Below are 142,737 nucleotides of genomic sequence, written 5' to 3' on the forward strand. Positions count from 1 at the left end.
GCACTAAAGGCCCCATGCTGTCCTCTCCTGTGAAAACCATGCTATGCTGTTGCTCCCATTTTGTCAGTTAGAACAGAGAGGCTAAGAAACCTATCCAGGGTCACACAGCCATCACACCCAAGGACCTGGCTCTGGACTTCTCTGCCTCAGAAGGTCTCTCTCAGACAGTCTGAAGTATCTTTACCATAGCCTTCTATCCCGGGAAACCAAGGCACAGGGCAGTGCCAGAGCACAGTGTGTGGGCGGCCCCATCTGTCAAGGGTAGACAGAAGACTAAGCTGCCGAGGCCAGACCCTTGGCAGATGACCACAGCAGGAATGCCAGGGGGTATAGAGAGACAGAGGGAGCCAGCCTGTCCCCATGACAGTAGGGAACTCCTGGTAACTCTCTCCCAGGCGTGGGTGACAGCTGCAGTCTAGAGCAGGGCAGAGGCCCCACACGGTAATAACTTTCACTCACACTGTCTGGGGCCTAATCTCATTACTCTACATGGACCCTCTGGGACCACCCTCCCTAGTCCCTTTTAATCCCCGGCCTCCCTCCGGGAATAGTCCGAGGTCCTCCTCTTACCAGTCCCTGCCAATGCAGGCACATGCAGCCCCCATCCTCCAGTCTCTGTCACACCACCTGTGTCCCATTTCTGAGGTCCCCAAGGGAGGGCCAGGAAGGTGGAAGGTCTCCCCTGTCTACCAGCTACCCCCCCCCCCATCTTCCTAAAATGGCCTTCTTCTGGGCGCTCTGTTTCAGGAAACTCTTGCGGGTTTTATTATTGTTTTGTGTATTCCCCTGGGCTGGAGCTGGAACCCAGAGCCTCGAACACGCTAGACGAGCATTCTACCTCCCGCTCCTTCCTCAGTAACTTCCAGGGCTTCTGTTTCAGGACCGATGGAAAGAGACCCTGTGTCTACAGTAAAACTGTGTCAGCAGCCCCCCCTTCAAACAGCTGCTCTGAAGCTAGAAGACACAAATAGTCAGGTGTCTAGCCCAGTGTCTGACAGAGGGACCCTCAAGGCGCCAGTACTGATGTGGCTCTTAACAGTGGCCCACCTTGTCAGCCTCACACACGCCAAAGACGTTTCCTGGCTGAGGGCAAGTGTAAGAGGAGCATTTGGACTCCTGTTTACAGTTCTCCTAAGAGTGTCAGGTGCCCCTGGGCTTTGTACTGAGTTCCTTAGTACTAGGGACTTGGGCTCCACAGCACTCTTACAAGACAGGTCCTGTATTACTCCCATTTTGCAGATGTAAGTACTGAGGTTAATGGACAGCTTGTGTGGCAATACAGCTGCAAACTACCACGCTCTAGAATTCTCCAAGGCATTCTACTGCCTCTCAGGACACACTGAAGAGCAGAGCTGATCCCCCAAAACAACTATGCCCCATAGTAATAGGCTTCCCATTCTATGGAAGTGCTCAGGATGATGCAGTCCAATAGGCCACCAACCCCCATCGCAACCAGACAGGGTGCAGCTCTGTCCCCTCCTCACCCTGGGCATTTGAGGGGTCCTTTTGGCTCTAGGTCTCCCTCTCTCCCACCTTCTGCTCCTGCTCCTCATTTACATAAATTATCTCTCCCCAATTATCCATCCAGCTGTCCCAACGGTGATCTGTGAATGAATTAAAAACGGAATATAATTTAATAATGGCTGATTAGAAGATTAGTTGTTATATAAAAAGGAAAAGCCAAGAGCCAGCTAGTTGCCCTTAATCTGAGCCAATACCATCGTCATTCAGGGAAGCTGCCCTGGCCACCACCAGGCAAGGCAGACATGGGGGGCCAGGGCAGGAGGAGCTTGGGGGTGGGTGGCAGACCACCCCAGAGACAAGAACCTAATCCCCACTACAGCCTAGAGACTGGGTGGCCGCTGTGACTTCTGATTGGTTTGAGTGGCGTCTAGGCACCCTGGAACCAGACCACTGGGTTCTCCCAAGGCAGCCACTGTGCCCATAAAAGCCTCTAGCAGATTTCTACTCAAGTCTAGGATACAGGGCTCCCAGAGCACCCAGGAGTGTGGGTACACAGGTCTTCCCACCAAGGAATCTGCTTCTCTGGGGCAGGGGGTCAGAGAAAGAATTGGACAAGGGGCTGGAGAGATGGCTCAGCCATTAACAGCACTGGCTGCTCTTCCAGAGGGCCTGGGGTTCAAATCCCAGCAACTACATGGCACCTCGCAACAGTCTGTAACTCCAGGATCTGACATCCTCGCACAGACATATGTGCAGGCAAAACACCAATGTACATTTAATAATAATAAAATAATAATAATAATAATAATAATAATAATAATAATAATTAGATGGGTTAGCCTAGGAAGGCTCCCTGGAGGGACTGACCTAGACAGGGGACTTGACCCAGTGAAGGGAATTGGAGTTTCCCTTTTAGCTTTTCAGCCTCAGATCCAGTATACCTTCTCCAGGGAGCCTGGGCTGATCCCCCCAGTCTCCCATGCAGTTCACTTTCTCCATCAATTCCTGTCACCACACCTGCTTGGGAGGCATGCGGTCCCCTACATTGAGAGTTGCTTGAGGGACAGGACCATGGCTTCTTCACCTGTGTGTCAGCAGCGCTCTGTGCATCAGTCAACGAAGACAGCAAACCCTCTGTGATTGCCTTCATGAAGGTCGGATCCTCATTTCTGCTCTTCCAAAACAACACCCTCAAAAATATAGCAGATCTGGCTGGCAAGATGGCTCAGCAGGTAAAGACACTTGCCACCAATCCTGACAACCCGAGTTCGATCCCACATGGTGGAAGGAGAGAACTGACTCTCAAAAGTTGTCTTCTGAACTCCACACATGACCATGGCCATGCCCGACTTCACGTGCATGATAAATAAAAAATGTTTAAAAGTTTTCTAAAATATAGCAAGTTGGTGGTGTTCAGGATGTCTGTTCATCACTCTGCCCGTCTGTCTGACTAGTTTGAGATAAAGATGGGTGGGTGGTGCCATGGAAAGAGGTTAAAAGGACAGGTTGGAGTCTGACTGCGTGGAAATAAACATCTAGTCCTCAGCTTCCTGTGTGACCTGGGCATGTTGATAATCTGTCTGTGCCTCAGTTTACTCTTCTATACAGTGGACGTTCGTCGTAGCAATCCCCACCTCCAAGAGTTCTGTGAGAGTTAAACACAAGAATGGAGGAGAAGCAGTCAGTATTATATGAGTGTAGAGTGGGCACTAAGTCAACACTCTGGTTTCCTGGTACTTGTCACACTTGCTGCTCAGTCTGTCTATCTGTCTGTCTGCTTCCAGACAAGAGTACCTAGAGCTCAGGGACTGGCTTCTCTCCTCTCCATTTTTTTTTTCAGGCTGGCCTCGAACTCTCAGAGATCCGCCTGCCTCTGCCTCCTGAGTGCTGGGATTAAAGGCATGCGCCACCACTGCCTGGCCATTTTTTTTTTTGAAACTTGTTCTCACTATGTAGCCCTGACTAGCCTAGAGCTTGATATATATAGACCAGACTGGCCTTGAACTCACAGAAACCCTCCTGCCTCTGCCCCCTAGTGCTGGAATCAAAGGCATCAGCCACCACACCTGGCTGGCTTCTCCTCTTGGTATTGGGGGGACAGACAGGCCTATGCAGGACTCTCTCAGTTCGAGCTGCCACACCAAAGGGCCCAAAAGGAAAGGACTAGAGCAGCTTATCTAAAACTTGCCCTCCCTGGAGAGGCCCACACCCCACAGGTTGTGACAGGCTCAGGAGAGGGGTGTGACTATGGCACTTGGGTCTGGGCAGTGTACCCCATGTGGTGGGCATGAGTGGACATCTTCCAGGCCAGAGGACACACCAAGGATCAAAAGGCAGTTTGCCAGCAGAAACAGGCGTACTGACAAGAAGGCTGTACAGATACGCAGCTGACTTGGGCAACCAGGGCCACCGTGGGTCAGACTGCAAAGGACGTGGTCTGCAGTACTGAGAATGGGATCCTCCCCAAACACCAGGAGAGACGGAGTGTGTACAGTGTTTGTTGATTAACCAGCTGAGAGCCCCCCAAACTTTCCTAGTCATCAAAATTTCTTTCGAGACAGGAGCTCGTGTGTCCTAGGCTGGCCTGCAACTCGGTAGGGAACCAAGGATGACCTTGAACTTCAGATTCTTCTGTCTCAACCTCCTGCTTGGATGACAGGCATGAGCCACCCACCCAGTGCTTCCTGCATGGTAGGCCAACACTCTACCAACTGAGCCACATCCGCAGCCCTTCCTACTCATGAATATCCTGATTTCCCATGTGTAGGGAGCCCACGAAGCTGTGAGCTGCCCTTCAATATGGCGGACTTGTTCCGGGACACCCATCCATAGCAAAAGCTGCTCAAGCCCTTTGTACACGATGGCAGAATATTTGCACGTAACTCAAGAGTGTCCTTCAGGACACCTCAACTCCCCCCTCTATTACTTAAATAATACAAGGTGAGTGCTGTGTAAACTGTACAGTTGTATTATTATTATTATTATTATTATTATTATTATTATTATATTATACTGTGTTATTAAATGACAAGAAAAATCTGCCCATGTTTCCTGAAGGTACAGTTTTTCTGAATAGTGTCCATCCATGCTTGCTTGAATTCATGCATGCAGAACTCGTGGATATGGAAGGCCAGTGTATTTGATAGGGGCCCCAGATCGGTCTCCTAAACAGGAAGTTTTTGTTTCACTCTGTCCCACCGCTCAGGCCTGGGTCTGGGGGTTGCAGTGGTTTCTAGGAATGGAGCTGACTGGTGACTCCCATCTTCCCCAGCACCCCTGACACCCATCAGCACCCTCTGACCCAGTCCGGTCTCTCCAGTGTCCCCCAGAGAGCCCAGAACCCATCCGTCCATATTGCAATGGGGGATGGGGATAGGAGAAGCTTCCAGGTCGGCCCAGGCTATGGGATAATTTGATATTCAAATCCTGGCAAAGACCTGCTTCAAATTGCTACAAATTAAGCTGATTTTGGCCCTCTGGATGAGGGATTTGCTCCTGTGGATCAGCCTTCCCAGGCCTTGATGAGGTCAGATGATAGAAGAAGGGACGAGAAAGCCCAGAGGGCTAGGAAATTGAGGGGAGGGGACGGGAAAGATTCCCAAGGCCTCAAAAAACAGCTCTACCCAGGGGTGCCAGGGCATCTGGTCCCAAATGGATCCGAACTGTCCCCCGGGATTCCAGGAAAGTCCAGCCCCATACTGTTCACAAAGCACTCGGTATAAGGCCATCACCCAAGCCATCCAAGTCAGGGCAGAGCTGTCCCGTCCCCCCCCCCCCCCCCCGACTTCACTGATGAGAAAATAGAGGGTCTGAGGGTCGAGATGGGGTCGACTCTGCAGACCAGACAAGCTGGACTCAATGGCGGCTGCCTACTTGCTCTGTGACCTTGAGCCATTAACCCCTCCTATAAGGAGTATTAATCGTGTACACACACAGTAAAAGGCACACGGTAAGTATTCTGTAAACACTGGCCGGGGTTCTAGGCAAAGCCTGAGGCTCGAAGGGGCTGAACAGGGACCAGAGCCTGGGGTGCTCTGGGTCTTGCTCAGTTGCTCAGGGAAGAGTCAATCCCCTGCCTTCTCCTCACTCTGCCTCCTGTTGACGAGACATCCCCTCACCCCCACAGAACCTCATTTCCATCTGCTTGATCAGGGCCTGTACTGTATATTGCAGCCATTTCAAATTGCACCATTAAAGATTTTATGCTGGAGACGTTAAAATTAAAAAGATCTATGTGCGAAGAGTCACAACGAATTTAATCAACTTGATTTAATAGAAAACAGCAAATGGAATTTATGATGCTCCAAAAGACAAGGGAATTTTTTTCACACACACACACATACACACAAAAAATAATAATAAAAAGCACTTTGTAGAAAACAGAAAGTGGAGTGGGGGGGGGGGGGCTCCCCATCTGAGAGTTCACCAGAACCTAATCTGGGGAGAATGACCAGCGCCTGGGGCTGTTTGCCCGCTAATCCCAGCTGCCATTAAAATATTAAAGCTAAATCTAATCGTCTCTTTATCCAAAATAAGCGACTTTTGTGTGGAGAGAAAACGTCTAACCCCTTAGGAGGAGAATTAGTCCTAATGCATCAAATGGAATTCGGTCCAGGCTGAGGCGAAATAGGGTTTAGAGGCAAATGAGATGGTAATAGAAGTAAAACCCGGAATGACAAATTAAAAACCCTCATTTACACGAATTAAAACGGCTCACAAAAGGGATAGAGGGCCATCCCTGCCCTCCTCAACCCCCAGACTGCTTCACCATCCTACGCCCCCCCCCATGGTCTCACCCACCCACAGGTCCCACAGCATCCTCATCCTGCCCACCTCTGTCATACTAGTGGCTTCTTCTAGGCAGAAGTGCCCAGCATGCCCTGTCCAAACCCAAGCCCAGGGTTTCTAGATACTTCTAGACTGAGACTCCATCCCTGTCCCACATTAAGCACCTGTCTAGTTTTGTTTGATAGGCTCTTACGCTGGCCCCAAACTCATGATCCTCCTGCCTCAGGCCCCTGAGTGCTGGGATTTTGTCCACTATCTTGTCCTGGACTGTTCTTAAATTCCAGCAGCTCCTGCTAGCTTGGGGAAGTAGGGATCGTGTCCCCTGTCCTCACACAACTTCCATCCCCAGCCTTGACCCCTCAAGTGTCATTACCTGGCCTGGCTCCACTGGACTTCATGAGGCAATACCATATGGAAAGCTCTAGAACAGGCCTGGTACGTGGCGACCACTTGCCGGTTCTCATTTATGTCGCCCTTCAAGACCTCCCAGCTGGCTCAGACACTGAGGCACCTGGGGAGCTAGGCCTCTGTCCTCCACCCCCACCCCAGGAAGAAGGAACCTTTAGCAAGGATTCCACAGGGAAGCAGAGTGGGCAGCCAGCAGCCGAATCTGAACATCAAGGAGGGTCACACCCCGTGGGTTGTCACACACAGGGGCCAGGGTTGACCCATGTGTTCTGGCTTCTCATCAAATAGCGCCCTGTCTCAACATTAGCGCTATGGTTCTCCCTTTATGCCTGGTCCCCATGGGATCTCCATGCCCAGCTTCCCCTGGTCAAGCCCTGAGTCCCCTCACATTAAAACAAAACCCTGTTTTTGTGGATCTGCGGAGACACAGTGTCCACAGACGTCTCCAGGGCCTCTCCATACCCCGTGACGGATTCACGGAGCCTGGGTACACATGAGTCTGACAACTTTCTTCCTGTGAGCCCCATCCCAGGAGGGCCAGAATGCACCTCTGACCTCCCTCAGCCTTCTTAGCAAATCCACTTGAACAGGAAACTCATGTTGACAGCACCTTATTATGAGATATTAAGGGGTCCTGGATTGTGAGGCCAAGCCCTCCACCGGGCTGTTTCTCCATCCAATTGTTCTCCTCCCTCCCACAGTCCCCATCTCCTCACCGCAGGGAGCCCTTTGAGGGGCAGGGCGGGGTTTCTCTCCTTCCACCGTCTTCCAGCATTTCAGGAAATGACGTCAGCCCTTGCTTATGACAAGACCTTTGCTTCCAGGCCAAGAGAAAAATTGGGGGTGGGGTAGAGACACCCGGGCCCTGAGGGCTGGGCAACCACTCCAGGATGGCTGAGGGCAACCGTGAGGACCTGGTCTGCTGAGTGGGAGGGATCTTTCCATTCATATCTTAGTTCATGGGAAAGCGCTGAGAGGAGATGGTCACAGGCAAAGGAGTTGGAGACGTCATTGCTTCAGGCCAGAGAGTAGGGAGTCCCCACAAACACTAGAGCTTCTGAGCCCAGCCACGGTCTCCCTCAGGAAGGTCGTCCAGGCTGTCTGTAGTCCCAGATACTCAGGAAGACGAGGCAGGAAAATTGAAAGCTCGAGGCCAGATGGGACAACTTATTTAGACCTTGTCTCAAGGAGGAACAAAAGAGTGAGAGACCAGCAAGATGGCTCAGCAGGTAAAGACACTTGCTGCCAAGCCTGACAACTTGAGTTCAATTCCTGGGACATCCATAAAAGCGGGAGGAGAGAACCAACTCCTGCAAGTTGTCCTCTGACCTTCACATCTGCTGTGGAAAGTGACCACGAAAATAAGTAAATAAGTGTGTTTTAAAAGTTAGAAAAGAAAGCCGGGCGGTGGTGGCGCATACCTTTAATCCCAGCACTTGGGAGGCAGAGGTAGGCGGATGGATCTCTGTGAGTTCGAGGCCAGCCTGGTCTACAGAGCAAGATCCAGGACAGGCACCAAAACTACACAGAAAAACCCTGTCTTGAAAAACAAACAAACAAAAATTAGAAAAGAAAGAGGCTGGAGAGATGGTTCCGCAGTTAAGAGCACTGGCTGTTTTTCCAGAGGGTCTGGGTTCGATTCCCAGCACCCACATGACAGCTCACAACTGTCTGTAACTCCAAGATCTGACACCCTCACACAGACAAACATTCAGTGCACATAAAATAAAAATAAATAACTTGTTTTTAAAAATTAGAAAAGAAAAAAGGAGAGGAAACTGAGGCACAGAAAGGCTCTTCAGTGGAACTTGGGGGCCGGGTAGCCTAGTGATAGAATATTTGCTTAGCATGCTCAGGGCTCTATATTCAATGCCCTGTAGCTGATTTCAGAACCAGTGCCCTCAGCTCTGCCTTGCTGGTGACTTCAGCCTGGCGAGGTAAAGGCAAGACTCAGTATCTAGGTGTGCTGGGGCCTTTGTGTGCACTGCAGGGCATCCATGAGTCCTCTCTCTCTTTTTTGTTTTTATTTTTGTTTCTGTTTTTTTGAGACAGGGCTTCTCTGTGTAGCCCTGGCTGTCCTCAAACTCAGAGATCCACTGCCTCTGCCTCCCAAGGACTGGTGTTAAAGGTGTGGGCCATCATGCCTGGCTTCTCAGATTTTAATGTTCCACAGTGATACAGCAATGGTAGGAGAGGCTAGAAGGAGGTCCTGGGGATCAACCAGGCACATAGGTACCATATTAAGGTTCTCTAGAGTAAGAGAACTTATAGAATGAATATATATATATATATATAAAATATATAAAATTATGTCCTTAAGTAAATCCTAATAAATTAAATAAATTCTAAGAAGTCGTGTATATATATATATATATATATATATATATATATATATATATATATATATATGGGATTTATTAGAATGACTTACAGGGTGTGGTCTAGCTAATCCAACAATGGTTGCATATAAATGGAAGTTCCAAGAATCCAGTAGTTGCTCAGTCCATGCGGCTGGATGTCTCAGCTGGTCCTCAGGATACACCAGAATCCCGAAGAAGTAGGCCCTAATGCCACCAGTGAAGGAATGGACTTGCTAGGTAGGGCTGCCAGCAGGTGTGGTCCAGATTAGAGGTGGGTCTTCCCACCTCAAAAGATCTGGCTTAAAGGTTTATCTTCCCACCTCAAAGGTCAGCATTAGAAGCATATCTTCCCACAAAATGATGAAATTAAGGGGAAAAAAATTCCTCACAGATGTGCCCAGTCATTTGGGTTTTAGTTAATTCCAAATGTAGTCAAAAGTCCCCTACGACTCAGTTCCAAACCCATCTCTGCCACTCACTTCCCTGTGTCTTTAGACAAACCTCTGTCTAATGCCTCTCTCCAATGGGAATTACGACAGACAACACGCAGAGTGTCTTAGCAAAGATCTCCTTTAGCTGCAGGTGACAGAACCCAGCTGAGAGAGAATGCTGGAGCATGGAACAGTCTCTAGTAGGGTGGAAGAGACTCTTGACCCTCAGCAGCAGCAACGGGACAAAGGACTCACATGGTGCTTTCCCCAGTTGGGGGTGGGGGTTGGGAACCTACCACTCTACCCTGTTGTTTTGGGGAATGACCACACCACCACCTTCATCCAGTAGACACACGCTGACCCAACTCAACCCAAGGACCTAATGAGATCATGGTGGCTTGGCTCAGCCTCCAGTCATCTTGACTTCTGCCAGGAGAAGGAAGTCACTTGGAAGTCACTAGTCCCAGAGTGAGCTACGTGAAGTTAATCTTGACCCAACCATAGTTTAAGGAAGGCCAGAGTCTTAGTTAGGGCTCTATTGCTGTGAAGAGACACCATGACCATGAAAACTCTTATAAAGGACAACATTTCATTAGGGCTGGCTTACAGTTTCAGAGGTTTAGTCCATTATCGTTATGTCGGAAAGCATGGCATGGCAGATCTGATGCTGGAGAGGTAACTGAGATTTCTACATCTGGATCCACAGGCAGTAGGAAGAGACAGTGAGCCACGAGGCCTGGCTTGAGCTTCTGAAACCTCAAAGCCTACCCCCCAGTGACACACTTCCTCCAACAAGGCCACATCTACTCCAACAAGGCCACACCTCTTAACAGTGCCACTCCTTAAGGACCAAGCATTCAAACACATGAGTCTATGGGGACCAGTCCTACTCAAACTCCCAGAGTCAGGTAGGCATACTTGATGGACCCAGGGACCCTGAGAGAGAGAGACAAAGCCCCTAAGGTATAGAAATCATTTGCTACATAGTATTTGTAGGAGTTGTGGAGTTTGCTGTACAGATACGGTCTTCTTGCAGTACAACCCAACTCATCCTGTTCAAACATCAATGACACAGTTACTCAGCTGCCCAACCATGGCCAGACTGTGGCTCAGTTTCCTCATCTGTGACAGGAAGAAGCAGAAGCATCCACCCCTTCAGTTTCTCTGTGACTACTAAATAAGATAATCTGGGTATTAGTGCCAAACAGAATGGCTGGTACCTAGGAAGCACTCACTAAATATTAACTGAGATTGAGAAGCAGCTGTAAATCTCAACAGATACGTGCAAACGCTATGTAAATGCTACATAGTAAAATACCAAGTCAACGGGAATAAATCTCAGGTGGATCTTTACAAGACTGGGGGTGAGAAAGGCGGGCAGGGGAGCTGCGATTGTGGATGAGAACAGGCGGAAGACGTAACTAGCAGCATGTGTGGGTAGAGGGCTAACACCATCTGGATCACCATTTGTAATCAAGAAGCAGATGAAGGGATTTCTAAATGGTCCTTTCCCATCTCCTCATTTCTTACCCCTGGGCTCTTTCATGAGTGTGTGTCTCCCAGAGCCCCCAAAGACAGCCAGGGCTGGCATCACTGTCCCCGTTTTACAGATATGAGAACCCAGGTTCATAGGAATTACATGACCACTCATCCAGAAGGACACCATAAGTAAATTGGGATCAAAACCATGTCCGTATTCTTATTGGGCACAGGGTGCTAGGTATCAAGAGAAAGACAATCCCAGAAAAGCAGGAGGCCAAGGTTGGTGAGGACCAAGCCATGGCCTGTACAATGATGACTTTATGACACTGTTCCATGCAATCCACACAACAACCCTGTAAAGGAGGTTTTATCATTCCTATTGAGTCGGATGTGATGGTGCATGCCTGTAGGAGTGCCCTCTGTTCCTAGACTAACCATGTCTCCTGTGAGACCCTCAGTGGCAATGGCATTGCAGTACTCCTTTCAAAGGCTGGCCAGCTCTCAACCCTCTCCTCTGGCCTCTTTGCCTTCTGGTTTGTCCTAAGGAAAAACCCAGAGGGCCTCTCCCCAAAGCCTGGACACTTGCTACTAAGATTGGGATAGTGTTCATGTTTGGTTGCAAGCTTGGTCCCTAGTGTGGCAGTGTTGGGATGCAGTGGACCCTTTCAGAGATGGGCCCCAGTCGCAGAAGGGATCACGTCACTAGAACATTGCCCTCAGAAGGGCAAAATGGCTGACCTGCCATCAGAAGAACCTGTGGAACACTGGCCCTTTCTTTCTTTCTTTCTTTCTTTCTTTCTTTCTTTCTTTCTTTCTTTCTTTCTTTCTTTCTCTCTCTCATTTCCTGACCGTCATGCAGTAAGCAAATTATTCCATCATGTATTCTTCCCAGGGTCTGCTGCCTCATCGTAAATCCAAAATCAATAGGCCAACCATGGAACCCCTAAAACCTGAACCAAAATAATCCTTTTCTCTCAGTTCATTGTCTCAGGTTTCTTTTTTTGTCTAGTTTTTTGTTTTTATTTGTTTGTTTGTTTGTTTGTTTTTTAAACAGGATCTCACTATGTAGTCCTGGGTGTCCTGGAACTCAGTCTGTAGACCAGGCTGGCCTTGAACTCACAGAGATCTATCTGCTGGATCTAAATGTGTGCACTACCATGCCCAGCTTCAAGAATTTTGTTACATTAATGGAAGGTTAACTAACAATGGGGCTTTGCTTTCTTTTATACTATACTACTGTCTTTCTGTGAAACAAGGTCTTGCCTACGCTACATTTTTCTTGCCAACAAAAACAGTATCTTGGGGAGAACAAATGACTCAGTGGTTAAGAGAATTGGCTGCTCTTCCGGAGGACCTGGGTTCAAGTCCCAGCACCCATGTGACGGCTTACAACCATCTGTAACTCCACTCCCAGAGAATCTGATACCCTCTTCAGGCCTCCACAGGCACAGCATGCATGTGGTGCATAGACACATGAAATAAAAACCAATAAAGCCTTGCTAGGAGGTGGTGGCACATGCCTTTAATCCCAGCACTCAGGAGGCAGAGACAGGTGAATCTCTGAGTTCAAGGTCAGCCTGGTCTACAGAGTGGGTTCCAGGACAGCCAGGGTTACGCAGAGAAACTCTGCCTCAAAAAACCAATACATGAAGCTGCAGTGATGGCTCAGCGGTTAAGAGCACCGACTGCTCTCCCAAAGGTCTTGAGTTCAATTCCCAGCAACCACATGGTGGCTCACAACCATCTGTAATGAGATCTGGTGCCCTCTTCTGGCCTGCAGGGATACATGCAGGCAGAACATTGTATACATAATAAATAAACAAATCTTTAAAAAAAAACCCAATATATATATATATGTATTTTAAAGAATATTATCTCACAGATAGTAGGTACTCAATAAATACTTGCCAGGCATGGTGGCACACACCTATGATCTAGGGATCCCAGTGTTTGGGAGGCTTCCTAGGTGTGGAGACAACTTGACCATGCCTCATGCTTCTGTCCCCAGGATGTCCCTGCCTTGGCTGACTGTGCCCTTGAACTGTGAGCCGAAATAACCCCTTTCTCCCTTACGTTGCTTCTGTCGGGGTGTTTTATCACAGCAACAGGAAGAGAGACTTAGTGACTGACAAGAGACAACTTCCTTGGGACAGGTTGAAGCATCAGCTGTTCCCTTCCACGCCTTTGGAACCTCAAGGAAAATTCTAAAGAGTAGCGGCGGCGGCGATTGCCTGTGCCCTTGTGTAAAGAAAGGAAGGAAGGCTAGATAGAGGTGTTTAAGGTAAGATGCTCTTACAGTCCGCTTGCCTTCTCATATCCAGTATTCCTCTGTCTTGACTCCATCTTCAAGAACAGAAGCAGCAGTCTAGCGTAGTGCGGCACACCTTTAATTCCAGCACTCAGGAGGCAAAGGCAGGCAGATGTCTGAATTCAAGGCCAGCCTGGTCTATAGAGTGAGTTCCATTACAGCTAGGGCTACCCAGAGAAACCCTGTCTCAGAGGGGGGGAAAAATGTTAAAAATCTTTCAAGGTAGTTGGGAAGATTCATTGAGATGGTGTGAAGAAACCTAGGAGACTGGAAAGATGGCTCCATGGTTAAGAATACTAGCGGTCCTTCCAGGGGACCTGAGTTTCCTTTCCATATGGCAGCTCACCAGCGTCCCAGAAGATCCAGCGCCCTCTTCTGGCTTCTGTGGGCACTGCATGCACATGGTGCACAGACATAAACGTAGGCAAAACACCCAAACACATTAGATAAAAATAAATCAATTTAAAAACCATTTAAAAAAGAAGTCCAAAACTTAACAAATGTTCATTGTTCGTAAATTAAATGTGAATCAAAAGCCCTCTTGAGGGGGCTGAGGGTTAGCTCACAGGTAGAGCATTTGCCTGGTGTGAACAAGGTCCTGCGTTTGATTGTCCGTTGTGGAAAAAAGAAAAAGAAAAATCCCTCTCCTGGCATCAGGCTCTTTACTGAACAAAGAGAGCAGAAGATCAGAGGCAACATCTGAGGACAGCAGAGAAGAGCAGGCATTTGCTTGTGGGCCCATCCTCAGGCTCTCTGGGGAGAACTGTCCCGAGCAAAGAAAGATGACATTCCCCTCCCAGGAGCAAGCCCCAAATACACAAGAGCACTTCAAAAGGTGCAGCTCAGCCCTGGGTGGCAGGTTTATAATGGTCTTAATGGTTCAAAACCATCCCCTTTGCTTCCTTCCGGTTTCCGGCCCCTTCCAAAGAATACATATACATATGTTGCTGGCTGAGTGCTGGATAGTGACTCTGGACACAGCAGCTGGGGAGAAAGGTTTGGCTTCCGCTGGGAAGGCACAGAGGCCTGGGAAGGCACAGAGGCCACACAGACGTGGCAAACTCCTTCCTCCCTGATCTCAACCTCCGAGTTTTGGGGCTTTATTGGCACCAAGTGGGACAGACCTTCTGATCTCTCCACAGAGCTCAGAGGCTCCAATGTGTTAAGAGGCCTGGCAGCCTTGAGTCACAGCAAGAAGGACTATCAGGAATTGGGTCCCCAAAGCCAGCTCAGTGCTGTCCGACTGCCCGCTGGGGCTGGAGCCATAGCTCAGCATGTGCTGCTGCTCTGGAGGAATCACACTCTGTTCCCAGCACTGGGGTGGAAGCTCTCAAGCGTCTGTCACTGAGTTCCAGGAGATTCAATACCCTCTTCTAACTTCTTCAGGCACCAAGCATGCATGTGGTACACACACATACGTGCAGGCAAGCACTCAGGCACATTTAAACACTTTTTAAAGACTACCACCTCCTTCAATCGCCCGCTCAAGCTCTAGGAAGGCAGGAGCTAGCTCTCCACCGCGGCTGCGTCTGCAGCACAGTTTTCTTCCTGCCTGGTTTAGTCACGGTGAATATTCCCTTCAGCCTTATTTTGCTTTTTTATGTTTCGGGTTCCAGCAAGCAGATGTCTAATCACTGTGATGATTCTGAAGGGCTGGTTTTATCGCCACCCCTGTTTCGTGGATGGCTGTCCCCAAAGTGACTGGGCAAATTCTAGAGCAGAGGTCAAAACCCAGGCAGCCTAACTCTAAAATCCAAGACCTCTGCGTGGACTCAGGATGCGGAGGATGTGGGGGAGACTGGGACAGACATCTTTGGGGTTGTCTGGTTGGTTGGTTTTGTGTTGGGTTGCTTTGTTTTGGTGAGGCAGACTCCCACTGTTTGTGGTAATCCTCATGCATCAGCTTCTTGAGTACTGAGGTGACAGACAGGCCTGTCCCCAGGCCTCACTCCACGTGACATCGATTGCTTTACAGGTAAATCAGCAGAGGCTGAGGAAAACGTTAAACGACTTGGTGCGAGCAGAGCCAGGATTTGAACCCACTATGATCGGATTAAATGTCTCTGAAAGGGCACAGTAGACTTCTCCCAAGACCTAGCCCAAGCTTCGGGAACTATCTTTCCCTATAGAGAGTCTCAACACCTCACAAATGACTTTTTAGGTGCAGGGGTTGAAACGGGGTCTCATGGCACAGACTGGCCTCCAAGTTGCTGTGTAGCCAAAAATAACCTTGAATTTGCGATCTTCCTACCTCTCCCTCCTAAATTCTGGGATTAGAGACCTGCCCAGCCACACCCAACTCCACAAATGTTTTGAGTCAGAGTCTAGCCCCAGCCTGGCAGCTGTGTGTCAGTAACCATCAAAGCAGAATGGGGCAGCCCCCTGTACCCTGTACCCTAAAATCAACTGAGGGTCCCAGTTCCTAGGGTATCTTTGGGTGCCGGCTGATGCTGGTCCCTCCCTCCACCTGAAGCCTCTGGCAAAGGCATTTCTTAGACAATCAGAGGCCACTCCTGCTCGTAAGTCCGGGGACAGAGTGGTCACTGTTGCCTTGGCATAGGGAATTTGCAGCTTCGGAAATGGGGACCAGTCAAGAGATTTTTCATCCTCATCTCCTGGCAAGGGCCAACTTCATCACTCACTCTCTGTTCTCCATCACTCGTGTCCTTGCCCATCGGCTGGCCTCTGGCTCAGCTCAGCTGTCTCACCGTAAGTCAGAGATATGACAGATGCCATTAACATAACATTTCCATCCATCCTCCCAGAGCAGGCTGGCATGGAGCATGGAGAGGAGGCCCTGAAAGGTACCGAGTCAAGAGAGAATAGTTTGGGGGGTTTTTGTTTTATTTTGTTTTTGTTTTGTTTTGTTTTTTTGAGACAGGGTTTCTTTGTGTAATATCCCTAGCTGTCCTGGAACTCACTTTGTAGACCAGGCTGACCTCAAACTGCCTCTGCCTGCTGAGTGTTTGGATTAGAGGCCTGTGCCACCACTGCTTGCCTAGAGAGAAGTTTCTGAGTGCAGATGTTGGAGGCTAAGTCTGGCTTTTGTAGCTCACTCACTAGCTAAAGTATTGGGGAACCTGTTTCTGTTTCCACAGAAAGGAGGTGGAAATCCCTCCCCCTCCAGGCCACTCCCCCTCCAAGCTAGCACAGCACTTAGCAAAGCCCAGGAGTCTGTTCACAGTGTGGTTAGTTACCTGAGTGATCCTGCTTTGAACTCAACTCCATGAATACAAGGTGAAAGATATTTTGAAATTGCTGATCCCTGCTAAGCCAACATCCACATGCAGTAAGCTAGGTGTTTTGGGAGATACACGAGACCTCAGAATTCAGGAGATGGAGGCAGGAGGGTCAGGAGTTCAAGGCCAACCTTGGGTACATACAGGAATTGGAGGCTGTGAGGATGCATGAGCCCCATCTCACAAAAGCCTCAAAATATTAACAATAAAGTCCTCCACAAAATCAAAATCCAAACCAAAACACCTTCCCTCATAGGGATGTAGTAAGAACCAAAGATTGTACTCAGCGGCTGGGAAGATGCTTACGCACAGAGGATGAGACAACGTAATGGCTGCATTAGAGTGCTCTCGGAGTGCCTGGCATACATCTCCCAGATGCCTTCTGCTCAATGTGATGCCCTTACCTAATCCTAGCTCCTGAGTGACAGGAAGAAGGAGACACACTTCACAACAGTGGGTAGCAAGGCCTAGCTGTATTTTGTTTTGTTTCTTTTGCGTGTGTGTGTGTGTGTGTGTGTGTGTGTGTGTGTGTGTGTGTGAATTCACATGTGCATTTTTCACGTTTGTGCAAATGTGCATGCATGTGAGGGCACACGCACTTGGAGAACAGAGGGTTAACCTAGGAGGTTCTTTCTCTAGACACCCTGGGTTTTTTTAGATAGGGTCTCTCCCTGAGACCCAGGGGGCTGCTCATTAAGCCAGACAGGAGGTTTGGTTTCTTTTCCTGTTCTTGTGAAAAAATACTCTGCCAAAAGCAACTTAATACAGAAGACTTTATTCTGGCTCAAGGTTCAAAGATACGGTCCATCTTTGCAGGGAATTCAAGGCCACAGGAGCTTGAAGCATCTGGTCACACTGCATCATGCAAAATCAGGGAACGGAGATGGATGAGTGTACATCACTGCTCAGCTCCTCCCCTTTTGACTCTTTTATGTGTATATAGGTTTTGCCTACACATATATCAGTACCCAAGGGCGCCAGAAGAGGGTGTTGGGTCCTCTGGAACTGGAGTTACAGACAGTTGTTAGCCACCATGTGGGTGCTGGGAATCGAACTCTGGTCCTCTGGAAGAGCAGTAAGTACTCTTAACTGCTCAGCCATCTCTCCAGCCTCCTTACATAGAGTCCAGGACCTCAGCCAGAACATGGTACCACTCAAAGTCAGAAGGTCTTTCCACCTCAATTAATGCAGTCAAGATAATTTTCTGGGCCTTGAAGACATGGCTCAGCAGTTAAGAGCACTTGCAGCCGGGTGGTGGTGGCGCAGGCCTTTAATCCCAGCACTTGGGAGGCAGAGCAAGGCGGGTCTCTGTGAGTTCGAGGCCAGCCTGGTCTACAGAGTGAGATCCAGGACAGGCTCCAAAGCTACACAGAGAAACCTGTCTCGAAAAACCAAAAAAAAAAAAAAAAAAAAAAAAAAGCACTTGCTCCCAGTCTAGTGTGGTGGCACACACCTTCAATCCCAGTACTCAGGAGGCAGAGCAGGTGGATCTCTGTGAGTTCAAGGCCAGCCTGATCTATATACTTCAAGTTCCAGGACAGTCAAGGCTGTTACACCGAGAAATGCTGTTTTGAAAAACCACACACACAAGAGCACTTGCTGCTGTTACAGATTACAGATAACCTGAGTGTGGGTCCCAACACTCACATCAAGCAGCTCACGACTGCCTGTACTCCAGCTCCAGGGATCTGATGCAGTCTTGTGGCCTCCAGGAGCACCTGAACTCACATATGGCACACCCCTACACAGATACACTTAAATAAAAGCCAACACACAAACAATGAGTTTAAAAGACAGTCCCCCATAGACATGCTTAGAGGCCTGTCTCCCAGGAAGTTCTAGACTCTGTCAAACGGGCAATTATCGGGACCATCACCGCTTGCTGGCACCAGCAAGGCCCAGAGAAAGGCCCCGTCTCTGTCTTCCCAGCACTAGGATTACAACACCAGCCACCGTGCCCAGCCAGTGTCCTACCAGGGAGCTGAGGACTGAACTCCGATCCTCATGCTTGAGCAGAAATCACTTTACCAACTGAGCCAAATCCTCAGCTCCTATTTTGTTTTTTGTGTGTATGTGTGATTTTTGTTGTTGTTTCTTTTTGTTTGTTCTTTTGGTTTTTTTGACACAGGGTTTCTCCGTGTCAAAAACAATCCTGGCTGTCCTGGAACTCACTCTGTAGACCAGGCTGGTCTTGAACTCACTGAGAGTTCTCACTGAGAGGCCTCTGCTTCCTGAGTGCTTTGTTTTTAAGAAGCCCAGGGTGGCCTTGAACTCACTGTGTAGCTAAAGTGATCTTGAACTCTGTTCCTCCTGCCTCCACCGCCCAGGTGTTCAGTTAGTGTGCGCTGCCATACCCAGCTCAACAAAGCCTAATTCCACACCTTTATAGTGTCTCTGACCTCTCAATCCGGCCTTATAGAGGCCACGGAGAATACCAGACACCATGGCAGCAGGGCAGGGATGGCGAGAGAGAGGGTCACAGCAAAGAAGAGTTCCCCGTTCTTTAGAGGGTCACAGCAAAGAAGCCAAAACATTCCGAATGAAGTCTCCTGCCAGTCTGTCTGATTTTCCATTTTCTGCCCCAAACAACCAACTGTCTTCACCTTCCTTTTGTTGTTGTTGTTTGTTTGTTTTTCGAGACAGGGTTTTTCTGTGTAGCTTTGGTGCCTGTCCTGGAACTCGCTCTGTAGACCAGGCTGGCCTTGAACTCACAGAGATCCGCCTGGCTCTGCCTCCCGAGTGCTGAGATTAAAGGCCTGCGCCACCAGAGTCCTCGTCCAGCCTTTACCTTCTTCGAATCAAAGAAGCGTTTATTAAAAATCATCATATCTTCTGCGCAGCGGGTAGGGAAGTCCCAAAATAAATATGATAAACTCCAGTTCTGGAAGGTGACAGAGGCACTAACTGGGGGGTCTGTATCGTGTATGGAACACATATTCACCTTGGCTAGTGACACTTGGACCACACTCTGATCTGAGACCTGAAGCAAGAGTATGTGAGAAACCCAAAAGCCCACCTCCAACTCAGGAATCCCGCCTATCTGCTCTCCAGGTAAAACTCCCGCTTGCCTGGAGCAGTGTCCTCCCCTTCTGATTGCATTTCAGCCGGCACCCCTGACAGCCCTTCTGTAGCTCCTGGAGGAGGAGGAGGTCAAAGGGACCCCACCAACGGGGGGGGGGGGGGGGGGAAGCTGCGCACTTCTAGTTTCCTCCTAGTCCTCGTCCTTCTACACCGGCAAGCCCAGCCTCCCCGGGGTGAGCTCCGAAGGCCCGAAGGCCCCTCTGCCTGGCCTATTTGGTTTGCTGCAGAACTCCACGCTTTTGACTCAGAGCTGCTAACTGAGTGACTGGAAGACCAAATAAATACGATCTTTGAGTGAAGCCGGGCACACTTCAGAAATACACAGTTGGTCAAGTGGGCCCCAGGTAAAATCCTGTCCCTCGGGGAGCACAAGGCAGGAGAAGAGTGAGTATGAGAACAGCTTGGACTCTAGAGAGAGGTTTTGTCTTTAAAAACCCAGGAAGAAATGGAAAGAAAGGTTGGGCGAGGAGGGTGAGCTAGGGAGAAAGGGGGAGGGGAGAAGGCCCCATATTTATTGTCGGGGGGGGAAAAAAAAATCCTAGCTGTTCCTCTTTCCCTCTAAGGCCTGATCCTGTTCCTGCCGCCTCTAAGGTGGCCCAGCTTACTGAGTAGCTCTTCTGTACCGGGGAGACAAGTCCCTACCCACACATCTCCCTTTCCACGCTGAAGCCAATTCCGGTTACCCACCCCCCCATTCCCACCACACAGTTCAGGGCCCTCCAGCCTTTCTTGTCCCATACCTGAGTCTATTTGAGCCTCCTGAGGTAAGGGAGGGAGGTCTCCTAACCTCTAGCCTCTATCTGCCGCCCACCTAACGTCCCCCAACCCCACACCAGGGATCTGTCCCAGCGAACCTCGGGACTGGTCCTAGGCAGGTTATACAACTCAAAGCCCCCATCCACTGTGCCTCCTGGAACAACCTCAAACCTAGCTGTTCCACCTCCGCCCCACTACACACACACACACACACACACACACACACACACACACACACACCACACACACACACCCTGGATCCAGGAGATCCAGCCCAAGGGCAGGCACCCTGCATAGCCCACCACACTTGGGCCTGCAGCGCCCTGGCCCCTCGGTGCCGGTGGCGGCGGGAGCTGCCAGCTTTTTGGAATTCCTAATCGCTCCTGGCCCCGGTGATTGGCTGTTCAGCTCTGACCCCACTTGGGCAGCCGCCTGGTTGGATAAAAGGGGAATCTCCTTGGGGCTCCAGAGCATTAGACACTGGAGGGGGCACCTGGGACCAACTTCGCGAAGCGGGTAGCCCGGCGGGGGGGTTGGGGGAGCAAAAGACCCGCGGCCTCAGCCCCTCCAAAGAACCGGGAGATGACGGGGAAAACGGGGGAAGCGCTGAGCAAACCCAAATCCGAGACAGTGGCCAAGAGTACCTCGGGGGGCGCCCCGGCCAGGTGCACAGGGTTCGGCATCCAGGAGATCCTAGGCTTGAACAAGGAGCCTCCCAGCTCCCACCCGCGGGCCGCCCTCGACGGCCTGGCCCCCGGGCACTTGCTGGCTGCGCGCTCGGTGCTCAGCCCCGCAGGAGTGGGCGGCATGGGGCTGCTGGGGCCCGGGGGGCTTCCCGGCTTCTACGCGCAGCCTACCTTTCTGGAAGTGCTGTCCGATCCGCAGAGCGTCCACTTGCAGCCACTAGGCAGAGCGTCGGGGCCGCTGGACACCAGCCAGACGGCCAGCTCGGGTAGGTGAGGGCAAGGCTGCTCGCCTGCCACACTGCTTGGGAAAGCCGCAGCCCTGCCTGCGCCGTCGGCTCGCGCCAGCCGGCCGCGACCTCCCCCGGGAGGAAAAGTTCGCACAGGCCAACGGATCTCAGCCCAGGCCTAGAGAGTCAGAGGGCCCCGGGCCAGCGACCCGGACTCAGAGGGTTTTCAGATTCAGCTTTTCCAACCCCTGCTCAGTTCTTGTGAACTAGTGTCTGGCCCTGCTCGATCCCATCTCTGGGTTGGGGGTCCTACTGGATGCTAGGCTCCGGGTGGCTGAGTCCTTGTGGCATCATCCCCTAAGGAGCTAGCTGGAGGGCCCCAGCTCTGCTGCTCCAAGGTGCCCTGGCCTTGGGCAGGACCTGCGCTCCTGAAGCCTGATGCTGCTGGCGGGACAGGAAAGAGAAGCCAGCTCTGGCTCTTGCCCCTGTGTGCAAAGTTGTCCCCCACTTTCCTCCCCTCTTCTCCGTTCCAAACCTCTGTATTGCTTAGCTGAGGTTCGATTTCCTTCCCCCGCTAGGAACTGGGAAAATAAAGCCACGTCGGCGGCCAAAGGGCATCCATCAGATCCAACCTGAGCGCATCCTGTACTGGATCCTGATTTTTCTCTGGATCAGGGACCCTGGATGAGTTCCCCCTCGCCCCTTTCAGGGCCACTTTCCTGGCGGTGTGTTCTAGCTCACCGGCCTCAGTAATTCCCTAGATTTTTCGTGCCATTGTTTAGTATGTATTAAGTGTAGAAGGAGAACGGCTCTCTGAACTCGAACAGAAAAACATTTTGTGGGTGCCTCGAAGGAGGCGGCCAACCCGCAGTCTCCAGACCTTTCCAGAGCCCCAGCTCCCCTCCAACAAGCCTCCATTCCTTGGGTCAACTTTTCGACCTGGGACTTGCACTTGACAGGGCAGAGCTAAGAGTACCAACCCGGGTCCCTGAATCCTCAGTGCCTACCTCATCCTCCCACGTCCCTGCCTGCCAGCGCGCCTGGGCCTTGGTCTTTATTGCAATGAAATTTGTTCAAAATCTCTGGTTTCAGAAGCAGACCCGGGGAGGGTCAGCCTGGGCTAAGGGGATGGAGACGGTCGCCCAGGCCCCGGAGGGCTTGCTGGAGACCACAGGCCCGCGCGGCTCGCCCAGGCTGCAGAAGGTGGGGTCCTCACCTTTTTTTGCAGCTCGGCGGAGCGCACTCCCCATTCCGCCTCCTGCCTCTCCGCCCGCTTTTCAGATTCCGAAGATGTTTCCTCCAGTGACCGAAAAATGTCCAAATCGGCTTTAAACCAGACCAAGAAACGCAAGAAGCGGCGACACAGGTAAGGGCCGCACAGTTCTTTCCTGCTCCCATCCCCAGCTTCCTTTTTTTCCCCGGCCGGGTCACCCAGATTTTGTTCTCTGCGGATCGCAGATGTGAGGGCCCGGGCTGCACCGAAGACACCTGCGTGGTTTGCGGGAGCCTGCCCCGGGGCAGCCCTGGCACCCGCTGAGGGTGACTGTCAGCCCAGGCAACCGCACCTTTTCTGCTTTCTCCTTGCGCTGGAGAAAGGAAAGACCAGCTGGGTCCAGATCTGAGCTGGAGTGGCGTCGGCGGCCCCAGATTCCCGCACTGACCCGGTCTGAGAGCGACAGACCCGGTGGAGAGCGGATAGACTCCCACCTCCCGCTGGAGCCGGGTCCGTGCAAGCTCGGCCCTGGGCGCCCGGTTCCTCTTACACTGGCCTTGTCTGTCAACTCTCCAGTTTTCTATTGCGATCGTTCCCCTTCAAACTCCAGCGACTGCTGCACGGATGGACCTTTGCTTTCGGCCTCTGCTCGTTGGTGCTATTGAGCGGGTCGCTACCCTCCCGTGAGCCTCAGTTTCCTAGTCTGGAAGATGGGGAAGAAAGCGAACGATCTGGTTCCACCTGCGGAGACCGGAGTGGGGTGGACTGCATTGGTGTACCTTCTAAGGAGAGGTGGTCAGCTCATGGGGATCCATGCATTCTTCTGGCCTCCTGGGGCACCACGTGCACGTACTAATAAGCAGACACATACGCATATTTTTAGTGTGAAACAAAATGTCTTTAAACAGATGTTGTGAGTCCAAAGTTAAAAATTTAATGGGTCTATCCTAAGAAGTACGCTCCCTCCTCCACCACCACCACCCCACCCCGGGAGGGGAGGGGTGTCCGACTCTCATTCATTTCAGCGACAACCCTAATTCGTTCCTGGTGGAAATCCTCAGGCGATTTTTTTTAAGCTAGGGCAGGCCAGAGAGACAAAAAACCTGAGTTTCTGGGAGTGCCGTTCCCAGGTCTCTGTCCCTGCACTCCCTAGCAGGCCGGTTCCTTCACTTTTCTCTCTGTCCTAACCCAAATGGGGAGGCCCCAGGGACAGTTAGCTCCCCGCTGCCGCTCTCTCGGGCCTGTGGTCCCATCGCATCCTCTTTTCTCCCCCGAATTTGGTCTCTGTCTCTGCATCCTCTCCCCTGCCGCCCCCCTCCGTGCTTCTCTGCGTCTTGAATTTCCCTAGCCTCCCCCACCCCCCAAAGGTCATCACTGACTCTCTTTCCTGACCTCGGAACAGGTTTTGGCTTTAGGGAAAGTGAACTTCAGCTTGGGTCTCCTTTCATTCTCCGCGGGCAGCTGGGGGCTTTAGTTCAATTCGTTTTATTCTTTTCTTAAATTTGTATTTGTTACTATTATGTGTGCATGTAATGGGGGTGTGTGTAGGTGAGGGTGAGGGGACTCATTTACGCCACGGAAACGTACCTGGTGGTCGGTCTGAGGACAACTTGGTGGAGTTGATTCTCTCCACGTTTTTGTGGGTTCCGGGGAATCTACTCATGTCTCTAAGGTTGTGCTGCAAGTGCCTTTCCTTTAATGTTTAGACATTTTACCAGCCCACTTTATTTTAAACGAAAAAGAATTTATTAGTTCAGTCACTGGTCTTTTTAAAAAATCATCCAACAAATATTAATTAAAACATTACCTATGGGATCTTCCGTGCTGGGATAAAGTCAACATGGTGGTGGTTGGGGGGGGGGGCTCTGCTCTTATCCTAGGGTTGGAGAACCCTGGAAAGAGCATTCCCCAAACTCTGGCCGTACTGGAAAGTGCTGGGAAGGCATAAGGACGTCTCACTTTGCTGTCCACATAGAAACAAGCCAGATGGCCCCAGCTCTAAGTCCGTACCTAAAGTCCCTCGGTCCATCCTTTCTGATAGAGAAACATTTGGAGTTTGGGTGGGTTGGGAGCCAGGCAGAACAGTTCACCAACATCAGAGAACTAGCTGCCCTGGGTGTCTGTCTTTTTCTGGCGCATGAACGTAGCAGATAATCTCAAAGAAGAATGGCTATAGATTTCGGGCGGGGTGGGGGGGTCGTAGAAAAACAAAGCATATTCCCTGAGCTTCAGTCTTTGAGGATTTTGAGGAAGAGGCCCTGGAGCCCTGTGATGAGAGATGCGCTTCAGGAAACAAACCAGTTTCAGCAGAACTTGGGGGGTGGGGGGTAGACCAGGGATGCAGCACAGTGGTGACCCAGCTCCGGGATTTTGTTCTTGGGAAAACTGCAGATATTGCAAGAGATCCTGTGCTCTACCTCAGTCAGGAGCAGAGTTTGCGGTCTCTGGGTTGGGGAAGGGACCCTCCTGAAGAGTATGTGGTTATCAATGGGAAGACCAGCTCTGAGGCAGGAATGAGAGAAGATTGAGGGATTTAAGGTTTGCATCTTTCTGTCTGTCTGAGAGAAGCTTGAGGGATTTAAGGTTTGCGTCTTTCTGTCTGTCTGTCTTTCCTTCTTTCTTACTTTCTTATTTAGTTTGTTTTTGTTTTCTTGCAATATAGTCCTGACTGGCCTGAACTATGTTAATCAAGCTGTCCTTGAACTCACTGTTCCTCCCGCCCAGTCCTCCAATGGCAGGAGCACAGAGCAGTCCCTACTACTCTCGAATTTTGTTTCAAATGGGACTCTTCCAAGTACAGAAAGGCCCTTAAAAACTCTAAATGATCCACAGTTAGCTCCCTTCCTGGACTTTGGCCAGGCCACACCAATTGTGTTCCTCAGTTTCCCTGGTTTTAAGAGGGACTTGCATATTTTGATTGCTTATTTTGATGATCTATCTGCTCAAGAGATCTCCAGCAAGTCAATAGAGAGAAACAGAGAGCTGCAGATCTTCAAAATCCTGAAGAATTAACTTCTTTCTTTTTTCTTTCTTTGCTTGTTTTGTTTTGAGACAGGATCTCACTGTGTAGTTCTGGCTAGCCTGGTGTACACTGGACTGGCCTCTAACTAATAGAAATCTGCCTGCTTCTGCCTCTGTACTAGGATTAAAAGCATCACTACCACACCCAGCCAATGAATTAACGTTCTATGCACATAAGAATTCCACATATTGCCACCAAGAGACTAGACAAAATAATTTAAAAGCAAAGTAGTCATTTTTTTTTATAAAGAACACAACCTCCCTCTCTCACACCCTGTATAATATCCCTGGATATATTGAAGTCCATATTAGCTCAAGAAATGGGGCTTATATGTGCATTTTTTCTATGCACTGGGGAGGGGAGGGCACAGTAGGGGGACACTCTACAAATAAACCCTGTGCTGGCCCCAGGGTCCAAATCTCGGAGGATCAAGAAGGGACATGCCCCTTTGTACAAGTTCTGTTTGTAGAAACTGGACCTGTTGTCTATGAGGGGGTAAGATAAAGGCCAGGTAAATGCAAGGAATATAAAATCTGTGGAGAGAGTTTGCAGCTGTCGGTGGTTCCTAGGTTCCTAGGTTCCTCTAAGTAGAGGGTTATGAACGCCTTAATATCGGAGGCTTGTTATTTGCCCATTTTCCTGGGGTGAGAGAACATAGCTTTTGTCAGCTTTTTGTTGTTGTTTTTTGTTTGTTTGTTTGTTTTTTTGTTTGGTTTAGTTTGGTCTGGTGTTTTGTTTTGTTTTGTTTTGTTTTGTTTCGTTTTGTTTTTGTTTTGTTTTGTTTTGTTTTGAGACAAGGTCTCTCTACGCAGGCTGTCCTGAAACTCACTATGTAGACCAGGCTGGCCTTGAACTCACAGAGATCCACCTGCCTCTGTCTCCCAAGTGCTGAGATTAAAGGTTCATCATCTCTTAAAATGGGTCAGTGGGAACCATTCTGGAGGTAGGAGAGGGGATGATACATCCTCGCACTTACCTGTGAGCAATTGACCCTGTGTGGTGGGTCTGGGTGCTGTGCACAGGTGGAGAGGGGAGTGGGTAGGGGTGGGGAGGGAGGAGGGAGAGGTCAGAGGTGTGTGAGACACCATTCTCACTGGACAAACTATCCAAGTGAAGCTGCTTTTAGCCTTTAAAGAGAATCTTTACATTTGGTGGGGAGAAGCTCAGGATGCAGGTCCAGTGGACCAAGGCTTTACTCATCTGATGGGACCTCCTCTTTGGCTTGTGGGGGAGGAAGAATGACTTTCAATATTCAATATTCTAGAATTTTCTTCTTCTTCTTTTTTTGTATTGTTTGTTTGTTTTTCAAGACAGAGTTTCTCTGTGTAGCTTTGCGCCTGTCCTGGATCTCGCTCTATAGACCAGGCTGTCCTCGAACTCACAGAGATCCGCCTGCCTCTGCCTCCCAGGTGCTGGGATTAAAGGCAAGCGCTGCCACCAACACCTTAGAATTTTCTTCTTAACGCACTTTTCCCCCAGAGTGTTTCCAGAAAGATTCTGAATGAAATGTCGCCGAAGCTAAAGTAATGGGTGGTGATGTATAAATAAAGTAATGACCAGGATGATGTGGAACCTCTGCCCTGGATAGAGAAGAGGCTAGAGGGTCAGTGTGTGTGTGTGTGTGTGTGTGTGTGTGTGTGTGTGTGTGAGAGAGAGAGAGAGAGAGAGAGAGAGAGAGAGAGAGAGAGAGAGAGAAGAGAGGAGTCAATTGTGACCAAGGCACAGGAGAGAGATCCTGCCTTCTCCAAGGCAGGCAGGCTCTTTCAGTACCAAGGTTCTGAGTTCTGATCTTGCTCCCCTCAGGACAATCTTTACTTCCTACCAGCTAGAGGAGCTGGAGAAGGCATTCAATGAAGCCCACTACCCAGATGTCTATGCCCGGGAGATGCTGGCCATGAAAACGGAGCTTCCAGAAGACAGGATACAGGTAACAGGGACTAGCCCCTCCAGCCGCCTGGAGATGCCTGGAGACGTCTATATCCCCAGGGGCAGGTGCCCATCCTCTCGCGTCTATGCCCTTCCCTGGGGGAAGGACCATTTGCCAATGACCCTGTCCTCAGTGAAAACCATTGAGTCAAGTCTATTAAGCGGACAGGTATTTGCTGAATACCTACCATGTAAGTGATAGGTGGACAAGAGGCTTGGTAGATAAGTCTTGCCTGCTCTTCTAAAGTGTAGGCTTCCTTGTGCTGGGGATATAGTTCAGTGGTGGCGTGCTTTGCCTAGTTTGAGTGAGGTCTTGGGTTCTATTCCCAGTAAAAACCAAATCAAACCACCAACCCAAGCAAACAAAATGCAGATGGTGGGCTTCCTGAGAGTACATTGTAGAGACCGTAAGGAGGCCTTATAGTGAGAGAGAGAGAGAGTTGGTAGGGGTAGGGGCGTCCCGAGCAAGCCTATTATAGCACATGGCTCTTTTTTTTTTTTTTTTTTTTTTTTTTTTTTTTTTGGTTTTTCGAGACAGGGTTTCTCTGTGTAGCTTTGCACCTTTCCTGGATCTCACTCTGTAGCTCAGGCTGGCCTCGAACTCACAGAGATCGGCCTGGCTCTGCCTCCCGAGTGCTGGGATTAAAGGCGTGCGCCCCGGCAGCATATGGCTCTTTTAAGACCAGAGGTAGGACCAGGTGGCTGAGAGAGGAAGCTGGCTTTTGCCTCTAACCCTAGCGGCTTCTCCTCCTCTCCCTTCCCCTTCACCTCCTATTCCTCACCACTGCATCCAGCTGCAGCTCTGTGCTCCCCTCAGATGGGGCAGCTGTTCCCACCTGCAGCTCCTGTTCAGTGCTTCTTCCTGGACTGGCCCAGAACCCCAGAACGTGACGGGGTACACATACCCTCTAGTGGGACTCACCAAGCCCCCCTCCTCGCCTTGGTGGTTGTGTGGCATAACCAGTCACTTTTCTAGATTGGTGTGCCCAGCCCAAAAACCCCAGGATATAGGAACATCTTGAGGCCAGAGAATTGAGTGGGATGGGTGGAGTATCTTCAGAAGTGATTCCAGGTACATCTTAGCCTTAAATGAAAGCTGCTCCAGGCAGGCCCAGAGGGTGGATTCCTGCTGCTACAGAACTGGTGGGGAGGGGGTTAGGGGGTGGAGGTGCAGGGATGGGGGTGTGGATGTTGGGGCGTGTGGAGATCAGGTCCTGACTACCTGATGGTGTTGCCTGCCCAGCATCTGCCTCTCTGTCTCCACTGGAGGTTCTTTCTGTCAGCAGGTGCTTGGTGGAGGGAGCATCCCAGGTGTGCTAGAGAAGGAAGCAGGGGCTGGCTATGGGTTGTTCTGACTAGAGAACCAGAGAATGAATGTGAGGCCAGGCCGGGCAGTGGTGGCCTTTAATCCCAGCACTCGGGAGGCAGAGCCAGGCAGATCTCTGTGAGTTCGAGGCCAACCTGGTCTACAGAGCTAGTTTCAGAACAGTCAGGGCTACAAAGAGAAACCCTGTCTCAAAAAACCAAAAAAAAAAAAAAAAAAAAAAAAAAAAAAAAATGGGCCAGGAGCTGTTTTTCCGAAAGAGATTTCCTTTCACTAGAAATCAATTCAGAATTTCAGCTCCAGGCTTTAGACATTGACACGAACAATAAGCTCAATTATCCATAAGCAGCTTATGCTTATCTGTGGAGACCTGGGAATGTTTATTCTCACCCAGTTGAGTTCTAGTGGGGGTGATTGGGGTGTTGCCTCTGAACTGTTTGTGTGTGTACACATGTGCATGGGGTGGCAGTGTACTCTGTAAACCGAGGCCTGGTTTGCCTAGTCCTCTCCTTCCGGCCTTCATTAGCATCAAGCTGGCCATTCCAAGCGCCTTGGAGGCCACTGTTGACAGGCCCAGGTTTGCTCATTAGTGAGAAGGAGCTGCTGTCTCTCTGGTGTGCTGTCTAATCTCTGTTGGGCTGTGGTGTGGTGGGCAGGGCTGTGGGAAGCCGGAACCTCCCTGTAGCTGCCCTGTAAATGCTCCCAACAGGCCCAGGCTAGCTCATTAAGTCACCTGGAGGTTGTCTATTGGGAGGGGTTCAAAGTCACCGTAGCCAGCACAGGGAGGGGTGGGGAGTAGAGAGCACACACTGTTCTGTGACGGCCGACTATGCATGGGTGCATAGAGGAGAGATGAGACCAGAGTCTTGCCAATCTTCTGGGCACCACATAGCTAAGTGCTGCCCCCTACAGGAGTTTATGAGTGATTAAGTGGTCTTGCCCCCAGCAACTTCACCAAGTGGTTTAGGAAAGGTCTTGATGTGTATTGGTAACAAATCCAAGTATTTCAGAGAGGTTTTCATGTGCCAAGGGTGTGTACAGGCAAAGCAAGGTGAGGCAGGGGCTGGTGACACTGATTCCAGAGCCAGACTCCTGGGTTCACAGCCAGGCATCTCCTCCCAGAGTCTCCTTGTACGCGTGGGATTAGAGTGGACATACCCTACCCCTTCCTTGTGCAGATCCAACAGGCTGAATGTGAACAGAGTTCAGAGCAGTGAGGGACATGTGTCCCTGCTCACTCAGAGTCAGCTCTGCTCTCATTAACTCTTGGTGACAAGTGGCAGGGCAGAGACCAATGGCCTCCTTTAGAACTGGGAAATGAAAGTCGACAGCTTCCTGTGCTCCATAGCTGGTAACTGGAGGTCGTACGGCTGGAACGTGGGTCTGAAAACGCACCCTCTGCCTTGGGCTTCTTGGGTTTGAAGAAGCTGAACCCAAATCTGGAAGCACGAAGGTGATTTGAGTTCAGAAGTGGGGTCTGGGCATGCTGATAGGTGGAACCAATGTATCTGCAGGTGGATTGCTAGTACCGCCTGCTCCAACATTGGGTCAGCAGTGTGTGTGTGTGTGTGTGTGTGTGTGTGTGTGTGTGTGTGTGTGTGTGAGAGAGAGAGAGAGAGAGAGAGAGAGAGAGAGAGAGAGAGAGAGAAAGATGGGGAGTCCTTAGAATCAGGAGTTTACAAGTCAAATGGAACAATGATTGGTTTTGGTTTTGGTTTTGGTTTTGGTGATGGTGGTGGCATGGAGTAGAACTCACGTCCTCCTGCATACTCGCCCAGCACCCTACCCCTGAGCTACCGGAACAGGAGCGCTGTCAGGATCACCAGCTGTCACTAGGCTCTAGGCTGCCACTGATGGGATGGGAGTGTGGGCTAAGTAGAGTTTAACAGCCCTAAGTAGGCAGTAGGGAAGCTGAGCCCCTGCTCATCCAAGCCAAGTCAACTCACGGTATAGCTGAGGCTTCCTGCCCAGTCTGATGACAACCCACAGCACACGGGACACTAGGCACACCTACTTCCTTCTTTGTTTCAGTGTCAGCAAAGTCACAGGCTGAGCCTCATATGACTCATTTGTAAAAACAGTAATAATATTCCCCCAAATTCCTACCTTGCTGAAGGTGTTGTGATCTGGGGCCTTTACTGATACTCACCACTGCCCTCGGCGGTCAGTGCATGGTATGTCTTACGGCATTTCATCCTTCAGCACCAGATGAGTCTGGTGTTAATTTTGTACCCATTTTCTGGATGAAGAAACTGAGGGGCTGAACGGTAAAGTTGATAAGAGGCTAGGATTCAGAGCCCAGTTTCACTGCTATCCCACGAGATGAAATGACACTATCTGTACAAACTGTAATTAGGGTAAATGGCAGTGATAGTGAGCCAGGCCTCAGTGGGCAGCTCTGGGCTGGGTGTAGTGATGTGGGGCACACTGGGGATAGAGAAGGTTCTAAGTGACCACAACAGACTTGGCCACACTATTCTCTTTATGTATCAAATTTAGAATATATGTTCTGGAAGCCTCTTCAAGATGTCAGTCCTGGGGAAGAGGAAATGGATTTCCAGACTGATTTTATTTTCTCTGAGGTCACAAGTTACTAGAACTATAAGAGGGGGCTATATACATGGTTTTGGGGTCTTTGTTTTTGTTTTTGGTGCTAGGGATGGAACCTAGGGCCATGCCTGTGTTTGGCAAGCGTATTACCATTGAGCTTCACAGATCCCTGGCCCTGTGGGGCTTTTTCAAATTTGTCTTTAATTTTTATTATGTGTTTAACTGTGTGCACAGTGTCTGCAGAGGCCAAAAGAGGGCGTTGGATCCCCTGGAACTGGAGTTACAGGCAGTTATGAGCCACCACGTGGTTGCTGGGAACTGAACCTGGGTCCTCTGCAAGAGCAGCAAGTCCTCTTGGCCACTGAGCCAACTCTCCAGCCCCCTTTGGCCCTCTTTTAAAATACATACTTTTTCTTCTTTAAAATCTAATTTTTATTTTCAATTTGTGTGTGTGTTTGAGTGTGCTTGTGATATAGATGCGTGTGGGGGTGTAGTGCATGCACTTAGGCATGTTCCCAGAGACCAGAGGGGAAGGTTAGGTGGCCCATCCTACCACCCACTCCATGTCTTATTTCCTCCAGACAGGGTCTTTCCCTGAATTTGGAGCTAGACTGGCAACCAACCAGCCTCAGCAATCCTCCTGCCTCAACCTCCCAATTGCTAGGATTATAGGCAAGTGCTGTACCAGTTCTGGCTTTATTCTCTTAATTGATTACTCTGTTATTGTTCTTAACAAAAGATACCTTGTTATGTGAGAAAAACAAATACGTAAAGTGGATAGATACAGTCTCACACTGCTCTTAGCAACTTACTGTGTGGGAAAGGTGAGTATGGATTACCTGGCTAGCATTATTCCACTTTGGCATTATTATTATTATTATTATATTTTATTTTTAGACCTGGTCTTGCTATGTAGCCCAAGCTGGCCTGGAACGTGAAATCCTCTCGCCTCCCCTCCTCAGTGCTGGGGATGTTAGGGATGTATCACCGCACCCACCCAACACTTCTAACATTCCCTTGACTGGAGACCACTTTAGAACAGGCACGGTTGAAGCTAAGCACGGTGGCCCATCTGTGATCCCAGCCAGGAAGAGCTGGAGTTTCATCTCAGCCTGGATTCCATTGTCAAGGCCAGCCTTGGAAACACAGTGAGACTGTTCACCCCATCCTCAAAGTTCTATTCCAGAAGTTCAAGGTAGCTGTCCTGATGGGAAAGGGTTTGTAGGATTCTGGCTTGGAATGCTTATTAGTACTTCTTTTATGTATACAAGTATTTTTGCCTGCACCATGTGTGCCTGGTGCCCCCGGAGGTCATAGAGGGCATCGGATCCCCTGGAACTGGAGTGACAGATGGTTATGAGCCATCATGTGGATGCTGGGAACTGAACCCAGGTCTTCTACAAGAACAACCAATGCTCTTAACTGTGGAGTCATGTCTCCATTTCCTTGTTTATTTATTTATGTTTTACAGTGCTGGGAATTGAACCCAGGGCCTTGTGCATTCACAGACAACTTTTTAGAATACCCTTGTGGCATCCCTATGCCCATCAATCCAGATTGAATTGGTCTGGAGTAGAGCCTTGGTGTCTGTGTTTCAAATCTCTCCAGGTGGTTGCTTCTGTACGCAGCTGGTGTAAGAACACCAAGTCTTGGGCGTAGGATAGGATTGTAAGTGGGTTAAAGGACGTGGAAGGTAGTGTAGTGTGGGGTGACAGAGGTGGGTGTGGGGAAGGATAGAATGTGTCATGGTAGACAGAAAGACGCTGCTTTCGGAGTTCTAGAAATGTGGGCCGAGCTGCCCCCTAGTGGACATCAAAGGCCATGAGACGCTTGATCTTGGAGCCTCACGCTGGATGGCACGGAAGAAGTCTGCTGAAATATGGTGTCAGAAGTTTACGTGCGCTAAGCAGGCTGAGGTAGAAAAACTGCTGTAAGGTAGGATGACTACCATGAGTTAGAACCCATCCATGGCTACTTTCCACATCTCAAAAAGCCCCCCAAAATCAAGGTGTGGTGCCACACACCTTAATTCCAGGGCTCAGAAGAGAGGCAGGTGGATCTCTGGGAGTTCCAGGCCGGCTTGGTCTACATAGGAAGTTTCAGATCAGCCACAGCTATCTATTGAGACTCTGTTTCAAAGAAGAAAAAAAGCCACGCATTGTGGCACATGCCTTTAATCCCAGCAAATCTCTGAGTTTGAGGCCAACCTGGTCTACAGAGTGAGTTCCAGAACAGTCAGGGCTACACAGAGAAACCCTGTCTCAAAACAAACAAACAAACAAACAAACAAACAAACAAATGAAAAAGTCTAGTTTGTGCTACCTGAGATCCTATCTCAAAACAAATTAACCCCTAAACACACACACAACACACACTCACACAATGCTACGTGGCTGTGGAATGTTAGATCATGTTAGCAACAATCCCAAATTCATCAGCTTTGAATCAGAGAAGAGGCTGGGTAAATGTGACGGATAAAGCCAGACATAAAGGCACATAACAAGCCTGGAAGGCAGACAACTGGGCGTGGTGGTCATAACTACAAGCTAGGCACTTGGGAGGCTGAGGCCAGAAGACAGGGTTTAAAGCCTTGGGTTGGAAATGCTGCTCAGTTGGCCGAGTGCTTGCCTAATCTGCACAGGTCTGGGTTCAACTCCCAGCATCACATAAACCAGGCCTGGGGGTTTGTGACTGTAATCCTAGCACTGGGCAGGTAGAGGCAGGATGGTCAGAAGTTCAAGGTCATCCTCAGCTACATCGTGAGTTTGAGGCCATCCAGGGATGACGTGAGACCTGGTCTCAATCAGCAACAGTTAAAATAAGCTAGGAGCCTGGAGAGATGGCTCAGCAGTTAAGAGCACTTGCTGCTCTTTCAGAGGACCCAGGTTCAGTTCCCAGCACCCACATAGTGGCTCATAACTGCCGGTTACTTTAGTGTCAGGGAATCCAACCTCCTCTTCTGGCATCTTGTGACCTCGAGGGACACACCACATACATATATGCAGGCACTCACAGGTGCACATAAAAAAACAAAACAAAACAAAACAAAAAAACAACTTAAAAAACAAAACATGGCCAGGCCATTGAGGCACATGCCTTTAATCCCAGCACTCGTGAGGCAGAGGCAGGCAGATTTCTGTGAGTTCGAGGCCAGCCTGGTCTACAAAGAGAGTTCCAGGACGGCAAGGACTGTTACACAGAGAAATCTTATCTTGAAAACAAAACAAAAACAAAGCAGGATTGTTTGAAGCCAGCCTGGGCTACATAGCAAGAACTTGTCAAAAAAAAAAAAAAAAAAAAAAAAAGCAAAACTTGCAGGGTGTGGTAGCTTATGCCTGTAATGGCAGCATTTGGTACATAGAGACAGAAGGATCAGGAGTTCGAAGTTACCCCCAGCTTCCTGGGGAGTTCAAGGCCAACCTGAGTTACCAGAGTGCCATCTAAAACAAACCAAACAAAAAGCAAAGTCTGGGTAACAAGGTGACAAATACTGGAACAGCGTCTATCCTGCAACATGTCCCCTTTAGAGGGGTGATCCTGGGAGGAGCCCCGAGCATGTTGTCCTGTGGGGATACTAGGGTGGGGCTGCAGGTGGGACCTATGTGAGGAGTTAGGAGAGAGAGGAGTCCTGGGGTGCAGCTACAGCTACTGGTACTGGTCACCTACGGAGTGGGAGAAAGACTTGGTAGAGTTGGCCTGGTTGGCCTCTTTGCTGCGTGCCCTGAAGCAGCAGAGCATCCCTTTGGTGAGGAGGCGTCCTTGGGCTGTTCACCTGGGAGGCACAGGTGCCCTCTGCCGGCTGGAGAGACAACTACACCAGCTGCTGACAGGTGGAGGCTACCTGAATGCTGGCTGGGCTTCCTGAGACTGCCGGGCACCTCCTCTGAGGGGATGTGTACCTGGAAACCCAAGCCCCTTCCCAAAGCCCCAAAGCCTCCCAGCTAGCCTTTGCTGAGGACCCCAAACTTGGTGGCCATTTGTGTCACTTTGAGACCTTTGTCAGGCTTTCTGTAAGACCGGCCTCTGCTCCTCCCTGGGACCAGATTTCCACGATAGAGGGGCTATCTTTTTTTTTTTTTTTTTTTTTTTTAGGAAGTAGAATCAGGAAACTCCAGGAATTCTTGGGGGATTCTCAGAACCAAGAGTCAAATAGAAAGGAGCTGTTATGAACTTTGCAGGGTGGGAAGCAGGAGGAGGACCCCTTTCTGTGACCCTAAAGCTGGCGCCAGAAAGAGGCTTCCTCACGTAGCACTGTGGTCCACAGACTCCATCAAGTGTCAGGCTGGTTCCTTGCTACATGCCAGGCATTCCCCACATGCTATTTTATTTAAATTTCCCCAAGGATCTTGCCAGTGGGTGGTAACAGGACATTTGAGAAGCAGGAAGCTCTCGGAGGTGAGTGGATGTGCATTGGTCACTGCGGCAGCCGCAGACAGAGCAGCGATCTCCAATGAAGACACATTGTGATGTAGACACATCTGAGCAGCTCTGGGCAGGACAGGCTTTGTAGGACTGCTGCCATTTGAGCCTAGACTATAGAGTTTCAGCATGATCTGCTTGGATCTTCAGACGTTACAGGGAAATTAGAGGCTGTCTGTATTCAAATATGGAAGCCCAGCCTGGAGATGGCTCAGATTCGCTTCTGCAGGAAGGCCTGGATTCAGTTCCAACACCCACATCAGACGGCTCTCAACCCCTGTAACTCCAGGTCCAGGGAATCCGATGCCTTCTGGTCTCTATGGGCACCCACATGCATATGGTGTATATGCAGACAAGCAGGTGTGCGTGCAAGCACACACACACACACACACACACACACACACACACACACACACTAAAGAAGAAAGGAAAGCCTTAGGGTTGGCATGCGGCTTGATGACGAAGCATGTGTAAGGCGCAGTTTCCATCCCGATGTGGGGCAGGGAGATTATTGCCTGGAAGTTAGTTAGCTCGCCCCTCTCTGCCTTCGATTGCACTCACTGTCTTGGGTAAGTCCAGCTATGTGTAGGAGGTCAGAGGGACAGGTGACGACGCCATTGATTAACCTGCCCTTTAGGCAGACTCCCATTGATTTTCTGTGTCTCCTTTGAAGTAATAATAGCCAGCAATTATTGAGCCCCATCTGTATGACACCATCTGATTTTAGGCACTTTCGCTTATTTTATTTAATCTTCAAATGAGCCTGAAATGTAGGCACAAGGGTCCTTCATTATCCAAGGTGGTTTAGTTCTAGCCTCTCTCCTCAGGAATGCTTAAGTCTCCAATATAAAGTGACAGAGATGGTGATGTCTGGTCTGTGTTAGTCGCTGGCTTCTATTATTACCATGGCAAAAAAGAAAGCGTAGAATTTGTACATAATGTATGTACATTCTCATGTCTGCTTTCAATCATCTGTTAATTATAATATCTACTTGATGTAAATTCTGTGTAAATAGTTGTTGCACTATGTTGTTTTGGGAAAAACAGCACACACACACACACACACACACACACACGCACGCACACACATACACACACACACACCACATACACACACGCACACACACACACACACAAAGTACCAGAGGGGCTAGGGAGATGGCCCAGTGGATAAAGTGTCTGCTGTGGGAATAAATGTGAGTTCTGATCCCCAAGACCCATGTAAAAAGCCTGGTGTGGGGCGTGCCCCTGCGATCCCAGTTTTGAGAGGTGGAGACAGGATTGCATAGAGTTTATTGGCCAGCCAGTTTGCCAATCATTGAGCTCCAGGTTCAGCGACAGACCCTATCTCAAAAAAACAAGGTAGCGTGCAATCAAGGAAAGCAGCCAACACCAACCTCTTGACCTCCCACGTGTCCATACATGAGTGCTTGCACATGCACACAGTTCACAGACCACACACTACACACACACCTGTACATGTTTGTCTGTGGTTGTTGAGCCCACGGACATGGACACAGAAGGCCGATGGCAGTTTTTGTTTGGCGAACCTGGGATCACACGGCACCGCTCAGTTCCGACTGTTTTTGCCTGAGATCAAGGGCAGTGATTTTTAAAAGATTTTAAATTAATGTATGTGGGCGGGTGTTCTGCCTCCGTGCACGTCTGTGCATCACATGTGGTCTTGGTGTCCACTGAGGCCAGAAGAGGGTTCTGGATCTCCTGAAGTTATACAGTTGTGAGCCACCACGTGGGTGCTGGGACTAGAACCCGGGTCCCCTGGAAGAGCAGGTAGTGCTTTTAACCTCTGAGCCATGTCTCCAGCCCCAAGTGTGGTGACTTTTAAGCTCTGCAGACATGCTGGTTGTTCCCATCAAGACAAGAGACGGATAGCTATGAAAACGTCTCACTAATCCCTTATCCGCTTCCCTCCAAGGCAGTTTTCATTTTGATGCCAAATGCCCTAAAACAAAATCGTTTTGGCTGTCCAGGTTTCCTCCGTAAATTGGAACCACATCTGGTCTTTGCAAAGAGCCAGGCACTCCAGGAACTCATAATTGAGGGTCCAGGTTCAAGCTACCAGCTGGCAGCATGCTCCCCTGGGAGAGAGTGTCATGGGCAAAAGCTGGTCTCCACACTAGTGATTCATTTGCCAGAGGAGAACCAGGAAAGGGGGTTCTGTTTATGAGCCCAGAAGGGACCTGCAAGCCTGTACCCCTTCTTTAGTTCCAAAATGTTCTTCCTACCTGACAGCCCTGCCCTACCTCCAGCACTTCCTGGACCAGCTAGGGGATACACCTGCCATGGAGGACAGTCAAGAGTGTTCTGTTTTCTGCACGTTCCACAATGCCTTCTCCAGAATCCCTCAATCCAAACTGTGCTGAAAATGGAAAGGTCTTTAATGATTTTAGCATCAAAACTCATTTAGTGGCAAAAGCAGACCAGATCTTGTGCAGTTTACACGTCTCTTAGTGTGAGTGAGTTTGGCTGCAGAAACTGAGGCTGGTGGATATGATTATATGGTGCTCAGGGGGCAGGGTGGCATTAACATGTGCTATATGTATCCTTCCTTCCTTCTCGAGTTTTCAAACAAGGTCTTATTTGACCCAGGCTGGTCTTATACTTCCTATGTAGCCCAGCCTGGCCTTGAACTTCTCATTTGTCTGCCTCTACCTCCCAAGTGCTGGGATTACAGGTCTGTGCCCTCATAACCGGCTACATATACTTTCTTCAAAGATTTGTTTTTATTTCTGTGTGCCGCTGCCTGGGTAGGCTGCAAAAGAGCACTGGTTACCTCTGTAGCTAGAATTACAGGAGGTTGTGAGCCATCTAACGTGGGTGCTGAGAACTGAACTCAGGTCCTCTGAAGGTGCACATGCTCTTTTAACTACTACTAGCTACCTCTCCAGTCCAGGCTACATATCGTTTCTAAAGTCCCAGATATTCTCTGGCTGCAGGGATTCTGTTTAAGGAATTATGACCTCAATGACTTTCAAAGCTCCTGCTGGACTGGCCGTCTCCTGGCCTGGGGGCGTATGGCTTGTTTCCATTCATATTTTTGGTGGGTGGAATCTGTCACATGTATTACACAATGTCTGGTCGGAGGTGTCGAGGAAACTGGAAGTCACTTATGCTTGTATACAGGTTAATCCTTTTAGATTTTGCCTCTGTCGGGAGAAGGAAGCCTGGAACAAATGAGTACTTTGTAGACAGGGACCAAGCATGTATAGATGGGAAGTGGAACAAGAGGAGCCCCAGACAAACCTCATACCCAGATAGGGCAGACAGTGGACAAACACCCTGGAAAACAGGCAGGCAGCCTTGGGGAGGACCTAAACACTGAGTGAGGCCAAGGCAGGACAAGCAGGCCATCTTCATGGCTCCTAACTCTGATGCACAGAGGCCAGCCATCTAGCGGCCATCACCTTTAAAAAAAAAGATTTTCTTATGTAGACAGGGTTATGCCTGCGTGTACAGCTGCACACCAGAAGAGGGCGCCAGATCTCACTGTAGACAGTTGTGAGCCACAGTGTGGTTGCTGGGAATTGAACTCAGGGCCTCTGGAAGAGCAGTCAGTGCTCTTAACCCCCAGTCCCTAGTGGCCATCATTTTATATGAACTCTTTCCCCCGAGCTCCCCAAAGGGTTGGGGTACCAGGAGGAGGTCTTGTATCTTTGCTTGCCAGATCTAAACAGGAACTACAGATTCCAGTAGGCGGTGTGTGGCAAAAGTGTGGCTCTCTGGCTGGTGCTGTCATTCAGGAAGAGTCCAGCAATGGCACTCTAAAGCTTTTGGTCACTGCGAGGGTGGGGAGAATCACAGCTTCTGAGGCAGTGATGTTCTCATTTTGATTTTATCTCTATTTATTTATTTTTGAGAGAGGCTCACTGTGTAGCCACGGCTGGTCTAGAACTCACCCTGTAGACTAGAATGGCCTCAAACTCACCGAGATCCACCTCCCTCTTTCTCCCCAGTGCTGGGATTAAAGGTGTGCACCACCGCATCCGGCCCTTTCCTATTTTTAGAGGCTCCTGATTATTTGCAAAGGAAGAGGTCCCCAAACATGGCTATATGGGTTAACTTAAGGTGGTGTGAAAGGTGAGGTCTTTCCTGGGGGGCGGAGAGAGCATCCCTGTGGCTCACCTAACTGGATGGGTAGTACCAGGAGCGCCCCCTGCTGGCTGTGGCTGGCCCTATACCGGACTATGCGGCCAGGGGACGATCCGCGCTCTCGGCGCCACCTGGCGGCGATGGCGGGAAACGCCAGAGAGCGCGGCCTCGCGGAGCCCCGCGTCCGAGCCTTGGCTCCCAGCTGCCCGGGCAGCAAAGGGTTAAGCTGTCAGCGGCGCGAAGTTAAACAGGTGTCAAAGGCGCCCCATATATCTGCAGATTGAAATCAAATTCTTTGCCGTATAAAAAGATAAATTACCCAGGCGCTGCCGCGCGTCCCACTCATCACGCCAGCGCCAGACGGCAAGCAATTTTTTTTTTTAATGTGCTAACGACCTAATCAAGCAATCAAGTCGGAGAAGATTGCAGAGTGACCGGGGCAGCCATCTGCCGGCGAGCCCCGCATTCATTTCCGCGCCCCCGCACCGGGCGGGGGCCGGGGAGGGAGCTGCCGAGGGGAAGAGGGGGGGAAAATCCTAAACAAATTAACACCCAATTTTCCCCGTCTAATTAGTTAAATGAGAAGTGTTTGGGGTCCCCCGGGGAGGGGGAGCAGCTCACGGTGAGGCGATCACTGCCTCCCCAGCATTAATTAGTGCGGGTCAATGCCGTGGCTCCCGGGAGAGAAGCCGCTTTAATTTCCCGTGATATTTCAGTGCCTGAGGCCCATCGATTCAAACTGAAATTAACTTATTTTTCAATCAGCCCAGGGCTGCCCCTGGGGGTGACTCTTCTTTTGCCGCCTCCTGAATAGAGCAGGAGCAATTTTTCATCAAAAGCTGATACCTTGGCCGCCCAGGGCGGGGGAGGGGTCCGCAGGGAAGGGCGGGGGCGCCAGAGGCGAGTGGATGGAAAGCGCCCGCGGGGAAGCTGGTTTTCTGTCCCCAGTTTCTTACCCTGCGGTCAAATTGGGACCAGAGGTGCCTGGGGCCTTCCAGGACCACCGGTTTCCCAGACAGCATCCAAGGACAAGGGTAGGGAAACTCTGGGTTCTGTCAGCAGCTGGTCTCAGGAGGGCTGCTTGGGGGAGATGCAGACATCCTGATCCCTTGAATGTGTGGATTTCCTCCTGGAAGCTGCAGTGGGATTGGGGATGTAGTTCAGTGATAGAGTGCTCGCCTAGCATGGGCAAGCCCTGGGTTCCACTCCCAGCCCTGCAGATGATGATGATGATGATGATGATGATGATGATGATTGATGATGATGATGATGATGATGATGATGATGATGGTGATGCTGCTGCTGATGTTGATGCTGCAGACACCCCCAGTGTTATTCATAGTCAGCCCATACCAATCAATTCTGGGGCCAAATATTCCATCTCTAGGATGACACCTACCAATCCCTCTGCTGGGTCCCTACTCTTCCCTACCCTAATGCTCTAGAGAATGTCAGGTTCCTTACCTGACCCGGGAATGTCACCCACCTTTCCAAAATTCTATTCAAAGTTAGACCTGAAATCAAAGTGATGGGCAGCAAAGTATGTGGGAGAGGTCAGGAAGATATGGCAGATGAGTATTGAGTCGGCTGCCTGCTGCCAGACTGCAGACACGTGGGCGGTGGGGCCTCCAAATGTATCCACTCTTCTGGGCTCCACAGACTCACACTCTTGTACTCTCCCCAGATGGTGGCAGATAACAGGGCTAGGGAATTTGCTCTTAAAAAAAAGAAAATCTGCCAGAACTGTTATACAGAGAAACCCTGTCAAAAAGAAAAAAAAAATCTTAATTCATTTAATGTGTATGGGTGTTTTGCCTGTGTGTACCTCCATGTACTTCTTGTGTGCCTGGTACCTGCAAAGGCCAGAATAGGGTGTCAGACCCCTAGAACTGGAGTTACAGAAGGCTGTGAACTCATGTGGGTGCTGGGAATCAAACCTGGGTCCTCTGGAAGAAAAGTCAGTGTTCCTGGAATTTGTCTTTTTGCAAACCAGAGGGTTTGTTACAGGCATGGCCTGTGGGTTGGACAGCTAAGAATGTCACCCAACACAAAATTGTAAACTTAATTAAAATATGATAAGGTTTAGGCTGTAGACAAATTTCTAAACAATCTTATTGAATAAGAAACACAGAGCCAAATACAGAGGAAACAGCCAAAGAGGTCAGAGCAAGAGCCATGACTCCCTTTAGCTTACCACTCGCTGCTGTCCTTCCCCTCAGAGACAGACCTTCTTCCTGTCTGACTTGTGTTTTTATTGCCTTCCTGTTCTGCCTTCTCATTGGCTCTAAGTCCTGCCACATGACTTCCTTGTCACTGTCTGTCTATACAGACCTCCAGGTCTCTATGGTTGGTACTGGGATTCAAGACTCAAGGGTCACCACACTTGGCTGTGTCCTTGACCACACAGAGACTCTGCCTGCCATGTGATGGGATTAAGGGCATGGGCTACCACTGCCTGACTTCTATTCCTGGCTCGCTATGACTTCTGATCTCCAGGCAAACTTTATTTATTAACATACAAATAAAATCACATTTCAGCACAATTAAAATATCACCACATTAGGCTTTGCGGGAGAGGGGCTCATTGAGACAGAGTTTCTCTGCGTAGCCTTGGCTGTCCTGGAACTCATTCTGTAGATCAGGCTGGCCTCGAACTCACAGAGATCCACCTCCCTGTGCCTCTTGGATTAAAGGCACACATCACCACCGCCTGGGCTGGCTTTTATATTTTTATTTAAATTTGATTGTGAGGTACTCAAGCCAGAACTTCATAGATGAGACCAAATCTTGCTGCAATGTCAGGAGACAAGACATATCTGTGTACACTGCAGGTGTGAGCATCCCCAAGATCCTTCACATTTGCGTGGACATGTAGCTGCAAACAGAGGACCATTACTGGTGCTGCCCACCTGCAGGGCCTTGTCTGGAAGTGTTCCAAGCTGATCTCCCCAGAACAGCTTTGATTTAAAACAACAAATGGACCCATTTTGCCCATGGTCATCTCAAGTCTTAATGTCACCCTCCCTGAATCTGAGATACCTCGGGGACTCCGTGGGATAAGGGGAGCTGGGTTAAGAACCCCCTGAGGCAGACAGGGGTCAGGGCCTTGGGCCTGGAGTTCCTCAGAGCACAGCTCTGACCATGTCTCTGCACTACCAGGTGTGGTTCCAGAACCGCAGAGCCAAGTGGAGGAAGAGAGAAAAGTGTTGGGGCCGGAGCAGTGTTATGGCTGAGTACGGGCTCTACGGGGCCATGGTGCGGCACTCCATCCCCCTGCCGGAGTCCATCCTCAAGTCCGCCAAGGATGGCATCATGGACTCCTGTGCCCCATGGCTACTGGGTAAGAGCCCGCGCCCTCCTTGGGGCCCTGCCCCTGTGGTGAGGAGAGCGGGCTCCCTGGGGGAGGGACCTGAACACTGGGTAGGGAGACCTAGGGCACAGTGGACCAACGGGAGGGAGGTCTTCCAGGCAGATGATCCCATCTTTCTGGGGCCATCTTTGCACCTATGCCCCGGGTGTCCAGACTCCCATTCTGGAGTCACTGGCTTCTTTTGTCCCATGAGGATGTGGCCTTTTCCCTAGAGTCTATACTTTCTCCCTGACTGAAAATGGGCTTACAGTGAATGAAATGTCTCCCTTTGTGGGTTAAGGGGACTCCTATGTCCCTTGGGCCACCTCTCTAGTTCTGCCCAAGAACTTCTTTGCCCCAGACCTCCCCATCTGTCATCTCTCAACTACCATCTAGGCATCAGCTTGTCTTGGGGTCCTAAAACCTGGAATCCTATGACAAAGGGGTAGGGGAGATGCCTTGAAGGGACAGGACAGGTTGGGGGTGTCCTCAAGCCTGAGGGTCTGGTGGAGAGAACTCTGCTGAAGGCCTGGTCCCCAGCGGGTGGCCTGAAATTCTACCTGCCCCCACCAGGCCCCCTCCCACCCCAGACCTTGGTCCAGGTGTGGGACTTGACTGTGGTGTGTGAAGAACGGCTGTCTGCTCCTCCTTAATTCTGGCCTCTCTCTATCTTTGCTGTTTTCAGTTCAAGATGGCTTTCCCAGACGCTTTTCTAAACCCGAATACCAACAATTCTTTTTAGGGATGCACAAAAAGTCGCTGGAGGCAGCAGCTGAGTCGGGAAGGAAGCCTGAGGTGGACCGGCAGACGCTGCCCAAGCTGGACAAGATGGAGCAGGAGGAACGGGCCCCGGATGCCCAGGCAGCCATCTCCCAGGAGGAACTGAGGGAGAACAGCATTGCGGCCCTCCGAGCCAAAGCTCAGGAGCACAGCACCAAGGTCCTGGGGACTGTATCAGGGCCTGACGGCCTGGCCAGGAACGCTGAGAAGCCAGAAGAAGAGGAAGCCATGGACGAAGACAGGCCAGCAGAGAAGCACAGCCCACCACAGCTGGAGGACATGGCTTAGGAGGCCGCGGCTTAGGTGGAGAGGAGCTGGTTCTGGAACGCCGAGATTCTGCTCCTCTCAGGGCCTGTGGTGCAGGGAATCCTCTCCCAGGCCAGGCCAGGCCTGGCTTCTGTTTCTCTTCCCTACACCACAGGCCCTTGATTACCCCATCAACTCTAGACACGGGCCGGTTCTGGCCATAGCTTTGGACCGTGCTGAGACATCGTGGACCCACTCCTGACTTTATCCTCCTCTTGCTCATCCTAACAGCCTGCCTCTGGAGCCTTCTCGCCACCCCAACATCAAGGTCCTGCTGCCACTCCATCCCTTGGTGACTCTTGGTTGTCCAAGCCTACCCCTCACTCTCTGTCCCCTCGAGTCTTCCTTTGCAGCTCACTCCCCTCGTGGACTCCACCAGCCCATGCCTGAAGCCTGTTGCTGCAAGCCCACGGCCTGACACAGTTGTGACCTGGACCCGCACACCAGCTCTGGTGTCCTGAGCCCCCCAGGACTCAGCAGGTCCGCTCCCTCTCCATCTGTTCCTTCTCGCAGGCCTGGACCTTGGGTTCTGCTGTGTCAATATGTTGCTCTGCTGGTCCATGTGTAACCTCTGCATCGTCTGCCCTACCCACTGATGGCCAGATTCCAGACTAAACAGGGCACGTCTCAGACTGGGGTTCCCCCCTCCCCCGCCGCCCCATGCCATGCTGTGGCGCATCCTCAGGCCCTTTCTCACACCCAGCCTGCCCGATAGGTTCCTCCTTTGCAGAGGTGGGCAACACCACAGGTATCAGTGTACAGGCCCTACACCCTTGGGGAAGGGCACTTTTCACCAACGCTGTAGCTCACTGTTCTGCTGTGGAGCTCAAACCCTTACCCAGAGCTCTGGCACCCCGGGGCCTGAGTTTCCGAAGCCTTCTGACTCTTCTGCCTATGACGTCAACCTGCTGTTAAAGGCTCCCTTCTGCTAGAGCGTCCTACAGACCAGTGGTCTTCAACCTTCCTAGTGCTGTGCCCCTTCAATACAGTTCCTCGTGTGGTGGTGACCCCCCCCAACCACAAAGTGATTTTGTTGCCACTTCCTAACTGTCATTTTGCTACTGTCATGAAATCGTAATGTAAATATCTGATATGCGACATCGGGGTGGGGTCGTGACCCACAGGTTGAGAACCTGTTGTAGCCTGTCGGTTCACATGTGCCCTGCTTTGGAGGAGCATGGCGCAGCTTGAAAGCCACAGACCCGGCTTCACCTTGGCCTAGGCATTCCTAAAAGGCCAAACCTAAAGCGGGCCTGGGCTCTGCATCTGCATCAAGGATGTGTGATAAGGAAGGTAGAGGGGAAAACTCAAAGAAAAGCAAGGCAGGTGGCCAGTGAAAGCCTACACCAAGCTGCAGGCACTCAAGCTTCATGCTTCAAGCTGTGTGCCCAGGAGCGTGGCCATAGGTGAGGAGCCATGGTGGACTGGGGGACTTCTGCCTGCAGAGGAGGAGAGCTGTCCACACCGATGGCCTCGCTGCAGACGTCCCTCTCCCGTCTTTATATTGGTCACGGGGCACACAGCCTTACGGAGTCCTCTGCTCCTGGATTCCCAGGCCAACCACAAGACCCCCTTCACCCTGTGAAGTTAGGCACCCCAGCCACCTTTGCTGGGGCTGCTTCACCAGAAAGGCCCGAGACACTGAGTGGCGATTTTAAATCTGTTTTGACGGTTGGTTTCTTCTTCATAGAACGTTCCCGCTCCCAAGTTCTTGTCTTCTTCCGGGTTGAGATGCTAGACTCCAGCCTAACAGATGTAAATGATGTACATAGCGTGGGAAGGGAAGAAACCGGATACTGAGGTGTTTGAAACACTGAACTGTCATAACTTTTAGGTATTAAAAGCATAATTTCTGTGCTGTTTTCTGTAAAGACACGAGCAAGAATAAAATTCATGCAAAGAGTGCTGGAAACGGACCCAGGAGCCCTCTCCAGGTGGGCCAGTTGCTTGTGTGTGTTGAGAGGTGGCATGAAAAGTAAATCCATGCCGGGCGGTGGTGGTGCACGCCTTTAATCCCAGCACTCGGGAGGCAGAGGCAGGCGGATCTCTGTGAGTTCGAGGCCAGCCTGGTCTAGAGAGTGAGATCCAGGACAGGCTCCAAAGCTACACAGAGAAACCTTGTATTGAAAAAAAAAAAAAAAAAAAAAAAAGTAAATCCACAATTACTCCAGACTTTGGCCAGGCATGATGGCGCACACCTTTAAATACCAGCACTTGGCAGGCAGAGGTGGGTGGATCTCTGTGAGTTCCAGGCCAGCCTGACTCTGTTTCAAAAAAAAAGCAAAACAAATTACCCCAGACTTCAAGGAATAACTGGCTTGTCTTTCGATGCTGAGCTCATACCACATCTGAGTGACATTCGTCACTGTGTTGTGGGACCCTTTTCCATTGCAAGCCCAATTTACATCTCCTGAGTAATTACCGTTAGGCCCCTGCTCATCTCCACACAGAAAAGAGACGTTATTTTTCCCTCTGGTACTTCTTTCTGCTCAAGGCTGTTTCTCTGGAGACCCCACAGTCCACAGCCTCGCTTCATTTAGTACACACCTGGGTGTCTGCATGTCTCACCTTCAGCCTCCACAACAGCACACAGGAAAGGCACACGCATCAGATGAGGCTGAGTCCCTGACAGAGAGGAAGGGGGACCAGCCATTGAGAGTGCTTGCTGCTCGGTTCTAAGGACCAGAGTTCAGGTGCCAGTACCCACATAACAAACCAGATGCCCTGCAAAACGCCTGCAACTCCAGCTCTGAGGGGTTTGACACTCTTCTGGATCTGTGCCCCAAGGTTCAAGCACACACACACACACAGACACACACACACACACACATACAGACACACACCACACAAACACACAGATACACACACACAGACACACATCACACAAACACACACACACACACATACACCCCACACACAGACACACACCACACAGACACACAGATACATACACACAGACACACACACAAACACATACATACAGACACACATCACACAAACATACAGATACACACACACAGATACACACACACCACACAAACACACACACAGATACACACACACAAACACATACAAACAGACACACACCACACAAACACATACACAGATATACACACACAGACACATACACACACCACACAAACACACACAGATACACACACAGAAACACACACACAGACACACACAATCTTTAAAAGCGGACGACGGCCATGAAGAAGACACAGCTCTTAGAAAGTGCATGAAATTGCCTGCAGACGGCTGTGACCCGCAACTTGATGCTGTCTTGAGTGGAATTCTGAGATGAGAGAGTGCAGTGAGCAGATGATATAAGTGGTATTTGGGCTCAAGAAATCTCATAAGGTCGTTTTAAATCAGCTCAAGTCGTGGACCTCCCTGGCAGGAGAGATTGCTGGCAGCCCATCAAGTTGAATGACAGGAAGGGGAAGTCTTCAGACGTGGATCAGCCCCAGGTGTGGTCCTCCTCATCCCGGAGCCTGAGGGTACCCATGGGCACCAGCTGGCTCCTATGTGGTGCAGGGACAAAACTGGGCCTCTGGTGGGCTCCCTGTACACAGGAGGCCTCTTCTGCAGTTACACCCCTTAGTCTAGGAAGGCCCTTCCCTCTTCCTAGCCACACCAATCCTCCAGGAAAGCATACTGCCGCTCCTCAGTCCTGTCCCTTGAGTCAGGGCTGATGGCCTCCTCTCTGGCGCAGCACCTGGTACACGGCACCATACTGGCATCTTCCCTGTCACGGTGTAATTTTTAATTTGCAAGTCTATCTTCCCCACCAGATGGATTTCGTTAAGGGCAGACCCTACATCATCTGATTTGTCCTTTTATCCCAGGCCCCATTACAGGGCTTGCTGCTCAACCACTGCTAAATGGATGGATGGATGGAGGGAGGGATGAATGTTCCACTATAACTTACTCATCAATAACTTAACAAGATTTATCGAGTATCTAATGTGTATGAGCTCTAACACATCTCAGCCTCCAGCGTGTGTCACCGGGCAAGGCACTGGGCAGCAGTAATAGGCAGAGCAGTCTTGAATGCCTGTTCTCATGGAGGTTACAGTCAGGAGAGAGACACTGATTCCAGTAACCACATGAGTGAATGTAAAACAGCAAAGGACCTAAGGTCTCAGAAGCATAAGGGACCACAAAACAAAAAATACAGTGACGTGACCATCTGGGGTTTCTGGGTCAAGGAGTTTCACCTTTGAACCTCTTGCCGTCTACTATCTGTTCCCACAGCTTTGGAAGGAAGGATGAAGGACACTGGGAAAAGTCCCACAAAACCACCACACCAAGCTCTGAGCCCTTGGCAGCTGCTCCACCCCTAGGTAGATCTGGGTGACAGACAGCTGGGACAATCAAGATGTTTGGGGGATCCTCTTAGAGACAATCACCCTGGACCTGGGAAGAGGCAGGGGATGGCTACCAAGAATCACCAGGAGGCTGGGTACTGGTCTTCAGATAATCAATGGCAGAAAAACTAGGCAGGAAGAGCAGATGGCCAGGTCCAATCAGGGCAGAGCAAAGAGAATCGCTGCTCAGGTGCAGACCCTGGAACTCCACCCGTGGAAGGGATAAGGCATCGGGGCCACAGCCCCACTGGCTGCTCATAGAAAACCGCGAGCCTTGGGAAGCACAAATGATAAAAAGAGCAGGAAGGACTGATTGATGAGGGCTGTAGGAGCTGCTGCCCAGGCCTGGCAGGGATAGATGAGGAGGAGGCTGGCTGGGGGCGGGAGAGTGGCCCGTGGTGTGGGGGGGGATGGGGTGGGAGCTCCTGAGGCCAGGGCCCGTGGCTTGGAGAAAACACTAATAGGAGAGACTTGGTCTCTGTAACCACTGGGACCTGGCCGCTACTCCATGCTGGCCTCTCCAACTTCCTGTGTCACCTGCACCTCCGCCCCACGGTGGCCTTGGGGTCTTTCTCTTGCTCTGTCTTCCCAGACACCCCTGGGGTGCTGCACCTGGCCCATCAGTTATCACTAAGGAGGCATAAAATGGCAGACGTTAATAATGGGAAATGGGGGTGTGTGGGAGGGGTGTGGGCACACTGGACCTCAATTCTCAATTCTCCTGTAGAGCCAGGTGTGAAGAGCACTTGGAACACAGCCCTCAGCAGGTGGCATCTTCAGGTTAGAACAAGCGCCAGACCTGCCCCCGGCCCTGTCTCTAATCCTTAGGTCTCTGATTACCAGGTTAGTCACCTAGCACCCTCTGGTCAAAAGCCAGTAGTCTCTTTTGCCTGCAGGGCCTCCCTGTGGTCCTCTTCACCACCCCTGGCCCTCCCTATGCTCTTCCTCATCCCAGGCATCAGGGCAGTCCTACTTAGACACAGCTGAGCAGAACTAACGGTGCCTTCCTCCATTCATTTCCCACTCCTGAGCAGTCAGTCCCTCTAGTGCGGATGGGCAACCTCTTCCCCCACCCGACTGCTCTCCGCTGTGCCTGGGACCCTTCCCATTCATCTCCACGGTTCCCAGTGTGGCTGAGCTAGGCGGTGTGTGGCCCTCAGGGAGTCTCTGCCACAGGAAAGGGCTAAGGAATGATGAGGCAGTTAGCTTTGTGCTAAGCTGAAAAGACACAAGCTGTCCTGTAGTACATCGGGTGGACTTCACCCTCCGTGGTATTTTGCATGAGAATGGCCCCCACAGGCTCTCGTATTTGGATGCTCGGTCCCTAGTTCGTCAAACTGTTTTGGATTAGGAGGTGTGGCCTTGTTGGAGGAGGTGTGTCATTGGGGGTGGGTGATGAGGTTTCAAAAGTCCAGGCCCAGTCTGTGTCTGTCAGTCACTCTGCGTGTGTGTGTGTGTGTGTGTGTGTGTGTGTGTGTGTGTGTGTGTGTGTCTGCCTCCTGCTTGTGGATCAGATGTAAACTCTCAGCTACTGTTCCAGCACCATGCCTCCCTGCTGTCATGCTCCTCGCCATGAAACTCGACCTCTGAAACTGTAGGCAAGCCTCCAATTAAATGCTTTCTTTTGGGGCCAGAGAGATGGCTCAGAGGTTAAGAGCCCTGGCTGCTCTTCCAGAGGTCCTGAGTTCAATTCCCAGCAACCACATGGTGGCTCACAAGCATCTGTAATGTGATCTGGCGCCCTCTTCTGGCATGCAGACAGAACACTGTGTATATATAATAAAGAAAGAAACTTTTAAAAAAAATGCTTTCTTTTATAAGTCGCTTTGGTTATGGTGTCTCTTCACAACAATTTAAAGGTAACTAAGACATTCTCCTCCTACTCTTGCCTGGGGCCTCTTGAAGCCTGGGGGCAGGTGGTTAAACAAGGTAATCATGGTGGCCCCCAGGGTGAAAGGGAAGCTACTCTCCCTTCTGATAGGTGAAGTGGCTCAGGTTTGTATGGGGTGCTGGGGATCAAACGCAGGGCCAGAAGCTGCTCAGAAGCAGAAGCGGTTCGGGAAAAGCAGTTTAGTGGCCTGGAGAAATGGCTCAGTGGTCAAGAGCACTTGCTGCTCTTCCAGAGGACCCGATTTCAATTCCTAGCATACATCAGGCAGTTCATAATCACCTGTAACTCCAGCTCCAGGGTATCTGGTGTCCTCTTCTGGCCTCCAAGGGCATCATACACACATAGCATACACTCATCAACACACACACACACACACACCCCTTTAAAAAAATGTGGCTCAGCTAATTGAAATTGCAAGGACACAGGAAATAGACGGACAAAACAAGAAATTGTTAGGACAGCGCTGAGCTGAATAGTAATAGACACGGGGTACGTTCAAAGGGCCACATCTTCAGAGGGGCTCCTTCCCCCATATCCCATGTTCCCCATAATGTGCTACCGTTCAGCAGTAAAGTCTGCACATGGTTTCCATGTGTGTAAAAGGAGCACGTCTCTGGGAAGGGGTGGGTGGGGTGCAGAGCAGCATGGAGGACAGTAGCAGAGACCAGACTTTTGAGCCAGACACAGAGTCCTCCCTCATCTGGGGATTCCTAAGCCTGTGCCCAGGGGTAACAGTCTTCCATGAAAACAGTGTTGCCAGGAGATGGGAAGACTGTCAGGGTGGATCAAAGAGATGGTACCTTCAACCTCTCCGGATGATGGTAGACTCATCATCTACCATGACACCTCCTCACAGGGCTCCTCACAGGGCTCTCGCCACAGTCCGATGAGATGGTGAGAAATGATCTGCACTAAGCTACTCATACTGCCCTGGAGTATATTTTGAGTTTTGCTGATTGATTTCTTTAGTTATTATTTTAGTGTTCAGGAGACCAGATCTCATGTCACACACACACACACACACACACACACACACACACACACATAGTGGCTCACAACTATCCCTAACTTCAGTTCAAGGGGACCTGACACCCTCTTCTGACACACGTGGTACAGACATAGATACAGGGGGAACACTCATGCACATAAAAATACAATGAATATATTGTGGTGATATTTTGTGTTGAAATGTGATTTTATTTGTATGTCAATAAATAAAGTTTGCCTGGAAATCAGAGGTCATAGCAAGCCAGGAATAGAAGTCAGGCGGTGGTAGCACACATCCTTAATCCCATCACATGGCAGGCAGAGTCTCTGTGTGGTCAAGGACACAGCCAAGCGTGGTGACCCTTGAGTCTTGAATCCCAGTACCAACCATAGAGACCTGGAGGTCTGTATAGACAGACAGTGACAAGGAAGTCATGTGGCTGGGCTTAGAGCCAATGAGAAGGCAGAACAGGAAAGCAATAAGAACACAGGTTAGACAGGAAGCTCTCTCTGGGGAAGTGATGGCGGTGAGGTGGTACGATAAGGTAGTCATGGCTTTTCACTAGTTCTCTGATCTCTTTGGCTATTTCCTCTGTATTTGGCTGTGTTTCTTATTTAATAAGACTATTTAGAAATTCGTCTACAATGTATCTTTTCAAAAATTAAAAATAAGAATAACTTGTTCTGTGCTGGATGTGGGAGAACACACTTTTAATCCCCACAACAGGAGGAGAAGGCAGACAGATCTCTTTGAGTCCCAAACCAGCCAGAGCTACATAGTGAAACCCTCAAAACAAGGGGACGGGGCAGGGCTTATTCCAGCTCAGGCAGCTGACTGGACAGCGGGCAGCATCGCTTGACTTCCCGGGGAAAAGGCCATCATTTGTTTTGGGATGTTTGGTGTGTCAGTCTACTTCCTGTTGCTCTGAGACAGTGGTTTACAGCCTGTAGGTCCCAACTCCTTTGGGATCGAAGGACCCTTTTACAGGGGTCAAAGACCCTTTCACAAGATCGCCTAAGACCATCAAAAAACACAGATATGTACACTGTGATTCATAACAGTAGCAAAATTAGTTACAAAGTAGCAACAAAAATAATTTTATGGTTGGGGGGGTCACCACAACATGAGGGACTGTATTAAAGGGTCACAGCGTGAGGAAGGTTGTTGAGAACCACTGGTCTAAAAGAATACCACAGGAAATAGTTTATGTTTATAAAATACAGTTTATCCCAGGACTGGCAAGCTGGCCAGGCTAAGGTTGAAGAGAGACATCTGGAGAGGGGCTTCCTGCTGGGTCACAGTACGGAAGGAAACAGTAACAAGGCAGGAGACATAAGGAGAGGGGGAGAAAAGGAAGGAGACAGAGGGGCAAGGGAGCAGACACCCCCCTTTACGATTAGCCATCTATGCTGTGACTACCTCAGGGCATTCAGAGGGCATGCACTCTGGACTCAGCACCTCTAAGGGTCCACCTCTGGGCCAGTAAGATGATAAACAGGTGCCTGCTGCCCAAGCCTGACCAGCTAAGCTCAATCCTCGGGGCTCACGTGGGGAAAGGAGAGAATGGACTTCTGAAAGTTGTCAGCTGACCATGACAACATGTTCACACATGAGTGCACATGAATGAACACACACACACACACACACACACAAGCAAAGCTTTTTTTTCCCCATTTGGTTTAAAGGTCTCATCCAAGTTGGGCATGGTGGCACAATCCTTTAATCCCAGCACTCAGGAGGCAGAGGCAGGCAGATCTCTGAGTTCAAACCTAGAAGTGGTCTAAATAGTGAATTCCAGACTAGCCAAGGCTATAAAGTGAGACCCTGTCTCAAAACAAAGACAAAAGCTGGGTGGTGGTGGTACAAGCCTGTAATCCCAGCACTCAGAAGGCAGAGGCCAGCCTGGTCTCTAGACTGAGTTCCAGGACAGCCAGGGCTACACAGAGAAATCCTACCTCAGGAAAAACAACAATAACAACAACAACAAATCATGGAGAGGATCAAGAAGGAGATCAAAATAAATTGTATGAAAAAATTTAATAGATTTTCTTTTTCAGTTTTAAAAAATGTCCTATTCTTCCGTACTGGGGCAATACGTAAGTACATACACACAGAGAATACAGAAATCTGGCAAAAAAAAAAAAAAAAAAAAAAGGACTTTGGGTTCAATAACTTTATTTTATGCTTTTGAGGTTTGTCTGTTTAACTTGAGGGGTCTTATTATGTAGCCCAGGCAAGTCTCAACTCATGATCCTCCGGCCTCTGCCACCATACTTTTAGGATTACAGGTATACAACACCACACTTGGCTTAATTTTTTTTCTTGTTCCATAATACAGATTTATTTTATTTTATTTTATTTTATTTGTTTGTTTATTTTTTTTTTTGGGTGGGAGAAACCAAACCAAAACAAACCCATCAACCTTATTTTACCTGGTAAGGGGAAAGGTACTATTTTCTTCCGAGTTAGATAATAAAGACAACAGGGATGTAGCTCAGCAGTAGAGCACTTGCCTGAGATTCATAAGGCTGTAGGTTCAATTCCCAGTAACAGAACAAGCCAAAGATAACAGAGACAGAGGGTCCCAAGGGTCAGTGGTCCAGGCACTGGTCACACTGTGTCCTCTCCAGACGTCTGGTGGAAGGGGAGGGACAGGTTGAGTGGAAACACCCGGCAGGTGTGAGGCAGGAGAGTACCTTCAAACCGTGAAGGACAAGTCTGGAGACTCACTCAAAAAGATCACTCTACAGTAGAGAAAAGCCACGTTTTTAATGTTTATTCTTTTTTTAAAAAAAACTTATAAAGTCCAAATGGTTAATTAAAGTTAAAAAAATCTGTCACTGAAGTTGAATCAGCTTTCTTGAGTCTAATAGCTGTCTCACTCTGACCCTTCACTTCTTAGTTCATTCAGCTTTTGTGAAAAATCACCGGGGAGTGCTGGGGAGACCTCAGCGTTCCCTGCAGGGCCCACCCTGGGCAGGGCCTGAGGCTGCTAGGGTGAATGTGAGGCTCCTTCCTGTCTCATCAGCCCTGCTTGTCTACCCCGGGCACTTCAGGCCTACCCGGAGCTTGGCTGCCCTGGGCACTGCAGGCCTGCCCAGAGCTTGGCTGTCCTGGCATATCCATGTTTGGCTTCACTCCATTTTGATTCTGGTCAGTTCCCACCTTCCTCCTCCACAGAGTTTCAGAACCCAGGAGTGAAACTGCAAGAGACCATTACCCCACTGAGGTCAGGTGGCTGCCAGAGCAGTCACCCGGCTCCCTCTGCCACCCAAGGCCTCGTCTGAGGGGCCCTGGCCAGGCCCAACCTTCCTCAGGCCGTCCCTGTGACATGGGTACCTTCTCGAGGCTGGGCCGATGCCCCACGCTGACAAACGTCATCCCCAGCTGCTGGCCAATGCGGTAGAGCTCACTCTCCACTTCCTCTGTCAGGGCACTGGTGGCTTCGTCAAGCACTGGCGGCAGCATGCGGTGGAAAGGGGTCACAGGCCTGCCCCTGCCCTCTCTGTCACTCTTCCAACCCATGTTCACCCCGGGGTGTGGAGGACTGACGGATACCCTGGCTTATAGGATCCCTGCCTCAGGGACACGACTGTCCAAGAGAGTCACACCAGGACAGAGAACACACCTGTGAGCATTGCCCAGGTCTCTCAGCTGCCTACAGCTAAATAACACTGTGCCCCAAGACTGTACGATCCAGGACGTCCATACCTGCCACACGTCCATACCCCTGCCAGGCACGCTCGGGGGATGCCCACTCGTCTATGGAAGAACCCAAAGAGGTATAACCCCAACCCCTCTAACCGAAGCTGCCATGGCAGGAAGCTTAACAATGGGTATTTACATTCTCAGGACTATGCCAAAGTGCCAAGTACGGCTCATCACAGGTAAGGGACACAGGGATGCCCAGCCATGCGCAGCTGTGCAGAGGTGGATGTGAACACATGCTGTGAGCGCCTGTGAATACACACAACACCAGGCACGTGCACCCGTGGGGTGACCTCACCTGCGTACTTTGGCTGCAGGTAGAAGAGGCGAGCGAAGGACAGTCTCTGCATCTCCCCTGGAGACAGGACATCATACCTAGGAAACGCAATGAGAAGTGAGCCCTTAAAGAGGTGACAGCTGGACTTTTTCAGAGAATAAGGTCTCGAAAGAAGCAAGTTGACTGCAGAGGTTGGCTCCGGGACAGAGGCCCTCCCGCTTAGCCACATGATAGGTGAGGCCCAAACCACACTCGAGGTACCGATCCCCAACTGGCGGACCAGCCCAACAGCCAGCTTTTGGGGTCAGGAGCCATTCTAGCCCTTTACAGGGCTGCTGGGACCCATGTCTTCACGGAGGAGCCGCATGAAATAGCTCATCCTTACCAGTTCCAATCCACCTGCTGGTCCAGCCCTCCCGTCCTCGCCACCAAGCTGGACTGTAACAGACAGAGGGCAGGAAGTCCACACAAGGTGCATCCCTGTTTTCTGCAGTCCTCCCTCCCCACCTCAAATGTCTGTGAGATGGACACCACAGTGGTATACCTGGGGGGGGGGGGTGTTATCACTTATGCTCTAGGCTGGCTGGAGTATGGGGACAAGAAAAAGCAGACAGACTCCATCAGCTTTGTTACTGTTTTAAAATTTTCCACAGAGGTGAGAAAACTCAGTGGGTTGAGTGTTTGGCACACCAGCCTGCCTGGCAACCTGAGCCCTATCCCTGGAACCCACACAAAGCTAGACAGAGAGACCTGAGTTCAAAGTTGTCCTCAGACCTCCACATGAACGATGTGGCATGCACACTCACACATGTCTAACACACACACACACACACACACACACACACACACACACACACACCAGAAATGAAAATAAGATCTCCGTGGAGAGCGAGAGCACAGCTCCTGACTGCCTGTGCCCCATCCGCAGCTCCTGCTGCTGACTGGCACTCCCACCCTTTGCCCCAGTCTTGGGCCCAGAAATGTCGATGGCTCTGCTGGCCAGGAGCGACCAGTGGCCGTGCTCTCAGGGGGGCCTGAGTCCTCGCAGCCCCTGTCCCACTCACCAGGCCTGCCAACTCCAAGAACCTCATGATCCTCTCATCATCAGCAGAACCTGCAAAACAGAGGCTTCCTCAGCACACGGGGGGCCTCAGGCGGGCCAGAATGGAGGTCACGCATCACAGCAGGGGCAGACTCCCCAGGACGAACAGAAGGGCCTGTGAAGGGAATATTCACTTCCCTCCTCCAGTGGGTGTCTCTCCTCAGGAAAGGAAGACCGGACAAGGAGAGGACCCCAAAATAGTGAGCAGATAAAGGATAAGACCCAACCTGAAACCAAGAGCCTGGCTAGACACTCTTCAGGCACAGGGGAGGCCAGGCAGGCAGAGCAGGGGCAACAGTGATGAGAAGACTCGATCGATCGAGGAGGGGCAGCTCACCTGAGTCGGGGTAGATCTCCTTCAGGGGATAGATCACCTGAAACAAGAACATCTCTGGCTAGGTCAGGGGCTGAGAGACACCGAACTCAGTCCCACCCCTTAGCACTCCTAGGAACCGCCCACAGAAGCCAGACTCCTCCCCACCTCAGCAGAGGCGGGAGAGCAGCCTGAGGGTCCAGCAGGAGAGCCACAGAGGCAGCTGGTGGGGCAACAGCGGCCTTCGGAAGTGTGTTGGGGAGGAAGAGTCTCGGAGCCTCCTCAGGGCACACTCTAACGGCCAACAGACAAACGGGGTAACTGGCTGGACACCCTAGGAAGTGACTCTGGGTCCAGTCCATAAATACTGCGTAGTAGGTTCTCAGAAGCTGGGGGCTCCCAGGCATGAACATTTTACTGTCCCTGGCCTCCTAGGGCCTGAGGCCTGGCACACTGTTAGACGCCCTAGATACAAGTGGATAGCATGAGGTTGGAGGAGTGGACCCCGGCCCTGCTGACCTGCTCCCGAAGTGTCCCATCGGTGAAGAATGGCTTCTGTGGCAGGAACAGCACCCCGTGGGGCCCAAAATCAGTCAGCATCTGCACTGACCCTGCAGAGCCCACAGAAGCCTCCATTGGCAGACCTCGCAGAGAGGGTACCTGCCTTTTCTCTCCTCTTACCCGCTTCCCGCCACACTGCCCACCGGGGCCACGGCTGCACGGGAGGCGGGAGGGCTGGCTCACCCTTCGTGCTCTCCCACAGGCCTCCCAGCACCCGCAGCAGGGAGGTCTTGCCGGTGCCTGTGTTGCCCGTGATGAGCAGGCTCTGGCCCTCACAGATCTTCAAGCTCAGGTCCTTGATGAGGGGCTTGTCAGAGGAGGGGGCCATGATGGAAACCCGGTCAAGCAGGAAAGCTGTGTCTGATGGCTCTGCTATTGGCCACCCTGGGGCCCTAGGGCAGCAAAGGGAGGTGGGAAGAGAGGCCATATGAGTAGTACCAGGAACGTGCGCGCTTGGCCTAGAGGTATATCACCTTTGTCCCGGGGGCTTTCAAACTCCCCATGCCTCAGGGTGTAACAGCATGTGGAGATGAGGCTGCTCGCTGGACCCCAGGGATAGGGCATACCGAGAGGCCAAGTGGCAACCAACATTTAAGTAACCCTCCGTGAGCCAAGAATGACGCCTCTCCCGAAACCAAACCCACCCACTCTAACCTAGACCTTGAATTTCTAGTTTGCAGAACTGTGAGAAACTTTCTGTCATCTAAGCCAGTCTGTGGTAGAATGTCATGGCAGCCTAGGAATTAGCGTGGACATGCAGCAGGAGCACTAACCTGTGACCTACTGTGACAGCCCCTACGTGACTGATCTTAATCAGTCTTGGCACCCATGAACGGTAAATGCTGCCCTGCTTGGCAGACAGAGAAAACCCGCTCGGATGGCCAAGTGACTTGCCCATGGCTACACAGCTTCATTCTAGGGTTAGTGGGGCTATTGTTTGTCTTTTTTGTTGTGGTTTGTATAGCCCAAGCCATCCTGGAATTTGCTATGTGGACCAGGGTGGCCTCCAACTCAGAGATCCTCTGCTTCCTGTGTCCTAGGATTGAAGGCATAGGTCACACTCAGCCATATTTCCATTTTTGGAATCTTACTGGGTGGCCACTGTCCAAGCACTTTTCAAGGGCCATATCTAATCTTTACTTCCAAGAAAGATTTCATTAGTATCCTTTCCAGAGATCAAGGCAATGATACTCAGAACAGTCAGGCAACTTGCCCGTGAGATGAAACAGGGAGCCAGAAACATTGCGGGACCCCAGACATACATGAAAAAAAGACATCTCTGGGTCTGAGGGAGGCATGAAACAAGGGGCACCCTAGGAAAGGGACAGCTGTGGGGGACAGTGGTGGGCTGAGCGGAAAGAAGAGGTAAAGAGGGCATTATTCAGACCTTTGTTCTTTTTTTAAAAAACAAAATATTACTTTTGTCCTGTGTGGTGCGTGCAAGTTTGTGCATATGTGTACGCATGTGACACCACAGGTCATGTCATGTGTTCCTCCTTTGAGACAGTCTCCCACCAAACCTGGAGCTCACTGTTTGCCAAGGCTGACTAGACATTAAACCCTTGAGATCCGCCTGTTCCCAACCACCCTGCTCTAGTTCTACAGGAACACGCTGCCATACCTGGCTTCTGTGTGGTCACTAGAGACTCGACCGCAGATCCTCAAGCACTTTTTGTTTGTTTTTGTTTGTTTTTCGGGACAGGGTTTCTCTGTGTATTTTTGCGCCTTTCCTGGATCTCGCTCTCTAGCCCAGGCTGGCCTCGAACTCACAGAGATCCACCTGCCTCTGCCTCCCAAGTGCTGGGATTAAAGGCGTGCGCCACCACCACCTGGCTGATCCTCAAGCACTTTACCCACTGAGACATCTCCCAACCCCTCTTCTCTTTCTTTCTTTTTTTTTTCCGGAGCTGAGGACCGAACCCAGGGCCTTGCGCTTGCCAGGCAAGCGCTTTAACACTGAGCTAAATCCCCAACCCCTTCTCTTTCTTATTTATTTATTTTATATAATTTTTATTGATAAATGAATAAAACAATATGTATTTTATTTAGGCAGGGTCTCTTCATGTAGTTCGGGGTGGCCTTAAACTCAAAACAATCCTACCTCAGCCTCCTAAATACTGGGATTAAAAGTGTAAGCCACCATGCCTGGCTCTTCGTTTTGTTATGGTGCCAGGCAGAAGGTGTGTATGTCTGCTTTTTCTGGCTGGAGAATGATGGCAATCTATACAACGGGCCAGAATGAAGGTGTCAGCCAACAGCGCACACTAATAATGCACTTGATACAACATGGAGACTGCTTCCATCCACTCCTTATAACTCTGCTGCCTAGCGGGAGAGCTCCACATTAAAACCAGCTGGTGATTACTGCATTCTTCCACCTGCACTACAGCTCGGTACTCACTTGTTCAAATCCCACTCACTCTCGCCTAGGCTCTCACAGTCTTGTGATTTTCGGGACATGTCCAGCAGGGCCTCCTGAAGCTCTCCAATCCTGGCAAAGAAAGTAAGAACTAAGTCAGGATCCAGATGCCAGGTGAAGGGGAAGCTCCCTCCTGTCTCACGCCCATTAACACACGGTGGGATTCTGTCCTTTTCCCACTCAGCATTTCCTAATGGCACACACTCTGCTCACCTGTGTGTGTAACCGGCAACATCAGAGAATGTGGTGGACAGGTCAATGAGCTGGGTGAAGCAATTGATGAGGTAGATGCACACAAAGGCATTCTGGTCAGGACGGAGAGCAGTTAGTGCAGGCCCCAGGCACTGGGCCACAGGGTAAGGGTTTATCAGAAGGGACCTCACCTTGCTGACCAGGGTGCTGAGCTCTGTGGGGCTCAGGTCTCCATAGACCCCACTGAAGATAGGGATGGCGATGACAACGTAACTCAGAATGCTGCCCAGATAATCGAAGGTGTTGATGCCAACTGTGGGAAACAGATTTCGTGAGACCCAGGAGATGCTCATGTCTTCTGCGGGGGACATAACTCAGGCTGGGGAGCAGGAAGCCAAGGAAGGTCACACTTCCTCCAGATCTCCATTCCCCTAGGATACCCACAGCAAAGGCAGGGGCTCCCCCTGGTTAATCCTTTCAGTAAATGGATCCCCCACCAGGGCAGGCAGACAGTAGGGTGGTATGCAAGTGAAGTGTTAATGGCACCAGCCCCATCCTGGGGTCCCTCCTCCCAGGGCCCCTCTGCCTACTGTACAGCCAGAGCTCCCTGGACATCAGCTCTCTCTGGGTTTGAAGGAGTCTCTGCAGCCTGCGGTCGGTCCTCATGTGCTCTACAAGTCCAGCTCTGGTGGAGGAGGATGAGGTGTCTATAGCACCTGCCGGGGCTCAGCGAGGGTGCGAGGCTGGGGCACCGTCACTGCCGCTGCCATGGCCTCCTTCAGAGACCAAGCCCATGCAAACGATCTTAGCCTCAGACACTTCCTTCCATGAGCACCTACCCACAGCTTGAGCCCCGTGACCCAGTCTGTGGTCATCAACTCTGAAGTTGGCCAGACCTGGTTCCGATCCAAAACTCTGGCTGGTGTCTACTGAAATCAGTTACTGAACACCTGTTCCTTGCTTTAAAACTGAACTAGTGACGACTACACAGAAAGTTAGATCGTGATCTCAGAGTTCTGTTAGGGGGTGCTGAAGAGAAGGCTCAGCGCTTTTGCCCTTATAGAGGACCTGGGTTCAATTCCCAGCACCCACATGGCAGCTCACAACTGCTTCAACTCCAGTTCCAGGGGACCTGACTGCCTCTTCTGACCTCAGCGGGCACCAGGCACACACATGGAGCAGATGGACATGCAAGCAAAGCACTCACACACATAAAATAAGTAAATCTTAAAAACCTTTAGCCTAGCGTAGGGGTGCATGCCTGTAATGCCAGCACTTGGGAAGCAGATCTCTGTGAGCTCGAGGCCACCCTGTTTACAGAGAGAGTTCCAGGACAGCCAGGGCTACAGAGGGAGGCAGTAGGGGGCTGGAGGCCTGGCTCAGTGGTTAAGAGCATTCTTGCTCTTCCAGTGGGTGCCAGTCCAATCTCAGCACCCACACGAGGCAGCTCACAACTGCCTACTTCTGGGCCCTAATGACACCAGCACACATACACACACACTCGAATAAAGTAAATAAAAATTAAAAAAATTAAATTAAAAAAAATTCAAAGCAATTGAATTTAAAAAAAAAAAAGAGTTCTGTTGAGTTTTTGTTTTTTTTTTTTTCTTTTTTGATACAGTCTCATGCATCCAGGCCAGCCCTTAACATGCCATGTAGCCAGAATGATCTTGAATTACTGCCAGCCTCTACCTCCTAAATGGTAGGACTACAGCCATGTGCTACCACACCTGGTTTATGTGGTGCTGGGGATTCAACCCAGGGACTCAGGCATGCCAGGCAAGCACTCTGCCAGCTGATCCACACCTCTAGCCCTAGACTTTCTGAATATAAAGTACCATGCACATGAGGGACCCTGAGTAAATAAGAGCTATTAGTATTGCTGTTGTTACTATTATTAATTATTATTGTTACTATTACGGTGCAGGGACTAGAACTCAGGACAGTGTTCATGCTAGGTAAGTGTTCTACCACTGAGCTACACTGCCAACCTCAAGAGCTACTATGATTAAGCAAATGAAACGGAGCAGTCACTGCACACCAGACTCCATGCTGGCAGTCAGCCAGTGCAATGGAACAAATGGTTCCTTTCCTTTAAGAAACTCGCAGTGGATGGCAGGTGGCCCTGCCACTAGGAATGTGGAGTGTCAAGTGTGTCCTCAGGACTACGGCAACGAACAGGCGTGTCCACTAAGGGAGTCCAGGGCAGCTGCCCGGGAGGTAACTTTTTTTTTTTTTTTTTTTTTTTTTTTTTAATTTTCTGGAGCTGAGGACCGAACCCAGGGCCTTGGGCTTGCTAGGCAAGCGCTCTACCACTGAGCTAAATCCCCAACCCCACCGGGGAGGTAACCTAAGGCTTCAAACACAGGCGGAAATTCTCCAAAAGGAAAGTTGGAGGGAAGAAGGGGGCATTTCGAATGTTGCAGAGTCGGCAGAATTCGTCTGCAGCTGTAAGAGCTGCCCTGTCGGATCTCCCCAGCAGAAGCTGCAGGATCCAAAGCAGATGCACCACCAGAAACCCGCTTAGGTTCCTTTTTTTTATGAGAGTCTCACTATGTACCCCGGCTGGCCTTCAACTCACGGAGGTCTACCTGCTTCTGAGTACTGGATTAAAGGTGTGAGCTGCCATGCCCTCCTGGCTCATCTCAGATTCTTAGTGTTCCGGTGTCCCCATGCAGAGGTGCCTGCCAACTGCAGTAGAGACTGTCCGAGAGCAAGGGATCTATTAAATCCACCTCATGCACAGGTGATCCAGGGACTAATTCAACTTCTTTCTTTCTTTTTTTTTTTTTTTTTTTTTTTTTTTTTTTGCCAAGTTTTTATTTATTATGTATACAGTGTGCTGTCTGTGTATCTGCCTGCAGGCCAGAAGAGGGCATCAGATCTCATTATAGATGGTTGTGAGCCACCATGTGGTTGCTGGGAATTGAACTCAGGACCTCTGGAAGAACAGTCAACGCTCTTAACCTCTGAGCCATCTCTCCAGCCCCTCAACTTCTTAAATACAGCCTATGCCACCAGCCTGGACACCGACACCAGGACCTGCCCTGGTCCAGGAGGGAAGGGACTTCACAACACCCAGCAAGACACCAGGCCTGCGGCTCCAGCAAGTGGGGCGAGCAGATGTGACCTTCTGTGAGAAGCCTATCCCCCACCCCATCCCCACGCTGCAGAGACAAAAGGAAGCCATTCCACAGACGGGAAAAGAGACAAAGGCAGTACCTCAATCCAGATGAAGCCACCCACTCTTTATTCCTTGGCCATGTTAGACCCCATGTTAGGCCACTGAGACTGAGGAAGCCACCAGTTCCAGAAGCAGTCGCTGTGCCGGAGCACAGGGAGAAGGCTGGGGAGAGGGTCACTAAGTGCGACAAGCCCTACGGTGCCAAGATGGTTGTGGACTTTACCTTGCCTGTCCTGATACTAACTGTGGGGGGAGGGGAACCTCCTCCACTAGACTCACCTGTAGAAAGCTGCAGGCTCAGCATTCACTCGAATCTGCATGTGCTTGAACCTGGGCAGACAGAAGGGGAACACGTGCTGAGGCCGGGAGCCCTGGATGGAGAGGAAGCCCACTCCCACACTCCCTCAACACTGTGGCTGCCTGTCCCTGGACTGTCACAGGGGTAAAAACCCCCGGGGGCTTGGGTGGAGGAGCAGGAGCTGTACAAACAGCGCTGACCTCAGCTCTGTGCTGACTTCAGCTTTCTGGGATGGGACGAGTGTATTCTTGCCGACGGGACCTCCTCCCCGAGGCCTAGCTTAACCAAGGCAAGAAGCACAGGGCAGGGGCAGGCTGTAGATCAGCTGCTAGCCCAACAGACTGGGCAATTAGACCATGAGCTTGTGAGAAGGCCCCCGGAAGATGCTGGTGATGGCCAACCCACACCTTTCTTACTGCTTCATACGCATGATGTCCTTAATTCTCACAGTTCTCTCAGTGGACAAGCACATCGTTCACTTCAGAGATGAGAGAACGGAATCTCAAGAGGCATATGACACCTGGGTCCCCCATGAGAGCACACATGGCGAGTGGCTGGCACAGCAGCTACCCTGCCCCTTAATCTCGACCAAGAAGACACACCGAAAATCCCCCTCCAGCTTCTCCTGCTGTACCAGCTTCGTCACGATGGGCCCCATCAAAGTTTTGTTCACCATGGTTCCCAGGAGGAAATATCCAAAGATGCTCACAGGCCCAAGCCAGCCTGTGCTGAAAGGCAGAGAGAAAGGGAGGGTGAGAGAGGATGTGGGATGCCACATCGCAGGTAGCTCTGTGAACCTCCTTCCTGCCTCATCCCTCTCAGGTAGGCCCTGTTCGATCTCTGCGTCACTGTGACATCTGACACCTGGCTAAAGCTATGGAGCCAGGGTCCCTGACAGTGAAATACCGTGTAACAGGACCAAAGAGGGGACAGCGTCATGAGCACGTGAGCTAGGAAGTCTCCCTGGGGTGCGGGTGGGAAAGATGAGCCTCCCTTGGGCCCTGCCCTGCCCTGGGTGTGGGAGGCTCTGGGTAAACACCAGGCTGGGGAAGAGGGCCCCGGGAGGCAGAGGCTGCACCTTTGGAAGCACTGGTAGGTGTAGTAGGCCAGAGTGAAGGGGGAGATGATCAGCTTGCTGGTCATGCTGCTGAGTTGTCTGCAGAACCGCTCCACATCCTGGCTGATGCGCTGGTCCCTACAGCCAAGGACAGAGGGGCTGAGCCCAGCGGGCGGGGAACCTCTACTTCTAACCCTGACTTAGACGGACCCAAATAGTCCTTAGACTCTAGCCAGGATTCTAGACAGCTGTCTCAATTTACCCTACATGGGAGGGGGGGAAAAAGCCATCTGAAGATCCAAGGAAAATCTGAGGCTAGAGTTGTCTTCCTGCATGGTTTGGGAACATGGTCTCCTTAATCTCAATCCTCCTGTATCTATGGACCTGAGGTTACTCCAGGTCAGGAGCTGGTTGTGACAGCTTCACTAGGGCTGAGTCATCATGAAGAGGCCATCTTCTCCGGCCCTTCACCGAGAAGCTCAGGCTGAGATGAGGAAAAGTCACCCCGGGCAGGCAGCACCTGCTGTGACGTGGTGAGTGGGGAAGGCCTAAGTGTGAGGGGGAGATCCCACAGGTCTCGTCTCACCGCCGCCGGGGCCACACTGACTCCTATTCCCAGTGAGAGACATGAGCTGGGACAGGCCGCTCACAATCCCTCACCTCTAAAATTACAGCTTACACTGAAACACTTGATGTCGGGTCTTAGTTCACCCTCACTACATCCTTGAGACAGGAACCACTATGATCGTCTCTGGACAGAAGATGAAGGTGGGACTTACTGAACATAAAGAGCTAGAGGCCAGGAGGGGACGGAATAGGGATCGGAATCCCAGACAGCAATAGTCACTTTCTTTTTCTTCTGCCCTGTATGGCTGCACATCCAAGAACTTGTTTCCTGGCAAGGATGCTTTCTTCACTTGCTTCAACTCAATATATCAAACGGACTAAAGGGAATTGCTCCCAATCTCTTCCTTTTAGCACCCTATTCTCGGCCCCATAGTCTCTCTGCAGAACACCCTCTCTACGCAGCTCCGGGCGGCCACACCGTCCTCCTGCAGGTGAGCGTGGCCAGGAGTCTGCAGGACTAAGCTAGCTGCCTGGGACACTCAGGAGGCAGCAAAGACGGAGAGGGGTGCCTACGGATTATCGATGTCATCCCGCAGCACGTTCAGGGTGTAGTACACTCGGGCCCGGAAGTACAGGTCGTGCAGGTGCTCGGTGAGGTCCTTCCTCCAGCTCACGTACAGCAGGTTGCAGGTGAACTGATCAAAGCTCTTCAGCTGTGCATGGGGTGGGGGGTGGGGGAAGGGCAAAGGGAGGGGAGGAGAGGATGGTTTCCTGCAAGTCCAGGCTCAAAGCTCAGAGGCGGCAGGAGCTTCTGCTGATAAGGCAGAATCCACTCGGATCATTTCAGCACAGTTCCCTGGTAAGGCTTCAGATCACGAGACTCCCCTTCCCCATTCGCTCACGTGCCTAGTCCTTCAACAAATCTCAACGAGCTTACCAAAGGCAGGCCCCCCTCAGTGCAGCTGGAGACAGGAAACCGTATGGTCTGCTCCATTTAGGATTTACCCCCTCTGTCCCCAAGCATGGAAGAGGCCTCCACATGTCTTAGGTCTTACTGACTGAAAGCACACCCAAATGGCCCCGTGAGGACAAGAAAGGGCAGCCCCAGAAAAGTGCTGGTCCAGCCTGACACAGGGCATCAGGCTAGGTCTCGGTAGAGCCTTGCTCCATCGCCTGCCACTTCTGAAGAGCCTCACGCTAAGCACTAGGGAAATGACAAGCTCACAATCCAGCCAGCGAGCAGACGATCACAAGGGCGTAAGGAGCGTGGCGGCCGCTGTCAGCACAAAGAGGAAGTGCAGACGGAGACGGGGTTGACTTAGATGGAGGAAAGAAAAAAGAAAGTTGAGGAAGACTCAAGAGTGTGCCAATAAAGGTATCGTGAAAGACAAGCAGGGTGTTGCCAACTCAAGTCGTGGAAGGCAGCTACGGGACGAGAAAGAAGCAGATGGATGGTTGGAGGTGTGAGTCACAGCCTCAGCTGCCAGAGAAGGAGCAGCTAGCTCTCTGGCTGCAGGATCCAGGTTTTAAAGTGTCCTGAGCTCCCTGAAATGAGACTTCTGGGATGGGAAGGGACCTTGACTGTTTCCACTGAATGCTAAACCAGAAAGTTCATCCCAAGTAGGCCAATAGCAAGATCACGGCCCTGCCTCAGGTTCTGACCTGCAGGGAAACAAAGCTCTAATTCCCAGAAAGGGGCAGAAACACACTCAGAGCTTGGTTCCTGCTTCCTGAACATTAACTAAGTCCCGCCAGGCATTGCACTAGACTGGAGAAGGGGGACCCCGGGGAAAGGGAGAGTCCTTACGGTGGAGTTGAGAACAATGAGTGCCACAGCCAGGAAGGTCAGTCCCTTAAATCCATCCAGGTCTTTGTTTCCCAAGACCCCATAATACTGACTGGGGATCAGGCCAACTTGGTAGATCACCAGTTGCTCTGTGGGGAGGGAGAGGAGCCAGAAATCACAGGGGAAAGGAAAGACATTTCCTCCTGCCAGAGACAAGGAAAGCAATCCTAAATCCAGGCTCTTTCCCATCCCCCAAAGCCCATTCACTCACCCAAGAGGGTCACACACAAGAGCGTCATGAACATTAAGACATTCTGTGATGACCAAGAAGGGAAGAAAACCTTCTGTATCCTCAGGAACCGCTGAACAAGTTGCAGATCTAACTTGGGCCTGCAGAAAGTCAGACATGGAGAGAAGGTTCAGAGGACAGTCCAGCCTTACAGGAGGTATCGGGCTTAGCCTCGTCATTTACTGAAGGTCCAGGCTTTGCACGAAGATTGGCTTATGGATACTGAAGATGGTAGCTAGACAGATATCGGTGCAAAAAGTGACACTACTAACCTAATAAAAGCAAATGTAACAACAAAAAAGATATTTTAATGAAGATACCTCAACAATGATGGAGTGGGAAGACATTTCTCAAATAAGACCCCAAATCTACAAGCAGTACAGGGTAAAACTGATGGGCTTAATTTATAACGAAGTATTTTTTACTCAACACAGTACCACAGATTTTGGTTAAGCAAGAGAAGGTATTTACAGAATGAAAGTTGTAAGGAATTACAATCTGGAGTATGCAAGGAATTTTGCAAGTCAGGATATTTCATAGGAAAGTGGAGAAAGCATATAAACAAGTAGTCTATGAAAGGGGCAATCCACAAGCCTAACACATGACAAGATGGCTCAGTCAGTACAAGTGTTTGTCTTTAAGACCTGAATTCCATCCCCAGATCCCAGTGTGGAAAGAAAGAACCAACTCCTAAAAGTTGCTCCCTGACTTCCATACATGTGTCACAGCACACACATCTCACACACACACATACACACACACACACACTAATAAAATAAAAATAAGGCTAGCATAATAGAACACTATCTTACACACATCAGCTTGATACATATTAAAAACAAACAAACAAAAAAACCTAAACAATACCAAATATTGGGGATGGAAATAAGGGAAACCAGAACCTTTATATACTTCTGTCAGGAAGTATAAACTGGTTGTGACCACTCCAAAGAGTAACCTTGTGGAATTAAGTATGGCTCAGCATCTTATTTGCAGGTGGATAGCCCAGAGAAAAATCAGCAATATCTACCAAGAGACAACTGCCAGAATATTCATTACAGTATATTTTGTGGTGCTTTAAGTATTGGAAATAATCTAGGTGCCCATTACTAGGGAAATGGGCAAAATAGTCTAAGTAATAAGGGTGATACCAGGCAACATTCAGGAGTGAAAACTCTTATTGCTCAGATGACCTCAAAAGCCAAAGCTCAGTTTTAAGTTTTTAGTGGTTTTTTTTCTTTTCTTTTCTTTTCTTTTTTTTTCTGTTTCAAAATTCACAACATATAAGCCGGACGATGGTGGCGCACGCCTTCAATCCCAAGCATTCGGGAGGCAGAGGCAGGTGGATCTCTGTGAGTTCGAGGCCAGCCTGGTCTACAAAGTGAATTCCAGGACAGCCAGAGCTTTTACACAGAGAAACCCTGTCTTGAAAAAACAAAACAAACAAACAAACAACAAACCCAAATCACAACATATTACTTACATGAATTCAAAATCAATACATATATTTAAGGTAACATGACAATCTAAGTGAGGGAGTCTGAAAAAAATTAATCCGGGGGGAAGGGGGGTGTCCGAGGAGCGGATTGGGATTGAGAATGTGAACCACCACGGGAGAAAGATACCAGAGGAGGGGTGTCCGCTCTACCAAGAATGAAGCAGCGTCAACTCCATTCTGGGAAGCCGGGGTTCCAAAGAGCGCCGAGAACTCCAAGGACAGTCGCCAGGGAGGACCCGGCGGGGGCAGCAGCCTCTTCCCCGCTGCCCAGGCAGGGCGTCCCCACCAACCCGGCCGTCCTCGCTAGCCCTGCTCACCTGGCGCCAGCTCCGGCTCTGGGCCCTGGGACCGCCATAACCCGGGATGCGAGCCAAGAGCTCGCCGAGCTAGCCCGGTGTCCACCCCGGGCAGAGTCCGCGGCGGCGCTCGGGGCCCCGCCCCGGGAGGAAAGGGGAGGGACTCCAGCGACCACAGAGACGCGGCGGATAGAGAGGACGGCTCGGGCGCCAAGGCCGCTCCCGGAAGCGCAGGCTTTTCGGAAAGGGCAAGAGAATAGCCAGGATGTACGGAGCTGGCACGGCGGTTAGAGCGTCCCCTCTGGGTCTGGGAGGTTTCTTTTGACAACTGGTAGTTAGCAGTGTAAATTTCTCCCAGAGAAGCCAGCGTGATCCTTAGTGTGCGTAGGTGTGTGCCCACGCGAGTCGTGAGCCAGGGCACAAGGGTGGAAGTCAGAGGACCACTTGAAGGAGTCAGTGTTCTCCTTCCACCCTGAGGGTTCCTGGGGAGCAAACTCAGGTTGTCAGGATTGGCGGCAAGAGCCTTCACCGGGTGAGCCAGCTCGTTGGTCCCGGCACGATTTCCATGATTTAAAAAATATATATTTCATGTATATGGATGTTTTGCCTGCATGTATGCCTGAGTACCACGTGCGTACCTGGTGCTTGCAGAGGCCAGAAGAGGGCATCGGAACTCAAGTTACAGACCCCGAGCCTCTGAAAGAGCAGCCAGTGCTTGTAACCTCTGAGCCATCTCTCCAGGACCTTCCTTCTCTCCCCAAAGTGATTTTTAAGTCAGGTAGTTGTAGCTCAGTGGTGAAGGGCTCGCCTGGAATACATTGAGCCCTCGGTTCAGTCCCCAGCGCTACAAAAATAAACATATAATCTGTTTCCCAGCCAAATACGGCGGCTCAAGCCTGTAATTCTAGAACTGAGGAGGTATAAGCGGGAGGATCGGGGGTTCAAGATAAGCCTCAGTTACAGAGAAAGTGCTGAGGAGTTTGGGCTGTCTTCCAGAGGACCTGGGTTCAATTCCCAGCACCCACATGGCAGCTAACAACTGTCTATAACTCCAAGATCTGACATCCTCACACAGATATACATGCAGGCAAAACACTAAAGCACATAAAATTTAAAAAAATAAATATAGAAGAAAAAAATGTTTAAAAAAACAAAAGTGCTGAGTTCATGACTAGCCTGGACTACAAGAGACCTGCCTCAAGGAAAAAAAAAAGGGGGAGGGGGGGATTCTCTAATCATTGCTATTTTCTTTTTTTTTTTTTTTTTTTTTTTTTTGGTTTTTCGAGACAGGGTTTCTCTGTGTAGCTTTGCGCCTTTCCTGGAACTCACTTGTTAGTCCAGGCTGGCCTCGAACTCACAGAGATCCGCCTGGCTCTGCCTCCCAAGTGCTGGGATTAAAGGCGTGCGCCACCACCGCCCGGCTCATTGCTATTTTCAACACTGCTCATGTATAGTGGGGTTTTGTTTGTTTGTTTGGGTTTTTGTTTTGTTTTTTCTTTCTTTTTCTTTTTTCTTTTTTTTTTTTTGGATTTTTTCGAGACAGGGTTTCTCTGTGTAGCTTTGTGCCTTTCCCAGAACTCACTCTGTAGCCCAGGCTGGCCTTGAACTCACAGAGAGCCGCCTGCCTCTGCCTCCTGAGTTCTGGGATTAAAGGCCTGTGCCACCACTACCTGGCTGGTGTATAGTGTTAAAAGATGAATGGATGAAATTCTCATCAACTAACTGACTAAAGTTCCTAAACAGATTCAAGAAAACAATAATATCATCTCACCGGGCCCCAAATTTGAATCTAGATGTATCTATCTTCTTATTATCCCTCAACCGTTATGGTTAACTCTATACCAACCGCTGGACAAGTCAACAGGATAGCACATATCAGTTGTCCTCAAGGGGCTTCTAAGTCTCCAGGTCTGTCAGGTGGCAAGCACGACTATCTTTATGAAGTTCCATGACAAAGATTTAAAAAAAAAAAAAAAAACCAAACCAAACCACCACCACCACCACCAATAAAACCAGGCTTCCCCAACTTCAACACCAACAATTGTTGGGGCCTGGTCTTTGTTGGATGAGTTATAGGAGCCTGAGCAATGCCTCAGGACTGAACAGCTCTAAGACACCCATAGCACTGCCCCTGAATCAGCCAACAAAAACATGTTGCTAAATATCCCTTAGCAGAGAGGACCAAAATTCTGGCTTCACTCTCTTCCCCAGCATTGAAAAACAATGTTTCCATATGAGAGGGGCAATCAATTCAGGATAGAGAAAGGTGGTAACAATGACAATCATTCTGCTCTGTCAGGCCTGATTCTAAGGACTGGAGACATAGCAGTTTCAACACCACGTGGGGGTACACACCTGTAAACACAGCATTCATTCGGGAGGTAGAGTAAGAGTTCAAGGCTAGCCTGAGCTACCTGAGACCTGTCTCAAAAACAAAGCAAAGCAAAACAAAAAAAGTACACATTAAAAAAATTCTCATGGGCTGGAGAGAAGGCTCAGTGATTATGAGCACTTGTTACTCTTTTTTTTTTTTTTTTGGTTTTTTTTTTGAGACAGGGTTTCTCTGTGTAGCTTTGCACCTTTCCTGGAACTCACTTTGGAGACCAGGCTGGCCTCGAACTCACAGAGATCTGCCTGGCTCTGCCTCCCCAGTGCTGGGATTCTCTTGCAGAGGAAGCAGGTTTGGTTCTCAGCACTCACATCAGGAGGCTCACAACTTGATCTAACTCCAGTTCTAGGGAATCTGATGCCCTCTTCTGGCCTCTGCAGGTACACATATCTACACTTAGGTACACGTATTTTAAAGGATAAATCTTTTAAAAAAAATTTCTCTATTTTCATAACTGCATTTGGCCTTAAGCCCATAAACAATAAACAAATGAAATGATATACAGATCAGATTCTGCTAAGAAGACCATAGCAAGTTGTCAAAGGTCGAGTTCACTGGTCCATGCCCTGAGATAGTTCTTAGTTTCTGTGACATTTTTGTTTTGTTTTGTTTTGTTTGTTTTTGGAGACAGGTTTTCTCTATGTAGCCCTGGCTGTCCTGGAACTGGCTCTGTAGACAAGGCTGGCCTCAAACTCCCCAGTGCTGGGATCAAAGGCACGTGCCCAGCATGGCCAGCCCCTAGGAATGCTCTTGGGATCACATCTGTGGAAGAAAGCAAGATAGAACCAAGGAGGAAATCACCATGCGAGGATCCCGCCTCCTGGGACCCCTTAAGAAGTTCCAGAACTAAAATGATGCATCAGGATTGGCCCTGCTGGGCACAGATAGCTACCCTCTCTACTCTAGTTGCTAAGTCTTAGAATCTATACTATTTCAAGAAGTTCATGATCTCAGGCAAGTCTGCTCCGAAGAAGTTTGCATGAGCTTTAGATCCAATCCCAGAAGAGAGAAAAGGGGAGTGGGAGCAAGATAGGCCAGCTGTTAGATCCTGTTGAAAGGTTCCGGGGGAAGACTGAACTGCCCACTGGCATTGCCTTGAGGAGCTTATCAGAGGGTCTCTGGGGCGAGGGGAGGCTGAATGAGTGCCCCGGCCAGTGGGGTCTTCAATGGGGACCTAAAGGGAGGACCGGCAAATGAGAGGGACAAGAGACACAAAGAATGAGAGCAAGACAGGACGTCTGATCAAGCTCCAAAATTTTATTTTTCTCACAAGGCATATATAGGTAGGCAAAGGGGGTTGCGAGCAGGAAGGGACTTAATTATGGGGGTTGCAAGCAGGAAGGGACTTAATTATGGGCTGTTGGGCCAGCAGGAAATGTTGCTCTGAAGGTTATCTATCTACTCTTGTCTAACTGCCTAATTGCCTAACTCCAGCTCATTCACCTGATATCTGAGAAGAGGTTCTGGTATCTGTGAGAAGAGGTTCCGGTGCTATGGAGACTTAAGCTAGATCTAAGAAAAGAGGAGAGAAACCCAAATATGGCAGCATGTGTGTCAAGGGTCGCTTAGGCTTATGGCTCCAGTCATCTCCTCCCTTTTAATTATTTATGTAGGTCCAAGGTGGCGTACAAACTCGCCTGGCAGTGATGGGTGTTAACCAAGGAAGGGAAACATTGCCCTGATCCTCCCGGTTTATTATAGGTGTCTTTTGTTGGAGGAGGGGCCCTGGATTTATTTTCATCTTTAGACACCAACTCCTATGCAATCAGGGATATTCCTCAGGGGACCCAGAGGCAGAAAGCTTGGTCTTCCCCCTGTAGTGCCATTGGCCTCACACCTTCCTTGGTACCCAAGCTCTTCAAGTGGGGCACGCTTGCATGTTTCTGGGTTTTCATGCAGTTCCTGAAGGACAGTCATCGCCCAAAGGCTCTGCATGGCCTTGATTGGCAAGATCAAGCCGATGATAATGGACCTGTATAGGTTTGGATGTCAGGGAGTCTATTTGTTTTTTGATGAATCGGGTTAGCCTGCCAATTACAAAAGGACCCAAAGTTACAAATAACAAGATGCTGACTAATGGTCCTTCGAGAGGAATCAAAAGGGAGAACATGGATGATCTCCACCAGTCATCTGCCATGGCAGAGAATCGCTATTTGTGTAGCTCTAGGCTAAGTTTATGTAGCTTATTTATCTGGGTTTCTACCATTCCAGACTCATTAATATAATAACGACATTCTTCCCTCAGGAAAAGGCATGTCCCCCCGTTTTCTGCTGTCAACAGGTCCAAGGCCCGTCGGTTTTGTAGGGCAACCTGTGCAAGAGAGGTTAGCTGCCTCTGGAGGGAGGATAAGGATGCTGCAGAAGCCTCAGTTGCTACCTGAAGTTGTTCATAGGTGAGCCTTTGCTATGAGGGAGTGACCCAGGGCTCCTCCTGCCAAGCCTGCAGAGACCAGGGAGGTGGCGAGGGAAATTCCGGCCACAAGGGGCAAGAAGACATTCTCTCCCAATTACCTGTCCCTTAGCAGGATAAATGGCATCACGAATTTTGCACTAAGAAGAGGGGCATCCTACGCTTTCCTCCCTCCAATAAATTTTGCAATTGTGGGCAGTCTGACCCCACCCCCAGAGAAGAAAAAGAAAATTTGTAAGTGGCAGATATAAACTGCAGTCAGGTTATATTCCTCCCGGTCCTTCTTGGCTTGTGGGTGTTGGCAAATTTTGATCTCCTGAAGCTTATAAGAACCTTCTTAATAGACAAAATCTTAGACATGTTAGCAATATAACAGTGGTGAACTTTATCAGAGCAAAATTATGAATCCTTGGAGCCTCAACAAAACATCAGGATAGCCAGAGAATGAAATCTGAAATGTGTCATTTATATAGCTCTCAAGTTTTATATATCTTTTGACAAAAATTAATAAAATACATTTAAAACAGAATTATTAGTTTTAATCATATTTCTATAAGTTTTGATATCATTGATGAACAGTTCATCAAAAGGATCTGGAATTGTATCAACTTATTTATATTCAAGGCTCAATATTTAAGAATCTAGAGGTAAATAACAGCCTGTATTTAGACTGGGAGCTTTAGAGTGCCTTTGTCCTGCAGCTGCCTAGTATATGGTGTGACCAGGCGATCCAGGATTCATAAAGGTGGGTCAATGTCCTATAAAGACATGTATCCTCCTCCTGACATTATGAAAACATCAGGACCTTTTTAAATACCAGTGAGGAGATCATAGAGGCTTAGGTGTAACTTTGTGGCTTGGCCTGGTGGTGATGAGGAATACCTGTAGTGGGGGATATGAAAAATTAAGCACCAATTCTTTTTTTTTTTTTTTGTATTTTATAATTTAATTTAATTTTACATATCAGCCACGGATTCCCTTGTTCTTCCCCCTCCCGGCCCCCCCAGCCCACCCCCCATTCCCATCTCCTCCAGGGAAAAGACTCCCCTGAGGATTGAGTTCAACCTGGTAGATTCAGTCCAGGCAGGTCCAGTCCCCTCCTCCCAGGCTGAGCCAAGTGTCCCTGTATAAGCCCCAGGTTTCAAACAGCCAACTCATGCACTGAATACAGGACCCGGTCCCACTGCCTGGAAGCACCAATTCTTAAGAGCTCTTGAAGTATATATAAGGCTGTTGTCTATACATGAGCTCTAGGCATTCCTAAAATTGAAAAGCAGTGAAAGAAATGGTGTATTATTTCTTATTTCATAACCATAAATCATAAGGACGTAAGTCTCATGGGTGAGCTTCCATAGAGAGAGAATTTATAATTGTTGGACAGACATATGAAAAGGTGCCCGTATATCCTGTAGAGTTATTTGCCATTTTATATACTCATAAGTTTCATAGTTTGATATAAATATATCATCTGTACAATAAATGTATTGTAAGATATATATATATATATATATACATATTCATGTATACATACATATAGGTTGAGGGACTGTGAGGAAGCTATGATTGACAGTTAGTTCTGATAGTTAATCTGTATATATAATGAGGAACTTTGCTCAATGAATGAGTCCTGGATAAAAAGAACTCGCATTTCTCGTATGTCAGCTTTGGCCTCCATCATGGCAGGGTGAGTAGGCAAGCTAAAAGTGAAATGCTGACAATCTTTAGGTTGAGGAGGTATGGTAAAGAAGCAATCTTGTATATCTATGACGATTATTTTTTTTTATTATTATTATTTCTGGGGATGGCCGTGGGAGATGGCAAGCCAGGCTGTGAGACTTCCCTTGGCTTTAATAAATTTTATTTAATTTCTTTTTTTTTTTTTTTTTTTTTTTTTTGGTTTTTTCGAGACAGGGTTTCTCTGTGTAGCTTTGCGCCTGTCCTGGAACTCACTTGGTAGCCCAGGCTGACCTCGAACTCACAGAGATCCGCCTGCCTCTGCCTCCCGAGTGCTGGGATTAAAGGCGTGCGCCACCACCGCCCGGCTTATTTAATTTCTTAAGGACCTGTAACAGTCTATAGGCCTGATTTTCCTGAATAAAAAGATATTAGGGTGATTTAAGGGCTGGTGGGGGACTTTATATGCCCAATATTTAAGTTTTTCCTCCACCAGACAGGTAGCAATTACAATTCTCTCAGCATTCAAAAGCCATTGTTTGATACAGATAGGAGCATTAGATTTTCCTGATCTTGTGGCTACATTATTAGCTTGACCTAGGCCTGTAAGAGATGAAGGAGTAAGCCGGGCGGTGGTGGCGCACGCCTTTAATCCCAGCACTCGGGAGGCAGAGCCAGGCGGATCTCTGTGAGTTCGAGGCCAGCCTGGACTACCAAGTGAGTTCCAGGAAAGGCGCAAAGGTACACAGAGAAACCCTGTCTCGAAAAACCAAAAAAAAAAAAAAAAAGAGATGAAGGAGTAATAGTCGTCTTAAGTACTTGGCCAATCTTTTCCTGAAATATAAGAAACATCCATGCTTATGTCGAGCAAGCCAATTATCTTCTTTCCCTGTATTTTAAGTGTTTAGTTGGTTTGGAATATTTAATTTCCTGAACCCAGAAAGCCATATCACTAAAATCCACACCAGCAGCTCCCTTAGGCGCTGCCCTGTATGAATCTGAATTGTGCAATGATCTTAATCTCTCCAGTAAAGTCAGAATCGCACATCCCTGGGGCAACCTTGTACAGCCGAGGAGCTACAGCCTATAATTAGCCCCAGTGTCCCTTTTGGGGAGGTCCATAGACTCTTGTATTAAGGTATACATAAGTTTATTTTTAAAACCTATATATCTATCTCAGACTTCAATAAAAACTTTATCCATAGATCTAACTTAGGCATACATCCTCAATATCTTTAGGTTATTTATTGAGATTTATGTACCCTTTATAATATATCTAGATGTTTATATGTTATTTTTTTATTCCAATGACTTACATTACATATGTAATAAATTATTTTTTAATGTTCTTAAACATTCTTTATATCTAATCCTTCATATCCTATAAAAACTTTACATCTAAAAGCATTATTGTATTTAATTCATCAGGAGATATAGGTGATTGATTACTGAGAGCAGCCAATGTGGTGAATTCTTTTAAACAAAAGAACAATCAAAGATTATTTTGAAATCTGTTTGGTGAGATATCTTTTCTATGAATTTAGATAGCAAGGCAAATTATCTTTTAGGCCTAGTAAATGGGGATATAATCTAAATGATCTCAAAGCATAGTTTGGACAAAACCCTGGCAATAAGGGGTATGGCAGTTTTGTCCAAAGCTTAAACATTTTAAATGCTAGGGGGCTAAGTAATGAATTGATTATATGAAATTTAGCATACTTAGCATGTATATAAAAATATGATTTTGTATACATTAGAGAATTTGATCATAAAACGATCAAGCTTTAATTTGTATCCTAATAATTATCTCTAATAGCTTATAGCTTAAGTACAACTTATCCTTAACAGTTTACGTTGGCCAATCAATCAATAAATTTTATTTCTTAATTATCTTTAACTAAAGTAAACTTATTTAACAATTTATAAGTTAGTTGTCTCTGTAAACTTAGAACTTAAGTTTTATACCTGTCAGGTTTAGCCTGAAAAATATTAAGTTTGTACTGAAGTTATTTCAATATAGAAATAGGAACTCTTGTTCAAAAATATAGTATATAAGGAGAGTAACAATTCAATAAATTCTTGAACGTGTATCATGAAATGAGATAAGCACAGTAAAAAATCTAATACAGAGGAGGATTTTTTTTTTTTTTTTAGCAGCTGCAGCCAGTTTGTCCAGTCTGTATCAAGCCAGATCACCACCGGGAATGGCAAGGTGAGGAGAAGGGTGGAAGTGAGTTGAGATGCAGAGAGCAGATAGTTAGGTTCAGAGGGAAGAAGGCAGATGTTTAGGATTCCAACCCCCAAATGTCTTCGGGGGCCTGATAAATCCATACAGGTCGTAGCAGGGCATCCCCTAACCAGGACCTGTTTTTTTGAAATGGGTTAACTGAAGTTCTTGTACTTGGCCAAGATTTTTGTAAATTACCAAGAACTTAAAAGTCAACCCAAAAAGAGGAAAGAGAGAGAAAAGGACACTTTTTTAGGAGAGCTGGGAGTTGCCATTAGTTTTTAAATCGGCACTGGCTGTGAGGCTTGTATTAACTTAAATGAAGGCTGCTGGAGCAGAACTCCTAGTTAGTGGCAGGGCAAGTTTAGGGCTCAAGTTAGCCCTTAGATTCCGATAGTTTTAGCAAAAAAGACTGTTTGTAGCAGGACGCTGCTGCTACTATGGAGAACATAGTGAGCTTCATTAGTTCTGGTTTATGCTCTCAGGAGGTCTTGTAAGTGTGATAATATTGTGTTACCTCCTTGTAAGACCCTGAATGAAGTAACGGCAGGTTTCTCCCTAAAGGGAGGAGGTTAGACTCTCTGCTGCTTATAATAGTCTGATGGTAAATCAATTTCATAAGGTTGGCCGCTTTTAGGGGTCTCCTAAATCTTTCCTTACTTTTTTTTTTAAAAAATAAACTTTTAGGATATCATTTATCAAGTTCCAATAAGAAAAGGCCTGAACAGGCACCTTCTCAGGGCCAAAAGTTTGACAATAATTTCTTAAACAATCTCCTATTCGTTTCCATCTTTTTTCATCTATAGTTTCCTCTTGAGGAAACCAAGGACAAATGTCCCCAATATAGTAAAAAAAAATTTTTTAAGATCCCTTTTCTTTACCTTAGTTCCTTGTGTCTTGAGAGATTCTTTCAAACCTGAAATAAACAGGTCCTGTTTACTAAATGCTTGTCCCATGATGACTCACTCACCTTGCGTCGTCGACACCAAATGTCTCTCCTCGGATCTGTCTCGTGGGGCGGGTGGTCGGACAGTGATCTCCTCTCCGGACCTTCACTCACGACCATGTGCCGCGGCGGTCCAAAGTCAGCCGGCTTGCCTGGGTCCGACGTTCTCCAAGGCCCTTCTCAGCTTCAGCCCCACCGTGGGGCGCCAGGTGCCCCGGCCAGCGAGCTCTTCAACGGGGACCTAAAGGGAGGGCCGGCAAATGAGAGGGACAAGAGACACAAAGAATGAGAGCAAGACAGGACGTCTGATCAAGCTCCAAAATTTTATTTTTCTCACAAGGCATATATAAGTAGGCAAAGGGGGTTGCGAGCAGGAAGGGACTTAATTATGGGGGTTGCAAGCAGGAAGGGACTTAATTATGGGGGTTGCAAGCAGGAAGGGACTTAATTATGGGCTGTTGGGCCAGCAGGGAATGTTGCTCTGAAGGTTATCTATCTACTCTTGTCTAACTGCCTAATTGCCTAACTGCAGCTCATTCACCTGATATCTGAGAAGAGGTTCTGGTATCTGTGGGAAGAGGTTCCGGTGCTATGGAGACTTAAGCTAGATCTAAGAAAAGAGGAGAGAAGCCCAAATATGGCAGCATGTCTGTCAAGGGTCGCTTAGGCTTATGGCTCCCATCAAATGAGGGCTATAGAGAGTTCAGAATTGGGCCGTAAAAAGAGGAACAGAGCTGGGAGGTGGTGGCGCCCGCCTTTAATCCCAGCACCCAGGAGACAGAGGCAGGTGGATCTCTGTGAGTTCGAGGCCAACCTGGTCTACAGAGTGAGATCCAGGACAGGCACCAGAACGACACAGAGAAACCTTGTCTCGAAGGAAAAAAAAAGAGAAACAGATAAAGTGCCAGTAGCTAAGAGGAGAATGAGGAGTCAGATATTACAGATACGCAAACCACAGGAAAGAGATTCTGGAGGGGATGGTTGTTACCCTTTTTTGATCGCTTACTAAGACTTGGGAGCTATGTTGGACTTTTTTTCTTGTTTCTTTTCTTTTTCCTCTTTGAGACACGGTCTCTTTATGTAGCCCTGGCTGTCCTGGAACTTACTATATAGACCAGGCTGGCCTCGAACTCCCAGAGATCCACCTGCCTCTGCCTTCCTGGGTGCTGTGACTAAAGGTGTGCACCACCACCGCCAGGCAGGTGATGGGCATTTTATTTGAATCATTTAATCTGTAAACCCAATCTGTAAGACCGGTCATTTTGTTAACCCCAGCTCACACAGGGAGGAACCAGTTCCGTAAAGTCAGTCATTGGCTCCTAAGTGAGGGACTGGGGATATAACCAAGACTTCTGCCTTTGGAGCCCCTAAGTGAGGGACTGGGGATATAACCAAGACTTCTGCCTTTGGAGCCCCTAAGTGAGGGACTGGGGATATAACCAAGACTTCTGCCTTTGGAACCCCTAAGTGAGGGACTGGGGATATAACCAAGACTTCTGCCTTTGGAGCCCCTAAGTGAGGGACTGGGGATATAACCAAGACTTCTGCCTTTGGAGCCCCTAAGTGAGGGACTGGGGATATAACCAAGACTTCTGCCTTTGGAACCCCTAAGTGAGGGACTGGGGATATAACCAAGACTTCTGCCTTTGGAGCCCCTAAGTGAGGGACTGGGGATATAACCAAGACTTCTGCCTTTGGAGCCCCTAAGTGAGGGACTGGGGATATAACCAAGACTTCTGCCTTTGGAGCCCCTAAGTGAGGGACTGGGGATATAACCAAGACTTCTGCCTTTGGAGCCCCTAAGTGAGGGACTGGGGATATAACCAAGACTTCTGCCTTTGGAGCCCCTAAGTGAGGGACTGGGGATATAACCAAGACTTCTGCCTTTGGAGCCCCTAAGTGAGGGACTGGGGATATAACCAAGACTTCTGCCTTTGGAACCCCTAAGTGAGGGACTGGGGATATAACCAAGACTTCTGCCTTTGGAGCCCCTAAGTGAGGGACTGGGGATATAACCAAGACTTCTGCCTTTGGAGCCCCTAAGTGAGGGACTGGGGATATAACCAAGACTTCTGCCTTTGGAGCCCCTAAGTGAGGGACTGGGGATATAACCAAGACTTCTGCCTTTGGAGCCCCTAAGTGAGGGACTGGGGATATAACCAAGACTTCTGCCTTTGGAGCCCCTAAGTGAGGGACTGGGGATATAACCAAGACTTCTGCCTTTGGAGCCCCTAAGTGAGGGACTGGGGATATAACCAAGACTTCTGCCTTTGGAGCCCCTAAGTGAGGGACTGGGGATATAACCAAGACTTCTGCCTTTGGAGCCCCTAAGTGAGGGACTGGGGATATAACCAAGACTTCTGCCTTTGGAGCCCCTAAGTGAGGGACTGGGGATATAACCAAGACTTCTGCCTTTGGAACCCCTAAGTGAGGGACTGGGGATATAACCAAGACTTCTGCCTTTGGAGCCCCTAAGTGAGGGACTGGGGATATAACCAAGACTTCTGCCTTTGGAGCCCCTAAGTGAGGGACTGGGGATATAACCAAGACTTCTGCCTTTGGAACCCCTAAGTGAGGGACTGGGGATATAACCAAGACTTCTGCCTTTGGAGCCCCTAAGTGAGGGACTGGGGATATAACCAAGACTTCTGCCTTTGGAGCCCCTAAGTGAGGGACTGGGGATATAACCAAGACTTCTGCCTTTGGAACCCCTACTCTTCCCTCCATTTTCACCCGAACTATCTCCTCTCCAAATTCTAACTCCTGCCTAATATTTATGTCTGTTGCCATTTATTCCCCTGTTGATAGGAAAAGATAACTACTGGTCTTTCAAGACTCGGCTGAAAGCCAGGTGAGGTGGTGCATACCTTTCAGGAGGCAGAGGCAAGAGGGTCTCTGTGAGTTCGAGATCAGAATGGTCTACAGAGTGAGATCCAGGACAGCCAGGGCTACATAATAGTGAGAGTCTGTCTCAATACAAACAAATAAAACCAATACTCTGTAGAAAGGACCTGAGTATACATAAATGGTGTATGCACAATTGATATTCTGGGGAAAAGAGGACCCTGGAACCAATCCCTGACAGAGGCCGGGGACAACTGTACTGAGAGTATTGGAGGCCACAGGCAGTTAAGTGTGGGTGACAATATAACAAGCTGGAAACAATATTGAGAGCACAATAGCCAGGCATGGTGGTGTGTGCCTGTAACTGCAACATCTGGGAGGCTGAGAAAGCAAAAATTCTACTGCATGTGGTATGCACACTTGTAAACCATAGTACTTGAGAAATAAAGGCAGGAAGATTGTGAGTTCAAGGCAAACTCATACTGAGTTTGAGGCTAGTCTGGGCACTATATAAGACCCTGTCTTTAAAAAAAAAAAAGGAGGGGCTGGAAAGATGGCTCAGTGGTTAAGAACACCGACTGCTCTTCCAGAGGTCCTGAGTTCAATTCCCAGCAACCACATGGTGGCTCACAACCACTTATAATGAGATCTGGTTCCCCCTTCTGGCCTGCAGGGACACATGCAGGCAGAATACTGTATACATAATAAATAAAATAAATCTTTAAAAAAAAAAAAAAAAAGGAGGATGGGGTTTTGGGGTTGTAGCTCAGTGGTAGAGCTGCTTGCCTAGCATGCCTGAGGCCCTGGGTCTATTTCTAGTATTGTCAGGGGGAAAAGTACAAATTCCTGAGTGTAGCATGTGCTGAGAGAGTCTGAGCTGGTAGAGTGTGAGCTGATAGTGTGTACTGATAGAGTGTGAGCTGATAGAGTGTGAGCTGATAGAATGTGAGCTGATAGTGTGTGCTGATAGAGTGTGAGCTGGTAGAGTGTAAGCTGATGGAGTGTGAGCTGATGGAGTGTGAGCTGATAGAGTGTGAGCTGGTAGAGTGTGAGCTGATAGAGTGTGAGCTGATAGAATGTGAGCTGGTAGAGTGTGAGCTGATGGAGTGTGAGCTGGTGGAGTGTGAGCTGATGGAGTGTGAGCTGGTAGAGTGTGAGCTGATAGAGTGTGAGCTGATAGAGTGTGAGCTGGTAGAGTGTGAGCTGATGGAGTGTGAGCTGATAGAGTGTGAGCTGATAGAGTGTGAGCTGATAGAGTGTGAGCTGGTAGAGTGTGAGCTGATGGAGTGTGAGCTGGTAGAGTGTGAGCTGATGGAGTGTGAGCTGATAGTGTGTGGTGGTAGAGCACAGGTCAGATCCCCAGCACTGTAAAGAAGGAAAAACAAACAAAGCAAAATGAAAAGTCTTAAGCATATTTTCCCACAGTTTTCAGTACATCTGAGGTAGGGTAGGTTTCTTGCTTTATAAAGAATTCCATATTCCTAGCACTTGGGAAGCTGAGGCAGGAGAATCACTGCGAGTTAGAGGCCAGCCTGGGCTAATCAGTGAGTTCCTGGCAGCTAGGGCCACATAGTTAGGTCCTGTCTCAAAAGCCAAACAAATGTGGCAGAGGAGACGGTTCCTCAAGTCAAGCGGAGGAGCCTGGAAACCCAGGTTTGATTTATGACAGCCGTTTACAACCTCTGCAAGTTACTCTCTGACCTTCACATCTGGATAGTCACATCCACACACATCACACAGATGCACGCGCGAGCGCGCGCGCACACACACACACACACACACACACACACACACACGTACATAAATGTAATTTAAAAATTATAAGCCAAACAAGAACAGGAATCAAACATGATCCTTACAGCTCTCACACTGGGAGGTCAGGGGGTCAGGAGACTTGGAATCCCATTGTATTCCATCACTGACTAGCTGGGTAGGGCTCCCAATCTTTGGGACACGCGATCCTAAAACATTATGAATTACTTATGTTCAGTTCACACTGCAATGGGCATCCTGCATTTGTCTGGGCTCTGTCTGGTCACTGTCCTGCTGGGTGATCTTGGCCAGGCTGCACAGCTCCTTTGAACTCCTTATCTACAAAGTGGAGAAGCTGGGACATTCCTCACTGTGGTGAGAGTTAACTAAGATCTTCATGAAAAGGTGTCTCACACAGCAAATGGCACATGGTGACTGCCCAATAATGAGCTATTAGGATTCATAACTTGCATTTTAATTCCTGCATCTCCTAGAGCAGTTAAGTCTAGCCTATCACATTAGATTTACATCAGCTTCTCAGAAATGCATCGGTGAACAGTGAGTTCAGAGGAGTCTGGCCTGTCTGGCAGCTGTCTAGGAGCTTGAGTCAGCCCTGAGCCCCAAAGAGAAGATTAGTGACACTAATTTATCAATCAGATGGCATTTCCTCAAGGGGGCAAACCAGCGAACGAAAACAGGTGTGCTTACTGAAGGGACCACTAGGGGGAGCGTGTGCATTTTGGACCAGACCTGGGATGTCGCGCAAGTTGCAGGCTTTCCATATTTTGAGAACAAAGCAAGGAATAAGAAAGCCCTGGGAAGTCCTGGGTTCCAGAGGGAACATGGAGCCCCCAAATGCCAAGAAAGTCAATCTATATGAGACCATTGCCTGAGGAGCAACGAGAAGATGGTGGGACAAGGAGGGACCAATGCAGTGGGTCAAGAAAGGAAAAAGGGGATAAGGAAAAAGAGGACGAGCACACTGAAATATTAAAAAACAATAATAAATTGTATTGCAAATTGCAGAGTTCCAGAATGTATAAAGATCCCACCTCCAGCAGGTGGTGGTGGTGGTGCACGCCTTTAATCCGCCCAAAACAGGGCTGGGGATATAGCTTGCCGGAGAAGCACTTGCCTCCAATGTGTGAGGCCCTAGGCTTGCTCTCCAGCTCAGCAAAAGAGAATAAATTAAACTAATAACCTCAATTTGGGGGAAGGAGAGGCAGAAGGGTCAGGAGTTCAAACCTAGGTCGGACTATTTATATGTCGGGACTCTGGAGGGGAAAAAAAAGACGGCAGAGGATTGGGGTGTAGTTCAGTGGTACAGTCCTTGCCCGGAATATGAGAGGCCCTGAGACTGGTATAATTAAAGGACTTCAGAAGCGGGGCTGGAGAGATGGCTCAGAGGTTAAGAGCACTGACTGCTCTTCCAGAGGTCCTGAGTTCAATTCCCAGCAACCACATGGTGGCTCACAACCATCTGTAATGAGATCTGGTGCCCTCTTCTGGTCATACATGCTGTATACAAAATAAATAAATAAATCTTAAAAAAAAAAAAAAAAAAAGGACTTCAGAAGCTTTTGAAATAACATTGCTCAATGGGGTTTTAAAGGGCCCTCTTCTACTCTGTTTCCCTTTTCAATAATTGAGATTCTAGGGTGGCTCTAGATGTGCCTTAGGTGGGATTACAGCCCGATGGGGGAAATGTATAGGAGCCCCGAGGGTTGCCTATGGGGTTTAGGACATGTCTTTAAATGGGGTTTCTGGTGAGAATCCTAGAAAATTGCAAGTTACAGCTAGGAAAGGAGAAAGGCAAAAGTCATTAACTGTGTATCTAGCAATTCTTGATTCTCAGCTGCTCAGAGACATCAATCAAACTCTGGGATGAGGGGCTCCTTCCCTCATCTCAACAGATCTCCCCATCTTTATGTCCTGCCTTCTTAGCATTCCAAGACTGCAGGAGAATCAAGAGTTTAAGATCAGCTTGGAAATGAAGAGCTGGGGATGAGCTCAGCAGCAGAGGACTTGCCTAGCGTGCACAAGGCCCTGAGCTTGGTGCCCAGCATAGCAAATATATCAATACCAAATAAGTAAAATGAACCGTGTGGAGGTAAACGCCTACAATCAAAGCACTCAGATGATGGAGGCAGGAGGAGCCTCTGCTACAGAGAGTTCAAGGCCAGGCTGAGCTACTTGAGATCCTATCTCAAAAAACCAGCCAGGGCAGAAGAGATGACTCAGTGGTTGAGAGTGGTTGCTGCTTTTGCAGAGGATCACATTTGGGGTTCTGACACCCACGCTGGGTGGCTCACCACCGTTCCTGGGGATCTGATACCCTCTTCTGGCCTCTGTGGGCAGTGAACGCATGTGGTGCACAGACACACAAGCAGGCAAAACACTCAGACACATACAATTAAAAGTAAAAATAAAAGGGGCTGGAGAGATGGCTCAGAGGTTAAGAGCACTGGCCGCTGTTCCAGAGGTCCTGAGTTCAACTCCCAGCACCCACGTGTTGGCTCTGTAATAAGATCTGGTGCCCTCTTCTGGCATGCAGGCATACATACAGGCAAAACACTGTATACATAATAAATAAATAAATCTTTAAAAAAATAAAAATTAGGGCTGGAGAGATGGCTCAGAGGTTAAGAGCACCAACTGCTCTTCCAGAGGTCCTGAGTTTAATTCCCAGCACCCACATGGTGGCTCACAACCATCTGTAATGAGATCTGGCACCCTCTTCTGTATACATAATAAATAAATAAAAATCTTTTAAAAAATAAAAATAAATAAATTAAAATTAAAATTAAAAAAGCCCGCCTTTCTGTCAGGGACAACCTCCCTAAAAGAACACATCATTTGCAAAGGGTCTCACTCATCCCTCTACAGAAAAGAGAAAATACAAGGAAAAATGACCATCCATTCCTATTCATGGATGTGAAAAGCCCAGGATGCTATAAATCATCACTGTTCAGCCATGCACAAACCACCATAGTCCTGTATGTAGGCTGCTCCACTGTCCTGTTAGCCCACAAGTGGGAAAGCTAGGGGGAGGGGAGGAGAGGGGAGAGGAGGGGAGGGGAGGGGAGGGAAGGGGAGGGGAAGGGAAGAGACAGATGGAACCCGGAAGATACTTGGCCAGCCAATCTAGCCCAAACAGCTAGCTCCAGATTCAGTGAGAGAAAACCGCCGTATTTCTGTCTCAGAAAATACGGCACAGGGGCCGACGGGCTGTCTCAGCTGGTAAAGACTTGAAAACCAGATTTCCATTTCCAGGACCCATATAAAGGCAGAAGCAGAACTGAACCCACAAAGGATTCACACTTCCACACGTGTGCTGACGGACATCATATGCACGTTCTTTCTTGTACACACACACACACACATACACTTATGATATGTGATAGAGACATGGGCATGGTTGCACATGCCTTTGATCCCAGCACTCTGGCCACAGAGGCAGGTCTATAGAGAGAGTTCCAGGTCAGCCAGGGCTCATAGTGAGACTCTTGTCTCGAACAAAAGAAAACAAAACTAAAAGCCATATAAATAAAAAAAAAATTTAAAAACAAATAAAAATGGTAGAGAACGATTGAAGAAGACACCCAACGTTGACATCTAGCCTCCAAATGAGAATGGAGAAATGGCACACACTTACAAATAGGAGTGCATATAATGCACACACACACACACATCATATATAGTTATATATAATACATAAATATATGATTATATGTAACTATGTATGATTATATATATAACTATTTTAAAACACAGCATTGCTGGAATTCATGTCTTATGTCCCCATGATCATTAAAGAAAGTGATGGTCAGTGACCACTGACCCTGTTGCACTAACTCAAGCCATGAGTAGTGACTTGTGCCTATAACCTTAGCCCTCAAGAGGCTGAAGGAGGAGGGTCATATTGAGTTTGATGCTAGCCTGGGCTACTCAGTGAGTTCCATACCAATCTGAGCTACAGACGGAGACCTTGTTTCAAGAAACAAAAACCAAGACACTGATCCAGCAGTTATCTTGTACAAACCCTCCGGGAAGCAGGGAAGTATGATGCGGATTTTACCTGTGGAACTCTGAATGGCTTTGAGTGTTGGTCCTGTGGAGGCTCCCTAGTCCACTTCCAATCTTGGAAGTGCTTTTCTCTTCTTTCAAACTATCTCTACTTCTGTCACTGAATAACTATAGAAGAAAGGGAGAACGAAGGGGGAAAGGGGGGGAGGAAGGAAGGAAGGACAGATGGAAGGAAAGATCTCCCGGCTGGAAAGGAGATGTGGGTTTGGACCCAGGTCCAAGGCCATCGCTCCTGACACTGGTTTGTCTAGGACCTCGACATATGTCCAGTCAGCCTCTGGTGCCTGAAGTTGTGAGTCCCAAGCGAGAGAATCATGGAAAAATAAAAACAAGACATCTCCCAAACTTCAGAAAATTCAGCAGCCGTAGTTATAGGGCCCGGGAAGCTTAGGCAGATTTGGGGACTGGAGGGATGGGGACTTGCAATGACAATTGAAGGGTGAGGGGTTCAGTTTGTGACCAAATTCTAATAAGCAGGATGGAGTCTGACTGGCCTGGAAGTTCACGGGCTGGGAGGCTGTGGAATCTGTTTGTCCGGTCCAGGGCATGCTGAGTCTCTATTCTCATTTCTAAACCTTCCAGGCCTCTGTCTGCGGAGCCCTCCCCCACGGTCGCACCTGCAGGCAGCGGGGGCCCCAGTGAACGGACAAGTTCCAAGAATTCAGGCCCCTTCCCCCACCTTTTACATAGCCAAGCCCTGAGACAAAAGGCGCCCAGAGTCTAGAGCTCTTTTCTCGGCCTCTGCCAGCTCCGGGGAGTGCCAGACAGCTGGAGCCGAGCTCCTACCACACCATTCACACTTTTTACCACCTGCCCATCCCACTCCCTTCTCTCCACCCACGGCCAGGAGACCCTAGGATCCTCACAGTTTTCTGGAGACTGCGGGTGGCTACCTGTGGAGTGGGCAGGGAAACAGTACATGTGAGCATTCACGGCTTAGACTGCAGGTGCTGATCTTTTGTGTAGGACACCATGACTCCATGGGACTCCGCTGCAATCGAAAGGCGCACAGGGTCACCGGAAGCTTCTTGCCTGGTCACTGCACTTGATTTCTGGCCTCACTTCCCTGGAGGACACTGATCCCTCTCTTTCTCAGATAGTTCCTTTATCCACGGATAAATGTAACCTGTTCACCGAGGACTTACTGTGAGCCAGGGTCAGAGCTTTTGAGTTCATTCTGGTCTCTTCAATGTCAGCAAGTCAGCAGAACCACTAAGATGTGAATCCAGGTCTTCCACATCTTGAGTGCGGGGCTGAGGACTGATGTCTTGTCCAAATCCTTCCAGTCCGTGCTGTTTACCTGTTCACTGATATTCCCATATGTGTGCAAAAGCATCATCCTGCCTTTTCTTGGTCCTCAAGGCGGGCCCAGACGGGCCCAGACTGGGTGTTCTCATCACCCAGTCCCAGGGCAGTTACCCCTCAGTGCTGGGAGATGCCCTAGTTCCACGTCTGGCTTAGATCAGCTGCCGCAATTCTGCCTCCCTCTCTTGCAAGTCCTGGCCCACTGGTCTAGCTCCACTTTAAGAGAAAAGGAGAGCTAGTTAACTCTTGTCTTTTAAGATACTCCCAAAGCACTTCCAGCTCTGAAGTTGCGGGTCAATGTATCAAAGATAATCTTGTAGGGACTGGAGGGGCGGCTCTGTACCGGAAGACTTCAGGCAGCATTTCTAAGGTTTGCACATTGTCATGCCTTGGAACTGGAAAAAAGGGACTTATTCATCCCTTGGACCCCCTCCTGGGAGTTCTTTTTACTGTCCCTTAATAAACCTGTTGGCTCTGCTAACACACACACACACACACACACACACACACACACACACTGATAAAAAATAAAAACTTAAAACCGACAGCCCACAATAAACCAAGTGCTTGAGAGAAACACAACTTTTTTGTGAACGCGAGTCCGAGAAAAGTTTGTAAAAACACTGCTTTCCAAACCTAAAATGTGGACCTTCCGTTGGCCGAAATGGCTAAATGCTCCAACAGAGCCATGCTTGTTCACAAGCAATGTGAATGCATTCATAAACTGTGTACACACAAAATAACAGAAACTGAGAAGAATGAGGGACCAGAGAAACACACGTCTGCTCAGGTCCACCTTGCATACCCCTCAGACCACCCACCGCTTGCCTCCTCCATCTTCCCACCTTGGAAGAGTGTGTGGTGCTTTGGACTAGATCCTGGCAGTAGACTGGAGTGCCACATCGCCATTTCTCATAACCACCAGCACCTGAGGTCCAAAGCGTAACACAGGATAAGGCGTCTGGTGACAGCACACATCTCTGCAAGTTCGTCGTGTTTATTTGTGAGTTTTTTGAGACAAGTCTTGCTGTTAGCCCTGACTGACCTGGAACTCCCAGTGATCTTTTGCCTGCTGCCTCGGCCTTGTTTGTTTGGAGTGCTGGAATGGTAAGCATGCGCCTCCACTAGCAGCCAGCTAGTTTGACTGAAGAATAACTAGTTCACAAGCTGACCCACACTGAGCCTTTTCTCTGTGACAGTCACTGTATAAATGCTTTCTTTGCGTTTTATTATTTAAGCTAAACATTTTTTTCTTTACGTTTATTTATTTATTTGTGTGTGTTGGCAGGAGGTACACAATATAGCCGGCTCCTACTGGAGGGCAGAGGACAAGTCAGTCTTCTCGCCTTGCACTTTGTGGGCAAGCCCCTTTGCCCTCAGAGCCTTCCTGCTGGTCATCTCATCTTTATCAGAATCCAAGGAGGTGATTGTTAGAATGACCATTTTCTCAGATGAGGACATTGAAGCTCTAAAAGTTTAATTTGTTCCTAAGATCCATGTGGCCTGGAGCTGGCTTTGGATTCCTGGTCCTTCAGCCTCCGCTGTTCCCCACGGTGACAGAGAAGCGCCATCACACCTGGTTGAGAGCTGAGATTTAAATTTGTGTTTAAACCGGATGTGCTTTAAATGTGCCTTTAATCCCCGCACTCTGGAGGCAGAAGTAGGTGGATCTCTCTGAGGCCAACCTGGTCTACATTGCAAGTTCTAGGACAGTCAGGATCACAAAGAGATTGTTTCAAAATAGCCAAACAAACAAACAAACAAAAAACCCATGGTTATTCAATTTTTTTGTTTTTTTTTGTTTTTTTTGTTTTTCGAGACAGGGTTTCTCTGTGTAGCTTTGCGCCTTTCCTGGGACTCACTTGGTAGCCCAGGCTGGCCTCGAACTCACAGAGATCCGCCTGGCTCTGCCTCCCGAGTGCTGGGATTAAAGGCGTGCGCCACCACCACCCGGCGGTTATTCAATTTTGAAGGTACTACTATGTTATTTTGATTTTTGTTTGTTTGTTTGTTTTTGTTTTTGAGATGGGATTTCTCTGTGTAGCCCTGTCTTAGAACCCACTCTGTAGACCAGGCTGGCCTCAAACTCAGCAATCTGCCCGCCTCTGCTCCCTGAGTGCTGGGACTAAAGGTGTGCATCACTACCACCAGGTGAAAAACAAATTATATATATATATATATATATATATATATATATATATATATATATATATATATATATGTATATATATATATTTATTTATTTATTTTGAGACAGGATTTCTCTGTGTAGTTTTGGTGCCTGTCCTGGATCTCACTCGGTAGACCAGGCTGGCCTCGAACTCACAGAGATCTGCCTGGCTCTGTCTCCTAAGTGCTGGGTTTAAAGGCATGCGCCACCGCTACCTAGCAAAAAACAATTTTAATTGCATTTATTCCTGAATCTAGAACCAGGGTACATCTTGGAAGAGGGGGTGGAAAGATTCTAAGAGCCAGAGGACCAGCAAGTCTGCTGTAGACTGTGTCCCCCAGAAATGACAGGGAAGTTACACTATGGAAACCTTAACAGAATGGCCGCCTAAGCAGGACCTAAACAGTGACACCAACAGACACTCGGTTATGGGAGGGGAATTCATGGGACCCCACCCTTACACAGAGAACTACCTGCAGCTGAGGACTTCTGGGAAAAGGAAAAGGAAAGTTAGTAGGTTATCCTCAGGATGAGCCCCTTAATCGGTGACCCAAGGCCAAATGGTCAGCCCTGAAATTACATAAAGACTAAACAGATTCACCAGGATATATATATATATATATATATATGTTTTAGATTACACTTATTTATTTATTGCATACACACACACACACACACACACACACACACACACACACACGGGTGCATGCGCCTTGCTTGGCATGCATTTAGAGGTCAGAGAACAGCTAAATAGAGTTAGTTTTCTCCTTCCACCCCGAAGGTCCCAGGGATGGAATTCAGGTCCTCAGGCTTGGTGGCAAGCACCTTTACCCCATGAGCCATCTCTCTGGCCTAAAGCTATTACTCATAATTTGCATTCTATGTACCCTCAGAGAATTTTAATTTAGAGGCAGAGAGGGGCTGGCTTTTTGAGATAGGCTCGCCTTCGTAGCCTAGGCTGTCCTGGAAGTCAAAGTCAGCATGTACGTAACCCATAATGTCCTAACTCAGCCTTGGAGAGCTGGGATTACAGGCACAGGCCTCCATACCCAACTTTATGTTTTGAGTTACTTAACATTTACCTAAATGAAAAGGTAGAATAATGAACCACTCAGAATGAATGCTTTAAGGAACACAGTAACTATCAATATGTTGTTATTTATGTTCTCTTGTGGTTTAAAATGCAAGCCCTTGAAATCTTATTCATTTATCTCCTAATTCTTTTTAGAATATCTTTTATGTGTGTTTGGCTTGCATACATGTCTGTGCATCATGTACACCAGTACCCATGGATCTCCTAAAACTGGAGTTACAGACAGTTATGAGTCAGTATGTGGGTGCTGGGAATTGAACCCGGGTCCTCTGGAAGAGCAGTCAGTGCTCTTAACCGATGAGTCATCTCTTTAGCCTCCCCCCTTAATTCTTTTTTTTTTTAAATTGTTAAAACCTTTTTAACAATAATAGAGTAACATGTAACAGTTGGAAGCAGGTGTGATGGTAGCCAGCACTTGGGAGATGGAGATAAGAGAATCATGAGCTTGAGACCAACCAGGGCTACAGAGTGAGGCCTTGTCTAAAAACTGAAACAAGACAGAAACAGAGTCAGGCATGATGAGAAGGGTCAGCCTTTGTCATTTTTTACTTTTTATTTTTAGATTTACTTGTTTATTATGCATGCAGTGTTCTGCCTGCATGTGTCCCTGCATCTCATTGTAGAAGGTTGTGAGCTGCCATGTGATTGCTGGGAATTGAACTCAGGTCCTCTGGAAGAGCAGCCAGTGCTCTTAACTACTGAGCCATCTCTCCAGCCCACCTTTGTCATTTTTTTTCTTTTTGGTACTAGCCATTCAAATTCAGGTGGGTTTGTTTGGAGAGTTGACTCAGAGGTTAAGAGCATTTATTCAGTCCCAGCATCCACATGGCGGGAGTGGGGGATGGTGTGTGTGTGTGTGTGTGTGTGTGTGTGTGTGTGTGTGTGTCTCATGACCTCTGCACCTCTGACAACTTCCTCCAACCTCTAAAGGCATCAGTCACACAGGTGGGACATATACATACATGCAGGCAAAAAACTCACATACAGGGCTGGAGAGATGGCTCAGAGGTTAAGAGCACTGGCTGTTCTTCCAGAGGTTCTGAGTTCAATTCCCAGCACCCATATGGTGGCTCACAACCATCTGTAATGAGATCTGGCTCCCTCTTCTGGCCTGCAGGGATACATGCAAACAGAACACTGTATACATAATAAGTAAATAAATAAATCTTTAAAAAAAAAAAAAAAAAGGCGTGGGCCACTGCCGCCCGGCCACATGATTTAAAAAAAAAAAAAAACAAAAAAAAAAAAAAACAAAAAACAAAAAAAAAAAAAACTCACATACATAAAATAATAAAATTCAAAGAAATCAGTAGAGATGATTCAACTCTCAATATATGTATGTATGACTGCAATGTAGGACATTTTCTTATGTAACCAACATATTGTTATTACTATTAATAAATTTATCATTAGTTCTTTAAGATATGTTAAGATATTTTAAAGGCCAAAGACTGGGGGCAGGAGAGAGGCCTCACAGTTAAGAGCACTTAGGGCTAGCTTTTGTAGAGGGTTTGGTTCTCAGCAGTCACATGGCAGCTAACCACTGTCTGTAATTCCTGTCCCCAAAGGATCTGACACCTTCCTCTACCTTCCACAGACACTGCATGTGCATGGTAAACAGATACATGCAGGCAAAACACCCATAAAATAAAAGTAAATATTAAAATATACTTTAAAGATCTATATTCAAATTTTTCACAAAGTCAGATGGCTTCAGAGGCATTTGTGATGCCAGATTGGAGGGTGACTAACTCCAGAGACACCAACTCCAGCGCTCTCAGGACTGTGTCTAGGAAATACTAGAGCTCAAGGATGTGTGGAGGACCATTTGTTCTTTTCCTGGGAGTGAAAAATAACGGTAGCTCTTATGTGGTTATGCTGTGTACCTTCCTGTGCTGGCTATCAGAAATTACATTAGCTCTTTAAAATTGTTTGAGTTGGCATACATTAATTATATACAGTACTGGATTTCATTATTAGACTTTCATACATGTACACAATCTATTTCCATCATATTCATCCCCTCTATTAGTTACTGTTTCTTGCCCTCTCCTCCTGCTCCTGCTCATCACCTTCTTCTGCCCAACTAGTCCACTTTGTGTGTGTGTGTGTGTGTGTGTCCCACTGAGTTTCATTAGGGTTATTTACAGGCGTGTAGATAAGAGTTCATTTGTAGGAGTATATGCCCCTTACCAGTGGCTACACTACTGAAGAAAAATGTCCTTCCTTTTCCCATCATCCTTTACTGGGCCTAAGTCCTCAGGGAGGTTTGGGACCCCATGGGCGCCTTCTTCCCTCTTTGGGATGGGGTGTTGACAGGCCCAATCTTGCTGTGAGTTCAAGAACCAAAGAGTGGCCTAGCCTGATGGTGCATGCCTTGTAGGTGGAATTCTGAGAAATTCCAGGCCAGCCTTGTCTACATAGTGAGTTCCAGGTCAGTCAAGGCTACATAGAGAGACTCTGTCTCAGAAGAAAGAAAGAGAAAGAGAGAGGGGGGAGAGGGAGAGAGAAGGAGGGAGGGAGGAAGGGAGAGAAGGAAGGAAGGAAGGAAGGAAGGAAGGAAGGAAGGAAGGAAAGAGAAAAAAAGTTGTCATGCTCAGAGCACACAGGGTCCCACCCTTCACTGATTCCTCTGATCCCTTTCAACTCCTTCTTCCATGATATTTCCAACGCCTTGGAGGGAATGATTCAGATGTCCCATTTATAGCTGGGCATTCAATAGTCATTTATTCTAAGTAATTCCATTAGTTGAGTCTCAGCAATCACCTCAGATCACTACAAAAAAAAAAAAAAGTTTTCTCTGACAACAGCCAACAGCAGGACTATTCTGTGAGCAGAAACACAGTCATTTAGAAGGCAAATTGACAGGCATATCTGTCGATGTTCTGAGCCACGAGGGACAATCAAAGAAAGATGGTCACTCCAGAATGTAATCAGGCTCTGAGGCAGCAGGGAGGAACAGACTCTGATGGACTGACCCTCGACCAGCCATGGAGAAGCATATTTATTGATTGTTATACAAGAGCTGTGTTTTTGTATAAAACAAGCTCCTCATACCGAAGCCCAGATCTAATCTATATGTTTGTGAAGGAAAACGTCACACCTCTGCAGTTTCAGTCCTTATTGGGCACTGTTGGCAGTACTCAATAACGCAACTCAGTAACCAAGACGCTCCAGGTTTGCCAGGATGGTTTTATGACTACAGTCATGCGAAAACTGGGAAGCTCCTTCAGAAAAACAACTCTACAAATCACAGAAGACAACCACTGTTTTCTACAATGATTTCTTCAAGGTCTAAGTATTTCCAGACAACAACTCCTTCATTCTAACGTTTACCCTAGATACAATGACTCTACTAGCTTTCCTACTACACATATCAAGCCTGTCTAGAAAAACAACAGCAGTAGCTTCCCCCTGGAATCGTGTCTTTCTTTGCCATGGGCTTCTGACTTCGTTGACAGTGGCAGACGTGAATTTTCCCTCGTGGAGAGGTCATCAAATCCAACCAGAAAGCATTTGGTTACTCCAATACCGACTTGCCGTTATTGTACCGGTGAACTCATCTGGTCTGGCTGGTCAGCATGGCAGCATGAAAAGACCACAGGTAATTATCAGTATTGATGACATTTCTCCTCTATAGCCACAAGGGCTAGCCTGCAGGGAGGAGATTTTCAGTTCAGTTTGACCTCACTATTTCCTCTGACCAAGGCATATGTGGTGTTTTTATGAGAACAGTCTTACCATCCAATTCTTATGTGTGACCAAGAGTAGTAACAACTGTCTATATTGTTTGGGAGCCTCAGGGACTTTCCTGGACAACAATTCGTGGAGCAGTAGCCTACCCCCTGACACCAGAATTTTCATTTAATTACCTATGGCTTCTGGGAACATCTTTATCCACTCACACAGATGTGGTGAAATATTATTTTAAGATGTGTTACATTTGTTTATGCTGTGGAACATTTGTTTTAATGATGCAAAGATGCATTGCATTCCTTTATGTTGCATTTGTTGAACTCTGTGAAGCTGTGTTAACTGTGCCTGTCTAGAACACCTGATGGTCTAATAAAGAGCTGAATGGCCAATGTCTAGGCAGGAGAAAGGACAAGCGGGGCTGCAGGCAGAGAGAATAAATAGAAGTGAGAAAAAGAAAAGGCCCAGAGGCAAAAGGTAGATGGGATAATTTCAGTTAGGAAAAATTGACGGGGGCTGGAGAGATGGCTCAGAGGTTAAGAGCACTGACTTCTCTTCCAGGGGTCCTGAGTTCAATTCCCAGCACCCACATGGTGGCTCACAACCATCTGTAATGAGATCTGGTGCCCTCTTCTGTATACATAATAAATAAATAAATCTTAAAAAAAAGGGGGGGGCTGGAGAGATGGCTCAGAGGTTAAGAGCAGTGACTGCTCTTCCAGAGGTCCTGAGTTCAATTCCCAGCAACCACATGGTAGCTCACAACCATCTGTAATGAGATCTGGTGCCCTCTTCTGGCCTGCAGACAGACAGACATGCAGGCAGAACATTGTATACTAAATAAATCTTAAAAAAAAAAAAAAAGAAAGAAAAATTGTCTAGAAACAAGCCAAGCAAATGCTGGGCATTTGTAAGTAATAACAAACCTGTGCGTGTGATTTATTTGGGAACTGGGTGGCAGGCCCCTCAAAGGGCTAAAGAGCCAAAAGAGTAAAGAATAAAAACAAACAACTAAGGGCTGGAGAGCTGGCTCAGAGGTTAAGAGCATTGACTGCTCTTCCAGAGGTCCTCAGTTCAATTCCCAGCAACCCCAGGGTGGCTCACAACCATCTGTAATGGGATCAGATTCCTTATTCTGGTGTATATAATAAATCTAAAAAAAAAAAAACTACACACAGGCTTTGATTAGTTTATCAAGTACCAGATTCCCTTATGGCTCTTCCATACACTGTCAGTTGATTCTTCCTCCTACCCCGTCCTCTTCCTCATCTCTTCCCCCCACACCCTGCTTAAAATTTTTCTGCCCTGAGATTCCATTAGCTCTTTGTGCATCTTCCACAACACTCAGTAGACTGCCTAGCTGGGTTGGGCTGAGCTGTCCTAGTATTCACAGCTTGTTCACAGCCAAACGATAATATTGGTCATAGTAGATCATTTCATTGGCTCTATAAGAGGAAGTAAGTGTCCTCTTTTAATAAAGGATAGAGTAACAGACTCACCTGAGGTCTCGTAACTGGGAAGTGAGGAAGCCAAGACCCCATCAAGTTTGGACTAATTGATCATCCATCTCCTGGTACTCTTTTGTTTTTGAGAGTTTGTCTGTTTTATTTTATGTGCATGAGTGTTTGGCTTGCATGTATGTCTGTGTACTGCAAGCCTGGTGCCCGAGGGGGCCAGAAGACGGCACTGGGTCCCTGGAACTGGAATTCCACCATGGCTGTGAGCCAACAGGTGGGTGCTGGGCACTGAACACTGGCCCACTGGAAGAGCAGGTAAGACCTCTTCACTGCTGAGTCATTATCTCTCCAGCCCTCTTGGTAATCCTGATGATGGTCTCTGATAGGGTAGTGAAGCCTCAAAACCTGGGTAGAAGCAAGGTGGGTAAAAGAGAAGGGTGGGAAAAGAAATTAAAAAAAAAGAGAAGGGTGGGTGGGAGAGGAGGAAGGAAGAAGAATTAGAACAAAGGAAAGGGAACCAGGAGTTCCCCGTGCCATGGAAGTAAAAATAAGCAGCTACCGGAGTGAAGTCTTTGGAGCCTTGATATTGCAACATGATGTTGTCATCTACATTCTTTTTTTTTTTTTTTTTTTTTTTTTTTTTTTAAATTAAGAACCTCTCAATTGAGTTATAAAAAACTTAACCACAAAGGGGCTGGAGAGGTGGCTCAGCAGTTTTGATACATACTGTTCTTGCAGAGGACCCGAGTTGGATGTTGAGCACCTGTGTCAGTCAGCTGTGTCTACCTCTAACTCCAGCTCCAGAGGTTCTGATACACTCTTCTGGCCCCTACGGGCACCTGTACTCATGTGCATGCATTCATACAGATACACATAATTTTAAAAATTAGCAAAAAAAAGTTGAAAGTACCATAAAAAATAGTGTTCTCCCAGAGAACCCGAGTTCGGTTCCCAGCAGCTGTATCAGATGGCTCACAAACATCTGTAATTCTAGGTCTAGGGAATTCAATCCCCTTTTCTGGACTCTGAAGGCATCTGCACATACACACACACACATACACACACACAAACACACACACACACACACACACACACACACACACACACACACACGATATTTTGTAATGTTTTAAGCAAGTTTACAATTTTGTATTGGCTATATGGCCTGTGGGCTAAGGCCTAGAGTCATGTCTATATATGATTACATGTACATCATTGTAGATGGCTAGCCTCGGACCATACACATATCAGGTGTAACAGGCCCCAGACCTTAGCCCAATTGATGACACATTAGCAGCTCCATTCTGACCTTAAACTCCAGCACAGAGACCCCAACACCTGTCAAAATAGAAACAAAGACCTAACCTACCAAAGACCTCGTCCATAGTCCCAGGAAAGTCTCTAAATGTACTAACCTGCTTTTTGGTTTTGTAGTTCTGTTTCTTGCTAACTGAAGTGTGCCAATCAGGATGTGTTTTTTTGCACATAAAGGACAAAGGGCTTTAAGTCCCGGGGCTTTGTGATTTGGGTCAGTTCCTGGTGCAGCAGCCCACTGGAAATAAAGACATTCTTTCTGCTTTACAAGTGTTTGTGTGGCGGTCTCAGGCTTACCTTGACAACATTAGGCTCCTCAGATATCTGCCCCATTTATATCTAGACATAAATGAGTGGATGGTAATCTTAATAAATCAATGGTGAAAAGAATGATGGGTTACATCAAGACAGGGTTTCTCTGTGTAGCTTTGACTGTCCTGGAACTCAGTTGGTAGCCCAGGCTGGCCTTGAACTCACAAAGATCCACCTGGCTCTGCCTCCTGAGTGCTGGGATTAAAGGCGTGCGCCACCACTGCCCAGCAAGATGGAGAAATTTTTTATTTTCCTTTTCGTCTTCTCTTTCTTTTCGTCTTTTTCTTTTTTCTTTCTTTTATTTTTCAGACAGTCCCTCACCACCATGTCCAGTAACAAAGGGATGAATAATTTAAATCTGTATAGGGCAGATATGATAGCAATCGTCTGTAATCCCACACTCAGGAGGCAAGCAAAGGTGGGAAGATCAACACAAGTTCGAGGCCAGTCTAGTCTGTAAAGGCCGTTCTAGGCTAGTCAGGGGACACACAGTGAGAACCTGTCTTAAAAACAAACTGGGGGCCAAGAAGATGGCTCAGTGGTTATGAATACTTCTTGTTCTTGCAGAGGACCCACGTTCCCTTCCCAACACTTAAATCAGGTGGCTCACAACCACCTATAACTCCAGCTCCAGGGGGTCCAACATTCTTTTCTGGCCTCCACAGACCCCTGCACTCACGTGCATGCATCTACACCCAGATACACATACACAGACATAATTAAAAAAAAAAAAAAAAAAAAAGGTAGTGAGTAGGGAAGAGAATTGGCTGATTAGCAGGACATGGGCTGAGCGTCTTGGTGTCAGACTTCACCAGCAGCCTGGTTCCCACCCAGCACACTCCACCAGCAGCCTGGTTCCCACCTAGCACACTCCACCAGCAGCCTGGTTCCCACTCACAGCACACTCCACCAGCAGCCTGGTTCCCACCCAGCACACTTCACCAGCAGCCTGGTTCCCACTCACAGCACACTTCACCAGCAGCCTGGTTCCCACTCACAGCACACTTCACCAGCAGCCTGGTTCCCACTCACAGCAACCCAGTGAAATTGGCTCCTGTCGGTGGGCTAGAGAGCTTGCTCAGTGTCCACAGGGCAAAGCAGGAACTGATGCTATCTTTCTACTCTACACTTGGGGCTTTTTAACCACCTACTGACTAGCAACAAGTACTTTACTCATCAGGAATGCGGTTTTGGTAGTGGAAGTAAGAAGAGGTGAACTGTGATTACCCCTCTAAGCTACCCCTAGGAAGCTGTAACGTCCAACCGTTCATTCCCTAGCTTCATTCAGTATTTAAAGAAAGCTTTTCTTCTGCATGTCCCTTTATAAGTGACAGATTACTGTTGACTTATCCACTTCCTCGATCTGGATTTTGTTCAAAGCTAGGTATGTATCTTTACTAAAGATGTCTGCTTGTAGACACCAGTTTAATTATTGCTGGGAGTCTGGGAGGTTTTGGTGTTTAATAACTTTATGACCAGAGCCTTAGGTGCTCTCTTACTGCTGTGTTACTTCACTGTCTGTTTTTGGGTACGTTTGAGAAAGGGTGTTGTTATGTAGCTCAGGCTGACCTAGAACTCATGAAAATCCTGCCTCAGTCTTCTAAGTGCCCAGATTTACAGATGTGCACCACCACACCTGGCCTCTTTTTTTGGGGGGGCGGGGTTGGGTAGTTGAACATAGTCTAATATTGAGCTCTTTGTGTGTGTGTGTGTGTGTGTGTGTGTGTGTGTGTGTGTGTGTTTATTTTATTTTATTTTATCTTTTTGAGGGAGGGTCTCATGTAGCCCAAGATGTCCTTGACCTGAGGGACAAAGGGACAAATTTTCTGCCAATGGGATCAACAAAGAGCACAAAGAATTTGTGTTGGGCATAGTGGTAATGTACACCTACAATCCCAGAAATTAGAAGGCTGAGGTAGGAAGATTGTCATGTGTATGAGGCTAGCCTAAGCTAAGCAATGAAATTCTAGGACAGCCTAGGCTATAGAGTTAGGCTGTCTCAAAAACAAACAAACAAACAAACAAACAAACCCCAAATAGTTATTTCGCTGTAATTCACTTTAGCATAGTTCAATATAAAAATATGAGCACAGCCGGGCGGTGGTGGCGCACACCTTTAATCCCAGCACTCGGGAGGCAGAGCCAGGCGGATCTCCGTGAGTTCGAGGCCAGCCTGGGCTACCAAGTGAGTTCTGGGAAAGGCACAAAGCTACACAGAGAAACCTTGTCTCGAAAAAACCAAAAAAAATAAAAAAATAAAAAAAATAAAAAAATAAAAAAAAATGAGCACAATTTGTTCTTGTTGATATTGTTTGTTTGTTTTAGAGACAGGGTTTCCCTGTGTAGACCTAACTGTCCTGGATCTCCCTCTGTAGATCAGGCTGGTCTCAAAGTCAGAGATCCTCTGCCTCTGCCTCCTGAGTGCTGGGATTAAAGATGTGTGCCACCACTGCCTGGCTTGGAAACAATCTTAACCATTACTAATACCTGAAGAGCTAGACTGATTCATTCCCAGTTCATGCTGTGTGTACATTTGTGATAACATAGATGAAATGTGACATCCCAGCCAGACATGGTGGTACAGGTCTCTTATCTCTGAACTCTGGAGGTGGAGGCAGAGGATTTGGGGTTTCAGACGAGCCAGAGCCAGGAGACTTTGTCTCAAAAACAAAAACAAAAATAAAGTGAAGCAAAAACACACCAGATTTTGATGACCAGGTATAGGAGGAATGTAGGAAGCTGGGCATAGTAACATAAACCTGTAATCCCAAAACTTGGAAGGTGGAGGGAGGCCTTATCGGGAGTTCAAGACCATGATCAACCTCATAGTGAGTTCAAGGACAGTCATGGCTACATGGATTTTTTTTTTTAAGTAGATCCAATTATGAAAATGTCAATGTTAATAAACAGTTGTGAGAAATATAACTTTGGGGATGTGGTTTCATTTATAGAGTTCTTGCCTACCATGAATAAAATCTTATTTTGATCCCTAGCAGCTCATACATCTGTGTGACACACAGCTATAATTCAAGCTCTTGGGGGTAGAAGCCGGAGGATCTGAAGGGAAGGGCCTCCCCCCAGCTACATCGGTCTGGAAACAGAAGCAAAGCTAAAACAACTAAAGAAATGTAATCTTTCTCTCTGTCTCTCTGTGTGTGTGTCTCTGTATTTCTCTGTTTCTCTTGGTCTCTGTGTCTCTCTTTTTCTGTCTTTGTCTCTCTTTTTTTTTTTTTTTTTTTTGAGGTAGGGTCTCACTTCACAGCTAAAATTGTCTGGAACTTGCCATGTAACCTGTGGACCCAGGACAATCCTCCCACTTCAGCCTCTGGAGTTCGAGGAGTTCAGGGGCCACCTCTGTTGTTAGTAAATGTAATATTAATAATTAAGTGATTATTATTTAATATTAATTAAATATTATTAATATAATTAATTAAAATAATTAATATTTCCCATCAAAAATAAATTTTGTTTGTTTTTGGATTTTTTTGTTTGTTTCTTTGTTTTCAGACCTAGGGTCTCTAGCCTTAAACTTCTGATATTCCTGCTGCTGCCTTCCCATGGGATTACAGTCATGGCCACCATACTCGGTTTATGTAGTGCTGGGGATTGAACCCATGGACTAGTGCACGCTAGACAAGCGCTCTACCAACTGAGTAACATCCTCAACCCAGAATAATTGTGTTTGAGATATAGCATTCTGAATAAAAATTCCGTCTTCTCTGCTTTTCAACTTGTCTCGATGTGAGCGAGCACATTCATACTCCTGCTGCTACAGGAGCCAAAATAACATATAATGTGTGTGTGTGTGTGTGTGTGTGTGAGAGAGAGAGAGAGAGAGAGAGAGAGAGAGAGAGAGAGAGAGAGAGAGTGATGTGCATGTATTTGTGAGCATGAAGAGCTCAGAATGCAACCTTGTGGAGCTGGTTCTCTCCTTCTACTTCGGGTTAGGAGGGTGGAACTCAGGTCCCCAGGCTCGCACAGGAAGTCCCTTTACTGAGCCACCTCACCAGCCAATAGGTTTTCGTTGTTCTTGTTTTGAGATGAGATCTCTCTGTGTGTAGCCCTGGCTTGTCCTGGAACTCGCTCTGTAGACCAGACTAGCCACAAACTCAGAGTTCTACCTGTCTCTGCCTCTGGAGTGCTGGGATTAAAGGCGTGTGCCACCGTGCACTGCTATTCCTCTTTAAAAAGAAGCTAAAGACTATCTAACAGTGCATATTATTTAGTGTGGCTTTCATCCGGTTTCATTGGACGGTGACGGCTCTGGATAAAAAGAAATCGACAAAAGCGAGGTGCATAAGAGTGCTTAGTACACTGTGTCTAACGAAAGGGGGGAGGCCATCTGTCCCCTCTTTGTGACATGGGTTTTGTTTTGAAGATGGTTATCTAAGGAACTTTTTCTCCTCCAGGCCATACCTGTACCTCCCGAGTGCTGTGATTTCAGGGGTGTACCACTGGAACATGCTGGGCACCTCCCGAGTGTTGTGATTTCAGGGGTGTACCACTGGAACACGCTGAGCAAGCCTCTACTACCTGAGCTGCACCCCCCCAGTCACGGCCTTGCTTTTTAAGCCCGTCTCTGGAACGGACACACTAAAAACAGTATCGGGTGGTGTCTTAGTGAGGGCTTCTATTGCTATGATAAAAACCAAGACCAAAAGCCATTTGGGAAAGAAAGGTTTATTTTATCTTACACTTCCAGGTAACAGTCCACCAGCACAGAGGGAAGCTGGCAGGAAATCAAGCAGAGGCCGTGGAGGGGTGCGGTGCTGCTGACTGGCTGGCTCCTCATGGCTTGCTCAGCCTGCTTTCTTATAGCACCCAGGACCACCAGCGCGGGGGTGGCGTCATCCACAGTGAGCTGGGCCTGTTCACATCAGTCATCAATTAAGAATATGCAGCACAGACTGGCCCACAGACCAATCTGTTGTTTGTGCATTTCCTCAACTGAGAGTCCCTCTTCTGAAAGAACTCTAGCTTGTGTCAAGTTGACTAAAATCTAGTCAGAACGAGTGGTATTTATTTAGAAAGAAACTATCGTCAGAGGACAGGGTTAACCTTTGAATTCTAAATCTTTTCATAAAGATTTGAGCCAAGGTGTATAAGTATTTTGAATATCATCTATTTTTTTATTACACTTAAAAATTATGTGTATTTATATGTGTCTGTGTGAGTACATGCCACATTATGTACCTGAGGAGGCCAGAAGAGCCTGTCAGATCCATGAGTTGGACTACAGGTGGTTGTGAGCGATCTGATAATTCAGGCACTGGGAATTGAACTCAGGTCCTCTGAAAGAGTAGAAAGCATTCATTTCTGTTGTTGTTGTTTCAAGACAGGGTTTCTCTGTGTAGCTTTGGCTGTCCTGGAACTCACTCTGTAGAGCAGGCTGGCCTCGAACTCAAAGATCCACCTGGCTCTGCCTCCTGAGTGCTGGGATTGAAGGCATGCGCCACCACTGCAGGACTAGCAGGGAACATTCCTGAGCACGGAGCCTTCTCTCGTTTCTATATTATTTATTTACTGTATGTGGTGTGAATGTGAGCAAGCACCAAGGCACACATGTGCAGGGCAGAGGACAGCTTCCAGCGGTCAGCTCTTGCTTTTCACTTTGCTGAGGCAGGCCTCCATTGTTTCTGTTCTTACCAGGCTTCCAGGCTGGCTGGCCCACCACACCGGACTCTTTCCATAGGTTCTGGGGATCAAGGTTGATCAGATTTCCAGGGCTAGAGCTTGTCTACGTTGCACTACCTCCCTGCCTCTATTATGTATCTTTTATACGTATTGTGATATATTATTTATATATTACCTATGTGCATAATGCATTTGTGGGCAATGTAGTAAGATCCTGTCTCAACATAAAAAGTGAGAGAGAGGCTGGGACTACAGCTGTTGCCTACCATGAGTGAAGCCCTGGGTTGAATTACCAGAATCAGGGGAAAAAAGATTAAATCCTTAACATAGAACAAAAACTTCCAACCAGAGAAATCTACCGCTATGACACTGGCAGACAGGGACAGTGGTGAGCTGAGCCTGGGAAGAGAATCTGCTAAACTTATTCTATTGTTAAAAATTCATTTTATTGATCACACTTGTGTGTGTGTGTGTGTGTGTGTGTGTGTGTGTGTGTGTGTGGCGCATGTACCACAGCACACATGTGGAGGTTAGAAGACGATTTGCTGTAATCTTTCTCTCCTTTCCCCATGTGGTTCCCAGGGACTGAACTCACATCTACAGGTCTGATGGCCTTTTCGGGCTAAGCCATCCCGATGGACTCTTATTCTCTCCATTTTTTTTTACCCTGTGCCACTTGAATCTTTTAAAAAGTGAATGCTTAAGTTGCATAATCACAAGGGGGAAGAAAAAAAATCTAGATTAGGAACAAAATATACCAAGATGTTCACAATAGCTGCCTTTAGATAATGAAATTACATGTAGTTTTTTCTTTCTTTGTAATGGAACAGCCCCCAAGCTCTTTTTTCTACTACATCTTAAAAAAAAAACCACACACACACTTTTAAAAGACTCCATTAGCCGTTTAAAGAATTTTCAATTATCTTCATTTCTTAAAAAAAAAGAAGAAGATGGCAACCAACACAGCCCCTTATAAAATGTCAAACAGCACAGGAAGATATGTAAAAAAGTTTCCTTTAATTCAAGACTCCCACTATTCTCTCAAACTTAAAAAACACTGCAAACTTACATGAAGAACATAAAAAGCAATTTCAAATCACCAGCGGGCTTCGGAGTTGGAATATACTCCCTTTGTGCCATGCAGAATCCAAAATACTTTCAATTGATCAAGACATCAAATGCTATGTATGCTCCAGTAACCAAGAAGTCAGCGTTCTGAGGGTTAACAATCTGCCCAGGGCAGGTATTCAAATCCACGACGGTGAGAGTAGGCTAAACCACACTGCCTCAGGACATTTCCATCACAGTGGGGAGCGCTGGTAACCGCCGTCAGCCAGCCAGCCCTTCAGTGGAAGGCAAGTCTAAGACGGGATTTTTGAGAGATAAGAGAGCCCGTAATTGGGAAAAATGATAACAGTGATTTTGGGTATAATGGACCCTGAGGAGCAGCAGAGTACTGAAGGGAGGGAGGTAGACATGGAAGCTTGGGAGAGAAACCAGCTACTCCCAACACTCCAAAGGGTTAAAACCGGGCAGGAAAACTCCCGGAGGGAAGCCACCTCCAAAGGCAGCCATTGGAGCCCTTCACCTCCCCCACTGCCCAAAACTAGACAGGCAGTTGGGACTGGATCCTTTGGGGGATTATTTAAAGCCCCTAGGGCCCTAGGTGAACTGCAGGGAGGGATTAAAGCCCCTGGTACAGTAGAGTCCTCCTCCCCGTGGGCCCAGAGTTTAGGTGTGCTGGGATAGCCCCCTCCCCTCCCCCCAGCCGCTGCCAGATGCAGTTTAGGCCCAGGCAAGCTTTGGCAAGAAGAGGTGTTGAGCCTCCAGCCTGAGGGATGAGCAAAGAGTAGTGAGACATAATTTTGGAGATTTTGTGAGAACCAGGCCTTCACCAAGATGGGGGCAGGGAGCTGTTTCCCAGCCTGACTGCTCTAGTCTTGTAGGGCCGACTTGGGCAAGCTGGCTCAGGCAGAAATACATTTCAGGGGTTCGGAAAACACCCAAGTCTTTCTCTACTCAACCATCCATGCCTCTTTTGGGGGCGACACTAAGCTGTCACACACACACACACACACACACACACACACACACACACACACCACACACCCCGCCCAACCCTCAAGCTTAACTACAAAGTTTTCCCTTCCCTCTCTCTACTCACCTTTTCCTCCCTTCTGCTCCCCTCCCCCTCCCACCCCCAAACTCTTAGGCAATCTTTTAATTTTCTTTTAAGTTTTCCCTGGGCCGAGAGGGGTCTGTTTCAGAGCTAGGTCGGGCCATTTTAACACTCCCAGCGGGGGACCGTGGATGACAATTGCTACTATCACTTTACCATTGGAAGTGACCCCCGAATTTACACTTCTTTCATCTTGGGACCAGAGCCCTGGAGGTGGGCGATTTCCTGGGGGGGAGTGGCTTAAACCATTTCCCCACCAGTCAGTTGGCTGTCGGCCGTCCATGCTTGACGGTCCACTACAGATATGGGACTGATGTGGCCGAGAGAGTGCAGGTCAGCAAGGGAAGCGCTCCGGGAAGGCCTCTCCCTGTAGGGAGGCCTAAATGACCCCGGCTGGAAGGTGGAGAGACGACTGGATGCTCCCCAGGGCTCTGGACCACCCTCGAGGTCAGTAAAGAAGGATATATATATATATATATATATATATTTTTCAAAACCAGAAGGGGCCGGTTCCTCATTGAGCTTGGTGACCCAGGCACCTAGGGGTTGCCTTCAGGATGGTAAAGGATTCAGGTCTAAGAACCACCGGTGGAGATGCTAGGCGGGCGTGCGGACAGGGACGCTAGGCATTGTTTTACGTTCTCCCTACCCCCACACCTCCAGCCCCTTCCCCACCCCCCACCGACTAGCCTATCTTCCCTCCCCCCCCCCCCGGGGCGGGCACAATGGTATGGCCCCAGCCCCTCCCCAGACCGCAGAGCTGTTCTGGTTAGGGCCCTGGTTTCTGCAGCTCCAGGTGGGCCAGTTCTCTACTCTAGCACCCCCAAGGGTGCCTGGTGGCCACTGTCAATGCCCCTTGTGGACTGCCTTTACTTTTCTCCCTCCCTTCCAGACACAGGGTACTGAACTTGGTACCCCCGGAGGCTCTTCTGGTTGGCCTCAGGTGCACCCCCTTAGTTACCTTTTGTGACGGGAGTTCCCTTGGGAAGTCAGCGTCTCAAGGACCCACCAGTGAGTCCCAGGAGCCCTGCCATGTCTAGACACAGAGGAGGAAACCAAGATGGCTGGCAGTCCCTTGGCCATGCAGCCTGGGCAGCCAGGCCACTCACTGCGCCCTGGTAATTGAAGCCAGGAAGGCTGGAGAGGTAGGGATCAAACTCTACTACCTTATTGAGCCTTAAAGTCTGTGGGCCCACATGCCTGTGGGTTTAGGAGATTACAGATTGCAGGGGGTGCTTTGGGAGGGACAGGGAGAAAGGGGGAAGGAAGTCTCCCAGAGAGCTCTGGATTCTCAGTTGGAGTTCAGGATACAGTTGGTAGGGAAGGAGTTTATTTTCCCTTCCTGGTCCTACACAGAGCCCTGATCTCCTAACCCTCCTAAAATACAGGGGATAGAAACCCGAACCTGGCTCGGCAGCTTCCATCTGCTTGTAGAGATCCCTGAGGCGACAGGGAAGTGGCCCTGGTAAAGGTGACTAATAAAGTGTGCTGCCCCTGTCTACTTATCTCTTATGTGACTCCAGATCCTTCCCAGGCATTAAGATGTTGTTTAGAAACTGATGGCCTAGCCTTACCTCCGCCCTTCCAACTTGAAGTCTGTATCGTGGAGGCAGGGGTTGCCTCTTTGGTTTAGTACTTTTTCAGACCCTTTCCAGGAGCTATGTGGGGATTCAGGGAGGCCAGCCACAGACTGGACTCATTCCTTCAGAGCACCTGGCAGCAGTGGTGCTGGCCCCGCGTACACTTCAGGAAGGGGTGCCATGGCCCAAGCGCTGCACCTGAACTCCATCACCAATCAGCTACTTAAGGGCTTCCTCCTGCATCCCCTGCCCCTTCCACACTGGCTGTCTTCTGGTGGTCCAGTCCTGCTTTGTATGGAGCTGCTTTTTAAAATTTTTATTTTAGAAACAGGGTCTCCCTACATAGACTAGGCTGGACTTGAACTCAAGAACCTTGTGAGTGCTGGGATTCCAGGCTTGCGCCACTAGACCCTGCTCTCAGCAAGGGTCTGAGGAAGCCAGAAGCGGGGCATTACCTACTTACATCTCCCTCTTTAGGGGGGAGGGGGAGAGGAAAGAGAGTCAGGTGTGATCAAGCCAAGGAAGATGAGGCAGGGTAGGACCCAGTAGGGTGGGGAGGGTAGGTCTGTGCAGAGGAAGAGTGCCGTGTCTGGACGCTGTGGAGGACACTCCTGGAGGAATTCAGGCAAGTCAGTTTTACTCTTGGTACCTTGTCTGTTTCCTTGTCTGCAGAGTGACTAGGTGCATCTCAAAATGCCAAGAAGTTCTCCGGATCGTTTAAATAAATGCTTTAGAGAATTTTATGTGATGGAATTACAGCAGTTAGGAGAGCATTGGAGTCAGCTTTTAATAGCTGTATGTTCTTTCTTAATTGAACCCCCGCTGAGCCTCCCTTCTCCAGGTGTGAGCTAGGAACATTGATGCCTGGGATCCGGGTAGGTGTGATAGAGTTGTAGTTGTGTGGAGGAAGGTGAGACCCACAGGGTAATAAAATTACCTCTGAAAACCTGGAATCCAGTGTTCACCCCCACAAAAGCCCACAGGGACTTGTGATCACCCAGGGGAACATCACGATCCACTTGTAAGCATGGAGTGGAAGCAGGAAGACTCACCTACACGCTCTAAATTGTTCTTTCTGAGACTTCGGTTGAATTACCGAAGTTAAATGCTCTTAGTGCAGAGTCAGTAAGTGGCAGCTCTTTTCCTAATTTTGTTTGCAAAGTATCTCAAAGCGCTCATTTGCATGCAGCTGTATGACACGACTTAGTGGGTGACATCCTGTAAGAAAAACAGGGGACATTATCCTGTTTCTTGGGACGATTCTTTGACAGTGAGGAAAAGCTCTTTGTCTTTAGAACTTGTTTTGGGGGTTCGGTTTTTTTATTGCCTGTGTTACAGTGTTTTTCTACTAAGGATCTGCATATAGTTTATCTCTCAAGTCCAAAGGAAAATGATAGATTTATTTTTATTTATTTATTTTTTGTCTTTTGAGACAGGGTTTCTCTGGGTAGCCCTTGCTGTCCTGGAACTCAATCTGTACTCTGTAGACCAGGCTGGCCTTAACTCAGAGATGCACCTGCCTCTGCCCTCCTGAGTGACGGGATTAAACACGTGTGTCACCACCACCTGGCTTAGAATTAAAATTTTAAAAATTATTATGTATATATGTGTGTTGTGTGTATGATACATATTTGTGGGCACGTAGTCACAGCAGGCACGTGGCAGTTAAAGGACAACTCTCCCACCTTGATCTGGCTTCCTGGGATAAAGCCCGAGTTTCCAGACCTGTACAGCAAACCCCGTACCTGCTGAGCCATCTCCACAGCCCCGGAACAAGAGTTTTCAAAAATGTAAAATGCATACAAGATAAAAAGATTCAAAAGGCCAATTTCTGTTGAGGTTGAGGGACAAGGGGTTCGAGAGTACACTTTTATAATCCCAGCATTTAGGAGACAGAGAGGCAAGACTTATCTCAAATTCAACACCAACCTGGGCTGCATAATGACACCCTGTCGCTCAAAGAACAGCAACAAAAACCTATACCCCCCTGCCCCCCAAAAAAGAAAAAAAAAGAATCCAAATCTAGATTAAATAACATTGCAAAAGTAGAAAGTTGGTGAGTTTATGCCAGATTATTCCTAATATACACGTGTGTCCTCTTCCCAGACAGGGTTTCTCCTGGCTGTCCTGGATCTCACTCTGTAGACCAGGCTGGCCTCGAACTCACAGAGATCCACCTGCCTCTGCCTCCCGAGTGCTGGGACTAACGGTGTGCGTCACCACCGGCCCGGCTGGGGTATAATTCTCATACATTTTTTTCCTTAATATACACATTTTGAAGGCTTTACAGCCTATGGTGTTAACTAAGGACGATTGTTATTGTCACTGCTTGAAAGGTTTTCCTTGCTTGCCATCAGGTAAAATTCTTTTCTCCCCACCTCTACCCAATTACGATTTACATTCCAGTGCATCTCTTTAAGTATACAGTTTGGTGAGCTGAAGCAAGTATACTCAAACACACTTTTAAAGTGGGGGCTGATTAAAGCAATGTGTTAGGCTCTGAGAACCAGATCTGCGAAGCCAGAGAAGAAAACCATTCTCGCTTCTAATCGAAAAGCTGTCCATAAAGGAATGCCTCTGCTTGGCGATTCCTGAAGATAGGGAGATTGATCTGTATTCAAAGGGAGGCCGGCTGGTTAAATGTGAGTGCAGCGCCGGGCTGGCTCAGTCACTGGTGATATTTTAGACTAATTAGGCAGCTGCCAATTGCCTCAGTTTCTCCACCTGTGAATTGGGGCTAATGATAGGACCAACTTTTTCCTCTCTTTTTTGAGACAGTGTCTGAGGTATTCCAGACCAACTTCACACTGGAGATGTAGCCAAGGACGACCTTGGGCATCAATCCTCCTGCCTCCGCCTCCCGCAGGCTGGAATAATAGGTGAGTGTTGGAGTCGCTGTTCAGGAATTGCAGGCATGCACCACCACAGGTGTTTATGTGGTGGTAGGAATGCAATCTGTGGCTTCTTGCATGCTAGATGAGCTCTCTGCTAGCTGAATTATATCCCTGGCAGCCCCTCACACACCCTTTTTAAATCAGGGACTTGCTTATTTTTTTTTATTTTTTATTTTTTTTGGTTTTTCGAGACAGGGTTTCTCTGTGTAGTTTTGAGCCTTTCCTGGAACTCACTCTGTAGACCAGGCTGCCTTGAACTCACAGAGATCGGCCTGCCTTGCCTCCAGAGTGCTGGGGTTAAAGGCGTGCACTACCACTGCCCTACGATTTATTTATTTTTTAAAATTTATTTTATTTTATGTGTATGAGTGTTTTGCTTGAATGTGTGTCTGTGCACCATAGGCATGTCTGATGCCTGTGAAAGTCAGAAGAGGATGTTAGATTTCTGGAACTGGGGTTACGGACGTTATAGGCTGCCATGTGGGTGCTAGGAATTGAATCTGGGTCATTGGTGAGAACAACAAATGTTCTTAACTGCCCAGGATTATTATTTTTTAATTATTATTACGTTTATTTATTTTGTATGTAGTGGGCATACATGCCGTAGTATACCTGTGGTCGTCAGAGGACAATTCCTGGAGTCTGTTCTCTTTTTCTACCATGAGGGTTCCAGGAATTAAACTCAGACCTCAGGTCATCAGGCTTGGCAGTAAACACCTTTACTCATTTTACTCATTGATTCGTGTGTGTGTGTGTGTGTGTGTGTGTGTGTGTGTGTGTGTGTGTATATGTATGAGTGATGTTGGGTGTTTTTCCTACATTGCTCTTCATCTTCCTTTTGGGGATAGGTTCTCTCACTGAACCTGGAGCTCTCTGATTCAGCCAGCGGGGCTGGCCAGCAGGTCTCTGGGATCCTCCTGACTGTACAGGTGTGTGCTGCTCCCCCTGACTTTTTAACATGAATTCTTATGCTCTGAGCTCAGGCCCGGGTTCCCAGCCAGCGCTGTGCCAACTGAGCTCTCTCCTCATCTGTTTTCTTTTTTGCAGTACTGCGGGTTGAACACAAGGTGTCCTTCATGCTAGGCAAGCGCTCTACCATTGAGCTATCCCAGTAGTTCCGACGCTGTGGTCCTGCTGCCCGGTTTAGAATACGAGCAGTCTCCATTCCACAGACCTCGGCACCAGACATCTTCCCTGTTGCCTCTGTGAAAGACCATCTATTCCAAGACTGCGGGTCTCAGCTTTTTTTAGTTTCAGGATCTTTAAATAGGGGGCTTGAAGACTTTGGTAATATAGGTAATATCTCAATGTGTACTACATTCAAAATGAAAACCAAGGAGCTCAGAACACTGGTCTTGCACGTTCGAGGCCCCGGGTCCAACTCCTAATACTGAATTAAAAACAAAGTAAAAATGAAATAGTAACAGCTAATCACTGATGTGAAAAGTAACTTTTCCAGGGCTGTGGATATAGATCAGTGGTGGGGTTTTGCCACTGGTGTGCTCAGGCCTTGGGTTTGATCCCTAGCACTAATTTAAAAAGGAAAAATTTCTATAGTAAAAGAAAAGGTAAGAATCATTTAATTTCTCTTTATTCAGATCTCTGCGATACTGGTTTAGAAGATCCTCATCAGTCTGTCTTCATACACTGTTTTGTTGTGGAAAAAATTAGGAAAATCTGACTTTAATCCTTTTATTCATTTATTCATTTTGTTTTTTTGAGACAGGGTTTCTCTGTGTAACAACTCTGGCTGTCCTGGAATTTACTTTGCCTCTGTAGACCAGGCTGGCTGCAAACTCACAGAGGTCCACCTGCCTCTGCTTCCCGAGTGCTGGGACTAAAGATGTGTGTCACCAACCCCCCCTCCCCCATTTGATCCCTATTTGAAGGGGACTTTGAGGCTTTTCAATGGATCTTTTTGCTGTTCTATGTGAACTCTGCATGACAATTGGCCAAAGCTTAGTTATGATGCAGGGTTCAAACCATAACTATTCCCAGCTCTCAGCAGAGGCTCAGGAGACACTATTTAAAGAAAACAGTAAAACAAGAAACTGTTTCCTGAAAATTTTGTATGATATGTTGTGCTTTGCTTATTTTACAAAGTGCTTGACCTTATAAGGTCATCCATATTTAGGTATTGGGAAGTTGGCAAGGTTACTGTAGCAGATATCAAGTTAAAAAAAAAATTGGAGGGCGTTGATACAGGATCAGCCAGGGTAGTCTTAAACTTACTGCAAAGCCCAGATTGGCTGTGAATCTCCCAAGTGCTAAGATTAAAGGTGTGTACCTGGCTTTATTTATTTTTTTATTTATTTTTTATTTTTTTATTTTTTTTTTTGGTTTTTCCAGACAGGGTTTCTCTGTGTAGTTTTGCACCTTTCCTGGAACTTGCTTTGTAGACCAGGTTGGCCTCGAACTCACAGAGATCCACCTGGCTCTGCTGGGATGAAAGGCTACCACCGCCCAGCTATTATTATCTTTTGATAGAGAGTCTTAATGGTGTTTCCCAGGCTAGCTCTGAATCCCTGGACATTGGTGATTACTCTTCCTATTTTCAGGTGAAAATTCAAGCTTTTTTAGTTACAGTAATATAGTTAACTTCTTTGAAGAGATCTGTTTCTTTCTTTCTCTCTTTTTTATATTATTAAAAAAAAAATTTAAGCCCAGCAGTAGTGGTGGTGCATGCCTTTATTTACAGCACTCAGAGGCAAAGGCAGGCAGATCTCTGTGAGGTCAGCCAGGACTACATAGAGAAAACCTGTCTTGAAAATAAAAAAAAGAAAGAAAGAAAAGAAAAGAAAAGAAAAGAAAAATTAGCATATTTATGTGTATAAATGTTTTGCCTACATGTATAGATACCACATGCATTCCTAGTATTGAAGGAGGCCAGAAGAGGGTGTTGGATCCCCTGGTGCTGGAGACACAGGGGATATGTGCTTGTGTGGGAACCAAGCCCTGATCCTCTGCAAGAGCAGCGATGATTAGCCACTGAGACATCTCTCCAGCTCATCACCTGGTTCATTTTTGAGAGACTATCTGTCAAATATGCCTGAGTCAGCATAACCCATTTCTCTATCTCTGTGGTGTTTTGTTTTGTTTTTTAATTGTTTTTTGTTTTGAGTCAGGTTCTGTGACTCAAGCTGGCCTTGAACTAGCCTTATAGCCCTGCCTGACCTTGAACTTTGAATCTGACCCTTCTGTCTCTGCTTCACAGAGCTGGGATTGCAGATGTGTGCTGCCATGCCTCATATAATGTCTACCAGTCTTTTGCTAAAAGTAGTATTCTGGCCAACTCTTGAGAAGCTAAGCTATGCTAAGCTAGAGCAGGCCATTTTCCTAAGCCTGAGCTTAAGAGCTGTCCTTAAATCTATAGTAAAACTCTCTCTTTTTTCTTTGTCGTCTCCCCCCCATCCCCATTCCCCCATCCCACCCCCACTCCCCTATTGAGATGGGTTTTCTCTGTGTAGCCCTGGCTGTTCTGGAACTCACTCTGTAGACCAGGCTGGTCTCAAACTCGCAGAGATCCGCCTGCCTCTGCCTCCTGAGTCCTGGGATTAAAGACATGTGCCATCATAGCAGAGAACTCTTAAATTAACTCCCAGCTGCGCTTTAAAAAAAAAAAAAAAAGCTCTACGGGGCGTGGTGCACACTTTCCAATCCCAGCACTGAGAGGCAGAGGCAGGCCTGAGTTTGAGGCAAGCCTGCTCTACATAAAAATGTTCCATGCTGAAAGCTAATTCATCGCATACCTCTAAACAATAATAGTCCAAAGGGGACATTCTTCCTGCTCAGCATGATGAAAGGCCCACTTTAGAAACACGTGGGTGCGATTAAGGACTTCTGTTTAATAAAATGTGTTCTCAAGGGCATTCTTCGAAGGCATCAGGGGGAAGAACATGACCTCTGGTATAATTAGATACTGTTGCTTTTATAGGAAAGATAGGTTCCCACGCTGTAGCCCAGGCTGGCTTGGAATTCACTTTGTAGTTTGTGCTGGGAATATAGGAGTAAGCTATCACTCCCCATCAGATAACACAGTTCTATTCAAATGAGAAGATGGCAAGCCAGGCCGGGCAGTGGTGGCGCACACCTTTAATCTCCAGTGCTTGGGAGGCAGAGGCAGGCAGAGCTCTGTGAGTTTGAGGCCAGCCTGGTCTATAACGTGAGTTCCAGGACAGCCAGGGCTGTTACATAAAGAAACCCTGTCACACAAAAAAGCAAAAACCAGCCAGGCGGTGGTGGCGCATGCCTTTCATCCCAGCACTCGGGAGGCAGAGCCAGGCGGATCTCTATGAGTTCGAGGCCAGCCTGGGCTACAGAGTGAGATCCAGGAAAGGCGCAAAGCTACACAGAGAAATCCTGTCTCGAAAAACAAAACAACAACAACAACAAAAAGCCAAAAACAAAAAAGAAAAACGAACAAAAAATCCAAGAAGGCAAATTCTATCATTGTGTTAAATTATCATGGTGTGTCTAAGTATTCTCAAAATAATTTATGAGGGACCTGGGACTGTGGTTTGGGAGTCATTGTTCTAGGTTTGGCTCTTACATGATCATAGGTCTTGAACCACTACAGAGATAGTTAATATGTTGTTTATTTTGAGACAAGGTTTCACTCTGTAGCCCTGGCTGGCCTGGAACTTGCAGAGATCTGGCTGCTTCTACCTCCCTGATACGTGCTAGGATTAAAGGCATTCACAACCATGCCCGGTAGAGGTGTGGTTTACTCTTCTGCAGTGTAATACGTATGTGTTAGATAATGATGCACAGTAGCTAACAATCTATACTGCTTTACTGTGTGTCTGCTACTGTTCTAGGGAGGGACACAAAGACAAATGTCTGTCTGTTTTTACATAGAATCTGGCTAGGTAGCCCAGGCTGGCCTTGAATTCATGACCCTCCTGCCTTCACACTCCCTGTATTGGGATTGCATTTTTTTTTTTTTTTTTTTTTTTTGCTTTCATTATATCCGTTAAGCCAATAGATGCTCTAAGGTAGGCACTCCCTTTCTGCAGGGGAGAAGGCAGAAGCCAGAAGGTGAAGTGCTTTGCCAGACTCATACTGGAACCGGGATTCAGAGTTCCAGAGACTATGCTTTTCCTCAGACTCACGGACTAAACAAAGCCAAGGTAGCAATTAGCGGTTATGTCTCCTGGGGAAATACCTCTAGGACAGTGGTTCTCGACCTTCCTAATGCTGCCTGCGACCCTTTAATGCTGCCGAGGTGACTTCCAACCATAAATTTATTTTATTTTCGTTGCTACTTCATAACTGTGATTTTGCTACTGTCATGCATTGTAGTGGAAATATCTGTGTTTTCCCATGATCTCAGGCAACCCCCCCCCAAAGGGTTGTTCGACCTCAAAAAGGGTCACGACCCACAGGCTGAGAACCATTGCTCTGGGGAGAAGGTATAAGAGTACACAGGGCATCCACCATTATTGGGTATCATATAGGCATCTTGTTCTGACCTCTGACCTCTACCCTCTGCCCTGTCAGGATGACTTCTCGGGATCAGCTGGTGCAGCAGGTGCTGCGAGATCTGCAGGAGGCAGTGGAGTCCGAGGGCCTGCAAAGTCTCACCAGTGCCGCCGTGGAGGCCAAGCGGGTCCTGTCTTCCTTCACCCTCCCCATCTGCCAGAAGGGTGGCCCTGGGCCCCAGGTGCTGGAGGTGGACTCTGTGGCCCTGAGCCTGTACCCAGAGGATGCCCCTCGGAACATGCTGCCCCTGGTGTGCAAGGGCGAGGGTAGTCTGCTGTTTGAAGCAGCCAGCATGCTGTTGTGGGGGCACACCGGTCTCAGCTTGGAGCTGCGGGCCCGCACTGTGGTGGAGATGCTGTTGCACAGGCACTATTATCTCCAGGGCATGATCGACTCCAAGGTGATGCTGCAGGCTGTACGCTACTCCCTGTGCTCCGAAGAGTCCCCCGAGATGACCAGCCTGTCTTCCGCCACGCTGGAGGCCATCTTTGATGCAGATGTCAAGGCTACGTGCTTCCCTACCAGCTTCTCCAACGTGTGGCACTTGTACGCCCTGGCCTCCATCCTTCAGCGCAATATCTACTCCATCTACCCCATGCGCAACGTCAAGATCCGACCCTATTTTAACCGCGTTATCAGGCCTCGCCGCTGCACGCATGCGACCTCCATGTTGCACATCATGTGGGCTGGCCAGCCCCTCACTAACCACCTCTTCCGCCACCAGTATTTTGCCCCCGTGGTTGGGTTGGAAGAGGTGGAGGCTGATGGTACTGCTACCCTGAACCCCACTCCTCCGGTCCTGGGTTCTCTGCGACCACCAGCCGAAACCCTGGAGCTGCTCAACCGGGAACCTGGCCTCAGCTACTCCCACCTCTGTGACCGCTCCGGCATCACCAAGAGCACCTTCTACCGCTGGCGGCGGCAGACCCAGGAGCACCGGCAGAAGGTGGCCACCCGCTTCTCTGCCAAGCACTTCCTGCAGGACAGCTTCTACCGTGGGGGCCTTGTGCCACTGCAACAGTTCCTGCAGAGATTCCCTGAGATCTCCCGTTCTACCTACTATGCCTGGAAGCATGAGCTGCTGGGCTCTGGTGCCGATTCAGCCTTGGTCCCGGCTGCTCCATCCGGGGAGGCACTGGCTGGGCCAGGGCTGGAGAGCCTGCCAGGGAAGAAGGCTGCTGAGGGACCGGGGCGCTCCTCCCTGGCTGCGGGGGTGTCAAGCCCTAGCGTGCTCTTTATGCAGCGCGCCAAGTCGTACCTGGAACACTGCATCTCTCTGAACAAACTGGTACCCTATCGCTGCTTCAAATGCAGGTTCCCTGGCATCTCGAGGTCCACCTACTACAACTGGAGGCGGAAGGCCCTCAGGAGGAGCCCCAGTTTCAAGCTGGCCCCAGACCTTGCAACCGCTGAGTCTCCAACTCCAACAGATGTTGGGGACAGGGCCCTGCTCCCGTTGAAGGATGAGGTGGGAGAAGAGGGGACAGGGAAAGCAGGAGGTGGAGGCCCCCCTGTTTCCCAGGGGCTCGTTTCCACAAGGATGCCCCTGTCCCGTTGGCAGAGGCGACTACGCAGGGCTGCCCGCAAGCAGGTGCTGAGTGGGCACCTGCCTTTCTGTCGCTTCCGCCTCCGCTACCCTAGCCTGTCACCCTCCACTTTTTGGGTATGGAAAAGTCTTTCCCGGGGATGGCCCAGGGTGCAGGCCTCCTCTTTGGGCCAAAGGAGGCAGGAGCCAGATGAAGGGCCGGGGTCTAATGAGTGGCGGGAGGAGATGGAAGCCGTTAAGAAGGTAACATCTGCCGTGGTTCCTCAGGTGGAGACCCTGCCAGGGGTTGCTTCTGCAGAAAACACTCCAGAAGATGCCCAGGGAGGTCCTTCTCGAGTAGGGCTCATTCAGGAGACACCTATGAGCCAGGGCCAACCCCACAGTGGATTCCTGTCAAGCCAGGCTGTGGCAGCAGCAGCAGGTGGCAGGGATGGCCAGGTGCTGGTGATGGACATGCTTACCACCACCAGGTTCAAGGCCCAAGCCAAGCTGTTCCTGCAGAAGCGCTTCCAATCCAAGACTTTCCCCTCCTACAAGGAGTTCCAAGCCCTCTTCCCCCTCACTGCCCGCTCCACCTACTACATGTGGAAGCGGGCCCTCTTTGAAGGCCTCACGCTGGTTGATGGCTGATGAAGGGGAGACCTGAGTTGTCCCCTGACTTGGCCAGGATGCCCTTTACTCTTCTTGTCTTCCATAATTTCCCGGTTTGGGATGGAAATGTGGAAGTCAGCCACCTATTCTAACGAAAGCTACAGGAGTGCCGATGGACTCTTCGGGTGTTGGCTCGTCATATATTTTTTTATTGTGTTTAGTATTTTTTTTTTCCATTAAAGTGGGTTGGCAGGACCCCCTTGCCAGTGGAAGTCACTCATGATTGTGCCCAAGCCCTCTGCAGCTTTTCCTGGCCCCACAAAGAGTATTACAGCATGGCCATGTATCTTCTGTCAGGCAGAATATAGCTTTACTTTTTTTAGGGTGATGTCCTTTTTTCCCCAAAGATGTCTTCTAAAGAAACAAGAAAATTGAGTGTGAGGCAGGTGTGTGGCTTTGTCTCCTGCCCCCAGGGGAGAAGGTGCCAGACTCTTCACCATCAGCAGCAGCAGCTGGACTTCATAGAACAAACCATGGTAGCCTCTAAGCTGGGGAAGGCCCCTAGGCACTGGAGACCCTGGAGAGGAAGGAAGGCCTGTTCCCTCTCTTGGGGAAGAGGTCTCTGCCAGTCCTTGCCAGCCTGGCTAGCTGTTGAGTCTCATCCTTGGCAAGGAGCCACAAGGTTATAAAGGCTGATGGGTGGCTGAGTTTTCATTGTCCAACAGCAAAGTTGGGCAACCAAAGAAATAAAGTGATGCCTTGCTCACACACTGCCCGAAGTCTCTGGGATTTGTTTGGCTAAGATGTGACTGCCTGTTCCCAGGCGCCCTTTTGGCTTAAAGGGAGTTGGGACACCATTTCTGTCTTCTGATAGTACATGCTTGAGACCAAGGCTTACTGGTAGGACTCTGGTAGGAATTGGACCTAAAGTGACACTTTGGTCTGACTGAGTAAGACACTTCTTCCTCCACATATGAGGTGTGTCAGGCAGGCTGGGCCCAGCCACAGAGGAGGGCTTTTGTCTACTGAGCTGAGGAGAGATTCTCTTAGGTCCTCTCATAATTTCCTGTAGCCTCCTGGGTTCCGCCTGTTACTTAACCCCACATCCAACCCTGTTAACTGTGTGGTGCTAGGAGTGGAATCCAGGGCCTTGTGCATACCAGTCAGATGGTCCATCACTGAGTCATCCCCAGACCCGTTTTTTACCTAAATTCCAAGTTCTATTCAGAATCTCCCTTCCCTTTGTTCCGCTGCCCACAACACAGCTCCCTCCTTCCCCTCCCCCATGATCCCATCTCCAGAGGGATTTTGATGACATTAGATCACGTCACTGTCCTGTGTTTGGCCTCCTTTCCTCACAGAATCCCTTCCTTGAGAAGGGCAGTGTAAAGTGGCCCACCGCTCACTCTCTCCTCTGGACCATGCTTGTGATGGCCCACTGTTCCTGTCACATTGGCTGTCCCCGATGCTGAACATGTGTCCTCTTTTCTGCTCGGGGGCTTCACATATTTCCTTCGGTCTAAAATGCTCTTCCTCCTCTTCCTCTTCACTCCTTCCTCTCCTCGTTTTCCCTTCAATCCCTGTCTTTCCCCTTCCTTTTAAAATGAGTTCGTTTTAAACACTATGTAACCGTGGCTGTGTAGACCAGGCTGGCTTTGAACGCAACAGAGATCTGCCTGCCTTTGCCTCCTGAATGCTGGATTCAAGTTCTGCATCACCCAGCTCTTCACGCCTCAGCATCGTATGGGGGGATTACAGGTGTACACCACCACAGCCTGTTTCAATTCTCCGTTATCTATGCAGCAGACCTGTATCCCCGAGTCACTCTAGTCTCGCTCTTGAATTCTCTAGTGGGGTCTCGTTTCTCTTGCGGCTTTCTTGTTTGGTTGCCCGCATTAGCGTACAGGCTGTATGAAAAACCACTTTCATTTTTCTTTTGCTTAGAGCACTGAATTCTACACACGGGAGGTAATGGAATGGGGCTTTAAGCCTCTCTTACTGTTACTCCTGTTTGATCTGGTTTTTGCAAACCTAACCAATGTCTTAACTGTTTCTCACAGGCCAGTTCTTTTCCCCCACTCTGTCTCTGCGGCTCCCCGTAGTCTGTGCCAGCAGCAGATTGTCTTGATATTGTATTGTTTTTCAAACTGACTCTGCCTCCACTCAATTTATTACTTCCTGATGAGGTCCAGAATAATTTTACCTGAATCTGATTCACTGCTGGTTTTCCCATTGCCCTCAGCACAGATTCCAAACTAGTGAGGCTCACTGGAGTCCAGCCCCTACTTGCAGTAGCAACTTCTAGCCAGCAGGTGGCAGTCCAGTGCAATCCATTTTGGCCATGAGGTAGCCCCAAGGTCCCTTCTGAGAATATAATTGCTGAAACTACATTTTCTTGCTCACACTCGGCACCAGAACAGGCCCTTTGAGGCTGGGAACAGAGTCTCCTAGTGGGACCTAAAAAACATCATGGGATTTTGGATGCAGCTCAATGGATAACCACTTACCCAGTATGGGTGATGCCCTGGGTTCAATTTCCAGCACTGACACCAAAACACATTTATGGATTGCTATCTAGAGGAAAGAGGGAGAGCTAGTCAGGGATGTGGATTCCAGGGCCCCATCCAGATCTACTCATTCCCACCGTAGACATTCATGTGTCTACTTTTTCCCATTTGAAGACAGGATCACAGTCATACTCACGGTATGGTAGGCATCTAAGAGTTAGAGGTGAGTGAGCTATAGAGGCCCCTTGGAGTCTGATTTCTGTTTGAGGCAGGGAAGGTAGGCAGATGCCTGGGTTGCTTGCTCGGGTTACACACTCCGGTCCTGAGATGGAACGATCATTTCATCTAAGTCCAGTGTGGAGCCTTAAACCTGCAGCAGAAATTTTAGCTTCTGTTTCGGGGAGGCAGGAATGCAAAGAACGTGTCAGTATCATTGGAAAATGACTGTCTGCAGGGTTCAGTTTACTGCTGTGCTGAAGAACTGTTTCCTTTGTAACGTGCCTTGAAAGGCAAAGGTACCTAAGCCGTGTTCATACTTGTCAATAATGTTCACACTCAGGTGTCACTATGTAGCACTGCCTGTCCTGGAACTTGACTATGTAGACCAGGCTGGCCTCGAACTCACAAGACTGCCTCTGCTCCCAAGTGCTGGGACTAAAGGCGTGCGCCACCACCGCCCAGCTTCATGATGGTTTTGAGGTTGACATTTGTTGAAATTATTTGTGGGTTTTTGGTGCCACTTTTGATCCTGGCTGGATACCTATGAAGAAAACAAAATGAGAGCAGCATTCTGTGTGGCTCTAAGGGAAAGTTTTATTTTATTTAAATGTACTATTTTATGTGTTTGGGTATTTTGTCTGCATGTATGTCTGTGTACCGCATGTGCGCCTGGTCCCTGAAGAGGCCAGAAGAGGGCGTCAGATCCCCTTGGACTGGAGTTGTAGACAGTTGTGAACTACCATGTAGGTGTTGGGAATGGAAGCCTTTAGAAAGACAACTAGTGCTCCTAACTGCTGAGCTATCTCTCCAGCCGCCTTTTAAATATAAAAGTTTTCCATCATTCTAGAGGCAGAGGCAAGCGGATCTGAGCTTGAGGTCAGCCTTCAAGTGGATCTCTGTGAGCTGTAGGCCAGCCAGGGCTATGTAATGAGCCTGTCTGAAAAAACTTTCACCCTAGGCTCAGTAAGGGCACTGGGTCCTGAGTCTCAGGACCTGAGTTTGGTCCTTGAGATCCACAGGATGGAGAGAGCTGACTCCTACAAGTTGTCTTCTGGTCTCCACAGGAATGCCATGGCACACACCTACAAACACAGCAATAAACAAATGTAATTTAAAAATTTAAAAACCAGCCTAAAGAAACATGATTCATTTCCCTCTTATTTCTACATTTCCCGCCGAGGAGATCAGTCTCTGTGGAGATTCTTGTCTGTCCTGGCACATGATTTGCTGCTCACATGTTTCTCGAGAACCAGCCGGGTGTGGTGGTATGTGCCTGTAATCTCAGCCTATGGGAAGCTGAGGAGGCCAGCCTGGGCTACATAGACAAGGATACCCCATCACAAAAAAAAAATTAAAAAAAAAAGGCTAAGAAAGAAAGCCTGTCCCTGGATTTTAGTACTTGTGATATTCTCCCACTCCAGGTTCATTCCCAGTCCTCACTAAGTCACTCTTCTATGGGTAACCTGCTCTATCTATGGGTAACCTGCTCTATAGCATCCAGCTATCAGCTGAGCTGGCCAGGGGCTGGGTTAGCTATTTCTCCATTCCAAGATTACCAAGAATCCTTTATTTAGTCCATCTTTGCCCTCTCCACTGATACCGGGTCCCTCCTATGGGCCACTGGTTGTCCTGTTGTCTGTGGGCTGAGGTGTAGGTCAGTTGTCTTACTCCAGGGGGAGCTGGCGGATATAATCCATTCTCACCCAGGGACCCCAGGGACCTCGGGACCTCTAATAGCTAAGGAGAGTCACTTGACTTCAATTCCTCTAGGGTTGGCAGGTCACATAGCTTTCTTTCTTTTAATATTTATCTTTATGTGGGCTGGAGAGACGGCTCAGAGGTTAAGAGCACTGGCTGCTCTTCCAGAGGTCCTGAGTTCAATTCCCAGCAACCACATGGTGGCTCACAAGCATCTGTAATGAGATCTGGTGCCCTCTTCTGGAATGTAGGCATACAGGCAGAACACTGTCTACATAAATAAATCTTTAAAAGAATATTTATTTTTATGCACATTGGTGTTTTACCTGCATGTATGTCTGTGTGAGGGTACCATATACCCTGGAACCAAAGTTACAGACAGTTGTGAGCTGCCATGTGGGGGCTGGGAATCGAACCCAGGTCCTCTGGAAGAGCAGGCAGTACTCTTAACCACTGAGCCATCTCTCCAGCACGTAGGTTTCTATATGAAATGTGCAAGCTGGTTTTGCTTGGTATCTGGGCTCATCCTGATCATGATCCAACCTATAGCTGTTTTGGAGGCTGAGGTGAGGTGGGGGTGGGGCACTGGGGTGCAGCTCAGTGGTAGAGCGCTTGCCTAGTACACGCGAAGCACGAAGTTTGATTCCTCTTCAAGACTGACTTCAGTCTGCTGTGTACATAGGGAGGCTGCTAATCTGAGGGACAGCCCTGGCGCAGCGGTCCTTAGGAAGGATCAGGAAGCTGAGAGGCAAGGCTTAGTTGCATGCAGAGAGAGGAGCCCACGGCAGCCCCATGTGCTGGCTGACCCACTTCTCACAGGAACCTTCTCTCCAGCTCCTGACGTCAGAGTTACCTATAGGGTGTCATGAACAGGTCCCTAAGTGCCCCCATCGCTATTTACCTCATGGAAGAGGAGGGGTGGAGCTTTTAGGGAAATGTAGAGCAGCAGAAAGTAGGTTTAATGGTGTAAAAAAAAAATTCTTCCACGGAAGATGACTTTGGAAATAGCGTGAAATCCGCTTAACTCTGTGCTGAGCCGAGTGCTGGAGGCATGGAAGGCAGCTAGGAGACTCAGCAGGAGCCGCTCAGGAAGTAATCGCCCTGCCTGGGGTGGCCACTGGGGTGGCTGGAGGCAGAAAGGCCACCCACGGAGGTCCTCCCCAGTGCTTCAACCACGGTTCAGACAGCAGCCCTCGGTGTTGGGAGGAAGGAGGAAAAGCCAGGCTGTGAGAGTCCTGAGTGAGGGAGATTCTGGAGAGAAATGAATGACTTCGGGTCCCCTTCTCCAACTCCCCGGGCCAGCCTGGCTCAGAGCTGGGCCTCTGCCTCCTGAAACTTGCGAGTTTTGATAATTTTTAGGTTCCCTGGTTTTGGCAGAAGTCAGAATTGGGAACAGAGCTAGGAGACATGACGGTATCCATGACAGGCTGTGGTTTACACCAATCTTCATCTTGGGAGCTCAGCTTTTTGAGGACAGGAAGGAGGCTGGTATCTGTAGGATAGAAGGTGCTCCATTCCTCCTATCTATGGTTACCAAATAGGGGTTAGGACATTGGGGATGTGTCTCAGCTGGTGGGGTGCTTGCTTAGCATGCACAAGGTCCCTGGGTTTGATCTCTAGTTCTGTATAAACCGGGTCAGGAGTTCAAGGTCATCTCCAGCTACATGGCAATTTGAAGCCAGCCTAGGATATATGAGCCCCTGTCTCTAAAACAGGGCCAGTGAAATGGCTCCGTGGATTTGTTTGTTTGTTTGTTTTTTTGTTTGTTTGGTTTTTTTTTGTTTTTTTTTTTTTTCATATAGACTTGGCTGGCCTGGAACCTCCCAGGTAGACCAGGCTGGCCCCAAATTCAATGAGATCCGCCTGCTTCTGCCTCCCAAGCGTTGAGATCAAAGGCGTGAATCACCACATTCACACCCAGCTGAAACAGCCCGGTGGGTAAAGGCACTTGACCTACACACCCGGTGGCCTGAGTTTAATCCCCAGAACCCACAAAAAGACGGGAGAAGAGAATGGACCCCACAAAGTTGTTCTCTGACCACCACATGTATGCCCTCTATCAATACATAAAAAATATAATAATTAGTCCCAGATAAGAAGAACAAAGAGGAGCAACTGATTTGAAGTTCTGACAGGAGGTAGCTGCGTAAAGGTAGAAGAGAGACAGACTTCCCATAAAGGTGGAAGAGAGACAGACTTCCATTAATGGTGCCAGGACTCTTGGCTGGTATGTAGGAATAAGCTGCCTCTGCTGGGAGCTGGGATAGGTTTCCAAAGACTAAGTAGGAGGTGGATGGCAGGGGGAAGCTGAAGAGATGGCTCCATGGTTAAGAGCACTGTCTGCTCTTCCAGAGGACTAGGGTTTGATTCCCAACATCCCCGTGGCAGTTCACAACCATCTGTAACTCCAGTTCCAGAGGATCTGACACCCTCGTCTGGCCTCTGCCAGCATATAAGTAGTGCACAGGACATACACGAAGACAAAACATCTGTAGTCACAAACTAAAAACTAAAAATCAGTGCAAAGACTAGGGTAGAGTGCTTGTCCAGCACAAGGCTCTCAGTTTGATCCCCAACACTAAAAATACAAGCCACAGTGTGCTAATGAGGGAAACTGAGGAAGAAAGGAACTGAGAATGTAAGGCTTGGTGGAAACTCCCATGAAAGTCAAATTGTTGTATAGTGATTTTGCTCCAGAACTTACAGGCTCCAAACATTCAAAATGTCGGCTTTCTAAAAGTGATCATGTTGGCCCACGATGTCTTTTCTGTGCACAGTTGTTTTGCCTGCATGCATGTGCACCATGCGTGTGCCTGGTGCATGAAGAGGCTGGAAGAAGGCATTGGGTCCCCTGGAACTGGAATTACAGATGGCTGTGAGCCACCATGTGGGTGCTGGGGGTTCAACCCAGGGTCCTTTTTGTTTGTTTGAGACAGGGTCTCTCTATTGTATAGCTCTGGCTGTCCTAGAACTGGCCATGTAGACCAGGCTGGCCTTGAACTCATAGAGATTTACCTGCCTCTGCCTCCTGAGTGCCAGGATTAAAGGCGTGCGCCACGGATGCCCAGCCAGATCCTTTTGCAAAGCCAGTGCTCTAATTCCACTGAGCCATCTTTCCAGTTCTAGCATCATACTGTAGAAATTGACAAGCATTATAAACCAGCCAGATATAAGAGGCTTCCCTCTATTTTTACACAGCTGCTTGTCAATCCTTCTAGGCGAAGCCATGTTACCTACTGAGGCCTAACTCTATCAAGTCACCCCATTACCATCATACACCTCTTCATCGCTGTATCCCCATCTGAAGGAGTCATCCCAGTAACTTGGGGTGCAAGTCTCCAGAGGGCAGGAACGTGTCTGACGTATCCTGCTGTCTACATCGTGCTTGGTAAATAGTAAGTGCTCAAAAGTCTGTACTGAGTTGAGAACCAGAGGGTTTGGGCCAGGGGTTGTCTCCTTCCAGCTCCGTGCTAGAGTCCCAGTGTGAGTTGTCCTGCAGAGACAGTCAGCAGCATGACAGGCAGCCTGTCCTGGGTGCTGGCCTAGTCTTCACCAGACCAGACGAGGATGAGGCAGAGGAAGATGAGCAGGAGAAAGAAGAAAGTCTATTGATCTAGAGCCTTCAGAGCAGAGGAAAATGGATCAAACCCACCCAGGCTTTGAGGAAAGTGTTATTACTGTATGAAGAAAAAAAAAAGAATTAGGCAAATAATTTATACCCAGTTACATTTGAATTTCAGATAACAGTTTTTTTGGAGATAGAGTTTTGCTGTGATGCCTTGGATAAGTTGGAACTGGCTGTGTAGACCATCTTGACTCTGCCTCTTTTTTTTTTTTTTTTTTGGTTTTTCGAGACAGGGTTTCTCTGTGTAGCTTTGTGCCTTTCCTGGATCTCGCTCTGTAGACCAGGCTGGTCTCGAACTCACAAAGATCCACCTGTCTCTGCCTCCTGAGTGCTGAGATGAAAGGCGTGCACCACCACCACCCGGCTTGACTCTGCCTCTTAATTGTTGAGATTAGAGGCATACACCACTGGGGCTAGTTGAAATAATATGTTTAAAAAATATTTAAGCCTGTTGTGGTAGTGCACACCTTTAATCCCAGCACTTGGGAGGCAGAGACAGGAGGATCTCTGTGAGTTTGAGGCCAGCCTGGTCTACAGAGCCGAGTTTCACAGCCAGGGCTACACAGAGAAACCCTGTCTCGAAAACCATTAAAAATAAGTAAGTAAATAAATAAAATAGTTATTTGTCGTTTTACTTATTTTGACGTGTATGAGTGTTTTCCCTGCATGTATGTACTTGAACCACATGGGTGTCAGGTGCTTTCAGAGGCCCGAGGGAATCAGAGTCCCTGGAACTGGAGTTACAGATGGGTGTGAGCCACCATGTGGGTGCTGGGAATTGAACTCAGGTCCTCTGCAGGAACAAGTGTTCTTAACCACTGAGCCATCTTTCCAGTTCCTGAAACAATGTTTTTTTTTTTTTATTTATTCTTATTTATGCATACATATGGGGGCGGGGCACAGAGGCCGTGCATTGGATCTCCTGGAACTAGAGTTAGAGGTGGCCCATGTGACATTTGTGCTGGGAACCAAACTCAGGTCCTCTGGTAGAATAGAAAATGTTCAGCGCTGAGCCATCTTTCCAGGCCCAGTCACAGTCTCCCGATGAACCTGGAGTTCATTGTTTCCGCCAGGCTGGCTGGCCAGGGAATCCTCAGGGTCTTTTTCTGACTTCATTCTCCCCTCCAGCACTGGCGACAGATGCATACCAACATACCTGGCTTTTTACGTGGGTCCTGGGGATCCAGACTCTGGTCCTGGGTTTGCATAGCAAGCCCTTTACCAACCAAGCCCTTCCCAGCCTGTATGGAGCATATTTATGGAAAAAAAAATTATTGCTATCCCATTACCATGTAAACACACACGCATGCACACACACACACACACACACACACACACACACACACACACACGGGGGGGGGGGCGGGGGGGGGAGACGCTCCACAGGGTGCTTCAGACATACGTGAACAATTATTCAGTGTTCACTGACTATTTCTTTCTGGCCTCAGTAACTTCTCTCTGTGGGAGCTGTGGTTAGCCCTCTGTGAGCACTGGGAGGAAGGCAGGGGACCGTGTCTCGGGTCTCCCACTAGCTCCAGTTCCATCTTGGGTTGCCTGAGAGACACTGGGCACCTTTCCCAAGGATGGTGTAGAACAAGTGACGGGCTGCCTTGCACCTCACCTGTGGACCAACATAATCATCAGAGTGCTTTCAAACCTGGCGTTGTCCAGGCCAACTGCACACCAATTAAAATCACAATCTGCATGGTCTAATTAACATGTCCTATGACTCTTACCTTCTAAATATAGACTCTGTCCTTTGATTTCATCCTCACATTAGACTGAGATGTACTCCCTACTAATTTCCCTCATATACACACTAGATGGGTCCTCCCTCCCTCCCTCTTTCTTTCCTTCCATAACTAGGCCTTCAGTCCTGGTAAGTACTCTACCACTGAGCTGAGCTATACATCCACCCACCCACCCCAGTTTAGCCCCTTTTAGTTAAAAAACTATTTTAATTTTTTAGATTTATTTATTTTTATGTGTATGTTTTTTTTTTTTTTGGTTTGTTTTTTTGCTGGCATGTATGTCTGTGCACTATATGTGTGCAGTGCTTTCAGAGGCCAGAGAGAGGGTGTCAGATCCTCTGGAACTGGAGTTACAGATGGTTGTGAACTGTGAACTGCCACGTGGGTGTTGGGAACTGAGCCCAGGTCCTCTCTCTGCCAGACCAACAAGTGTTCATAGCAGCTCAGCTCAGCCATCTCTCTCTCCAGCCCCTAATTTAAAAAAAAAAAAAAAAAATTATTTGCATGTGTGTGTAGGCGTATGTAACCACTGAGTCATCCCTCCAATTTATTTAAATGTTATTGTTTTTATTGTTGTATTATTTTATGTGTATGTGTGTTTTGCCTGCATGTATATCCATGCACCACATGGTTGCAGTGCCCCTGGAGGCCAGAAGAGGGTGTTGGATCCCCTGGAACTAGAGCTGCAGATGATTGTGAGCTGCCCTGTGGGTGAGGGAATCAAACCTGGGTCCTCTGGAAGAACCGCCTCTTCAACCTCCTGTGTAGAATTCTTGCCAGAGATTTGTGTTCTGAATTGAATCCCGAGAAAACACCAGACAAGCTGGGCATGGTGGAGCCTACCTTTAGTCCTAGCTGGGATGCAGAGGCAGGTGGATCTCTGTGAGTTCGAGGCCAGCCTGGTCTGCAGAGTGAGCTCCAGGGCAGCCAGGGCTGCACAGAGAAACCCTGTCTGGTGTAGGGTGGAAAACACCAGATGAGCTCCAACTGAGAGACTTTGTGCATTGTAACTGACCAGTATTATTCAGAAGTCATTGTTAAGCACGCCTTTAATCCCAGCACTCGGGCGGCAGAGGCAGGCTGAGCTCTGTGTGTTCAAGGCCAGCCTGGTCTACAGATCCAGTTCCAGGCCACCCAAGGCTACATAGTGAGACTTTGTCTCAAAAACAAAACAAAATAAAAGTGTCAAGATCATGTAAAACAAAACTGAGAAATTTAGCCTGGCGGCGGCGGCGGCGGCGGCGGCGGCGGCGGCGGCGGCGGCGGCGGCGGCGCACACCTTTAATCCCAGCACTCGGGAGGCAGAGGCAGGCGGATCTCTGTGAGTTCGAGGCCAGCCTGGTCTACAGAGTGAGTTCCAGGAAAGGCTCCAAAGCTACACAGAGAAATCCTGTCTCAACCCTCCCCCCCAAAAAAAAAACCCAAAAAACTGAGAAACTTTCACATTTTTTAAAGGGGGCTAAAGAGACTAGACAGCTTGGCGCCGTGTGGACCCTGGATTCAGTGCACACTGGAAAAAAAGACGTTGGAAGAACCCTGGTGAAATATGGGGAAGCCCCACAGTCTAGATAGCAGGATCTTGCTGGTATTCTCCTGTTATGATGGTTTTTCACCACACTCCAACAAGTCGCTAACAATAGAGGAAACCAGGTAAAAGGACTTATGGGAATTCTGTGTACTATTATTTTTTTAAACAAATTTTTTTGTAGGCTTAATAGTACTTAAAAATAAAAAGCTAAAAAGAAAGTATGGGGCTGGAGAGATGGTTCAGTGGTTAGGAGCATGCACTGCTCTTGTAGCAGACCTGAGTTTGGTTCCCAGAATCTGTGGAGGGCAGAAGACAACCAGCGGTAACTCCAGTGCTAAGGGGTCTGACACTCTGCTCTCCAAGGGCACCAGGCACATACTTGGTGCACATCCATGTTTGCACATAGGCAAACATTCACAAACATAAAATAAAAATAAGTAAATCCCTTAAAAAGAGAAACATTTTAGGGCTAAGGATGGGAGTTAGTGGTGCAGTGCTTGCCAATGATGCCCAGGCCCTGGGGACAGACCTCAGCGTGGGAAAACAAGAAGTGTGGGGTTGGGAATTTCTTCAGCAGTGCTGGTAGCACATTCCTGTAATCCCAGCACTTGGGAGGTGGAGGCAGGAGAATCAGGAATTCACGGCCAGCCTGGGCTACATAGTGAATTAGAGACCAGTCTGGGCTACATAACATCCTCTCTCATAATCAAAACAAACAAATTAGCCAGACGGTAGTGGGCCGTGGTAGCACACACTGTGAGTTCTAGAACTCGGGAGGTAAAGGCAGGAGGATCTCTGAGTTTGAGTCCAAGCTGGTCTACAGAGCAAGTTCCAGGACAGCCAGGAACTGTCTCCAAAACAAACAAACAAACAAACAAACAAAAACAACCCCTACCCCGGAAAAAAAAAAACACATCAACAACAACAAAAAACAACCAAAAATGAAACAAATGAAGAATCTACTTTCCTCCCCAAATTGTCTTGCTCAGGTATTTAATCACAATGGAAAAGAAAAACCAAAACCGACACAAAGATCAATATACCCATGTAATTGTGTTTCCATATACCAGCAGTGAACAACCTGAAAACTAAATTTAAAAAAACCAATTCAAGTAAAACAACACTCAAAAGATAAACTACCCGGAAGTGAACTTAGGGGGGTGGTTAAGGATTCACCCACTGAAGACCACAAATGATGACGGATGGAAAATCAGCTGGCGGCCTGCCTCATGCCTGGAACCTCAACACTCACAAGAGGGAGGGAGGGAGGACCCGGAGTTCACAGGGTTATCCTCCGCTACATGGTTAGTTAGAGGATAGCCTAGGCTAAATAAGACTGGAAAATTGTTAAGTCTTCAGATTTGAAACTTTGAAGAAGCCTGTGTGTGGTGGGGCACATGTGTTATCCCAGCATCTGGAGCCTAGCAGAAGGACTATGTGTGAGTCCCTGGCTCCACAGGGAGACCTTACCTCAATGAAACAAACGCACAAACTAGATAATACCTTAAAAATAATGTCCTAGAAAAACTACAGTCATCAAAATGATATAAAAATCAGGTAAATGGAAGAGAATCCAGATTCCAAAATTAGGGGCTAGAGAGATGGCTCAGCAGTCAGGAGCACTGGCTGCTCTTCTGGAGGCCCCAGGTTCAATCTCCATCACACACACACACACACACACACACACACACACACACACACGGTGCCTCACAACCATCTGAAACTCTAGTTCCAGGGATCCAGTGCTTGATTCTGGCCTCCTAGGGTACCTGGCCTGCCTGTGATTCACCCATACACATAAATAATGACAATAATACATTTAAATAAAAAAGAGATTCCAAAAACAAACCACAAATATCTCTCTGGCCAGTATGTTTTTGACAAGGGTCCTGAGAGCATTCCAAAAGGAAGAATTGAGTTTGGCTTTTTTTGCTTTTATTTATTTATTTTTGATAAATGATGCTCTTATACCCAGGCAGTTACTTGCAAGGACTCGCCTGGGACTCCTGCCGTATCCCCGATATAACATTAACTCAAAACAGATCAATAATCTAACTGTAAAAGCTAAGATTATAAAGCTATGACCACAGATGTGGCCATAGATTTTCAGATTTGACACTAAAAATATGAGCAACAAAAGAAAACCTAGATCCGTTATAAAGACAAGACAAACAACAACAACAAAAAACCAGAAGGAAATGGCAGTGTCTGCTTGTAATCTTCATGTGTGGGAGGAGGGTCTGGGGGTCAGCCTCAACTTCATAGTAAATTTGAAGCCAGCCTGGGCTACATGAGACTCTGTGTCTCCTAAACTAAAATCAAAACAAAAAATCTAAATAATGCTTTTATGTGTTAACTAACAACAACAACAACAACAAAAGGGCTGGAGAGATGGCTCACTGGTTAAGAGCACTGGCTGCTCTTCCAGAGGTCCTGAGTTCAATTCCCAGCAACCACATGGCAGCTCACAGCTGCCTGTAACTCCAAGATCTGACACAGTCACATAAACAATGCACATAAAATACAAATAAACAAACTATTTTTATTTTTTAATTACATTTTAAAATTTATTTTACATACCAACCATAGTTTCCCCTCCCTCTTCTCTTACTGTTCCTTCCTGATACCCCCTTGCTATATAATCCCCCTCCTCCCTCTCTTTGACGGTGAAGAACCAAAGCACCCCCCTTTCAAGCAAACCCCTCACCCCAGCTTGAAACAGGCCTGAGTTTCAAAATTCTCAGAGCTGCTGACATAGGTCCCAGGACAAAGTCAGGATGTTTGACGAGCCATCTGGTAGCAACTGATTAACCATAGAATGCCCCGGTGCTGGAGCTGGTCAAAAGTACAAAGTCACGGGGTTGGGGATTTAGCTCAGTGGTAGAGTGCTGCCTAGGAGGCGCAAGGCCCTGGGTTCAGTCCTCACCTCTGGAAAAAAAAAAAGGACAAAGTCTGGACTCCCAGAGCTCGGCCCAGTGCTTGGCTGTGGATCTCTGCATCTGCTTCCATCAGTTACGGGATGAAGGTTCTCTGATGATAATTAGGATATTCACCAATCTGATTACAGGGGTCTTAGCTGGGGTCATCCTTGTGGATTCCTGGGAGTTTCCCTGGCACCAGGTTTCTCCTTAACCCCAAATGGCCCCCTCTATCAAGATATCTCTTTCATTGCTCCCCCACTCTATGTCACCCCCAATTCAACCAACTGGATTTCTCACGTTCCCATTCCTCACCTTACCCTCCCACCCCTGCCCCCAGTTTATCCAGGAGATCTTATCTATTTCCCCTTCCCAGGGAAATCCATGCATCCCTCTTAGGGTCCTCTTTGTTACCAAGTTTCTCTAGGGCAGTAGATTGTAGCCTAGTTATATATCGGGGACTATGGGGGGACCAGCCCCTTGATAGTCCCCTCCCAGGGTCCGGGAAGAATCTACAACCAGCTGATAATTAATCTTTGATGAAAAGAAATGAATTTATGTACACGAAACTCCTTAGTCCATATATTTTATTATTCTGTGTCAGTTACAAGCTTATATTCTGCTCTCATATTTAGCTCATTTCTTGCCTGAATTCTCTCTACACTTATCTGCGGTCCCCTCTAGGTTCTATGTTAATTCCTTCATCTAGTTCTGCCCCTTCTAGGTTCTCATCTATCTTGTTCCTTCCCATATCATCTCCTCGTCTTGTTCTTCTTCATCTTGTTCTTCCCCATCTGGCTCTTCCTCATCTTCCATCTCGTTCCTCTAGTACTCTCTTCTAGCCCTTCAATCTAGTTCTTCCTCATCTCAGTTTGTTCCTCTCAAGTTCTTACCCATCTAGTTCTTCCATTCTCTTTTCTCTTCTCTGTCTCCTCATGCCCTGGAAATCCTGGTATATATACACTTACAAGCAGTATTCCCTTAGCAGTGTAAAGCCAGGCTTCCAGGGTCAAATGGAGGGGTAATAAGAATCACATAGAGAGGCAATAACCGTTAATTATCATTTGCAACCCCAAAGGGAAGTGACCAATGGGGAAATGAATTAACTAAAGGCTAAATTCAGGTAATATCTAAGAAGAGGGCTCTTATGTGCTCAACTGTAGTCTTAAACGTGATTAGTAGAAAATGTTAAGAATCTATAAGTTGCTAGGTCAATGGGAGAAAATCAAACTGTCTTCTTTTTTCCTGTGGCTCATATCTGTCCAAACTATCTGCCATTTTTCTGCAGGGTGGGGGAAAGTGTGCTCAGTCACTAGGCAACCTATGTACAGCTAGATGCCTCTGGTGATAGTTAAAGGGAGATCTGGAACTAGAGGTAAGTTTTGGGAAAGGAGGAAGTAAGGCTTAATTGGCACATCCACCAGGCCTTCTCATACAGGTAGCCTGGATGCTTAAGTCTGTTCTTAGAGAGTACAGAGGTATCTCTGATAAGGTACTTTCCTCCAACTGGGGATGGACCTGGCCGGATGCTGCCAATGATGATAATTACAGGGAGGCTTGAACTGGGGTTCTGGCTGAGCATAGCTGTCAGCGCAGAAGGTTATCTAAATATTCCTAGAAGTGGTTAGGTAAGGAGTTAGAGGTCTATAAAATTAGTAAGGCTGTAAGAAAGGAGGGTCCGAGCTAAATTGTGTAAAGCTATTACTTAACATCCACCTGACCTAGGCAGTGTCTCCTTGTGGAATTTATCTTAAACCAGGAGACTTGCATGTGGACTGTTATTACTGCTAGTCCTTGAAAGTGGCCAAGGGAGATATCTGATTCCAGAGAAAGCCTTTCCTGAGGCTGTTCTCCAAATACCTGGAATGTGTATGTCCAGAGAGTGATCAGTCCACACTGTTAGCTCTTCTTAGGGAAAAGTCAATTGGGAAAACTATGAAGGCACACATGATTTTCATAACAGAAGACAGCTGATATATAACAAGCCAAGTAATACCAAAAGCTCCTTGGAATTTGGCTTCCTCTGGAGGAATTCCCTGATTCCTCCAGGTAGTGACTTTGCCATAACCAGCTGAGTTCTTATGATAGATTCCTGCGGCCTGCAGCAGTTATCCTTTGCTTTACATCTCATATCCAAATAAATTTTTTTTTAATGCAGACAAGCTGGTTGTGGTGGCAAACACCTTTAGTCCCAGCATTTGGGAGGCAGAGGCAGGAGGATCTCTGTGAGTTTGAGGCCAGGCGGGTCTATGTAGTGAGTTCCAGGACAGTCAGGGCCACATAGAGAAACCCTGTCTCGAAAAACAATACAAACAAACAAAATGCAGAAGAGACAAAATACAAAAATGAGGTAAAATATTTGCAAATTATGTATCTGAAAGTAGTTGAATATTTGGAATATGTAATAAAATTAATTTAAAATTTAAATTTAAAAAAAGACAAAAAAAAGTGAATTGTAGGTTGGGGGTTTGAATACACATACACACACACACACACACACACACACACACACACACACACACACACACGGAGGGGCTGGGTCAGCAGCTTAGTTCAAGCTAAGCTTGCATGAGAGCCTTGGGTCAACCCCAGAGACAGGGGTGGAGAAGAGAGGATGAAGTAATGGTACAGGTTCCACCTGGCTTGGATAAATCTCAAAGCCATTATGCTGAATAACGGAAGCCAGATACAAAAAGGCCACCCATGATCTGTTCGCCTTTGTGTTAAATAAGCAGCAGGGTAAACACATAGAGACAAAAAGCAGATGGATGGCTGACAGACAGAGGGGGACAGAGGGGGAATGGGAGTCATTTCTTCATGGCTAAGGATGTCTGTCCTTCCGGGGTAACAAAAGTTTTGAATAAAGAGAAGTATTGATTGTACAATGTTCCAAGTACAGCAAATGTAAATCGCACCCTTACAGGGACTGAAGAGATGGCTCAGTGGTTAAGAGCACAGTGATCCTGCAGCGGACCCAAGTTCAATTCCCAGCCCCCAGGAGATCCAACACCTCTGGCCTCTGAGGGCACTGGCACACACCTACACACATATACACTGCTGAATGCCTTTATTCCAGCATTCTCCCTCTGCTAGGGATGCAGAGGCAAGTTGATTTCCGAGTTCAAGGCCAGCCTGGTCTACAGAATGAGTTCCAGGGTAGCCAGGGCTACACAGAAACCCTGTCTCAAAAAAACAAAAACAAAAACAGCTGGACTGTAGTGGCATATGCCTTTAATCCCAGCACCCGGGAGGTAGAGGCAGGCAGATCTCTGAGTTTGAGGCCAGAACAAGTTCCAGGACAGCCAGGGCTACACAGAGAAATCCTGTCTTGAAAATCCAAAACACCCCCCCAAAAAACAAACAAACAAGCAAACAAACAGAGAACCCACACATACACACACACACACAATTAAAAATAACAAAAATAAAAAAATCTTTAGAATTTGTCCATTTTCAGATGGTCAGTATCAACTATATGTTACATTTCAGCTCAATTTCAAAATGTATCTGGTGGGGCCAGAGATGTAGCTCAGTGACGGAGCACTTACCTGGCATGTATGAGGGCTTAATCCCCAGAATTGCACAAAATAAAAGTAAACACACACACACACACACACACACACACACACACACACACACACACACACTGCAGCTGCATTCCTAGGGCCCTTACCCAGTCCCGTGCCTCATTTTCCCCTGGTCCAAAATCTGAGACTGCGATCCTGAAACTAAAGAGTATGAGCACATGTTTATTCCATGCTTAGTTCCTAAGTAAAAGATAATGTTCGTACCAAGTGGGGACGTGGTCCAACACCCAGTAAAAGTCCCTGTCTCTGTTACTTCTCTCTTTACGCGGTCAAACTCCCTGACAAAGGCAATTCAAGGAAGAAGGGCATGTTCGGGCGCTCAGTACTGTCAGTCCATCACAGGAAAGAAGTCTCACCATGCCAACAGTTAATTAGCTGAGAGAGGTGAATGCTGGTTCTCACCTTGGTTTAACCTTTTTATCCAGTCTGGACCTCAGCCTACAGAATGATGTTGCCCATAGTTAAGGTGGGTTTTCCCATCTCAGACAACCAAATGTGGAAAATCCCTCACAGTCATGCCTAGGGGTTTTGTCTCCCAGTGATGTAGTTCTTCCAAGCTGACAGTTAGCATCAACCCTTACACTCACACCCTAAAATCTCTGGAGTTTTTGGGAATACTGGGAAACAGAAGCTCCCCAGGCTTCTTCCCTAGCTGCCACTTGGGTTCTCTTAATGATCAGGGACCAGCTATGGGTCTGCTGGTCCTCAGGCTCTGCAGTGTCTGGGTACCGGCCCAGTGGCCCGGATACACTGACTGTGATAGCAGATAGCATTTACCTTAGAAGTCTGTGTGAAGTGGAAGACTTAATTAAAATTAAATTAAATTAAATTCAATAGAATTAAAGATTCCCAGGGGAGGAAGGTAGCTTCTAGATGCTGAAGAGGAAGAATTCATCAGAGAAAGGGCATCATGGGTTCAAAACCACCCAGAACACAGAGAAGGAGACATTTGGCTTTGGCAAAAACACGGGTGTGAGGGCAGGGAATGGGGTCAGGGCAGGTAAGGAATTTAGGCCCTGTCCATAGGCCACAAAAGATTAAGGCTGTAGGTTTTATAACCTGGGTGCCTCTCAAGGCTGTGAGCCTGCCTGGAAGTTGTGTATCTTGTTGGCAGAGTTGGGTATGGAGGTATACCTCCGTAATGCCAGCACCAGGAAAGTAGAGGCAGGAGAATCAGGGGTTCAAACTTAGCCTTGGCTACATAGTGAGTCTGAGGCCACCCTGGCTCAAATGAGACCCTGTCTCAAAAGTGAAAATAAAAATCATTAAGGAAAAATCCTCCTGTTGCTTTCTCCCAAACTTCTGGGTGTAGTGCTAGCTGCGGGGTGTGTGTGTGCGTGTGTGTGTGTGTGTGTGCGCGCGCGCGCGTGTGTGTGTGTGTGTGTGTGTGTGTGTGTGTGTGTGCACGTGCGTTTCCTGGCTAGCTATTTCCTGCCTCCATCATCACACCCTGGCCCAGGGATTTTGACCCTAGCAGCCCTTCCCCCTTGGGCCTCTGTCAGTGCCTGGAATCAGCCCCTCTTTCCTGCTTGACGGCCACACCTACTGCCTCCCCCTCTAACAACCGAGATCTCCTTCACCCTTTCTCCTGAAGCAGCTCTCAAACGTCACTGATGAGTGACGAGCGATGTCCCAGGTGCCAAATCTGAAGTCACCTCAGGGCACCTCCTCCTCCTTCTCATCTTATGCAAAACTCCCCCTCTCAGCCGCCCCCACATCCGGGTCTCCCGCGCCAACCCTCTGCTCTGTTGTCTTTCTGACTTTGACGCGTGTTAAAAAACAGCCAATGCGGCCGGGGCGGGGTCTCGCTGAGTAGCGACAATCCTCCTGTCTCAGCCTCCCACGTGCTGGGATTGCAGGGAGGCACTAGCATGCCCCAGCCTCCTTGATGTTTTTCAGCTAGTTCCTGACTGATCGTGTGTGGATCGTGTACCCTGCAGTTTTGCTGAGTTCCGAGTATCCGTTCTAACAGTTTGGTGATGGTCTCCAGTTTTCCTGTATGTATATACCACGACGTCCTGCAAAAATCCACAGTGGGACTTCTTCCTTTCTAGTTTGGATGTCTGTCATTTTGTTCTCTTTCTGGTTGCTCTGGCGAGAACTTCCAGAAAACGTGTGTGTGTGTGTGTGTGTGTGTGTGTGTGTGTGTGTGTGTGTGTTTTAACCTAAGAGAAATGGGCAGCCTTTGAAAGCCCCACTCAGGAAAAGCTGACTCTATTAGTGTTTGCCTCAGGAAAAGTTTGTTTAGGGGCTGGAGAGATGGCAGTTAAGAGCACTGGCTGCTCTTCCAGAGGACCTGGATTCACTTCCCAGCACCCACACGGCAGTTCACAACTGTCTGTAACTCCAGTTTCAGGGGATCTGACACCCTCACATGGACATACATGCAGATAAAACACCAGTGCACATTTAAAAAAAGGAAAAGGAAAGTCTGTTTAAACTAAGTGGAGGCCAGGGGGAGAAGCAGAAGAGTTTTCCTTCCCCAACCCCTCACTAATTAAAATGATCTTTGAGACCAGGCAAGATGACGCACACCTTTAATCCCAGCACTCAGGAGGCACGGACAGTCAAATCTCTGTGTGTTCAAGGCCAGCCCGGTCTATGTAGGGAGTTCCAGGCTAGCCAGGGTTACACAGTAAGACCCTGACTCAAAAAAAAAGAAAAGAAAAAGAAAAAAAAAAATTGAAATGAGGTTAGAGATGGGCCTGATGCTACAGTCCTATAATCCCAACTACTCAGAAGGCTGAGGCAGGAGGATTAGAGTTCAAAGCTAGCCTGGGCTACAGGAACAGAGAACAGGCTGGACAGATTTATCATCACATTAGATTTTTACTTATTTTTTTTAATTTTATACACATTGGTGTTTTGCCTGCATGTATGTCTGAGTGAGAGTGTTGGGTCCCCTAGAACTAGTTACAGACAGCTGTGGGCCGCCATGTGGGTGCTGGGAATTGAACTTGGGTCCTTCAGTAGAGCAGTCAGTGTTCTTAACCACTGAGCCATCTTCCCAGCCCTGAGTTAGAGTTTTGTGTTTTTTTTTTTCCTGAATTAGAGGTTTTTTTGTTTTTGTTTTTGTTTTTGTTTTTGTTTTTTTGAGACAGGGTTTCTCTGTGTAGCACTGGCTGTCCTTGAACTCTCTGTAGACCAGGCTGGCCTCGAACTCAGAGATTCACCTGCTTCTGCCTCCCGAGTGCTGGAATTAAAGATGTGTGCCGCCGCCCGGTTACATCAGGGTTTTCGTTGCTTGTTTTTTCCACACAGTAAATTATCACTTGCTCTAGGCTCTTAAATTTTTTTTTTTTTTTTTTTTTTTTTTTTTGCTAAGAAGTCAGGTATGGCTAGGCCATGGTAGCTCACACCTTTAATCCCAGCACTCAGGAGGCAGAGGCAGGCATATCTCTGTGAGTTCGAGGCCAGCCTGGTCTACAGAGCAAGATCCAGGACAGCCAGGGCTACACAAAGGAACCCTGTCTGGAAAAAACAAAAAAGAATAAAAAAAATCAGGTTTAATGGCAAATGCTGTAGATCTAACCCCTCTGAGTTAGAGGTGAGAGGATCAAGAGTTCAAAGTCATCCTCGACTATCCGTGAATTCCAGGCTAGCCTGGAGACCCTGTCTCAAACAAACAACAACAGAAAAGTTAAATCCACACAAGGGGCTGGGGAGATGGTTCAATTGGTAAAGCGCTTGTTTTCAAACACGTGGACCTAAATTCCACCCACATAAATCCACATAAAATCCACTAACATACACATTAAAAGTGGGGTGTGGCTGGGCGGTGGTGGCGCACGCCTTTAATCCCAGCACTCGGGAGGCAGAGGCAGGTAGATCTCTGTGAGTTCGAGACCAACCTGGTCTACAGAGTGAGTTCCAGGACAGGCTCCAAAACTACACAGAGAAACCCTGTCTCGAAAAACAAAAAAACAAAAACAAAAACAACAACAAAAAGTGGGGTGTGTTGGCACACCTGTCTGTAATCCTTGCTCTGGGGAGGCTGAGACGGTAGGGTTCCTGGGCCTTGTTGGCCAGTCAGTGTAGTCAAATTCGTACACTCCAGGTTCAGTGAGAGACTCTGTCTTAGAAAATGATTGAGAAAAGACAAACATTAACTTCTGGTACACATACAAGCACACACACACACATACACATACACACACATGTACACACATACACACACATATTCACACACACATACACACAAAAACACACACATGTACACACATGTACACACATACACACATACACATACACACACATATACACACATATTCACATACACACACTCACGTACACACACATACACACACAAACACACACACATATTCACATACATACACATACACACACTCATGTACACACACATACACATACACACACACACACACACACACGTACACACATACACACATACACACACATATTCACATACACACACACATACACACACACATGTACACACGTACACACATATACACACACATGTACACACATACACACACATATTCACATACACATACATACACACATACATACACACACACACGCACACACATACACACACACACCACACAAGTGTTACAGTCTGGTTTTTATCTTTGCTAATATCCTAGGAATTGAGCCAGCCTCATTTGCACTAGGCACCCTCCCACCGAGCTGTATCTCGGGCCCTTTGCTTTTCATTTTGAGAAACGACCTCACCAAGTTGCCCAAGCTGGCTTTGAACTTTCCGATTTCTCGCCTCTGCCACCTGAGTGACTGGATTATGGGCCTGTGCCACCAGGCCGAGTGCTTTTTTTTTTTAATCTCATCCGTGTAAACAAACACTTTCCTTTAAAGAAATATTTTATGCCAGGTGGTGGTGGCTCATGCCTTTCATGCCAGAATTCTGAGTTTGAGGTCTATAGAGAGAGTTCCAGGACAGCCGGGATGACACAGAAAAACCCTCTGGGGCGGGTGTGTGTGTGTGTGTGTGTGTGTGTGTGTGTGGTGTGTGTGTGTGTGTAGATGTGTGTGTGTGTGTGTGTGTGTGTGTGTGTGTGTGTGTGTGGTGTGTGTGTGTGTGTAGATGTGTGTGTGTGTGTGTGTGTGTGTGTGTGTGTGTGGAGATGTGTGTGTGTGTGTGTGTGTGTGTGTGTGTGGAGATGTGTGTGTGTGTGTGGTGTGTGTGTGTGTGTGGTGTGTGTGTGTGTGTGTGTGTGTGTGTGTGTGTGGAGATGTGTATGTGTATGAGTGTTGTGGGTACCTGTGGAGGCCAGAGGAGGGCAGCAGAGTCCCCTAGAGATGGAGTTATACAGGCTGTAGTGAAATGCCTGGAATTTGAGTGCTGAGAACTGAGCTCTGGTTCTCCACAAGAGCAGCAATTGCTCTTAACCCTTGAGCCATCCCTCCAGCTCTGATTATCTGTTCTAGTGGAAGCTCCACCTCAAGTCCCCTCCCTCATCTCTCTCTCTGCCATTCCAGACCCCCACCCCCTCAAAGCCCACCAAAAGCCAGTCCCTCCTTGAGGCTGCTCAAGACCATGCCTCCCAGGTACTTAAGGCCTGGTAGCCATATTTGCCATGTGACCCTTCCTCTGTGACTCTTCCCCTGTCTTCCCAAGGCCACCCAGGATTGCTTTGCTTATTAAACCTGGATTTATTAATTTGGTTTGATTGGCTTATTACATCAGCGGCAGAGGGAACCCAGCAACCAGGGATTTAAAACTTATCATTATCCTTTTCTCTTTCTCTGTCTCTCTATCTCTTCTCTGTACCTCTCCTTTTTGAGACAGGGTCTCTCTGTGTAGACCTGACTGTTTTGGAACTCACTGTGTAGTGTAGACTAGGCTGGCCTTGAACTCACAGAGTTCAGAGAATTCACAGAGTTCACAGAGGTGTTGCCTGCCTCCAGCTCCCAAGTGCTGGGATTAAAGGCATGCACCACCACACCCAGCTATTATCCTTTTTTTTTTTTTTTTTAGGGCAAAGTTCAGCAATATTAAATATATTCATGTTGCTATACAACTGATCAGCACCACTTTTCATCTCGCAAACGGAGCGGTCCTCGTTAAGCATGAGCTCCCCGCCCGTCTCTCCACTGCTTCTGGCAGCCACCAGTCCGCACTCTGAGTCCGAGCACTCCGGAAACCTCATACTTCGTATTTTTGAGACGTCCTCGCACAGCATCCTTGAGGCTCATCTATGTTCAGCACGTGGCGGGACATGTAGGGCGCTTTTGCAGGCATCTGAGTGGATGGAAAGGAACAGAATCAGGGAGCTTGGGGGAAGATCGAGTCAGAACGAGCGCAAGCAAGTGAGGTGTGG

General features: G+C 48.2%; 3 protein-coding genes across 9 annotated transcripts; 2 read left to right on the plus strand and 1 right to left on the minus strand.

The window, feature by feature from the left end:
- The first annotated feature begins 20,899 nt into the window (after positions 1-20,899).
- Vsx2 (visual system homeobox 2) lies at positions 20,900-46,102 on the plus strand. 2 transcript variants are annotated; one of them, XM_059279443.1, is made up of 5 exons: positions 20,900-21,269; positions 22,512-22,596; positions 27,269-27,392; positions 42,954-43,134; positions 43,829-46,102. In XM_059279443.1, exons 1-5 carry the CDS (start codon positions 20,900-20,902, stop codon positions 44,209-44,211), a joined length of 1,143 nt encoding a protein of 380 aa, XP_059135426.1. In that variant the 3' UTR covers positions 44,212-46,102. The 2 variants fall into 2 exon arrangements, with proteins under 2 accessions (XP_059135426.1, XP_059135427.1); XM_059279444.1 differs by having other exon boundaries at positions 43,886-46,102.
- Positions 46,103-53,622: 7,520 nt separating this feature from the next.
- Positions 53,623-69,179, minus strand: Abcd4 (ATP binding cassette subfamily D member 4). Its single transcript, XM_059279506.1, has 19 exons — positions 69,047-69,179; positions 67,214-67,332; positions 66,964-67,091; positions 65,730-65,869; positions 64,611-64,727; positions 64,135-64,260; positions 63,514-63,564; positions 60,641-60,735; positions 60,242-60,363; positions 60,072-60,163; positions 59,841-59,930; positions 57,623-57,831; positions 57,398-57,489; positions 56,903-56,939; positions 56,528-56,577; positions 55,849-55,901; positions 55,485-55,561; positions 54,818-54,933; positions 53,623-54,681 (listed from the first exon to the last, which is right to left on the minus strand). Exons 1-19 carry the CDS (start codon positions 69,082-69,084, stop codon positions 54,613-54,615), a joined length of 1,821 nt encoding a protein of 606 aa, XP_059135489.1. The 5' UTR covers positions 69,085-69,179; the 3' UTR covers positions 53,623-54,612.
- A 37,335-nt stretch (positions 69,180-106,514) lies between these two features.
- Vrtn (vertebrae development associated) lies at positions 106,515-119,370 on the plus strand. Of its 6 annotated transcripts, none has more exons than XM_059279496.1 (4): positions 107,217-107,306; positions 107,403-107,655; positions 116,000-116,113; positions 116,484-119,370. In XM_059279496.1, the coding sequence occupies exon 4, from the start codon at positions 116,485-116,487 to the stop codon at positions 118,639-118,641; it is 2,157 nt and encodes a 718-aa protein (XP_059135479.1). In that variant the 5' UTR covers positions 107,217-107,306; positions 107,403-107,655; positions 116,000-116,113; position 116,484; the 3' UTR covers positions 118,642-119,370. The 6 variants fall into 6 exon arrangements, with proteins under 6 accessions (XP_059135482.1, XP_059135479.1, XP_059135478.1 ...); XM_059279495.1 differs by adding an exon at positions 112,032-112,218 and having other exon boundaries at positions 107,234-107,655; XM_059279498.1 differs by lacking the exons at positions 107,217-107,306; positions 107,403-107,655 and adding exons at positions 111,827-111,913; positions 112,032-112,218.
- Positions 119,371-142,737: the final 23,367 nt, after the last annotated feature.

This window comes from Peromyscus eremicus, chromosome 14 (assembly GCF_949786415.1).
Source record: "Peromyscus eremicus chromosome 14, PerEre_H2_v1, whole genome shotgun sequence".
Classification (NCBI taxonomy): Eukaryota; Metazoa; Chordata; class Mammalia; order Rodentia; family Cricetidae; genus Peromyscus; species Peromyscus eremicus.

Bases quoted from the DNA above. Each gene is read 5' to 3' on its own strand.
- Vsx2 (XM_059279443.1), top strand. From the start codon at position 20,900: ATGACGGGGAAAACGGGGGAAGCGCTGAGCAAACCCAAATCCGAGACA. The intron at 22,597-27,268 runs GTAAGGGCCGCA...TGCTCCCCTCAG, and splicing joins CGCAAGAAGCGGCGACACAG to GACAATCTTTACTTCCTACC. The intron at 43,135-43,828 runs GTAAGAGCCCGC...TGCTGTTTTCAG, and splicing joins CTGTGCCCCATGGCTACTGG to TTCAAGATGGCTTTCCCAGA.
- Abcd4 (XM_059279506.1), bottom strand. From the start codon at position 69,084: ATGGCGGTCCCAGGGCCCAGAGCCGGAGCTGGCGCCAG. The intron at 64,261-64,610 runs GTGCAGCCTCTG...TCTGCCTTTCAG, and splicing joins ACCTACCAGTGCTTCCAAAG to CACAGGCTGGCTTGGGCCTG. The intron at 63,565-64,134 runs GTGTGTCTTCTT...CTGTCTGCCCAG, and splicing joins AAGCTGGAGGGGGATTTTCG to GTTCAAGCACATGCAGATTC.
- Vrtn (XM_059279499.1), top strand. From the start codon at position 116,485: ATGACTTCTCGGGATCAGCTGGTGCAGCAGGTGCTGCGAGATCTGCAG.